The sequence below is a fragment of the Pituophis catenifer genome, unplaced genomic scaffold, assembly GCF_029215685.1.
Source record: "Pituophis catenifer annectens isolate HBS135680 unplaced genomic scaffold, rPitCat1.0.hap2 SCAF_3, whole genome shotgun sequence".
NCBI lineage: Eukaryota > Metazoa > Chordata > Lepidosauria > Squamata > Colubridae > Pituophis > Pituophis catenifer.
The window spans coordinates 95,776,775-95,920,953 of NW_027256883.1; the positions used below are offsets into that span (position 1 = coordinate 95,776,775).

The 144,179-nt window shown below is 42.3% G+C and overlaps 2 protein-coding genes across 3 annotated transcripts; both read right to left on the reverse strand.

Moving 5' to 3' along the window:
* Positions 1-3,699: 3,699 nt before the first annotated feature.
* KIAA0232 (KIAA0232 ortholog) lies at positions 3,700-110,609 on the reverse strand. Of its 2 annotated transcripts, XM_070940803.1 has the most exons (15): positions 110,535-110,609; positions 109,914-110,038; positions 59,623-59,664; positions 59,160-59,502; positions 53,573-53,710; positions 49,954-50,020; positions 47,796-47,880; positions 42,025-45,271; positions 40,775-40,883; positions 18,807-18,905; positions 18,494-18,568; positions 9,416-9,541; positions 7,171-7,268; positions 5,894-6,185; positions 3,700-5,262 (listed from the first exon to the last, which is right to left on the reverse strand). In XM_070940803.1, the coding sequence occupies exons 4-14, from the start codon at positions 59,388-59,390 to the stop codon at positions 6,006-6,008; spliced, it is 4,455 nt and encodes a 1,484-aa protein (XP_070796904.1). In that variant the 5' UTR covers positions 59,391-59,502; positions 59,623-59,664; positions 109,914-110,038; positions 110,535-110,609; the 3' UTR covers positions 3,700-5,262; positions 5,894-6,005. The 2 variants fall into 2 exon arrangements, with proteins under 2 accessions (XP_070796904.1, XP_070796905.1); XM_070940804.1 differs by lacking the exons at positions 59,160-59,502; positions 109,914-110,038 and having other exon boundaries at positions 110,535-110,608.
* Positions 110,610-117,646: 7,037 nt separating this feature from the next.
* On the reverse strand, positions 117,647-139,365 carry ECSCR (endothelial cell surface expressed chemotaxis and apoptosis regulator). Its single transcript, XM_070939148.1, has 7 exons — positions 139,308-139,365; positions 137,089-137,136; positions 132,417-132,539; positions 131,788-131,886; positions 126,949-126,985; positions 117,866-117,947; positions 117,647-117,681 (listed from the first exon to the last, which is right to left on the reverse strand). Exons 1-6 carry the CDS (start codon positions 139,363-139,365, stop codon positions 117,884-117,886), a joined length of 429 nt encoding a protein of 142 aa, XP_070795249.1. The 3' UTR covers positions 117,647-117,681; positions 117,866-117,883.
* Between the last annotated feature and the right edge of the window lie 4,814 nt (positions 139,366-144,179).

A 144,179-nucleotide genomic window follows, 5' to 3' on the forward strand; every position in this document is an offset into this window, starting at 1 on the left:
TACACAGAACCAAACTCCATATAACATAACCAAACAGCATCTAACTATGTAGCAACACTAGCCATTCACACTAGCTAGTGTACTTTCAAGTATCACCTGCCAAGTCAGCACTTGCAACAACTTCACTTTTCGGTCTGAAGATAAGCGTTAAAGGAATTTCTTTGAGGGATACAAACATAATTTTTTATATTATTAATAGATGGAAACTGATAATCACAAGATTTTTTAAGGTGCTCAATTTAGTGTGAGAAGAGATGGCATGAAATTAGCAAGTTTTATTTTTATGCTATTTTGGACTGCTTTGTAATTGATGCATATAAACTGTTATGATTCAATATGAGACAATAGAGGACTTTCACTGAACATACACTATAGCAAAAGTTTGATTTTACAAACCAGTTTGGGGTAAAGGTTGTCTGTTAAAAATGAATTTAACTGATGTTATTTATAATATTTACATCAATTTACATAACTTGCATAGTTAACTGATGTTATTTTGTCATGCAAATGACTTAAATGGACATACATTACACAGTTATGCAAATAACAAATTTTGGGAGGAGAGAATTACATATATTAGAAAAGGAAAAAAACAGGAAAAATCTGGAAGCGGCGCAGCGTTACTGGCTGGGAAAATGCCAGGCTCTGACAAGCTTGGCAAAATTCAGCCAGACGAACTGTCACTGGGGGGTCTTCGGACCGAAGCTGTCCTGTAGGGACAGTGAAGAAAGAGAGGCAGCTCTGTGTCTAAAGAGGGACAGGCAAGTCCCTTGGATAGCCTGAGAACGAGCCGGTGACGGGGGGTGGCAATCAGAGTAAATCACCATGAAGCTGGAGCCTCTGGAACAAGCAATGTGCAGGAGGGAAGATTTGGACAGAGTGCTGATGTTGGGTGAGTGATTGGCTATCCCACAGACAATAAAAAGAAAATTCTAAGTATTTTTAACTACTAAACAATTACTAAAATTACCCCGGCATGGAAATTGCGGCTAAATAGCGGCGGGGGGAGATGGCAGATGGAAAGAGAAAGTGAGAAGGACAAGCGCGCCATAGAAGAACCCGAATAAAGAATTAAAAGTGATTGACAAATAGAAGTGTAACTCTGGAACTTGGATTCAATTTGGATTGGATTATAAATTGATTGGTGGTATATAAAGGTGAAAGAAGATGTGAAAACTGGCTTTTTTCTCTTTTATGACTCGGTAAACACGGATGTGGATTACAAATAAAATGGCGATTTGTGAATTAGTCGAGTGGAACTGTGGATTATAGAGAGACATCTGTAGAAGGAAGAGCATGATATGGAATTGTTTACTTTGAGAAAACCTTTGAAGAAATGAGGGGGGGAAAAATAAAACCTTGAACTTTCAAAAAGATAAGTGGCAAGAATTAAGGAGGATACGTTTTGCCTACAAGAGGATAGACTTTGATGATTATAAAAGAGGGACCATAATGCGACTTAAAACTGGAATAATTCAACCCGGAAAGAATAAAATGGAACAGGAACTTAATGAACTGATAAAGACGATGTGTTTGGAAATAAAAGAAATCATTATAAATTTGCATGGAAAATCAAAATCTGAGGAAGCAAAGACAGAGCTAGAATGCACTAAAAATGAAAAAGAAATGACTAATGAGAAACAAGAGATGGATAATGAAGAAGACAAAGACAAAGAGACTGACTATGGAAAATTAAACAATTGTAATATTAAGTATGGACAAAAAGAAAAAAAACAAAGAAGGAAAAGGGGGTGGAACAGGAAAAATATAAAAAATTTAAAATACACTGAGATTTACAGTGGAAAGATAAGAAAGAGGAAAAAGAGATGGAAAATAATAAGAAACAAAGGACAAAATAAAAGATTTTATGATTTTAAAATACAAAACAAACATATTAGGATTAACAATGAAAAGGCACAAAAAAGGAAAGAGAAAGAAGAAACAATGGGAAATATAGGGCAGAATAGGAAAATGCAGAATTTTAAAATACAAAAGAAAAGAAGGGAAAACAAAAGGCAAAGAAGGAAAAGAGGGTGGAGGAGAAGAAAAAATATTAAAAACAAATGATTACCCTGGGATTTACAGTGGAAATATAAGAAAGAGGGAAAAGGGATGGAAAATAATGGGAAACAAAGGGCAAAGATTTTACGATTTTAAGATACAAAATATTAATAATGAAAAGATACGAAAAAGAAAAGTAGAAACAAAGGGAAAACTGTAATAAATGTCACATGCTCAATAATATTGGAGGTTTATAGAATGATAAGTTTTAACAATATGAATAAACCAGTTGGGGAAAATGTAATATTTGGAATATTTCAAATTATATATTTGAAACATAATTAAAAAGAGAAAAGAAGACAAATTAAGAATAATTGGATTGGGTAAAATGAGAAAGGATTAAGATGCGCTTTATAAATATATATTTGAATAAGTGGAAATATATCGTTAAGATGTTTTGAGAAATATATTTAATGATTGAAATTGAATGTAAAACTAAATGAAATTGAAATGATAAAAATGATTTAAATGTTATACTTGCAAGAAGTAAAGTAGAAAAAATATATTGGTAAAAGTAAAAAAGGGATTAGAAAAGTGCTTGAGTAAAGATTTGAAGGAAAAAAGAGAACAAGATGAAATATATTAATAATTAAAAAGATAAGGGATCAGGGCTGCCTGAACTCCACAATGAAAAACATTAAATTGAAAATGAATACAGCAATAGAGAGAGATGAAGGAAAGGGAAGGGACGAGGAAGGAGAGAGGGATGGAAGATTAAGGAGAAAGGAAGGGAAGGGAAAATAGAGTAGGAGAGAAGGTAAAACGGGGGGAAAGAGGAGGAGAAGGAGAAGGGAAGGGGAAGTAGAGAAGAGAAGAAGGTGGGGAAAGAAAGTTGGAAGGAGAAGAGGGAGAGGCTAGGTTTGAGGAGAAAGATTGCTGTACAATAAAAAAAGATGAAGCGGAAGAAAGACAACTCTGAACAAACAAATATAAATATATTAAGAAAAAGATTGAATTGTTTAAGAATAAAAGAGGACAATTATGTACAAATAGTAAAGTTAGAATTAGGGATAAATGAAGAAGATGTTTATGTATGCAAGTATAGAAATACTGAGGTATATTCAAAAAAAAAAGGAAAGGGGGGAAGACGATATTGACAAAAATTGTATTTGAGTAAAATGTATTTGAATTTGACTAATTGTATAAAATAAGAAACGACGAACACTTTGTTCAAAAAAAAAAAGAAAGAAAAGAAAAGAAAGATGTGGGTGAAGGTGGGAGAGGAGAAAAGAAAAAAACCATTAAAACTTGTTTAAAAAAAAGAAAAGAAAAAAACAGAAAACTTTTTAAAAGTTTTTAAAAAGTGGAAAAATGTGGCAAAAAAAAAAAAACAGTATATCATTTTTCCAAGCACTTTGTGTCATTTTTTTTGACAATATATGTATTTTTATTATAATTATCTTTGTGTTTTGCTCTATTTTCTTTTTTATTATGATCTTAAAAACAATTAAAATAAATTTAAAAATTAGGAAGGTGTTGAGAAACCAAAAATAACCATTTTATCTACTTAATCTGAAGGCAACTAAAAGTGGTCTATAAAATTGAGGTTTGCTGTACTGTACAAAGTTCTCTATTTGCATAGTGCTATTTAAGAAGGAATTTTGAATATTGAACAAAGACAACACAATTTAATTATTCTTTTATTTTTTTTATTTGGTGTTAAGTAACTTCACAAAAAAACAAATTCAGTTACTCTGATGTATGTGAAATCAGAACAATACACCACTTGAAGCGAAAAGGTAGAAACAAGTTCAGCCCAGGAATGAAAAACTGATACTTCAGTGCTATGGATATGCAATGTGCTTCATACCACAGTGCATTTTAGCATTTCCACTTCTAAATTATCCTTGCAGAAAACAGAAACACAAACTCACACATCCACTTTCTCACTGGAAAGCTTCAGAATTTTACCCATTCAGTTATGAAACAAATAAATATTATTTGTTATTGCCCACACATGTAACATACACGTTTTCCAAGGTGTTAAAATATTGAATCAAAATAAAATGAACCATCCTTTCACTGAAGTGAAAGTCCAAATAAGCTGAATTTTTGAAGTGTGGGTTTTTCCCTCCCCAAATATTCCCATTTGGCTTTTCATAATTCTAACAATACTTTACATTAATCACTAGGATTTATCAGTTTTGTTCTTTTTGCTTTCATACTGACAATAATATCCTTAGTGCATGTGCCTATATAACATTTTAAAGGAAGCTCCAGAAGAAAGTAAATATTTAAACACATATCCAAAATTTCAAATAAGGAAAAAAAAACTGTAAAGATTTGTAATATGGATGCTAAAATAAAGTAGCTTAAAAGCCATTATTAATGTTATTAATGACATTTCCCTGGAAGGTACAAACCAAGCCAATGGAGTTGAATTTTCAACTGAAAGGGTGATATACAACCAGTACAAGGAGTTGAAACTCTAGATCTTAAATCTTGTACTATCAATTAAGAAAAGGCAAAAAACTTCATTCAATTCAATTAAGCTCACTAGCACAGAATAAAAATTTAAAGCCAGTTTAGCTTACCATTTCAAAGAACTATAATTGTTAAGAGTTTCTTGCCTATTAAAATTAATGGCTTAGCATTTTCAAGTCAACAGTAAAATTTCTGTTCTTTCTGGTGTCTTAAACATGCTGCTATTATATAGTTTTAAAATTTTAAAACTATGAAATGGTATAAACCAATATTGCTCCTCCTGACCCTTATGATTTGCATAATACATAAGTAGCACAGGGAGTTGATAGTCTTGCACAGTTACATTTTGACAGATGCATTGACTATGTTAAAATAAATGTTAAGAGCAGGTCACATAAAGCAACAATCACTACTGCAATCACACATGTAAATCATGTTCCCACTCCCTCCCACAACACACAACTTACTCCTAACATTCTCTCAGGACACGAGGTTAGCTACAAATTTTACTAAATTACAGCTATAGTAGTAGCTAACTGCAGGAGCCATTGGATTTATTCTGAGTGATATACTAATCCTCTGCATAAAAAATATTAAACATTAACTCTTAAGATTTCTTTTGTTGTTCAGGCCAAGTATATGAAGCTCATTACAAAGTTCACTGTTCCGTAATTTCCTGACAATGCAATCCTAAGTACGCTTACAAGTATGAAGTAAGTGTGCTTGGTTCAGGCTGTAGTGTCACTTGTTGAATCATTTACTCTTCAACATCGAGTCCTGAAAAAGAAGAAATACTAAGCCCTGAAAACAAGAGGGGAAAAGGGGGAATGATCATTTTTTTTCCTCCTCCTCCCTGCAAAAATGAGCAGCTTTTTTAATTAGCAAGAAGGTAACAAACAATTGTTCCAACTCTATTTGTTTCTATACATGTTAGGAGAAGAGATCCTAGAATTGAAAGTACAGTTTCTGAAAGTCTCTAAAGCACAGCCCTAGTATTTCTATTCCCAAGTTATAAGATCTTAAAAGACAGGACAAGCCATACATGCTTTCCTCTCACATTCAGAAAGGCACTGATAGATTACAGTGTTAAGTATTTATCTCCCAAATCTTAAAAGCTTAAATGTGCTAAAAGATAAAATCTCTGAATAGTTGTAGACACTGCAATGCTAGTAGGATAGTAATACTGATACAGCTGCAGTTGAAAATAAAAATAACTGCAGCTAGGATGCAAAAGCAGTGATACTACTAAGACAATCACATGCACACCCATTCTTGATTTGACAACACAATCTACTCTAGGTCCAAATAGCCAAGGAGCTAATATTTTGGAGAAAAAGAGAAAAAAAGCTTCTAATGGGACCATACCCCACTATTAAAAATAAAATATCAAGAAGAGAAAGATAAATACATTTCTGAATCCATTATATGAAGGAAGAACTCAATTTGTTTCTGAGTACGAGCCTTCTGGAAGAGTTTGCCACCTCATCTTATTCTTCAAGCCATCCTTTTATCCTATAACTTTATAAGTGAGTTCGAGAAAAAAGCTCCTCTTCACAAGGATCTGTCCAACCATTTCCACCTTCTGATGCTGCACCTTCAGAACTGGAACTGTCACTGGAGTATAACTTCTTTCTAAAGCCATTTGATTTTATTTTAGAATCTCTAGGATCTGCACACCTTGCTTCATGCATGGAAGAAACCTATGGGATTACATTTAAAAACATTATACATTATAATTTTGTAAAAGGAGAATTAAAAACCTTAAAAATCAAAATTGTTCACATTTTCATGTTGTAATTTTTTTTAAAAAAATTGGATTCAAATTTATAGTAAGCAGATTTTTGTTGGCACTTGAGAAAAGGGAGCAAGATGGCATTCATAATTGCTCTTTTCCCTGCAGCCTTTAGCACCAATTTGAATTTCTAAGGAACCCTCTGGGACAATGTGCTGAATGATTCTGTCAGAAAGGGAGACAAATACCTCCTTTATCTATTAGAACTCAGCTCAACCACTCTTGGAAAAGGCCTTCGTATTCAGAGGAGCAAGGATGGGTCCAATCTATTGTTAAACCTTGGGAGTTCTGATTTATCACTATCAATCCTGAAAAATACACAGTGAGCCCTTCTAGCTTAGTTTTTTTTTCATTAAAGCATCTTTGTCTCCTCTAAAGGGCTATGATTTGAAAAGAACTATCAACAACATCTCTCCCTTTGGTCTGGGGTTCCTTTTGTTTGGTTTTGTCACACAGATGAATTGTGAACTCATGAGTTATTTGATTGTATGCCTTTAAAACAAAGTTAATCCTTGTTTAGGAGCGGCCTTGTTTAGCAACCATTTGTGTTATAATAGAGATAAAAAAGTACTTTGCAATCTATCTTTACATTTACGACCTTTGCAGGTCTGTAAAGCAAAGGAAAGCTGAAATAAGATGGTAAGCATAGTCACGGTTTCACTTAGTGACTTTTTGGTTAATGACTGAGTTGCTGGATCCAACTGTGGTTGCTAAACAAGGATTATTTATGTATCTCTATCAGAAGATTTAAAATTAAAAACCGTTCCCCAATTTACTCTTAATTTTTACTATAAACTTAACAACATGTCTTCTGTTTTTTAGCAGACATTTACATATTTTAGATGAATCTACCATACCTGGTATGTTTTTTCATACCATATTAAAAATCTTACCATATTAAAATCTTGAAGATGGTCTTCGCTGGGTAGTAATTCTTTCATATCAGTGAATTCTTCATCGCTATTCTCCCTCTTGATATTTGTACAGCATTCTTTGAAAGTTTGGTTTCAAAGTGTCAAGGCAATGATGAGAAAGAGAAAAAAGGACTTTAAAAATTAAATTCAACAAGATCTAAGTAAAAAAACCCTTCTAGTTATAATATTTGTTAACCAAAACAATTTCCGAAGTCAGGTTAATTTATTTCAGACAAACTTTTAGACATATTTTGAAAAAAAATTAAGTAGATCAAGAGGTACTTTGGTAAGTCAGCCCCAAGATTCTCCTATGACACCACTTTTAATTTCTTCCTGTTCACTTTACTCATCCACAGAATGCACATTTGATACTATAATGCTATGATTGAACAAATTTACATCTGAGTACAGCCCTATTGCCTCAAGAAGAGTTTCACACACATCTCTGTGGATAATAAGTTTTAGTACTTTGCACCCAAAGCTCCACAGACAAAGAGTCCAAATCCACTAGCAACTAAAATACTGCAGCAGCTTTCAAGTCACTGTTTGTAAGATAAATAGCCAACACCGAACAAGCAAGGAAAGACTATCACTCCAATTTTAAATGCCAAACATTTATTAGTTTGGCAAGCAAAATGAATCAATAGACAACCGCTCTCCAACTATCATTTTTTTGTGTTCTGAAACTAAGCTAACCTTCCCTGGTGCAACACCCTCAAATGTTTTATTATAAATTCACATTACCTTCATACTGCTAACAGACGGCCCTTTGTTGAGGAGATTATGCTACATTATTTAAGCAACTGGTGTGTGTAATATTTTTGATCTGATTCAGAAAAAGTTGTTTTGGAACACAAAGAAACAGGAATGCAATATGTGTGGTGACTCAATAAAGCAAGGGTGTTTACTTCAATCAGTGCAGCTTATTCCATAAGGTCATTCAAATTACATGTGGTCCAAAGAAACATTTGAACTGAATTTAAAATATACAGCCCAGTAGGCTGTGTGTACATTATATTGATATCTTTATGACCTTCCTCTTGAAAGAAACTTAGTTAACACACCCTGAAGTTGTCCCACAGCAAAGATCAATGCAGTGGTTAATAGGAAACACAGCTTTAATTTCATGTCTGAATAAGGAGTAAGTATGGAAACTACAATGCAAAGACAATTGTTTGAATGTAGACAATACTTTGGATGTATTTTATGTAGCCACAAGATTAGACAAAAAAGCAGTTTATTATGAAATAACTGATCTGTAGGGGTAGCACAACAGATATTCCCTTTCCACCTCTGTGAAGAAACTCAGAAATCCCAGCACCACAGTCCAACAGAGAAGACCTTCCTTAATAGCTATGTCCTAAGTCAGGGGTCCCAAAGTTGTCTGTTCATTACCCACTCATGAAATTTCATATTGTTCATCAAACTCTCCAAACATTAATTGTATGAAAATAATTTAATAAATACTACTTTCATAAATAATACTACAAATAATAACATCAACATCAACTCCTTGGATAGTCCCATCAACCCTTTGGTTTGATACTGACCATTCCAGGAAACCCTAGAAGAAAAGCATACTCAAGATATACAGGAGGACATAGTGCTATCTTGAGATGATAAGCTGATAAGAGCCTACTTCCCCTCTCCTGCCCTGTCATTCAACTTAATACAGCCACTTAAATAGTAACAGACATTTACTATATTCAAATAATTGCCTAACTCATTCATGCCTAGGTCACAAATTGTCATGTTTATCTTCCACATTCTATTCATAGCAGCTTATGGTTTTTTCATGTTATTACATTAATTCTACTCTGTTTATTGTCTTAGCAGTAACTGAAGAAAGGGGAATAAACACACGAGATTGTTGGAATCATCTCTTTGACTCCAACAACAAAGCTATAAGAAACTTTTAATTCACTTTACTCTGGTCCTCTACAACCAGTTAACAGTTGTAAAGCAGGTGAAAAAGTCACCACATTTATTGAGTGTTTCATTTGTGGAGCAATTTCTGACATCACCAAAGGGTAAAAATGGCTCCTACTTGTTCAAAAGGAGGATTGTCCTTCTGAAAGTTGCACAAAAAAGGAGCAAATTGATGCAGTTTTCCCCAATGCTACATTCATATGCCAAGAACAGGTGCCCCTACTGCCCTATGTACTGTATCTTATAGCTTTTAAAGAGACAAAAAAAAAAAGCCTTGAAACAAAATGGTAACTACCCCATATAGAAATAGTGGCATTCTCACTGGCAGCTGCTGAAGCTGTAAATCTTCCTTGTTGTCTACATGACAAACTGTGAGAAGAATATCCTTGCTTCTGTGTATGTTGAATATCTGCCTGGTTACCTGTGGAAAAACAAAAAAGGGCAGATATTGTACGAGGTTTGAGATTTATATATAGCTAAAATCCTACCAGTGACTTTAAAAGTTTTTCTTATAGCAACATTTCGACAGGCTCACAACCCTGTCATCTTCAGGCTCTGTTTCATTTAGAAGCTATGGGTTCTCTGTTGCGAGGTCGGAGCTGTCGCTTATCTACATTTGCTGCTGCTGACGTATGCTGGCTAGCCTGCAACTCTGTGTCCCGATTGGAGGACAGCAGTTTTTCTTCCTGCTTCCTCATCCTAGCTGCTTGGCTGCGTGTTACAGGCCCAGCTTTCTCAGATTCTCTATTATTATCTGTCTGCTGTAGAGGAGAAAGGATTCTGATAGGCATCACAGCACCCTTGATTGTTAGTTGAGATCTCAGCTTGTCTTCTGGCTCGATCCTCTCTCTCTTCTTATTGCTAGCCACCCTCTGCAGAGCGGGAAGAATTCTGGCAGGCCTTGCAACACCACTGGTTGCTTGTTGGAATCTCTGCCTCTCTTCTGATGTTAACACTCGAGTTTCTCTCAGTGCAGGTCCCCAAATACTTGATAACCTAGAGGCGTCGTCTCGTCTGTTCATATTCTGCGGCCTCTTTTCAATTTTGATGGCCTCCCTGATTATTCTTTTGTTGAGATGTTCCTCTTTCGCCACTGTTCTGGTTTTATTAAAATCAATATTGTGTCCCATGGCTTTCATGTGTTGTACCAAAGAAGAAGTTTGCTCTTCTTTCCTCACTGCATTTTTATGTTCTTCTAAATGCACACTTATTCGTCTATTTGTCTGTCCAATATAAGATGACTGACAGGAGGCACATGGCACTTCATATATCCCCTGGTTTTCCAACTCAATTTTATCCTTAGGGTTTCTCACCATCATCGATATTTTTCTATCTGTACGGAACACTGTTTTTATTTTTTGTTTCTGTAATATCTTACTAATTTTATCCGTGGTCCCTTTTATATAGGGCAGGATGGCAGTTCCCATATTCTGTTCTTTTTCTTGGGTTTTACTCTGTCCTACTGTCCCTTGCTGGATTATAGTTCTAATTCTATTTTCATGGAACCCATTTTCCATTAATACTTCTGTGAGGGTCTTAAGCTCTGTTTGTACATGTGCCTCATCTGCTAGACGTTTAGTTCTAGTGATTAAAGTTTTTGCCATTGAACTTATTTGTGAGGGATGATGGTGTGAGTGTGCGTTCAGTTAATGATTTGTATGTGTCTTCTTTTGGTAAACACTGTGTCCTAGGGTGCCATCAGTTCTCTTATATATTAGTACATCTAGGAACGGGAGTTGATTTTCCTTCTCCATTTCCATAGTGAACTTTATCTTCGGGTGCATGTTATTCAAGTGTGCTAGAAAATTGTCTAGCTTGTCTTTTCCATGAGGCCAGATGACAAATGTATCATCTACATATCTGAGCCATAATTTTGGTTTATAGATAGTTTGTTCCAACGCTTTAATTTCAAATCCTTCCATGAACAGATTGGCAATAACTGGGGAGAGCGGTGACCCGCTTAAGAAACATATATGTATGTATGTATGTATGTATGTATGTATGTATGTATGTATGGTTAATATTTCGGGTTTCTTCCCGTGTAATTGTGGATATATCCCTAAAAGGGTAGAAGCGACGTTTCGACAGAATCCCATCTGCCATCATCAGGCTTATGTCAGCAGTCTTTTGCAGTAACAAAAAAGTTACTGCAAAAGACTGCTGACATAAGCCTGATGATGGCAGATGGGATTCTGTCGAACGTCGCTTCTACTCTTTTAGGGATATATCCACAATTACACGGGAAGAAACCCGAAATATTAACTATACACACATACATACCTGTGAAAACTTACATAAACATATATATACATATATATACATATATATACATATATATACATATATATATACATATACATATACATATACATATATATATATATATATATATATATATATATATATATATATATATATATATATATATATAAAATACACACACACCCGCATCCCTCCGTCCCTGCACCTGGCTCTTCAGGAGCTTGCTTGCAAGAGACCAGCCGTCAGCACCTCTTGCCATGTGGTGCCCATGTGGTGCCCACAGGGCGGCCTGCCCACTGACAGCTGTCAGTCAGTCCGGCAGAGAGAGGCTCCCTCTGCATGCTATCAAGCCCCTCCCCTCCCGGGGGGTAGGTGGGGGTGGAACATGAGTGGCCCGAAGGCGCCAAGCCACGTGAGTCTCTCCCCCCCACTCATGCGCCTCCCAGGCCTCACCACGTCGATGTGGGCAAATCTGGTGAGCACCCGGCTGGAAGCGGAGAAGAGGCCAGTCGGGCCAGCCGTCTGCTGCCGAGTCTTCTGGGAGCCAGGGCAGCCACATGGAGCTGGAACCATAGAGCGGGAAGCACACTCCCAGAGCAGCCACCGCCGACGCAGTGTCTTCTGGCAGCAGCCACTCTGGGATATCGCTTGGTTGGTGAGTGGCGCTCTGCCTGGCCAGAGGGGAGGTTGTCTGCTGGGTGGGCACCACGTGGCAAGAGATGCCAGGCGGATGCTCTCTTGTGAGCGGGGTGGGAGTTTGCAGGCAAGGGGGATGGATGGATGGGAGGCAGGTGAGTGCAAAGAATGCTGGGGAGAGACAGAACGAGGCAGCTCCAGATCAGCTCACCTGATCCATGGGTCGTGATTAAGGGGCCCAGCTGCCATTAGCTGATCAGGGAAAGGAAGGGCTGCCTCCTGTGCTGGCCATACCCACTCCTTCACGCACACCCACCCACGGCGTTTCCCCAAAAATAAGACCCTGTCTTATATTTTTTTGAACCCTGAAATAAGCGCTAGGGCTTATTATCAGGGGATGTCTTATTTGGGGGGAAATGGACGTTGTCTTACCTGAACGTCCCATCTGCGTAGCAGAGGGTCCAGCAGTCATTACAGGGTTAACTTGGAGTTCCGGTGATGACTGAGTCTGCAATTTGTGAAGCTCCTCCCACATCCACTGGCTTCCTAGATTTCAGACGAGGGAGATTCTGCAAACCGAATAGCTGAGCTGGGAAACCACAACAAAGAACAGAAAGAACCCCCACCACCACCATGAAACACGAAGAAGAAGGACCAGATAGGGTGGGGATGACTGCTGGACCCTCTGCTACGCAGAAGGGACATTCAGGTAAGACAACGTCCATTCTACTATAGCGAGGGTCCAGCAGTCATTACAGGGACATGCCAAAGCAGAATCTCTATTGGGGGGGGGGAAATACCAGTCCAAAAGAGAATCCCTTTGAAGCATCTGCTGCAAAACTCGGCAGCCAAAGGCTGCCTCCGCAGAAGCGTATACATCCAACTTATAGTGACGAATAAACGGAGAAGGGGAAGACCATGTGGCTGCCCAGAAAATATCCTCCAGGGATGCCTGAGTGGCCCAGGCCGCAGACGTGGCAGCATTACTAGTGGAATGAGCAGTGATCCGGGAAGGCACTGGCAATGCCTGAGCCTCGTAAGCAGAGGTAATAGTGGCCCTAAGCCACCGACCCAGGATGGGAGAGGAAACCCTCAGACCCATAGAGGAAGGTAGTAAAGAAACGAAGAGACTCTCTGAACGCCTGAACAAAGAAGTCCTCCTAAGGTAAATCTTGAGGGCTCTACGAACGTCCAGAGTGTGCCAGATCCGTTCCCTATGATGAGAAGGGGAGGGACAGAAGTTGGGAAGATGAGTTCCAAAGCTCTATGAAATGGGGAATTAACCTTAGGGATGAAGGAAGGATCTAATCAGAGAACCACGCAGTCCGAATGGAAGATGCAAAGGTCTGAATGAGAAGAAAGAGCTGCCAATTCAAAGATCCTGCGAGCCGAGGTTATGGCAACCAGGAAAACCACCTTATAAGAAAGGAACCATAAACCCACCCGCCTCAAGGGCTCAAAGTGAGGACGGGTGAGGGCAGAAAGAACTTTGGGGAGATCCCAGGTAGGGTATCTGTGTAAAGTAGGAGGGCAAAGGTTAGAGGCCCCCCTGAGGAATTGCCTGATGAGGGGACGTCTGGAAAGGGGTAGGGAAGACCCACAAGACAAAATCGAGGCAAGGGCAGACACCTGTCTGCGCAGGGTTCTAGGAGCCAAATCTAAAGATAACCCAACTTGAAGGAACCCCAGGACCTGCTCTTCTGAGGCATCTAAAGCGACCAGGCCAGAGCAAGAGCACCAACGGCAGAAGGACAGCCAGGTGGAGTTGTAAATGTGGTTTGTGGAAGCCCAACAAGATGCCTGAAGGGTAGTTATGATGTCAGTCGAGAGATCTCGACTGCGGAAGATTTGCCGCTCAACCTCCATGCGGTTAGTTGAAGCCACTCGATGTCTGGATGCAGAAGATCTCCTTGACTGAGAGCTCTCTTGTCTTGAGGAAGATGCCAAGGAGGAGCCACCGACAGAGCCACCAGGTCCGCGAACCAAGGACGGCGAGGCCAATTGGGGGCGATGATGATCAGCTCGGCCTCCTCGATGAGAAGCTTCCGGATGACCTTGAGAAGAATCGCCAACGGTGGAAAGGTGTATAGAAGCCCCGGTGGCCAGGGACTCCGAAGGGCGTCTACTGCTTCTGCCCCTGGTCTGGAAACCGCGAGAAGAACCTGCTCGTCTGATGATTCTTGCTGGAGGCGAACAGGTCAACAGCTGGAGCCCCGAATCATCGGGAGATCTGGCAGAAGATGGCTGGTCGAAGACGCCACTCGCCCTGGTCCACTGTGGCCCTGCTGAGAAGATCTGCTCGAACATTCGCTGCTCCGGAGATGTGGGCGGCTCTGATGGATTCCAGGTGTTTCTCCGACCAAAGGCCCAGCAGGTCGGACTCCTCCATCAGACGTCGTGACTGTGTTCCCCCTAAGCGATTCACGTGGGCCTTCGCTGCTATGTTGTCTGTCCTGACTAGAACGTGAGTGCCCTCCAGCTGGTCCTGGAATGCCCTCAGAGCTAAGTGAATGGCTCTGAGCTCCAACCAATTGATACTGTTGGATAGATCGGCCCGGCTCCAGCGACCCTGAGCAAACAGGTTCCCCAAATGTGCACCCCAGCCAAAGAGACTGGCATCGGTGGTCAGGACCAACAGAGGAGGTTCCCTGAAAAAACGTCCCTTGGATAGGGCCGGAGACACCCACCAGGTTAGAGAAAGAAGAACTTTGGGTGATAGCCGAACTAGGGTGTCAGAAGAACTCATGAGGGACCGTTGAAAAGGTAGGAGGAACCACTGCAGAGCTCTGCAATGGAGACGGGCCCAAGGGACAATTCCTATACAGGACACCATCTTCCCGAGAAGCTGCGACAGCCGACGCACTGGAACTGGCTGTCCTTGAGAGACCTGCCCGACCAGGGACCGCAAACTGATCAGGCGCTCTTGTGACAGATAAACCTTGCCCTTGATGGAATCTATTATGGCCCCCAGATGTTGAATACCAGTCGTCGGTACCAGGTGGTTCTTGGCCTCGTTGATCGAGAAACCATGACTTTTCAGGACCTGAATGGTGGTGAGCAGGTCCTGATGCGCTAACTTCTCCGAGCCGGACTGGATCAATAGATCATCCAGGTAAAACTGGATCCGAATGGGAACAGCTCGGAGGGAGGCCGCTAGCGCTGCCATCAATTTGGTGAACACTTGGGGAGCCGAGGAGAGTCCAAATGGAAGAGCCCGGTACTAGTAATGACGAGACGCCAGACAAAAGCGAAGAAATTTGCGATGGACCAAACAGATGGGAACGTGAAGATACGCCTCCGTCAGATCGATAGACGTGAGGATGTCTCCCTCCCTGATGGATTCTAGGATGGATTGAAGAGATTGCATTTTGAACCGACGGTAGATTATGCGACGGTTCAAGGACTTCAGGTCGAGAATGGCCCTCCAACCCCCTGATGACTTCTGGACGAGGAACAGGCGGGAGTAGAACCCCTGTCCCCTTTGGTCTACTGGAACCAGTTCGATGGCCCAGATCTGAAGGAGGTGTGCCACCACCTCCTCCAGTAGAAGCCGTTGAGACCTGTCCCGCAAGAGAGGGACCCAGAGGAATCTTGTGGGGGGAGGGTGAATAGAAATTCTAAAGATAGTCCCTGGGAGACCGTCTCCCTGACCCAGGCATCCGAGGTCAATGCCTCCCACTGGCTGGCAAAGAGCGCCAGGTGGCCTCCTATGGGAGGGTCGGGCAAAGAGTCAGCGAAACCTGCGGAAAGAACGACCCCTCCCCTCTTTGAAAGATTTGCGACCTTGGCCGCGGAATCCAGGACCCGATTGTCTGTCCTGGAATCTATCTTGCCTGGGAGATGGAAATCTCTGGAACCTGGAGAAGGAAAACTCGAGGGGGGGTTCCGAAAGGGCCGAAAGGAAGAAAGGGAAGGTTGACCTTCTGACCTTCGGGACAAGCTAGGCAGGATTTTCCTCTTATCCTTGGATTCGATAAGCAAGATCTCAAGAGGAGGACCAAAGAGAAGGTTCCCTGAATATGGGGAAGATGCCAAACGCCACTTATTCTTAGTATCAGCCTGCCATTGGCAAAGCCAAAGGAGGCAGCGAGAGCTGATGCTGGAACCAATGGATTTAGCTGCAAATCTGGAGGCGTTAAGAGTGGCATCTGCAGAATACTCCAGAGCCTCTATAATTTTATTGATATTCTGGAGAGCCCTAGTATCAGACAAAGGTAAGCGACCCTGCAGTTGTCTAACCCACATAAGGGTAGCCCTGTTAAAGAAAGAGGCTGCCGAAGAAGCCCAAACGGCCCGTGCTGCGGCTTGGTGAGCCTTAGTCAGGGAGTGCTCTAGACGCTTGTCCTCAGGATGGAGACCTTCCTCCGGAGGGCCTGTGAGCACTGAAGAATTAGACAGAGTCACAATAGGAGGATCCACTGTTGGAACCTCCAAAATTGAAGAGATGTTAGAATCCAGATTATAAATGCGTCTGTCCACCGAACTAGGATTAAACCCAGAAACTGGGGCTGACCATTGTCTAATAATAACATCCTTAAACATCTTGGGACCTGGGATTTCCTCCGTTTCCGGAGTAGGTTCCTCAAATAGGGAAGAGGAGGCCCCTGTTTCCACACCCAAAGAGTCAGGCTTCTGTGAAGGGAGACCCAGGCCAGTGGTTAATTTGGCCTTGTGGAGAAGGGATCTGAAAACCTGAGGTTTAAATAACCCAACGAATGAAGGTTGATCAGGAGAAAGATCATCATCATCAGATAAACCAGGCTCATCTAGCTCCTCCCCCGTAGCAGACCCCTGACCGGCATAGGTTCCAGAATAATCCTGCTCTTGTGCCTGTTCAAGGTCAGCAGAACCCTGAGTGAGTAAAGCCCCATGAGTCCTAGCCTGTTCTGAAACCCAAGATCCAGTTCTACGTTGCATTTCTGCAGCAATGCCCCGCTGCACAGCTGCTTGAATAAGGGCTGCTAAATCAAGAGGTTGGCTAGGAACCATCCCAGAAGGAGGAAGAGAAGTCTCTCCCTTGGTGGCGATAGGTTCAGGAGGAGACTGAACTGACTCCTGTTGAGTTAAGACTGGAGCCTGAGGGGCCACCTGAGGGGAAGCTATAACCTGAACAACAGAAAAAATATGGGGAGGTGGAGGAGAATGCTGAACAGCCCCAAAAAGAGCACTAGCCTCAGCTTGAGAAGGAGGAATTGTGCTCACATCTGGAGACCAGGAAGCCATTCCAGGCTGATTAGGAGAAGCAATAGGCTCCACAGCAGAAGCCTCCATGGCCGGAGACTGGAGAAACTCCCCTCTTGTGGCCTGCTGTACCGCTTTCTCAATTGCCCTTTCCAGGGACTTATGTCTTTGAGCCTCCACCCTTTCACTAGATCAAGACCCTTTCTGAGCAGGCTGGGTTTTGGAAGCAGAAACCTTGCTCCTTTTAGAATGGCCCGAATCCGAACGGGTAGATGAGGAAATTGAGGGCTGAGATGGAGCCGGTCTCTTAGAAGAGCGAGAGGGAGGCTTGGAAGCCATAGAAAGGCTTGGCTTGAAGCGGCTGGAAAGAGGCTAAATTCCTGTGCCGGCACTCAGTGGAGTATAGACCAAAATGGCCGCCCCTGCAAGGGAAACCAAAATAGCCACCACCACAAAGGAAACCAAAATGGCCGCCACCACAAAGGCAACAAAATGGCCACCGCCACAAAGGAAACCCAAAATGGCTGCCGCCACAAAAAGCTACTAAAACCTCCGCAAAGACAAGGCTCCTTTAAAGGGGGGGGGGGGGGAAACGCCCAAAAAAAAACCCTCTGAAACGAGCTGGAACGGGCTTACCAAGCTCCAGTGCTGCCTGCAAAGACCTCTGGAGAAGCCTCACATGGACCGCTGATTCTCCAGGCCCGCTGAGTCCGGAGTAAGCCACAGCCAGCAAGTGTATGGAGCAACACCCCAGGGAAGCCAAATTGGGTCTGACAGCTGGCAGACCCACCACTGTAAAAAGCGATCTTCAGCGGTATTGGGCGTGAGCCCGTCTCGCTTGAGAAAGTAGAGCTCAACCAGGTCCCTGGGAGCTCTGCAATCCTGCAAGGAAGGAAAGAAACTAACTACCAAAAGGAATTATTATCTAATTTAAAGAATAATTCCCAGCTCAGCCAAAATAGGTCTAACCAGAACGACTGAGTCTGAAATCTGGGAAGCCAGTGGATGTGGGAGGAGCTTCACAAATTGCAAACTCAGTCATCACCGGAACTCCAAGTTAACCCTGTAATGACTGCTGGACCCTCGCTATAGTAAAACAGGATACACACACACACACACACACACACACACCACTTCTCTGTAACATAGTCAATGAACAGTAAGATGTAAGAAAAAGAGACTGCCATTCCACATTCTTCTGCCATTATTTCCATTATCCCAGCAAGTATGCATTTTTGTGGTTTGAGAGAATGCCAAGTATGAGAGGTATTGTTACTCTGGATGGAATAATTACTTGTCAAATGTAGGGAATCACACCGGAACTCTTTGTCCAACAGCTGTTCTGTTCCAACGTCAACCATTTCTGATTCTGAAAGAAAGAATATATAACAAAGTTTGGCAAATACAGTGTCACTGCTATGTTCTAATAAGTAACGGATTGTTATTTAGTTAATACAGAGTTTCTGAAGTTTTCAGAAGTTATGGGGCAAAATGTATAACTATGAACAGGAATACACTACTCATTTTGAGAGTGCTTAGGAAGGATAGAAAATGTCCAGGAGTTTCAGGTATACTCTTCCCTAGTGAATAGCTTCCCATTTGATTACCTATATGAGGCGCCTTGTCTTTTAATCCCCAGTTACAGCAATGGGGTTCCTGGTGCACATGCATGCCTGGAGTCCAGAAGCAGAGTACCTGTAAGGGGTCTAAGAATACAAAAATTATTCATCTTCTATTCTTGTATTTACTGTATAGCCTTGGCTATTTGTGATTTACACAAAGTCCTCCTCTGTTAAAATTTGCCAAATGCTCATTAGCTTAACGAACACATGATATAGTTGTATAGAGCATTACTGTTTCCAAACAGAAAATGTAATGATACATTTATGCCATATTTTAAGCTAATTTTCCATAGGTGGAGTACTACATTAGCATAAGGGGAAGGAGCAATGTTGAGAGAAAAATCTAATCAAGTCCTATTTCTCTCCTCTCCCTCTACCATTTCAATTCCAGATGGTGGTACTGTGATGCAGATGAAACATTATTCTGTCATCCTTTTCTATTGGTTAGAATGACAAATTCAGTCCCTCCAAATATTTATAGAAACTGCACTTTCAAATCTATCCTGAACAAAAAAAATTTCAAGTCCAGTGCTTTTTAGAATTGTGCAATGTAATCTTTATATCTCAAAAAAGGGATAAAATATCTATGAAATTCTCGATCAACTTTATTTTTCAAGTTCAAAACTGATACAAAAAGGTAAACAACTGAAAAAACGTAAATGAATAAAATTGTGATGGGTTTCTCTATCACTAGTAATCTTCTTTCATTAAAAAAAGGAATGCAAGCATTCAATTAATCCATATAGCTAATCTTATTTCTACTAGCACAGAAATATATTACATTAATTACTTTACAGACAGGACAGAAAATGCTTACTGTCCTACCATGATGCTAACATAGTTTCAACACATGTCTTAATTTCAAACATTAACTGTTCCTCAAAATTCTGATTATTCTGAGTGGATGCCAGAGAATGTGGTTAGACTCCAATAAGCATTCATGGATTACTGGAACTTGCCTACATTCTCACATTCCTTCCAAACACTCTGCCCCATGCTCACTGTTATCCTTTTCCTACTGTAGTGAGACTTTTTCATTATAACTCACAAAGAAGACATCAGCACAACCATATCTCAGAGGTGTATCTTAGATTCTCTTCATAATTAAATCACAGGTGAGAAGAGTGACTTGGCTGAACTGAAACATACTACACCATAAAAGTCTTTTCAAGCACCTTTTGAAGTTGCATTTTTCTTTGTTCCTACAGCCACATTCTCCATCAGGTTAAAAGTTCACAACACACAAGACAGAACGTTTATAATTTTATATTAATAAAACCTTAAGATCAAAACAAAATTGAAATATGTGTAATGTAATTTTTGTTCTGTTAAGAATGCATATAAAGGTTAACAAACTCTGTTCTTACAATGAAAGCAGGTGCAAAGCAGAAAACTTGGAGCAACAGGCTATGAGAAGGGGAAGGCAGCCATCAGATGATGGGAAAAAGAAAAGGCAATAAAGATCATAGTACAGACAAAAGGTATCTAGTAACTCCTTATGACACACTAAACCATCATTTCACAATTAAGTATAGAGTAGTAGTTTTGTTGGTATACCTGTTTGAAAAGAAATAACATATTTGGGCTGTGCAAAGCATTTTAAATAGGTGGTTCGGAAGGTGCGTTAGCAGAAAGCACCTCTTCCAGGCAAGGCTTGCTCAACTGCTTGGAAGGCTGTCTCCTCATCTGTGTGCATGCAGAGCCACCACACGCCACTGGTGGTCCCAGGGTCTATGCATGCTTTCAAATTCTAATTGCAGACAGTCGAGTTTAGCTAAAAAACCTCTGTATCTTCATCAGATAAGTTTTCAGTTTACTATATAAGTCCAAGTAATATTTTAAAAATGGAAAATGTATATCTTCAGGAGAACTATATATTTTATCATCCCCATCTTTTTCATCTCTTTTTTATTTTCACTTCAAGCGGTTTGCCAAGATCCTACCAGGTCTGGATGGATTTCCTGTGGAATGGCATAAAACATTTATTGATATACTTGCTCCTAAATTCTATAAACCATACAAAAATGGTGTTTTATCTTCAGTTAGTGAAGCATATATTACAATTATATCAAAACCTGGAAAAGATCATACATTATGTTAACTACAATCCTACTTCACTGATTAATTAGATATTTTGTTTTGGCTAATAAATTTCAACAAGTAATTTTTTCAGTTGTTAAATAGAATAAAATGGGCTTTATTAACTATACATAGATCACATAATATTTGGTGAATGGTAGATTTGATTGATTTTGAACAAGAACAAAAAAGACAAAGCTGCAATTCTGTCACATTAGGAAAAAAAGTTTTTGATAAAATGTGTAAAACATACTTTAGCCAAAAGTGGATTTCTCAAAGGATTTATAAAATAGGCAAATACTCTATGCAACCCCAATCTAAAATGATGATCTTTTAAAATCTATTTTCCAATATTGTGTTGAACAACACTTGGTGATTAACTATCAAAAATCCAAAGTAGTGGTTGCCAATAGATCCAAAGTCCATTTATAGGCTATTAAAAAGCACTATTTGAATAAAAAAAATTAAATAACTTGGCACTGTATTTAAAAACAATAAGTGGGTCATACTGAAATGCCACCAATTGTGTTCAAAAGCATTACAAATACAAGTACAGAAATCACTCCTAAGCATGTTCCCAATACTGTCTTCAATATCTGCCAAAGCCTGGATTGTAGCTGTTAATTATTGGCACAAATTTAACTATAATCCATCTTGGTGGACTGATTATACATTTCAATCCACTTCGAAGAAAGCCCTAATTAAGAAAAGTGTGTTTCTATTCAGAGTTATATATTTTATATTGGAACCAGGCTAAGAATTGATACAATTCTAGACACAGTATAGTTTAAGCTTACCCACTTGTCTGTTTTTTGTCACTTGGCTCCCCTTGGGGTGCACCCGGAGGCTCCAGTTGGTCCAGAATGCGGCCACGCAGGGGATTATGGGAGCGATGGGGTGCTCCCATGTGACACCTCTCCTGCGCGAGCTGCACTGGCTTCCTGTGGTCTTCCAGTGCGCTTCAAGGTGTTGGTGACCACCTTTAAAGCGCTCCATGGTTTAAGGCCGGGGTATTTATGAGACCGCCTTCTGCCGCCAATAGCCTCCCACCGGCCAGTTTGCTCACACAGAGAGGGCCTCCTCAGGGTGCCATCAGCCAGGCAATGTCGGCTGGCGACCCCCAGGGGGAGAGCCTTCTCTGTGGCGGCACCTGCCCTCTGGAACAACCTACCCCCAGAGATAAGCACAATACAAGACCTCCGGACTTTTCCTCGGGCCCTGAAAACACATCTATTCCAGCTAGCTGGGCTGGCTTGACCCCATCCTTTCGGTTTTAAATTTATAATTGGTTTTAATTGGGTTATTTTAAATTGACGGCCAAAAGTATTTAATGTTTTTTAAATTGTTTTTAAATTTTATATGTTGTGTTTTTACCGTGGCTGTTCACCGCCCTGAGTCCTGTTGGAGAAGGGCGGTATACAAATTAATTAAATAAATAAATAAATAAATTTTCTTTGTTAAAAGAAAAATATCATTTGCCCATCACCATCCACTGGCAGTATTTATAACATTTAATGACATCTCAGTGGACTAGAGACATTTTCAGCCTCAGAGTTTACCTAAATTGTTAAAAGTGATCCTACAATCCTGGGATTGATAAATCAGTAAGATATACAAATTTTAAGATGGAATGGAATAAGGAATTGAGATACTGATTTTATCTGAACAAACAGAAGTTGTTTTAACCTCAGTATCAAAAATTAACAGATTTTATATTGGACAGCCTGTGCAATGGGAAATGATGTTTTGGAATTAATAGATCCAACTTCATTTGCATAGAAAATATGAATATATGAATAAATCCTCATGCTATCGGAAATGCTTTGATATGAAATGTCTCTGTGATCATCTAATGTTAAATTTTAGGAAGAAGTAATTACATATATTAATTTGACATTCAGATAAAGTTTAATATTTTCCAACATCCATGATGTTTTGAACTATTACAATGATAGTTGGACAATTGTGACTCTGCTAAAAGGCTTAGTCCTTCAACACAGGAAAGGTACACTTTATGACCCAAAATACTCAATGGATTTAATTCCTTATGTTACTTGTGACTGAGTTGCTCATCAAAACTATTGGGTAAACTGTGTGTGTGAGAGAGGGGGGAAGAGTGAGACTACTTATATTTTTTTTATTTTGCAGTGTCCCTTTTAATTTTGCTTTGCACAATCCCATCATATTATATTACATAGAATATATGTACTTTTTATTCATACAGAAAGGAGGTGACTAGCAGGATAGAGACTGAGCTCTGTTTTAACTCACTATTTTTATTAGAAATGTCTTTTACTTATATCACCTCACTGTTTGAATGATATATTTACAATCTGTGCTATTGCTGGATGTGGAAAGAAAGTACTAACAGGAGGCACAGATTTCCCATCCCAACAGAGATGGGAAATAAAAATAAATTTAAAAACCAAGGCAGGATAACTTCTGAATAACTATTGAACAAAGTATAAAAAAAAGGTGAAAATTAACTTTTGCTGACATTTAAAGCATTTATAAATATCTGGAATAATTTAAATTTAGGAGTAATGGACAATTAATGTGAGGTATTAGCTTTATTAAAAAAGCAAGCTGAACATAGATACAGCTACAGCTATTATAAATAAATTAGTTTGTTACAACCCAGAGAAACTATGAGTGATTATTCATATCTTAAACAGTGCCTTTTACTTATGCAAACTGAGCTTTCTACTTTAGAACACATAGGTAAGATTTACAACAAACAGAACTAAATAAATTTTTTGATTTGTTTATATATATTGATACATAAACCACATAAGTACAGAAATTACCTAAAAAGTCAGAATTGGAATATGTCTGCTGATACAAAAAGTAAAATCCTGAGTGACATTAAAGAGGAAAGCTAGAACAGAAGAACAGAACAGTATCATGCTCAAAGAGGTAACAAAATCTCAGAGAACCTTATCCACCTAATAATAATAATAATAATAATAATAATAATAATAATAATAATAATAATAATAATAATAATAATAATAATTTTATTTCTATACCGCCCTTCTCCCGAAGGACTCAGGGCGGTGTACAGCCAATTTAAAAACACAAGACACAACAATAATTAAAAATTAAAATAATTAAATAGATTTGGCCGATTTAAAACCCCAAAAATTAAAATACCCCAATTTAAAATTATTATATTGACAGCCCTGCCTGGCGGAACAACAGGGTCTTCAGTGCGCAGCGGAACACCCGGAGGTCGGAGATCTTAAGTATTTCCGGGGGCAGTTCATTCCACAGGGTTGGGGCTCCCACAGAGAAGGCCCTCCCCCTGGGTGTCGCCAGCCGACATAACTTGGCTGATGGCACCCTGAGGAGACCCTCTCTGTGGGAACGGACTGGTCGGTGGGAGGCTATTGGTGGCAGAAGACGGTCTCGAAGGTACCCGGGTCCTGTGCCATGGAGCGCTTTAAAGGTGGTAACCAACACCTTGAATCGCACCCGGAAGACCACTGGGAGCCAGTGCAGCTCGCGCAGGAGAGGTGTCACGTGGGCACAACGAGGTGCGCCCATAACCACCCGCGCGGCCGCATTCTGGACCAGCTGGAGCCTCCGAGTGCTCTTCAAGGTGAGCCCCATGTAGAGAGCATTACAATAGTCCAGCCGGGAGGTGACAAGGGCATGAGTGACCGTGCGCAAGGCGCAACTGGCGGATCAGGCGAACCTGATAAAAGGCCCCCCTGGCCACGGCCGTCATATGCTCTTCTAAAGACAGCCGTGCGTCCAGGAGGACACCCAGATTGCGAGCCCTCTCTGTGGGGGGCAAAGATTCACCCCCAATAGTCAGCGATGGCACCTGCTGACTATATCGGGACGCCGGTAGCCACAGCCACTCGGTCTTGGAAGGGTTGAGTCTGAGCCTGTTCCTCCCCATCCAGACCCGCACGGCCTCCAGGCAGCGAGACATCACATCAAGGGCATCGTTGGGGTGGTCTGGGGTGGAAATGTACAGCTGAGTATCATCAGCGTACAGGTGACACTTCACCCCAAAACCATGGATGATCTCACCCAGCGGCTTCACATAAATGTTGAACAGAAGAGGCGAGAGGACCGACCCTTGTGGCACTCCCCATGTGAGATGCCTCGAGGTTGACCTCTGCCCCCCGGCAACACGAACTGCGAGCGGCCGGAGAGGAAGGAAGAGAACCACCGCAAAACGGTGCCCCCTACTCCTAACCCCTTCAACCGCTGCAGCATGATACCATGGTCGATGGTATCAAAAGCCGCTGAGAGATCTAATAGGACTAGGACAGAGGAGCAACCCCTGTCCCGGGCCCTCCAGAGATCATCCACCAACGCGACCAATGCCGTTTCTGTGCTGTACCCCTGCCTGAAGCCCGACTGGTACGGGTCTAGATAGATAGCTTCATCCAGGTGCCCGGGCAGTTGTCGTGCCACCACACTCTCAACAACCTTCGCCACAAAACTAAGGTTGGAGACCGGACGATAGTTAACTAATTCAGCCGGGTCCAGGGAAGGCTTCTTGAGGAGGGGCCTCACCACCGCTTCTTTCAAGGCGGCGGGAAAGGCACCCTCACTCAGAGAAGCAGTTATAATCCCCTGGAGCCAGCCTCGTGCACTAATCCTACCCAGAACCCTGTCCACATCCTCGGGAGTCACAGGATCAAACTCCTCCCAGATAACATTCTCAAGACCTGCCCCGGTCTCCTCCCGTGGACTCATTCAATCGGAGTCCAAGCCATCCCGAATCCAAGCGACTTTATCGTGCAGGAATTGCACAAAGTCCTCAGCACGACCCTGCAAGGGATCTTCCCGCACTCCCCCCCGAAGAAGGGAGTGGGTCACCCTAAACAGGGCGGCTGGGCGGTTCTCTGCAGATGCGATAAGAGCGGAAAAATGGTTAGATTTTGCCGCTTTTATCGCCACTAGGTAGGTCTTGATATAAGACCTCACCTGTGTCCGGTCGGAATCAGAATGACTAGTCCTCCAAATAATAAAGCTTCTTTCAGAACCAGCCTGGTAGCACTTTTTACTTAGTAATGAAATGAGTTGCAGCTTCCAAACCCTTGTGCTTTTAATAAAATTTGTTAGTCAGAGAAGATACTGTCAGACTCTTCTGATTTTTTTGCTACTATAGAGTTACAACCTCTTCTTCTACAAACTTAAGAACAATTCAGGTATTAAATGAATTTTCAAATAACTAAGCACTCCTGCAAATGAGAAGGATAAATATTAATAGAATGAAATGGAGTTCAGGTACAGCAATTCTAAATTGGGACAGCTGATGTAAACACAAATCTATCCTGTTGATATGGGGTTTATATAGAATGGTTATCATTTTCATATGATGGTATCAGAATTGTAATTGCACTTAAGAAGGCTATCTTTCCTTCCATGCTGTTTAGGAAATAAGGCAGGAGGAGAAAGAGGAAGGGGGGAAGGGAGAGGGGAGGACCAAAAAGGGAACAACTATTACATGAGCTGAGCTGGCTGCTCATCAGCTTCCAGGTCCAATCCAAGGTGTAGGCTATTACCTTTAAAGCCCTCTGGGGCATGAGTCCAGAATATCTGAGTAACTGTCTTTCCCCAATGAAATCAGCCCACCCCACTCATTCTGCAGAACCGTGGACCCCAGCAGTCAAGAGGTTTCAGCTGATGAGGTTCACCAGAGGAGTCTTTTCTGCCATGGCACCCAAACTTTGGAACATCTTGTTACCAGAGGTGAGATCTGCCCCTTTCTTTGTCCTTCAGGAAAAGCTTTAAAACTTGATTATGCCAGTTGGCTGGAGGTAGTATGTGCAGAAACAGAGAATGTACCACCACTGCTCCATTCCAAATCTGTGTGTTTTTTTAGTTTGTTTTAATACTTTGTAATTTTTATCTATTTTTATATTTATAATTGTTTTTATATCTGTAGGTTTTATTACACTCTAAACCTTTCAAAGTTGCTTTGACTGGCAAAATAGGGGGCATATAAATTTAATAAATAAAGTATGTCATTTTGAAATGCATGTTTGCAATTAGAAAGTTATCCCCTTGCAGACAATTCACTGGATATAGTCACTACTAAATCAAATGAAATAACAAAAGCTATTCCAGGAGGAGAGCTATTCCACAGAAGCTATTCTTCAAGAATTGAAGAAAGGCCATCTGATCCCAAGACAGAGAAGTCATTATCACAAAAAGAGATGGCTGATCTTCTGATTATAGGAAGCTGATAATTGCTTTCATCTCATAATACTGCAGGATGGAGAGGTATGTTAAGAGATTCATATTGTATCAGTTTTATAACTAATTTTGATATTATCTTTGTACCAGAAAAATGGATGAAAGAACACCTACATAATTTCACTGACTGTGGTAGAGCCTCTGTTGGGAAATCAGCCAAATAAGAGGTTGACTATACTAATTTTCCCCAAAGTTAAAATAAAACATATCGTAATAGTGCCATTCAAGGCAATGGCAGTGAGTTAATTTCAAATCACATTCGCTTCAGATGATGTGTACTTATTCCACTAAGTATAAAACCACAAAATAATAACAAAAAATATGGCAGAGCCTAGAAAATTATGCTTCCAAGCTGACAGCTAATCAACCTCAAATTCAAGCTATGCTAGGTAATGATTTTAAATGTAAGATTAGGGTTAAGTGATCTGACCTTTTGTACCACCCCCAACTAAAGAAAGTACAGGTAATCTTCAAGTTACAAATGTAATGGAGCCTGCCAATTACATTCGTAACCCAAAGATTGGTTGGAGTGAATCACGTTAAATGAACGTTAAATGAACGTGAAAACTTCCTGCCTTCACCCATGCATTCACTAATCGAATATGCACGTCGTTAAGTGCACGAGGTATCTCAGGGTGGGGAAGAGGATGGGGAGCCTAGTGCTTCCAACAACCCAAGACCTCCCTCAATCCACTGAGATATCTCAAATTTACACCCCCCTCCCCATCCTGCCTGACCAGGTCCACTTACCTTTTGAAGATCTAATGAGCTGTCTTCTCTCCAGCCTCTCTGCCACGGTTTCGCTTTGAACAAAGGCTTGATGAAGGCTAGAGGGAGATTGCTCTGATTGCTCTGTCCAGGCTCCGATTGTCTTTGCCGCTGAAAACGGAGCCCTGCCAAAAACGGAGTCGCTGCCATGTCCCTCCCAGGCTCTGTTTTCAGCACGGCTCTGTTTTCAGCGGCAAGGGCTTTTTGCAAAGACAATCGGTGCCTAGAGGGAGATTGCATCTGTTTAGCCTTCAATTCTCTTTGCAAAAGGCCTTTGCCAGCAAGAACGGAGCCCAGAAGGGATGCGCTGGCCTCTCCTGGGCTCCGTTCTTGCTGGCAAAGGCTTTTTGCAAAGACGACCAGAGCCTATAGGGACACAATCTCTTGTAGACTGCAGTCGTTTTTGCAAAAAGCCTTTGCTGGCAAGAATGGAGCCTGGGAGGGATGTGCCGGCCCCTCCTGGGCTCCATTCTTGCCAGCAAAGGCTTTTTGCAAAGAGGACCACAGCCTATAGAGAGGCAATCTCTTGCCCCGAAAGCAAGGAAACAGCAAACAGAGGGAAGGCCTGAAGAACCGAAGCCTTCCCTCTGTTTGCAAAGCTTTTTGCTGCAGATCTCATCCAGGCCTCAATTCTCAGAGAACAGAGGCCTAAAGTAGTGTGAGATCACACAACACCAGCTCGTGCTATTGATCTCGTGGTACTTTAGGCCTCTGTTGTCTGTGAATGCAGTAAAGGCCTGAAGCAATGAAGCAGGCAAAGAAACTGAAGGCTTGCTAGATCTTTGTAAGGTAAGTGAGTCTCCACAGCCCCAGTGCCTGCGGAGACCCGGGGTGGGGGGTTGGGGATGGAAAATAGGGAGGGCGAATGTTGCACTGCCTGGTGAACGACTGCCATGGTGCTGAAATATTCATAACTTCAGGACTGGGTCATAAGTAATAGGGAGGTTATGTCATAACTTCAAATGGTTGCTGAGTAAACTGTCATAACTTGAGGATTACCTGTAATTTGTTTTTACCATTAGAGTTGCCTCAACTTTGGGATGGAAAATGCAATTAGGCTGAACTTTGCCTTGCATAATGTATTGCTAAAATAGACAAAATATAATAAAATATCACATTTTAAATGGAGCAACCAAGGGAAACAGATCAAGGAAATTTACTTTCTAGACAGATTTCAAAGTTAATACAAATAACTATATAGCCTTTTCATGAAATTTCCTAAAGCATCTGAAAAAAATTATAATTATTACTTTCCCAAATTGTAATTATCTATCTTTGACTCTATACCTTCAACTTAGGTGAAAAATCTAAGCTACTAACATAAATTCTGTTTAACCATAGTAGATGTGGATCTTTGCTGTGGTAGGTTGGTCAGCAAAACCTTCCAGAAAAACTGGAAGGACTTTCAATTATCCCCAACTAAGAACAGGTTGAAATGGAGATTATCTCACACATACAAACACACTCATCCATGAAATAATACTCAAGATTTATGAATATACAATATGTTCTTATTTAAAAGGCATACTCTCCCAAATATAGCAATGAGTTATAGATTCAATTCCTGGGAAAATCTCTGACACAAACTTAAATCCTCCATAATAGATAGACAACTCATCATCCTCTTCTACAGGTACTCCTCAACTTATTACAGCTGAGCCCAAAATTTCTGTTGTTAAGTGAAACATTTGTTAAGTGAGTTTTGTCCCATTTTACCTTTCTTGCCACAGTTGTTAAATGAATCTTTGCAGTTGTTAAGTCAGTAACACAATAGTTAAGTGAACCTGACTTCCCCACTGACTTCATTTCTCAGAAGATCACAAACCTGATGACCTGTCCTTGGGACACTGCAGCCATCATAAATATAAACCATTTGCCAAATATCCGAATTTTGACCATGTGACCATGGGGATGCTCGTGTGAAAAACAATTATAAGCCACTTATTTCAATGCCATCATAATGTTTAATGGTCACTAAATGAATTGTTGTAAATCAAGGATTACCTGTATACACTTTATAGGAACAGCAAACTGTTCAAAGTACCAAAGAACAATTGGAACATAGTAACTTCCACTTCAAAATGACCCAGTTTATGAATAATGAATTTCATAGGGTCTTTACTCAGCTGCATGTTGCTGTTATTTCACAAACTAGACTGGGCAAAAGATGGAATAAAAATCAATGGTGCCTATTTAAATCACTTAAGATTTGCAGATGATGATGTTCTCTTCACAAAACCCAGAAAACTTTCAAAGATATATACAAGAGCTGCACAAAGCAGGAAAACCACTTGGCTTAAAAATAAACCTGAAAAAGAGCCAGGTTATGTTTAATAAATTCACCAAAGAAAGAAAAAAAATATATCTGGAGAAGATCTAGATGAAGTAGATCACTACAAATACCTTGGCCAACAGATCTCAATGGAAGATGATACAATAAAGGAAATTGAAAGGCCTTTTAAATGCGGTTGGCAAGCTAAACATAATTTTCAAGAACAACCTTCCCTATGCCTGAAGAGAAAAGTTTTCAATCCGTGAGTGCTACCTGTTCTAACATATGCCAACAAAACATGGACATTAACCCCACAATTGATACAAAAGTTACGAGTGGCACAAAGAGCCATGGAAAGATACATAGTCGGTATTAGAAGACAAGATAGAAAAACCTGCACATGGATTAGCGAATAAATGAAAGTATACGATATCATCAAGAGAGTAAAAGAACTGAAATAGAAATGGACTGATCACATAGCAAGAACTGATGGCAGGTGGGCTAAGGCAGTCATAGAATGGACTCTACTTGATAAAAAGCATCCACGAAAAAGACCTAAATAAGATGGATTGATGACATCAGCAAGTATTGCGGGCCCAATTGGCAAAAAGAAAGGTCAAGATTATATTGGTTGGAAACATGCAGGACTTCATTCTGCATTGGATAAGATAATAGCTAGGGTGATGATGATGATGATTCCCTTATTTTATTGCATTGTAAGCTGTCCAGAGTTGCTCTCAAACTGAGATGGGTGGCATATAAACTTAATTAGTAAATAGATGTATTTTCTTATTGAACTGTATTCTATTTTTATTGCTTTTGATATGCTTAGTGCATCTATGACTTATAATAAAGTATTGACTTATAATATATTTCAATTCTGATTTCTCTACGTTATAATTAAATTTGTCCTCTTAGTGAATGAAAGAAAAAAAATCATTCCATGCATATCTAAGGCAAGGAAAAAGAAAACACAATATAATATATGATCAAAATTCTGTATGTGAAGTTTAGCATCATTTTGGGGTAATAACTACAGTGATTGAAATGGGAATGGGAAATGATAGAAGCTGCATGGCTGCAGATTAATTACAAATTACTGTATGTGTTATTCAGCTTGTAATTAGGTCCTTTGTGGACAATTTGTTACAAAGGTGTAGCAAATGTTCAATCCTTCTTTTGCCAACCTGGTTTCTTCAAAACGCTTCTTCCTTAAAACTCAGGCTCCATTCCAACCAGAGTGTAGATCTCTTTTTTAATCTTACATATATGGAGTTAATCGCAATGGCGAATGGGAAAAGTATGATGGGTACTAAGAAATTAAAGAGACATCAGGACAATACTAATACTGGGATGCAATTCTTTTCCTAGCATTTCAGAATGACTTTTTACAAGTGAACAGTAAATATACATGTTCTGCTATGTGTGGCAAAAGGGATTAAGAGAGTGGCAGCTAATGAGTTCTATATACTCCTAAGTAAAGTTGACTATAGTTTCATTTTAATTGGCTTTCATCCTACTTAATGTACAAGAAGCAACTGAAGAAAAAGAATAATAAATTATGTTAGAATGTTGAAAAATATTAAGGTGAACTTCTGGGGAAGGTATGGCGAATTTAAGATGACTCTGCAAAAGTGGAACCAACAATGGCAAACACCAAGGAACCAGTTTGTAGACAAGTTTTATTGAAGTCTTTCCAAACAAGAAGAGGACAGAAGATCACCCCATATGTGCTCTGGCAGCTGCTTCTTGTGAGAAGACCACAGGACACTTTTTTCCCACGGGTTTGAGTATCAGGAGACAATGTGATAAGCCATCTTGCTTGCAACCTTGGTGGAGCCTTTTAAATGCTCTTTAAACTCTTAACCTTTTTAAAAGTTCACTTTTCCCTCCATTCTCTTTTCTTTCTGTAAGTATAATTTGTATTAGTTTTTACCAGTGTAATTAAAATTCTTAATAAAATTATATTCAAAACAAAAATATTAAGGCTGCAGATCATATAAGTGGAGTAATATTAAGTTATAAATGTGTCTTCTTTAGCTGTGTGGCTTGTTTAACACATCGGTAAAAAATAGGACCTGTGCTCAAAGAACAGAAGATACTGTTATTACTTCCCTATGGAATGGGAAAGAACATGAATGCAAATTTATAGGAGGATTAGATAAGCATGTCTAAAAGGTATTTAGCAGAATTCTGATGAAAAGGGATGCCAACGAGCAAAAAAAAAAAGTACAATTCAGCAAATGATTGGGAAATGTATCAATTATTTAGAATTATATGTGAGAAGAAAGTTTATTGGATGTCTTCTGATTTAGAGAAAGCACATAAGCAAATCAACTTACTTATGGAAGGTTTACGTAAATATAGAGTTCAGAGTGGTTGCTGATTGTGACATAAGAGAATGAAGTTTTTTTTAGATAAAATGGAATGGTTCTGATGAGAGAACTGTAAATCTTACTTAAAATAACATATTTACTTAAAATGGGAGAATTGTGTGCAGAGAGATAGCAAGTATTATCTGGCCAAAGATAAGGAATGAAAGAATTAAAAGGGGGCATGGTTCTGCCTCTATTACATGGAAATGAGAGTTGAGAACGGCAAGAGAAACATGAAGTGAAATAAGGTGGAAATGAGACACTGTATTTCAGCAATGTTAAAACAAGAGGAGTTTGAGTTCAGAATAAATACTGATGGATAACAGATTAAATACAAAAATGAATGATCAACAAGAAAAAAGTATATCAAGTTTATGTGGTCATACAGGATGAATGAAAAAGTACTAAGTTGCGGAATAAATATCAAGGAAGAATGAATGGGCAAAAAGAAAGAAAAGATCAAGAAAGTCATGAATGGATAGTTGATGAGACCCTGAAAAAGAGATAGAAATTTTTTAAAAGAAAAGGAAAGATACAAAGCTGCATACAGATGTGATAAAAAAGGAGAATGTCGATACCTGCCACACTCGACACACAGGGATAGGGTTACAGTACGGATCTCACCGAATGAAGCCGGTGTTGCAGTTGGAAAGCCGTGGACGGGCCGCGGGTGAAAAGGAGGGATGGGCACATATTGGTGGTGGGGGTGATAGCAGTTGGTTAGGCGGTTGGTCACGGTGCGGACGGTATAGGGTCTTCCTGCTACTCACTGCCGCCTGACGGCGCACCGAGTGACATCACGGCTCGCACGACGGGCGTGAAGCCAAAAACGCGGAAATGCAGCCAATTGGTGAACTGATTAGTGTGGCTATTTAAACAGCATTGGGATGCAGCAGCTCCCTACGCTGACTTTGTGTTATCGTTTATTGAACTAAGCATGGTCTGCGGCAAACCTGGAGACCAAATAAACCAGTTTCCTGCGAACAACTTTGATTGACTGTAGCGTGGTTCTTCACTGTACCCAGGTTTGTTGAGCGATCTGAGAGAAAGTCGGCGTTTTCCTTTTTGCTTTCTTGGATATTCAGGAGCTGAGGGGATGACGGAGAGCACAATGGCTGCTCCGCCAGTTCAGGGGGAGGCGGCTGAGGACACCACCATCCTGGAAACGCCAGAGAGCCAGAGTACCAGTGAGCCTCCGGTGGTTAGGCCAAAGGAAAAGAAGCCTCAGCAGGGGGAGAGCACTGTTGAAGACCAGGACGCTCCTGTGCCGAGTGGGACGAAGGTTTCATTGGGTGACTGGTGGCATAGTTCAGCTCTTACCGGTCCCGGTGCCCAAAAACCCCGGCCCATTACCAAGATGAAGCCATCTTCCAGGGCTGGAGGGAAAGCAAGTGGATAGAAGACGAAGGAGGAGTGGAGCTACTCCACCGGACTAGGGACTTCTACATTAGACGTGCTGAGAGAGAAGTTTGGAGAAGCTAGCTTTAGGGATGCGTCATCATGGCAGCCTTGGGCTACAGGAGGGGAAACAGCTGCTTGGCAGGGGGGAGCAAGTGGCCAGAGTAGAACTGAGACTCGCTTCCATTTGGCAAGCCCTAAGTTACGTATGGAGAAGGGGCTTAGTAGGGCTAGGTCACGGAACAGCAGTTCCCAGGACCTGGGGCCTCCTCCTCAGGTGAGGCTTTGCGTAGGATAGATCAGGTTATGCAACGGAAGCCAGGTCGTCACGAGACGGGCCAAGCAGGCTCACGGACTCAGGTCAACCATTGCAGGATGGAGGAGAGAGATGACCAGAACACCCGTACCGCAGGCAAATACCTATGTGGACACCGGGGGTGTGGCCACAATAACAATTTTGGGAACCCCCGCCCATACAAGCCTCCTTCGATGGTAGCACTGACAGAGTATCGATTTTTCTAAGCCAAATACTTAAGTCATATGGATTTATATGGACGTATGTACCCATCGCAGTGGGCTATGGTAATTGCCATCACTGCAGTCTTACAAGGGGAGGCAGCTAACTGGGTCGCTGACCTCCATAGCGAACATGCAAAAGAGTTAGCAAATGTTGGTTTGTTTTTGGAGGCTTTCCGGGGACATTTGAGGATAGCTCGAGAGTTCAGATGGCCGAAAGGGAACTAATGGCACTGAGACAGAGAGGATGCCCTGCCAAAGAGTATGTGAAGGAGTTTCGCACTCTAGCTGGGCGGCTTCGCACCTGGCCTGAACGGTTACTGGTACACCAATTCCGATCTGGACTGGATAGGGAAGTGAGACAGGCATATGTGTATCGAGGGTTGCCACTGAGATTATCAGAATGGTTTAAGGCAGCAGTAGAATTAGAAGTGGGGTTGCGGGAATTCTGACCAAGAGGAGTGGGCAGTGTGAGTCAACTACCACGTTATGCCGCGGCCAAACCAGTGGGGGCGAAGGATCTTGGGGCAAGCGGCCTGCACCACTTAGACCAGCAATGGCAGGGGAGAGAGGAACGTTTCGTTGTTTTCGCTGCAATCAACTGGGCCATCGGACTGTTGAGTGTCCTATACCTCCCTTGCAATCTACTCCAGCACAGACTCCACCAACAGGGGGCAAGATACATGAGCAGGTTCGTTCTACGTCAGACTGGTCAAAGATAACTACGCCAACACCAACCATTGGTTCCCGTTCAATGTTGCTGGATGCTAAGAGCCCCTGGGGGGGGGGAAGTATACCGGTACCATCGGAGAACAGTGAGCCAGAGGATCCCATGGTAAGCAACCCGATACACCCATTTGTTATACCGGTGGTGTTACAGAATGTGTGTACTTCTGCAACAGTTGAACAGGGAGCACTGATAGATTCCGGATGTACCCTTTTTCTCATTCGTAAGACAGTGGTTGATAGCATAGGCCTCCATCTTGTAAAACTTAAGTCCCCTATAAAGTTCGAACAAATGGACGGGTCTCTACTTGGGGGGACACCGGCTACGTACGTTACTGAACCTGTTCGCTTGGAGATAGGGGAGCATAGAGAACAGATTCACTTTATAGTGGTGGAATGGATGGTTGAACCTGTTATACTAGGTCTGTCGTGGTTGGACAAATGGAGACCTACCATATGGTGGGAAAGTGGGTTTCGGAAGTTGCTTCTTAGTGTGGGCCCAGATCCGGACCCTGAGATCCAACAACCAAAATAGCATAGTGACGGTAAAGCAAGAGGCATACAGGCACCTCAGCAGGTAGACTTCCCAGACATCTATAGAGATTTAGCAGCTGTATTCAACGAAGATGAACATGAGGTGCTACCACTTCACAGAGCAACCGACTGCGCCATAGAGTTAATCCCTGGGGCCAAATTACCGAAACTGTGCATGTATGCGATGACCAAAAAGGAATTAAACGAACTTCGTAAATACATAGATAAGAACTTAGCCTGGGGTTTTATCCAACCCAGTCGAGCACATATGGCTGCACCGGTTCTGTTCCGAGAGAAGGATGGAGGCCTAAGTCTCTGTATGGACTTTTGGGGTCTGAACGCTATTTGTGTTGAATACCTGTACCCTTTGCCATTGATGAAAGACCTCCTAGCTATGTTGTCCACAGGGAAGGTGTTCACCAAACTGGATTTGCGAGAGGCCTATTATAGAGTATGGATATGCCCGGGTGATGAGTGGAAAACCACATTCAACTGTCCTTTAGGTAGTTTCAAATTTCGAGTAATGCCGTTTGGATTGCAGGGAGCCCTAGCTGTCTTCATGCAGGTTATTAATTGAGTCCTGCATGAACACTTATATCGAGGCGTCCTCGTCTACCTGGACATTTTAATATATTCCAAGACCATGGAGGAGCATACACAATTGGTGTGACAGGTATTAACCAAACTACTACAAGCAAAATTGTTTGTAAAGCTGTCAAAGTGAGAATTTCACTGCACGAAAGTAGATTATTTAGGGGATCGCATTTCAGGAGATGGGATAGAAATGGATCCGAAAAAAGTGTCAGCAGTATTAGAATGGCAAGCGCCAAAGACAAGAAAACAATTGCAGAGTTTCCTTGGATTTGCGAATTTTTATCGACAGTTTATCCCAGCCTTTGCCCAGGTAGCTCTCCCTTTAACTGATCTATTACGGAACAAACATACTGGAGGCAAAGCGAGGCCGGGACAGCTGTTGTTGTGGACACCTGAATGCCAACGATCGTTTGAGCAGCTGAAGAGTCTATTTTCCCAGGAACCCGTACTCAGACACCCAGACCCCGCTTTACAATATATTGTACAAGCAGATGCTAATGACATAGCCGTCGGTGCTGTGTTGTTACAAAGAACCAAAGAGGGGAAATTATATCCCTGTGCTTATACGTCAAGCAAATTGATGCCTACGGAACGAGGTTCGGCTAATTGGGAGAAAGAGGCATTTGAGGTCAGGTGGGCATTGCTCACTTGGCGACATCTACTAGAATTTATTGGCGATAAATTCGAGGTCTGGACAGACCATAAAAATTTAGAGGCCCTCCAAACCCCTAGGAGATTGTCACCAAAACAGGTACGTTGGGCGCAGAAGTTCCAGCGGTTCAATTTTGATTTGAAGTATGTTCCAGGGGGGTGGAATTTTTTAGCTGATGCATTGTCGCTCATGCCTCAATTTAATAAAAGGGAGGATGTTGTACAGGCCATTATACCAAATAGACAACATGCAGGTCGGACATATAACAAAGAACCAATCCCTTCGTGGTATAAGGAATTACGACATGAGGTGAGTCGTGATCCATGGATTGCTGAACCTATAACTTTGGTGACCCATTGTGATGGGTTGGTGTGGATGGGAACAAAGTTGTATATACCTCAACCTTTGCGAGCAACAGTATTGAAATGATGTCATGATACAAAGTTTGCAGGGCATTTTGGTTTTCTCAAGACATTACATCTCACCAGAAGACAATTTTGATGGCCTCGTATGCGTAAAGATGTCGAACAATATGTGAAAAGCTATAAAGTGTGTGCGACAACAAAAGCACGGCCGGGTAAACCACTTGGGTTGCTACAGTCAGTTGCACACCCCAGTAGGCCATGGGACGAAATAGGTATGGATTTTGTGGTCGACCTCCCAGAAAGCAAAGGGAACACAGTAATCTGGACTATAGTCAACCTTTTTTCCAAACAAGCACATTTCATTCCCTGCCGTGGTTTACCATCCGCTAAAAAGTTAGCACAATTGTTCATACATCATATCTACCGACAGCATGGAGCACCTCGTCGAATCATATCGGACAGGGGCGTACAGGAGCCTTGGTAGTACAGTGGTCTAAAGCACCCTGTTATTAAGACCAGCTGCCTGCAATTACTGCAGGTTCGAATCTCGCCAGGCTCAAAGTTGACTCAGCCTTCCATCCTTTCTAAGGTAGGTAAATTGAGGACCCAGTTGTGGGGGCAATAAGCTGACTTTGTATAAATATACAAAAAGATGAAGGCTATTGCTTAGCACATTGTAAGCCGCCCTGAGTCTCCGGAGAAGGGCAACATATAAATCAAATTAAAAAAAAAAATTCACCGCACGATTCTGGCGTAATTTCGTCAACATGATAGGATCCTCCCAAGGGTTGAGTTCGGCATTCCACCCTAGCACCAATGGGGCCGCGAAAAGGACCAATGCTATGGTGGAAATATATTTATGTTGTTATATATCTTATCAACAATCCGACTGGTCGGATCTTCTACCATTTGCTGAGGTAACATATAACAACGCCGTACACCATAGCACGGGGGTTACACCGTTCTAGGTAGTGTCTGGCAGAGAATTCACTGCAATCCCTGAACTGAAGATGAGTGACCAAGAACAGGTGTCTCCACGTTTCCGATTCGGGGATCCGAATTGGAAACCTATGGCTGAAAGTCAAGGAAGCGTTACATAAAGCAGCAAAGGAATATAAGCTGCAGGCTGACAGGAAGAGAGCAGACCACAAGCCTTTCCGGGTGGGGGAATCAGGTATATGTGTCCACTAAATACATAAAGTTAAAAATACCCAGCAGAAAGTTAGGACCCAAATACCTTGGACCTTTCACTATCACGAAAGTGATAAACCCAGTAACCGTGGAGTTAAAGTTACCACTTTACTGGGTAAAATACATCCTGTGTTCCACAGCAGTCTACTAAAACCAATAGAGAGTGTACGGGAACCTCTCGAGCGTCCTGAGCCACTGGAGGAGGGGCAATATGAGATCGATGACATCCTGGACTCCAAAATAAATAGGGAAAAACTTAAATACCTAGTAAGATGGAGAGGCTACCCGTTTGAACAGGCATCCTGGGTGTCAGTTGAAAACATTAAAGCAAAACGATTGCATAGACTCTTTCACTGTAAATACCCAAACAAATTCGGGGGTGAGGGAGGGACATACTAAACCCTGTACTAAACCCTTTCCTTTATGTCTTATAGGTGGACACCTGGTAGGGGGAGCCGCCTGTCGAGACCTGCCACGCTCGACATACCGGGGATAGGGTTACAGTACGGATCTCACCGAATGAAGCCGGAGTCGCAGTTGGAAAGCCGTGGACGGGCCGTGGGTTGAAAAGGGAGGATGGGCACATATTGGTGGTGGGGGTGATAGCAGTTGGTTAGACGGCAGGTCACGGTGCAGACGGGATACGGTCTTCCTGCTACTCACTGCTGCCTGACGGCGCACCCGAGTGATGCCACAGCTCACACAACGGGCGTGAAGTCAAAAACCCGGAAATGCAACCGATTGGTGAACTGATTAGCGCAGCTATTTAAACGGCATTGGGATGCAGCAGCTCCCAACACCAACTTTGTGTTATCGTTTATTGAACTCAGCGTGGTCTGCAACAAACCTGGAGACCAAATAAACCAGTTTCCTGCAAATGACTTTGATTGACTGCAGCGTGGTTCTTCACTGTACCCAGGTTTGTTGAGTGGTCTGAGAGATAGTTTGCAAAGACATAAAATATGAAATTATAATGAATGGTGTTGGCATAAACTTGCTGTAGCTATAATTCCTTTTCTCTTCTCTTGCCTTTAAATTGGCTTTGTATTTCTTACTCCTCTCCTACTCTTTGCACATTCTGAAATAGATGAAAGCAAGCAGGACTAATTCATGTAAGACAGAAATATTACAATTTTTAGATCACTTCCTCATAGTTTCCATGATCCTATATAATCTCCAAGGTTTGGAGATGGTTCTTACAGCCTCTCCAAAACCTGTTGCCAAGTTGCAATGTTTAATATGACAGAAAAATGCAAATACTGTAGCATATTACGGTAGATATAATACAGAAAGTATACTTAACCCAAAATAAGACTACACAATCATTAATATGAATTTACTGTTTGATCAGATTGTGCCTATGCTTCATCAGCTGTGCTGGGAGCAGCCAGATTCAGTTCCTCATTCAGAATAATTTAATCTTAAAGGCTGTACAACTTGAATATATCAGAGATATTACTCCATATGCCTGCCTAGAAGTATATTTTTAGCAGTGGGGCTCATGTTAGTGCAGTGCATTTTGAAAAAGGAGCTTCATTCTTCAAAGATTTTTGGCAACCTGTGAAAGTAATGTCAAAAATATTTTCAAGTTACTAAAAGTCCATTAACAATGATATCTTAATCCATGCAGGGACCTCCTGGTTTGACCTTATACAAAACAGCTTAAATGCTCTTTTCACATTTGAGCTGGAAAAGGAGAGATGGGAAAGGAAAAGCAGCCTTCAACAGTTGAAAAAGAAGATGGCTGTTTAAATATGTAGAATGAATCACCTGTTAAATGTTTAAACTTATTAGAACCAAGAGTTCATTGAACAATATTTTTACTGACATATGCATGTAATATTGGAGTACCCAAGCAAGACTAGACTTCACAGCTGGCTAGCAGAAACTAATGCAGTTAACTACAGTTCATTCCCTTCCTGCAAAGCTCAGAATCCCCCACACAGTAACATTGCCACTCTTATTTCTCAATAGTCTTATTCCTTTGCACTCCAGTCCGATAGCAAGGAAAATAATGACTACTTATTTGATTATTAAGAACTAGTTTATCAAAGTGTACCCACTTGATAAATTAATTAGGATCATCCTTCCATATGGAGAAACCATGGCCACTAATGAGAAAACAATGGAAGCACATGAATGGGACAATTTTTCAGATAATTAAGTGGCTTCCATTTGAAACATGATCATCTGCATTCATCTTTTATCTAACTCAGCTGTAAAGTTTCAGTCAATTACAAAGAGGTCAAAGATACTACTACCTTCATATTGTGGTGTAGGAAAGAGTGGAGTATAAAGAGCTTTCTCCCACCAGCACTGTTTTGCTTGATTGTAGCTTATTTTCTGAAGGTCACTACTCAATACAGGAAACTGTTTTGAGAAGAATTATATTTTAGTTCAAAGACAAAAGAAAATAATCCTACAGTATACTTATTCTAGAGAATATGAATCCAATAAAGTGAGATATTGTTTCAAGAAATTATGAAATGCTTCCATACAAACAGCTGGTCTCAGTAAGTTCAGCAAAGCATAAATGTACATGTTTAACTCAACTAAGATACTGTAAGTCTGCATGGGGCTATTAGTGCAGTATAAAAGTTTAGTGTTCAAAATTTCTAATACTATTTCCACATAAACATTAAATGTTACTTAGGTATTATCTTCTTGTACATTTTTATATTCAATAACTTCTTTTTCATTTTTCCTCTTAAAGTTAAGGGTTAACACCTATTTTGACTAGCGAAATAAGTGCACACTGGAGACAACTATTACACATCCCATGGACTGCAAAAATCACAAACAGGTCCTAGACTGAGCCTCACCAAAATATCACTTGAAGCCAAGACTGCCAAATAAATGCTATCATACTTTGGCCATGTCATGGGAGCTGACTCACTCAAAAGTCAGTTGTGCTGGGAGTGATCAACGGAAAAAAGAGAAAGGGCCGCCCTAGCACCTACTGGCTGGATATTATAAAGGATGATACCAAGATGACCATGGAGAATCTGAAGGAGGCAGTGTGAGACAGAGAAGCATGAAGAGTGCCAATCCATAGAGTGGCCAAGAGTCGGACATGAATGAATGGCTGACAAATGCATAAATAAATGCACAAAAGCAATGATATATGTTTATTTGCAAGAAAAGGGGGAGGACTCAATGTAATATAATCCCTACCCCTACCAGATAAAGAAATGTGTCCTAGAAACTTTTCTGTTCTCTTTTCCCTTCTATGTTCATTTTCAGAACAGAATTATATCACTTCTTCCAGGCACCTGAGAAAGTAGGCAGATGCTCAGTTAGAATACTTTTTTGTTTCAAACATTAATCTTTGTGCAGGAAAAAAAATTAAGATTGCACAGTAGCATCTTGGATTGGAAAAGGTTACTAATTCTTGTGAAATCAGGAATATATCATACTGATATATTTTAAAGGCATTAAATCGATTGAATTATATATCATTTTACTGAAACCTGTAACTTATCTATACAATGCACAATTCTCAAGGACATACCTCTTTCAGTTGCACTGATGAGTTTTCTTTACAACTGCAAGACTTGTCTTCTTCTTCCTGTGGCTCCACAACATTGCAGCTAGCTTCAGAATTTTTCACAGCCATTGTATCTTGCACATCTTTCATACTGCATTCTAAGCAAGAACTTTCATTTTCTACCAGCAATATTCCAGATGATTCTTCCTGGGAATCCAGAGATGTCTGCGCACTCTTTTCCATCCCACACTTTTTTAATGTAGGAAAGAACTTTCCAGACTCAAGTTCTAATTTCCCATAATAATGCCCTTCTTTTTCTGCATCCTCTTCCAGTGGTTTGAGATCTGCTTGTGGATCATCAAATGGTTCAGCTTGAGAAGAGACAAGAATATTCCCCTCATCTTTCTCCGATTCAAAATCAGATTCACTTCCACCACATGGAGAAAGTTCAGATGCAGAAATAGGGCGAAAGTGAGTCCTAGGAGAAATCCGTATTGCTCTGTACTGCGTCCTCCCAGCACCACATATTCTAGGGCGAAAAGCGTCTCTGTCAGAATCAGAGCAAAGGATTGATTTGGGTTTAAAGCAAGGGCTGAAGGATGTAATTCCTTCTGGTTCAAATGTACATTCGACATGAAGAACTTGTGAAAATGGATTATTTAGGTCAAAGGAAGAGAAAGAATATTCAAGACCAGACTCTTCACCTTGAAAATTACTGCAAGCTTCTAACAAGTCTTCATGGAAGATAAAAGAAAAACCTCTATTTAATCCATGATCACCACATTTCAAATGCTCACTCTGCTCAAATGATACAAAAGGTCTCCATAATTGTCTGTGACCAGGAGTAAAGCTATTTCCTGGTGTCATAAAGACATCTGTACCAGCTATTGTGACTACATCAGAAGCTGCACACTGTAGTAAGTTTCCTTTTGGGTGATTTGGGGGCACTATTGCCCATTCTGCATCACTGTTGAAAGTTTTCAGTTCCCCATACACACCACCAAGAATAAATGAACTTTCTTTATCTTGGTTAACATCCCATGATTTAGAGGGTGTAGTATAATCTCCACAATCTACTTCTGATAAATTGGTTGAAGCAAAGCCTCTTTTCTCTAAATTTTCTTTCTGACCTTCCCAAAGGTGGTATTCTGATCTTTGCACTGCTTTGTTTGGACCTTGGAGAATTTCTACCTTTGCATCATTTAAGCAGCAACAATAATGATTTACATCAGTTGGAAACAGTTCCTCTTCTATTCCTTCTATTTCTATAATTGCTGCAGAATTTTCATCTGTCATATTTGTCCAGATATCTTTCATAACTCCTGAGCCATAGTCATCTTCATGCGGGCTACTGTCACTACATACTTGTGGAGTCTCATATTCTTTATCTTCTGTTTTTTGTTCTAACTGAATACCACAAACAGATTCTAATTTTGACTTTTTTGTGAAAATTAAAGTAGGTATTTCTCCTAAAGATCTTGTCTGTTCCTGGCAGGTTTCCTCCTGCAAAAAATCTACAATTTCTTCATCTATGTAACTTGAAGATACCCTGGGAACTATATAATTAATATCATCAGAGTTAAATTGAGGGGATTCTTCAAGTGGAATATTTAAAGTTTCATTGTCTGAACGTGTTTCTTCAGAATATGACCATGGACTACAAGTTCTTGTTGACAGATTAGAACAGTGTTCATTTTCATCAAAGGCACTATTTTTGGTCCATATTAACAATCTTGACTGTGTTTTCCCAAACATACCAACATTGCTACTAGAATCTGTATTTTCATTTCCCAAATTTAGTTTTTCAAAAGGAAATGGTAAAACAGAATTACTGCATTGCACTTCAAACACTGAAAAAGAATTTAAACCAGACCCTTCATTAGTATCTGAAAACAGCTCTTGATTGCCTGCAAGCATGTATGAATTAAGCATTGTGCTGTCTAAGGATGGGGAAAGTCTAACAGGAGAATCTCCCCCAAAACTTTCCCCATCTGCATCACCAGAGCTAGAAGTTGAACAGCACTCCCAAAATTGAGCTAAATTACTAAGATCTTGCAAGAACCACCCTTCCGCACCAGAGGTGGCTGAATCTGCCCATATTGCACTTTCCCCTTTCAATTCCATTCCATCAAACACTATGCAACATTCTGCCTCAAAATCAGTTCCTTCTCTGCTTTTCTGCCGAATCATATTCAAAATCCGACTTTCTCCTTGCATCTTGCCTGAGGCACCAGAATCCAACATGGATTGATCAATATCCACTTCATAGAAGTGTGTTAGTTCTGACAGATGAACACCATCTAAATGTATATCGTCCTCTGGTGGAGAACATATTGAGGTCCTAGTGAGGCTAATATCCTCATTTAAAACGGCAGGCATTTCCACAAAATGACCATCAATGAAAGTACCTGCTGCGAGGTATGTTTTATTAATATTATTGTTGTTACTAATGCAAAGACCTTGCACTGATTCAGCTAATTCTTCTACAGCCTCTGATGTTGCATCACATACATCTTCTTGCTTGTTGCGGTATGTCGTCTCAAGCTTACTTTTTCTAGTCAGGGGAACAAAATATTCTGTAATTGGCTCAGTATACCACAAAGGCTCTTCCTTATACTCAGTTTCATTCCTGCTATCAAAATATAGCTCTTTTCTCTCATGGTTTCCACCTTCTTTTCGTCTAATTTCTTTTAATGGCCGTTTACCTCTTTTACATAGTTGTTTGATGGAGCCATTGCTGCTGCCAGGAATTTTCCTTTCAGTTTTTTCACCAGCTTTTGGCAAATACTTACTTTGTCCATTCCATCCTTTTTTACCCCGAGCCTCCCTTGTTTTATGCCTTATTTTTACATATTTTGTAGCTGCTTTTAATTCACCATGATTGCCACTAGAATTTGAACCTTCTTCACTGGAGCCAGAAGACCAGGATCGAAGACGTATCTTCCCCTCAGATTTATGTCGGAATTGCTTTTTGTATGAAACAGATTTTCCTTCAATACGATTTCCAAATTTATTCTCTTTTTCATCTTTGTCATTCTTCTCTGTGGCTCTCTCTTGTATAGTTACAGATGCTTTGTTACTATTTCTCTCTTTGGATGCTTCATTTTCACTAATGCAGTCCTTTGGAGATGATGTATCTGTGCTAGTTGCTGGGACAGTGGAAGATGAGGAGGTACTGGAGTAAGAACACATTTTGGATTTATTCCACACAGTCATGATTTCTTGCAGGCAAACTGGTTTCTGGGAAAGAGGTGGAAAAGCCTCATAATACCTGAGAGAAAAAAAGGATAAACATGCAGTGTCATGTTTTGGAGAATCAGACCAAAAGGCAGTTTCAAGACCAACTAAACATTAATGGTTTTACTATCAACATTCACTTTTATTATTTTTTATGACCTATAATGTTTTAAAACACAAATCTTACTAATCAATATATTATTTAGCTCATCTCTAAGGAAAAAATAAACTATTACTATACTTCAAAAACTATTAAGTGGTTAATAAGTTAAATATTGTCACTGTAGTTAAAATAAAACAAAATATGATTACACACTTTTTCCAGTAAATATTAATACACAGTTGAAATATTCTATTTTTATTTGCTATCTGGGGATAGGTAATTCAACATTTCTGTTGAGCGCCACGTTGGGAAAGGTAATTTTCCTCCTTTTATATAAGAATAAGCTTGGTGGTTGTTCAACAGATAAACTACAGAATTCTAACAATTATTTTCAAATCGACTGAAATGGGCAGAACAGTATTGGTCTTTTACAGAGACTGAGAGAGACTACAAGATAAAATAGAGTTGCTCTGCAATTTTTGAACAGATTCATAATAACTATGAATAAATAGTTTGTTTCCTCTTGCTTTGGTGTTTTGTACTGGGATCCTGTGAATGACTGAGACGACTGAATTGTTGGTCTGGGACCAAAGCTGCATATGATAAACTGTTGCACCCCTTCACAAACTGCACTGATGGCCTCATCATTCAGAGCTGGCTAATTCTGGAGTGGTATTTCTTGATCTGATTAAATTAAATTACTTAATCTGTTTCTTAATAGTTTTTAATTTCTATATGTATTTGTATTTATTATGGCTGTTCACCGCCCTGAGTCCTTCGGGAGTAGGGCGGTATACAAATATGAAAAATAAATAAATAAATAAATAAATCTGGCTCCATTTCACTGCTTACCAGGTAAAAACTCTTCAGTTCTCAAGGTTTCCAAATGTTGTAGTAACATTATAAGCTTACATTGCTAAGGTTGTTGAGGACTGATTTGACGGTGTGCTTGAAACATCTACTAGCCTTTGGCATGGTCAAGACCATGGCAACAAGCTCATTATTTAAGCGATGTGTCTTCTAGTTCTTATTAATCTTAGCAGGGGATCAGTAAAATTAATACTACCATGTTTCCCCAAAAATATGCCCTACTCAGAAAGTAAGTCCTAGCTTGATTTTTACACGTGCACCCAATATAAGCCCTATCCCCCAAAATAAGCCCTAATTAAGACCCCCACCCACTCCAGGGTGCACAGGTAAAAATTAAGGTAGGGTGGGGATGGGGGGGGGCGTGGAGCTGCCCTACTACTTACCTTCAGATAGTTGCAGCCAGGTCTTGCACACTTTGGCCCATTTGTTTTGCTGTAGCCGGCAAGGCTTTCCTGAAGGCCTCTGTAGCCAATAACAGAGCTCCAGATCGATCCAGAGCTCTGTTATCGGCTACAGAGGCCTTCAGGAAAGCGTTGCTGGCCTTGCCCGAAGAAGAAGTTCCTGAAGGCCTCTGATAGTGAAAAAGAGGCCGGAGGCGACGCACATAAGTGAGGTGAGTCAGTGGATGACATCCCCCTGAAAATAAGACCTGGTGCCTTTTTTGGTGGCAAAAAAATAATAAGACAAGGTCTTATGTTTGGGGAAACACAGTAGTAAAATCATCTCTCACAGAAGGCCTTCCTTCCAGACCTAGTAACTTGAGGAGTCAGCTACATTTTGTGCTTTTTCTCACTCAACCATTCTCACTCAGCCACTCAGTTTTCAGCCATTGATTGTGTCAAAATGTTCTTCCCAAATCAGATTCATATTGAAATTATTCTACACTGGAAGTTGGATATGTCAAACATACTAGAGTTACTGTCATGATAAAACTGCTAGCAATGCTACTGACCATACCAACTTATGTATTGTATACTCTAAAGCAATTCCACCTGTTATCAGATTCATGCATATAACAGAGCCTTAAATTATGAACATTAACTAAAGTTTGTAATTAACAACAAATAATGCCACAATTCTGCCCTGAAAAAAGCATGTAAAATAAACCAAAAATTATTTTTCCAAGAGTATTTGTATTGCTTGCACTCTGTATATCCCTTTCCCTCTGTCTAGGTGCCTCCATAGAGTTGACAAGATGTCAGGACAGAATGCTGTGGTGTTTCTAGGTTGTGACACGCTTCTCTACTCCCCCAGGTTATGAATCTGCGTCTCATTATTTCACTAAAAAAACATAATTTCACAATAAAAACCTAAAGATATATGTGTTACTGTTGAGGATAAAAATCAATGTCATCACTCACTAAATGGAAAAGAAACTATATTGGAATGAAAACAGTTTATCCAAACTAATACTAATTTTTTTAAAAAAAAAAAAAGTTTAACGATCAGTTAAAAACATTTTAATAAAAAATGATAGCTTGAATTCATTACTTCATGGCTAATACCACTGCAGAAAATATGTGTGCTTTTCCAATTTAGAAGAATAAAATAATTAAGAGGGTGTTTTTTAAGAAATGCAACATACATTTCTACTTGATCTTTTGCTGCTGGAGATAAATCTATTTCAGGAGGCAAAGAGTCCTCAAGTCTTTTTGAAATCTTCTCCTCCGCTATTAAAAAAAAAGTCAGTACAAAAATCTGATCAGACTCATTTTGAAATAAATACAAATATACAATCATCAATTCCATATTCTGGCCCACAAGCTTATGTTAAGAATGTATACACTGAATTTACAAATGGATTAATTACATCATCCACATTTTTTAACAGTAAACTATTTCATCTATCTGGATATTAGTAGAGCAGTTATTAAATTAGTGACAAAGCTCTCACACAGTTCTAAACCATGAGTCGCATTATTTACAGTTCGTTGCAAAAGTACACAGTATATACTTAAAATAGTCACAACTAATTTTCTCAAAGCTTTCCAATAGGACCAAAACAAAATATTATTTCATTATGATCGCTCTAAGGAAATTTTGAGAATAATTAAGTTTCTTAATTAGTGGTGTGGTGGCGCAGTGGTTAGAATTCAGTATTTCAGGCTAATTCTGCCAACTGCCAGCAGTTCGATCCTGACTGGCTCAAGGTTGACTCAGACTTCCATCCTTCCAAGGTCGGTAAAATGAGGACTCAAGTTGTTGAAGGCAATATGCTGACTCTGTAAACTGCCTAGAGGGGGCTATAAAGCACTATGAAGCAGTATATAAGTCTAAGTGCTATTGCTATTGATAGATATTTCCCACATAAGAGTGCAATTAGCTTTACATTTCTCTTTTTATATTACAGCATGATAAATACAGAATTCTGAATTTAAATATTGTTTGAGGGATCAAAGTATAACTAACCAAAGTAACCTATTGTCACTGAAATTATTTCTTTATATATCAAAGTAACTGTAATATAAATAACATGAGGGTAATGCATATCAACCAATGAACGGTGGCTTAGTGGTTTAAAAGATGCCAGAGAATGTCTGTGCTCTGGTGGTTCAAGTCCTACCATTGCATTACAGAGTGAGCTCCCATCACTTGCCTCAGCCCCTGCCAATCTAGCAGTTTGAAAGCATCTAAACGCAAGTAGATAAATGGGTACCACTTTGATGGGAAAGGTAAGAATGCTACATGTTTTGCCGCATGCTCTGCGCTATGGTATGATGTTATGCTGGCCACATGACTATGAAAGACAGCACTGACTCAATGACCTAGAAATAGAGATGAGTACTGCCCCCTAAAGTCAGCTATGACTAGCAGTGTAAAATCTGCAGGGACTCCTTTACCTTTACTTTTTATCCAACTCATCTTAAAATATGACCATTCAACTATAATCTGTTGAATTATTTAGAATGAGTTGTGTTCTGATGGAACAACCCCCCTATTTTTCTCTCAAGATGGCAAGACTGATTCTTTTGCTTCTCTAAAGCTAGTCATATCAAGCATATCAAGATTGGAGAGTAAACCTAATGACTATAAATTATGACTTGAAGATTTTAAATGACTCATCTCTTGGGAATCTCACCTTCCGAGCCCCATGGGCACCATACTATTGATTACATACTAATATCAACATGTATTCTTCAACTCTGAAATAATCCCTTGCCCTGATAGTAACCACTTCCCTATAGTGAGATTGTTTAATTTTAATCATTTAATTTCAACATTTCACCTAGCATCTGGTTCAACCTAACTCAGAAATAAAAATAGTCTTTAGTTAAGTGGCTTACTGCAAGAGCTGCACTAGCCTCCCATTTCTTTAGCTTCTTCCAAAGCTTTATTAAACAATTAATCATGTCAGTGATTGATGCCCCAAAAGCATTAAATACTTTCCAAGCATTTCATCTCCGATTCCCTGACTGTGCCCCCCCTCCCATTACTACTGCAGAAATCCACAACTTGATCTCCCAAATCTAATAAAGGGACTAGAGGGGACTTGATACAAGAATGATAGTGCTGTGTATTGGTATCATTTTTTACACATATGATTTCTATGCAGATCTCAATGAAAGGAACCACTCTGTAAAATCCCTATTTTTAAAAAGGCATACAAGTTTAATCCAGCTAAATACTGTCCAGTCAGTATTAAGTATAACAAGCAAATTATATGCCAAGCATATCTATAAAAATCTAATAGATTCAGAGACAAATCCTAACCACAGAAATCTCATCCCAAAATGAAATCTCACCTTGTTCGCTCTGGAGATCTTTTAGCCTGGAACAAAGTTCCTCAACTAATGTCTCAATCCCAGAACTCTGCAATTAAAAAAAAAAACTAAACTGAATTATTTATAGCTGAACTTTCATAAAATGCATGTCATGCAGTTGCAGTAAAATTAAAATATATATTTCTTCAATTTTATATCACTGATTTCATCTAAATAGATATACAGATTATTGATCTCTAAATAACGGGAAGATTGGTCTTAAGGCCAAAATAAAATTGATGAAGCAGAAGAGTATATTGTTCCAAAGGTGCTTTTAAAAAAGCAACTGGACTTTTTTTATTTTTCTTGAAGACGTTTTACATCTTATCCAAGAAGCTTCTTCAGTTCTAACTAACTGGTGGGGAATAGAAAAGATTTATAGTCTTTGTAGTCAGCTAGCTGATTAACACTGAGGGTCCGTTGAAATCACCTGGGTCCTCAGAAATCATCTGTGTCCTCAGAGCCCACCAGAATAAGAATGCAACAAGTGTAGAACTGTGAATTGAGAAGACACATGGTATTGTATCCCTCCCCCTCTGTTGAGAGAGGGTTGTTCAATTTTAACATAAATAGCATCTTTGATTCCTCTTTCAAGCCAGTTGTTCTGTCCAGAATGTAAACCTAGCTGTCTTCAAAGGAGTGGCCCTTTTCTTTCAGGTGCAGATGGACTGCTGAATTCTGTCCTGCTGCATTGGTTCTTCTGTGTTTGTACCATGCTTTGTGTAATGGTTGTTGTTTTGTTTCCCCAGTGTACAGGTCTGCCTCACTGCACTGTACTGAATATACAAAATTACTGTTTGTGTCTGGCTGTTTTGTCATTGGCGTGCACTAGCTACTATTTTAGTGTTCCTGGTTTAAAGTGTGCATGCATGTTGGGTTTGTTGAAAATCCATGTGAGCTTTTCTGATATTCCTGCAACATATGGAATCATAACGATGCTCCATTTCTTTTCTTCTCTGTTAGGGAACAACATTCCATTTGTTGCAGGAATATCAGAAAAGGACCATTAAGGATCACGTTGTTCCTTAGAAGATTTTAATGTGACATTTGCTTCAATTCAATGCCAATTTCACAAAGGCAACCCTAAATAAATCCTCCTGTCTGTATTTTGAATACTAAAAAAATTAAGAACCGAAGTAATTAATTATAACATACATAGCAATGATACAGTTAAGAAACAATGGTCTATAATTATCTAGTAGCACATAATAGCTCCATTAGTAATTTACTATATTTTTAATCTATAATGTATAAGAAGACATAAAGCTTCCCAATAACAGGTAGTAATTGTTCTACCAATTTTTTATTAGTCTGATCCCACTTTGAGTACTGTACTGGGTGGTACGCTTAAGAAGGATTCAAGCAAACTGAAACAAAGTCTGAGAATGCCAGTGCAGATTATCAGAATATTAGCAACCGATTCTTATGAAAAGATCTGGAAATATTTAGTCTTCAGGAGAGAAGCATAAGGATAGAGATGACAGTTACTTAGATTTGCGTAACATAAGCAGCCTAAAATATTTGTAAAAAAATACTGAAAGGCTGCCATATTTAAGGGGGGATGAGAAACCTGCTCTTTTATCATTTCAGAGGAAAGAATAATGGGTTTATGTTACGGGAAGGGAGGTTTTGATTGAATATTACAAATAATTTCCTAATATTTACAACAAATGAGCTATATCAGTGATCCCCAACCTTTCTAGCTCCATGGACCGGCAGCAGCAGTTGGGGCAGTGGGGGGGGAGATGGTTTTGTGCACGCATCCTAGCTCCTGCGCATGCGGAAATGAAACTTCACAGACCTGTCTGCCACTTGCACAGCCCAGGGGTTGGGGACCCCTGAGCTATATAATCAATTATCCAGAGAAGCAGTAGCTCTCTTATACTGGATTTATTCAAGCAGAAGCTAGCAAACAGTTAATGTTTGGCTTAAATGGGACTGATGATTATGACCACAATTGAGCCCAAAATTTCCATTGCCAAGCAAGATAGTTATTAAGTGAGTTTTGCCCCATTTTATGTTTTTTCCTGCCTGAGTTGTTAAATGAATCACTGCACTGTATTGTGAATCTGGCTTCTCCATTGACTTTGCTTGTCAGAAAGTCACAAAAGGTGATGACCTCAGGACACTGCAATAATCATAAATTGCCAAACGTCTGAATTTTAATCAAGTGACCATGGGGGCACTGCAACAGTCGTAAGGGTGAAAAGTGTTCACACTAGAGCCGAGGTGGCACAGTAGTTAGGGTGCAGTACTGCAGGCTACTTTGGCTGACTGCTAGTTGAAGTTCGGCAGTTCAGATCTCACCAGCTCAAGGTTGACTCAGCCTTCCATCCTTCCGAGGTGGGTAAAATGAGGACCCAGATTGTTGGGGGCAATATACTGACTCTGTAAACTGCTTAGAGCTGTAAAAGCACTATGAAGTGGTATATAAATCCAAGTGCTATTGGTAAGTGCTATAAGTCATTGTTTTCAATGCCATTGTAACTTCAAAGTCACTAAATTAATGGTTGTAAGTCGAGGACTACCTATACACATTTTTTATGGTTTCTTTGAATCAGTGTTGCCTCCAAGCGACTGCTAGATAAGTTCCTACACTTTTCTTGACAAGATTTCAGAAGTGATTTTCCCAATGTCCACTTCCTAGGGTTGAGAGAGAATGATGGGCCAAAGGTTACCCAGCTGCCTTTGTGCCAAAGGTGGGACTAGAACTGATGGTTTCCCGAGTTCTAGCCTGATGCCTGAGCCACTACACTAAACTCTCTCTCTTACAAATAAATTTAAAACAACCCAGAAGTTACTCCTCTTTCTATAATATAATACACTTTCCATAATTTAATACAATATGCAAATAGAAAACATAACGTTATAATAAAAAGAAACAAAAAGAAACAAAAAGAAATATAGAATACGTTTTCATAGTTACATATACAGATATAAAAGTTCGACATAACTAGTTTACATCGGTAAGTGACTAATTTGTAAATTGCCTTTAACATGAACTCTGTACACCATTGACTATTTGTGGCTTTATTTTTTATCCTTCCCATCCTGAAGAATTAGTTGTAAGTGACTTTAAAGAATCTTTCTTTTCCAAATAGCAATTTCTTTGCAAAAGGAATACAATCCAAAAAATAAATTCTTAAAATTAGTGAAAGATTATTCTGAGCAGTACTTAAATTGTATCTTCCTTACTTTTACTTTCCATTTTTAAGTTTAAATTTTTTAAAAGTTTTTTTAAAATTTTAAATCTCATTATTTAAATTAATTTTATCAACAAAACATTAATGCGAAAACCTGAAGCTTTACCCATGTACAACAAAAGTAATGAGCCTCTTAAGAACTGCTTAGGGGTTACTTGTGGTCAGCCTATTTTAATCCTTTTATAAATGATTATGGATTTAAGTTTAATAAATGGCAAATGCAGAACTTAACATGTTCACATTAAATACAGATTCCATTCTATTCCATTTAAATATATTGAAAATTATTTCCAAAATAACAATTTTAACTAGATTTTTAAAAATGAACAAAATTATAATTTTATATCACAATTAAGGATCAGAATTTAAACATAACTAACTATATTGTTAGTCCTTACTTCATCAGAAGCAGAGCGAAGACATTGAACAGCAGCCTGTTTCTTCATTTCTTCTAGTGTAAGATCAGAGCACTTTTTCTTACTTTTCCCCCATTTTTTGTAAGCTCCTTTTTCCCAGCCCAGGAAGATGTCATTCTCCTAAAAAAAATTGAAAATCATAATAACTGTAATATTTTCTTGTATATTGTTTTTGCAACACTTAATAATTTTTAAGGAAGACACTTGAGGGAGTATGACTCTGGAAAGATTAACTACAGATATATATAGAGCCTATTTACTACAATTCTTGGTTTATATATTTGGGTATGGATAAATATATATATTCCATACCCCATCCTTCCAAGAGATTTCTCCAGTTTTACTATTTTTACTATTCAAAATGCAATGTAATATTAGTAATATTTATTGAAATTAGTAGTGGCAACATCTTAAAATAGCAGATAATAAAAGTGGGTAAAAACCAACTTACTGACGAGGAAAATTAAATTGACTTTATGCCAAAATGACACTAAAACAGGAACTATGCAAACTGTATTCCATTAACCAGAATATTAAACACCAAATAAAGAAGTTAATGAAACCAGCAACAACACAATGTTCAAGTTAAATGTACAAGAACTGGAGAAAAAAGGACATGAAACAACTAAAAGCAAAAGTGGGGAGGGGGGGGTTAAAACACTCAAGTTGTCCTTAAGAGTCTCTGGATAAGCAGATTTTGCCTGAAATGGAAAGGCTAAAGCTGATATAATCCCAATCCAATATCATACTTACCATGAGAAGAACTAAAAAAACTCCCTCTATCCGTGTAACTGAAAATATTAGCAATTTTTCATTATGTCACAGCTCATATGCTGCCATTTAGTGACTGACTCCTTCTGCATGACAATTCAAAGACTATGGGCTTTTTTTACTCCCCAATGATCTCAAGTTGATAATTTTCCTCAATGAATAAACACATATAATATTTTGACTTATTTGCTTCACTGGGTTCTCTTTATCTAGTTTTAGAACTTGCAAGGAGAACAGATTATATTTGAGGCATATTTACATTTATGCAGAAATATTGAAAATTCAAAAGATTTCACAAACTTTTAAGCACCAATGTAGATTGACCTTGCTAGTGAATGTGAGCAGACTCATATCAAAGATACACAATTCAACAGAAAAATCTCATGTATACTTCCTAGTCATCCAAACTACTGGCTCTCATTTGTTTGGATTATTTCTTCTATGGTTCAATCCTGCTTTTTTAAAAAATTACTTAATATACAATGGTATCTTAAATCCTTTCTTCTTTCTTTCCTTTTCCCCTGAATTATATTATAACAAGTCTCCCTTTTCTTCAATGCACTTGAGCAGAAAAGAAGCCACGGCTTATCAGATGCTTGCAACATAAATTGTACCAGAAATATTGCTTCTACGCAAGCTAGGTGCTAGAAATTAAATTATACTATTTAAGACAATTAAAATAAGAAATAATATACTAGAAAAAGGTTAAACAAAGCTATATTAATGTATCAGAAAGACATACAGAGACAAAATGATAAAGCAAAGAGTTCTTTGGCATTTGGCTTTCAAGTTTCAAGCTTTCAAATTATCTATTTCCTCTGATTTTTCTATTTTATTCTATGGTACACGTAGAACTGATGTAGGAAAAGAAAGTAACAACAGATTCTCTGCACCTAATTTCTCATATAAAGCAGCAATTTTATATACAGAATAAGCATGCCAAATTACATCTCTGTACAACAATAAGCATCTCTATATTTACTAGGAATTGTATTACTTTCTGCAAAGTATAATGCAGTTGAAGAGATGGTTCCTTTGAGGAACAAGAGTTAAGATTTCTAGAAAGAAGCAGCAGAACAAATATAACTACTTTTATTTCAACACCTGCAAAAGTAATCAATAAGCCATATCAACTGAAATCCTGGAACACAGGATATGTATATGCAAATACCCCAAATAAAGCAAAAGCACATTTTGCAATTTGCATTGGTTGGCAATGTAGCCTATTTATTCAGCATTAAGGTGTGACAAGAAAGACACTTTCCTAGAGTCAAAACAGGGCTATGAAAGTAAGTGCTCAATGCCTAAGAAAAAGCCCTACCAATTTTTTTCTGAGACCCCCCCCTTAGCACTGCATAAGTCTTCCCCAAGAAGACTGCAGCACAGAAAGCAGAGATGAACTTGGAAGGGGGCAGAAAAGATGTAGCAGACAAGTGACATGTCAAACAATGTGTAAGCAAATATTTCCAAGAATGTTTGATGCTCATATCTGGAATTAAAACATGAACTTTACAATAAATTAACATTTAATTCTTTCCTACAAATTATGAAGAATTATAGAAAGTAATGAATGTGCTGCCCTGTTAGTTCAGAATCTAAGCCTTAAGAATGGTGATTGCAACACTGTATAATATTGAATACATGAGTGCAGCTTTTAAATACATTTCCCAGCCATGATCTTCTTTTTACGCATGACAGCAAAGCAATAAGGGCTAGGACTTTAGGCCAATGGGAGGCTTCAAACTGGAACGTGCCCTGACTGACTAACCATGGGACAATTCACTGTGGGATAACTTGCTGTAACCAACTCGCCTCAGGATAACTCAAGAGAGGGACAAGTAGAATTGCAGCTCACTCTAGCCTCAAGGACTTCTAACCTGAGAAGGTTCAACCATAAAGCAAGACAAGGCCTGCTGCAATTCAATTGTCCCTCTCTTGAGTTATATCACGTTGAATTGTCCCATGGTGAATTGGCCGGGGCAAGTCGGCCACAGCAAGTTTTTCCTAACTCCTTCACAACTCAGGTACTCACAAAACATTATCTGAAGAGTATCATATAAAGGATGGTGTGGGAAACCTAATATAAGCCAACATAGTGATAATAGCATTCTTGCGACTTTTAAAAAAAAATATTTTAAGGAAGAGCGATTACTCGCATAATATTGTAACCATAGCTTTTCTAGACCATCATAAGTTAGTCACTTATATGAATGGTCTAATAAATGAGTAGTTACAAATGAGAAGTTTTTCAATGAGCAGTTAAAAAACAGAAAACTAACATGAAAAGAATACAAGATAATTATTATATAGCACAGTAAGATCTGTGTTATAAATACATTATATAACACTAGGGATGTGTTATAAATCCCTAGTGCTGCATAATAGGGTGAGCTCCCATTACTTGTCCCAGCTTCTGCCAATCTAGCAGTTTGAAAGCACATAAAAATTGCAAGTAGAAAAATAGGGACCACCTTTGGTGGGAAGGTAACAGCGTTCCGTGCGCCTTTGGCATTTAGTCATGACGGCCACATGACCACGGAGACGTCTTTGGACAGCGCTGGCTCTTCGGCTTTGAAACGGAGATGAGCATCGCTCCCTAGAGTCAGGAATGACTAGCACATATGTGCGAGGGGAACCTTTACCTTTACAGTAAGAGCAAAAAGCATAATTCTACATCCCAATACAGAACACACAATTTATACAATTTAAATACAAAGCATAACAATGCTTGGGAGAAAAAAATGTTTTAGGTTCCCAATTAAAAATACCTGGACATTTCGTTAGCCAAGTCCCTTCGCTAAAAAAGCCACCAATCTCATTTCACTTGAACAAAGTTTTCAGTTTTCTCTCAATAACTACTTTTCTATAAGGTGGGCAATATTTAGCTTTTGATCTAACTTTAGAAGGTCTCTGCAATTAACCATTCAAGATTTCTACCAATTGGAGAAGAAAAAGCCCACCCAGCTCTGAATTCTGCCCTCCTGACTGGAGCGTGTCCCCAACGGGAAAAAAGTCTTCCCAACTGTGTTTCACAACATAGAACAAAGCACTTAACCTAGCTTCAGGAATATACTATTCATTTAATATTTTTGAGCAGAAATACATATTGTAGAGCTTTTAAAATGAATAGCTTAAATGAAAAATACAAAACACAAAACCAAGCACAGTGGTTTTCAAAACATGTCTATTCAGTAGTCTACTTGTTAGCTAGCTAAGAACCACACATATTTTGAGATGCAGGGTACAAAGCACATTCCCAAAGTAATTTCAGTTGTTTAGTCCAGATTTCTCCTACTTCCAAATAAATTGGGACAGGAGAGAACTGCTGGATTATTTATTCAGATTTTTTAAAAAGCTGAATATGCATACACAAAAAGACACTAATATGTATGCCCACACACCTTGATATATGCATACATTAATGGACACATAATATTAGATGGGGTGGGGAGCAAAGAAAATCCAATTAAAGTGGTGTATGAAAGCTGTATGTGACTGAAATAGAATAAAAAAGCATTTGCATTTAATGAGTATAGGTAAATGACTAGAAAACAAATGGGAAGGAAAAGTACAGCAGGACGTGAAAGAACACCAGGAAAGTTGTGGGGAGCTAAATGAAAGCAATGGGATGAGGTAGAGATGAGGAAGGGAAAAACACAGAATGAAAAAAGAAGGGGATATCAGCATTCTGCAGAGTACAGCACATGCAAAAAGAGAAGCTAGGGACAGTAATGAAAATGCTGCAAAAATAGAAGACAAGGAGGATGGGAAGATGCACCAAGGAATAAAAGAATTCAAGGGAATGGGAGCAAGGAGGGCAATGAGGCATTGGAGCACAGCAAAGTCAGGATAGTAGGACTGAATTGTAGCGTAGCAGAATGGGGCAAAGGGAAAAAGAGGCACACCAGTGGGAATGTGGCAGGGCAATGGATAAAGCCAGTTTCTGCCCGCAGTTTCTAAACTCGTATAATTAAAGCATGATTTAAAACCGCAGCTTAGTACAGCGAAGGTAGACTTTTCTGTTCTTTAAAATTTTCTTTTTTAAAAGGATCTAAAAAGATTTAGCACAGTTCACGACAAATGTTTAAGACTTTTAAAATACAATGCCTTTCTAATAAAAGTAGCCCTCAACTTTTGACCACAATTGGACTCAAAGATAAATATGTTGCTAAGTGAGCCATTTGTTAAGTGAGTTTTGCCCCATTTTACCTTTCTTGATACAGTTATTAAGCAAATCACTGTAGTTGTTAATTACACAATTGTTAAGTGAATCTGGCTTCCCCAATGACTTTACTTGCCAGAAGGTCACAAAAAGTAATCACATGGGACACTGCAACTGTCATAAATATGAACCAGTTGCAAAGCATTTGAATTTTGATCATGTGACCATGGTGATGCTGAAACTCATAAGTGTGAAAAACAATCATAAATCACTTTTTCAGTGCTGTTGTAACTCTGAACGGTCACTAAATAAATAGTTGTAACTTGAGGACTATTTGTAGACATAGTACTACTAGACTTAAAAATCATGTTTCTTAAAAGGTATATCCTGTCTTCCAAATTGTAACACAAATTATTTTTGAAGTTCAGTTTTACAAAGGCCTTCTGTGATTTGTCATGATGGTTATTTTATCAAATAGCCCACTGAGTATATCTAAATTTTGGGATATGCTTCAAAAGTCCTGTTTCCTGCTCTAAAAATATGAAACCATGATGTATTATTTATTATAATAGCATACACAGATAATTTAAAACATACTTATTCTTTTAGTCAAGCACATCTAAAATATGTAAATACCTGTTCCTGCAGATCGTAGTCATAATTATCATGCAGCAGAAGACTGAGGACATAGCGAGTATAAATCATGGCATCAATGCCACATTTTTCTAGCTCTTGTCCCAGCCAAGTCTGCACAGGGCCCAAAGCCTGAAGCAGAGACATTTCTGAAACAGATACAGGACCCAGACAGGAGCTTGAGGAGCTTTCAGATGGCAAACCATCCACAACAACTGTATAGACTAGGTGCATGAATCTAGGTGGCTTTCATCCTTAGAACATGAAGCATTTTCTGTAGATGATATTCCGTGGGAACCTGGAGGTGGATATTTTCACTCCAGTACAGAGGAGACACGCTTGACATCTAGGACAATCATTTATATTTGCTGGCAGTTAACAGTCTAAAGACAAGACCCACTCTTCAGGCATAACCAGAGTATACTAAATCTTAACAGGAAACACATGTTTATGTGCATTTTTCTACCTTAATTTCACATTGAAGCCAGATGTAAATCCCCAGCAGGACCTATAAAAAGGGGAAAAAAGAAATTGTGACTTGTATTAAGAAAACAGATAGCAATTAAGAACACACACTCTCTCTCTCTCTCTCTGATGCACTGCAGTAATCAAACTTGGCTTCCTATAAATGGACGCATACAATAAAAGACAAGCCTCACAGAAAGAATTAGGCATGCACCTGCTTAGAATGCCGAGAAGTTAGAATTTTTAAAAACTTGAGCTTCTTCCAAAGCACTTTTTTGTCTTTTCAACATTTAGAAATACAACCTATGAATACATTCACCATTTTGGAACTCACTAATTTTCATGCACCCCATGTTACATTAGCAGTAAGCAGTGAACATGCTTATATCTTATAATAGATGCAATGTGAATAGAATTTTAGTACAATGGCAGTGCCTTGTTAGTTAAAGGAACTACAACTATAATGTGTGAAAGTACCACACAAAGAGAAAAAATGTCAATCTAGTCAAAACTCTGCTGCTACCGTATTTTCCGGCGTATAAGACGACTGGGCGTATAAGATGACCCCCGACTTTTCCTGTTAAAATATAGGGTTTGGGCTATACTCACCGTATAAGACTACCCCTCTTCCAACGCACACCAAATAAAAATTAAAAAACATCAACTGGCTCACCCACAATGTAAAAGCAGCTGTACTAGACCCAAAATGGCCCCTGCAACAAGCAGGAACCTCACACAGCCACAAAAAGCCCAAAAAAACAACTTTCATACTTTACACACACAAAATTCCACATACAGCTTTGTGAGATTTTGTGTGTTTGTGTAGAGTGAAACACTACAGAAACACACTAAATCTCAGAAAGCTGCACAAATATTATTTTATTTTTATATGAAAACTAAATTTAAAACTTCCTAAATTTTAAATAGCTAGATCTAAAAAAGAACAACTAAAAAAAACCCCAATTAACTATTTTTTTTAAAGCTCCCAAAGGGGAAAAAAAACTTACCCAATAGAACAGGGGTCTCCAACCTTGACAACTTTAAGACTTGTAGACTTCAACTCCCAGAATTCCTCAGCTAGCTTTGTTTTGCTGGCTGAGGAATTCTGGGAGTTGAAGTCCACAACTCCTGCCTGCTTGATTGCAGGCAGGGAGTGGCTTGCTGATGGAATGGATTCAGGCAAGCGAAGCAAGGCAAGGGTTGCGATTAACAGCTAAGGTAAGCAAGCTGGAGGGGGAAAACTTTTTTCCTTTTACATGGCTCTGGCATCCCAGCTGAGTTGCCTGATTAGCAGGCAAAGCTGGGATCGCCAGAGCCATTTAAGGCTCGTCAAGAGTCTTTCGGGCTGGTCTGCCTGGTTACAGGAGAACGACACCCGGCGTATAAGACGACCCCCGACTTTTGAGAAGATTTTCATGTGTTAAAAAGTCGTCTTATACGCCAGAAAATATGGTAAATTAATAGTTTTAGAAATATTCATTTATATAAAAAATGAAGTTAGTTAATGATTAAGAGCACAGAATTATGCAGCTATGGTTCCCTAACAGAATATTTGGAGCATTATGTTATAGTATTGCATGCGCCACTGTGCTAGACAATAATCTCACAATCCTAGCTCTAATTCTATAATGTTCTATTCCTCCTTTATACTATGTCCAGCACACAAAAAAACTCTTCCAGTTTGAAGGGTTAGTTTCTACAGGTATAAAACCACTTAGCCTGGCATGGTCTGGAGACTGGCATGGTCTGGAGAAGGAATTGAATGACTGCCCCTTTTTTTTTTAACTTCCTATGCTTAACATCTTAATAATTAATTTTCTAATGTCTGAAAACTATGAGAGAAACTATGAGAGAAAGCTCAGCTTTCCAGTTCTAAATGTATATTGAAATAAAAGATGGTGCAGATAATTAGTTATATCTTAGGATTTTAGAAATTGTCAAAACAGAGAAGATACATCAGATATGTATGAATTTACAAAAAGGCTGCCAACTACAGTATATGCCCATTTGTGAAAGCCAGTCATCTATCCAAAACAAGCTGCTACTGAAGGACAACCTTGGTGGGATCACTACTGATAACCTAGTGAGCAATGGCTTCAACACTAGGGAATGACAATCAGTTCATTATTCCATTTGCCCTGAGCAATCATCTCTGGAGTTTGATAGCAACACTAACTACGGCAACAGGCCTGACATCTACTAACAGGATTATACCAAAAGAGGTTTCTCTATTGTGAGAGAACAAGGGGAATGGCCACTCAAACTTTCTATCTCCAGCATAGGGAGGGGCTGAGGTATCTGACTTTTACAGGTAATCCTTGATTTAGAACCATTTGTTCAGCGACAATTTGAAGTTACAATGGCATTGAATGAATGGTGGTTATAACTGTCTTTGGAGTTTTGGATATCCATGAAATCATGTTGCTGGCAACTCATTTGCATTTACACGACAGCCATTTGCAACCTTCCATGCTGACTTCTCCAGAAAATTAAAAGGGAAGCTGGGCAGGGAAGACTGCAAGTCGCTGGGATAATCTCCCCCACTTGTGCATCCCTTCAGCCCCTCTGTGATTGCACTGTGCTGGCACTTGCACACCCCTGTACATCCTTCCTAACCCGTGCAGCGCCTCTTACACACTCCTGTGTACTCTCCCCAACCTGTGCAACACTTGTTAAGATACCCCTTGCAACCTCCCTAACCTGGACATCTTGTGCACACCTGTGCACTCTCCTTGACGGCCCTAAGTCCCTTTCACATGCTCATGCATCCTTCCTGGCTTCCCCCACATCTCTGCGCACCCTCTTGTTTCCTCTCCCACCCAGCAATATCCACTTACTTGCCTACGTGCCTGGAACTTGCAAAATCGTGTTAGCTTCCCCACTGACTTTGGTTGTGGAAAGCCAGCAGGAAATTGCCTTGCCTAAAGGTTGCACAATTCAGTTAATGATGGGAATTGGAACTGTAGGAATTGCCATTGCTAAGTGTACTGTATCACTTAGCAACTGAAAGTCTATTCCAATTGCTGTTGTAAATTGAGGATGGCCTATATATCACAGAGCACGTACAGATTATTTTCAAAAGATTTCCCAGTTCCAGAATTGTGTACATCTATTAATGCCAAAAAAATTATACTCTTTTCTGAAGCTTTAGTAACTTAGGGCCAGGGAAGTACTGTCAGAGAAAGGATAGTTAATCTTTTCCAACTCTTATGCTGCAATTCACAATTTTCTCATACTGACATTAAGTTTTTTAAAAAATCTATTAGTATCAATAAAAGCTATTTCTTTAAGTTTAACTATCATAAATTTGTAGAGAGGAGGAGATCCTCAGCACATGTCTATATAAGAGTGAAGTGCTAAATTTCTTTTCATGTTATATTCTCCTCCTTAGATACTGTCTTTATTGCCAAGGAAGGAGAGGTACAGCAACAAATCAACTTTCCCACAGGTAATCCTTGAGGTACAAAAGGGCATTTAATGAATGTTCTAAATTACAATCAACCCCTCAAAAGCTACTTATGACCCCATTTCAAAATTATGATGGCTGCAGCGGGGCTGCAATCATTCATCCTTATGACCTACCATAAGGTCACTGCAGCACCATCCCACTTCTCTTCCATCCCACCCGACCGGATGCCTGTAGTGTTTGGACCTCCTCCCCACTCGCCATTGCCCCACACTTACTTTCTGCAAGCTCTCAGGACCTCATGTTGTGGAAGAAGGGCAGGCCATGTGTCCTCAGGCCACACTGCAGCAAGCCAAATGTGGCTGCCATTTTGTCCCCACACAGATGGATGGGGACAAAATGGTGGCTACCAGACAGACTGCTTTATTTTGCTGTTGTAGAAAGCATCTGCAGCACAATGCAGAGCTTATTAAGGCAACAAATTAAAGCAGTTTGTCTCTGGGCCGAGCAACAGTCACCCAAATACAGCTGCCATTTTATCCCTGCCCACAAACAGGCGGGGACAAAATGGTAGCCACCAGACAAGCTGCTTCATTTGCTGCTTTAGAGAGGCTCCACAGTACTTCAGAAGCTTCTGAACACTGCTGAAAGCTGTTGCAATGCTGTGCAGAGCATGTTAAGGCAGCAAAATGAAGCAGTTTGTCCCAAGGCCCTGTGGTGGCGATCCAAATACAACCATTTTGTGGACAGGACTAAAACATGGCCGCTTTTGGAACTGTGCCACGTGGCCACACACACACACACACACAGTCATCCCAGCACTCTGGAAAGCCTCAGACCTCTTCAAAGTGTAAGTGGTGAGAAGAGTGCTTTGCTTGGTGGGGTGGGAATCAGGCCTAAGGCTTGGAAGACCTGGTAGGAGTGGGAAAAGGCCTATTGGGACCCAAGATGCAGGTGGAGCATGGGGCATCTTGGGGAGAGGGTTGGAGGGCCAGGCAGGTAAGCCTAGGCCTGTACTGGGCCTCCAACTGCCTTTTCCACCCTAAAGGCACCCCACACTTCACTTAAAGACGCACACATTCATTTTATTTTCATTGGGCAGATGAATTAACTTACTATTAAAGAGATCCTTTTTCAGGCTCATACAAAAACCTGAAAGTCTGACTGGTACAAAGAATAACAGAGATGATATATTTATGGGAAAACACTTCTTCCATATAATTTTCAGAGCATTTGCAGCCCTACTGTTAAATGTGTTTTCTGCAAGCAAACTGTTATGTAAAAAGCATGCACTGCACAAGTACTATCCAAAAAGAACAGAAGTCTAAAAAAAGGCAAAAACAAAACCTACTTGCCCCTCACAAAACCTCCCATGTGCCTCCATTACTATGGTCTCAGATAATCTAAGACAACCTTCAATTTTAATGATATATAGAACAACCCAACTCTTTTTGTTAAATAAATATAGCGTATGCAAAGATTTATGCTAATACACAAAGCACCACTCAGGATGGATTTGATTTAAATCAAGTTGATTTAAATCACAATTTAAATCATGATTTAAATCACTAGTAAAAAGGCTTCATTTAAATCAACTCGATTTAAATCATAATTTTTAAGGAGTAACTGTCATCTCTGTCCCGTAGCAGCTCCTCCTCTGACCCGCTGTTGACTCACTGACAGTCCCATTCACTTTAATGGGATGGCGGGTGATACGGCAGTGACACAACAAGGTGAGGGACATGACAGGCAGCAGATGAGTGGATGCCCACTAGCAGGTGCTGCCATGATGGATCTGAAATGAAAGGTGTTCTTTAAATGTAAGGATTCATTCTTGCTGGTAGTTAGAATCTTTAATATTATTATTTGCAAACAAAATGAAGGTTTCCTATTTAGATTGCAGAGCTTGAATTCATTGAATGAGTTTAAAACTAATGTAATTACAGAATATACAGCCTCATGCTACATAACTAAGCTCCATTTTATGCTGAATAAACTAAATTATTAACGTATCTTAAATAGAAAACTATCTTTAGATAGATTTTTACTCTAAAAGCATTTTATTAAAATAAATTTGATAAAAATAAAAAAAATCTGATTTTTAATTTTTTTTTTTTTTTAAAAAAACCATCTATTTTTATCCATCCTGGCATCACTTAATCTTTATGTAGCAATTTTCAAGCGAAGAAAAACCCATAAAATAGTCTGACCGGTGAAAAAGGTTGGGGAAATCAATGGCCAAATTGATATGGAATTTAAATTACTGCAGGATTTGCAATCCTGGGGATACTCCATGTCATTTATTAGTGAGGATATAAATATTACTAGCATAATGAACTTTTAAATATTGAGGCTGTAATGTCAATTATATTACCTTCTGGATAAATATCTAGTCTTATGGAAGTGAGATGTATATAGGCTGCTTTTGAAGTCTATTCAGCAAGATTGGTCTACCCATGAGATGGACCGATAAAATGTTCTGGTGAACCGTTCAGGTTCCTGCCACTTGCAGCAGCTAAATTAGCTTGCTTTGGTGTAGCATATCTACCACTTTTGAAGGAAAAAAAAGGACAGCTGTTCTTAATTGGCTATGGAGAAACTGGACACTCCTGGAATAAAGAGCAACAATTTTAATCCAATAGAAAAATGTATTTACAATCTAGTCATATTCCAGTATATCAAAAGATTTTGCTGCATCCAATGTTGCTATTACTGCACATTCATGTGCATCAGTTGACATGACTATTTATCAATCAGAAATCTTATTAATAGTCATCTGGAGCTTATCACCTGGGAAATGAGCTAAGTCAGCAAAGAAATTCAACATAATAGCAGAGAGGTAAACCACATGAAGGCACTGAAAGACAATCAATGCTTGTTTGGTGGTGGACATGGATAGGATAAATTAGTGAGTGCTGCTGGACATTACCAGGGGCTGTCTGGGTGTCCAACATATTGTTATAACCTGCTACTTTCAACTATGCCTCATGAACCTCATGAACCTCGCCTATAAAGCCCTACATGGCACGGGCCCAGGGTACTTGCGGGACCACCTCCTACCGGCCTCCCACCACCCAGTGCGGTCACATAGGGCTGCCCTCCTCCGGGTGCCATCGGCTAGACAATGTTGGCTGGTGGCCCCCAGATTGAGGGCGTTCTCGGTGGCCACGCCAACCCTCTGGAATGAATTACCCACCAAGCTCCAGACAGCCCCTGATCTCCGTTCCTTCCGCAAAGATCTTAAGACCTGGTTTTTACTCAAATTACCTGATCTGGTTGGGTTTTTTAGTTAACTGTGGGATTTTAAATTGGACTTTTAATGCTATTTAATGATACTGTTTTTATTGTCATTTTATACTTGTGAGCCGCCCCAAGTCCTTCGGGAGAAGGGTGGCATATAAATTTTAATAAAATAAAATAAATAAATAAATGAACGAATACTTTCTTGAACATACATAGTTGCAAACCCATGCCTAGAGGCGCTGGCGAAGAAGTTGGTCGCGCTGCTCCGACACCGCCGAAAGTGGTGCTATGGTGGTTTGTTCGGCGGCAGTCGTTGGCAGAGATAGCGGCAAAGGTGAAGGGGGAAGTATGGCTGTGGGGCAGCGAGTGGTGGCAGCCCGTTGAAATTTCATCTGCCCCACTCAGGAACTTCCTCAACGGCCCCCTGGAATCCGGGAATGGTGGCGTGGATATCAGCGGGGGTGGTGAGGCCGGCCCCAACATTAAACTGGGCCATGGCACACCCCATGGAAGTACTGGAGCTGTTCTCAGGCCTGAGAAGGGGGCTTGCTGGAGGGTGAAAACTGAGAGGAGCATAACGGGTCTAGGACTGGAGAAGAAAGACCCCCTCCCGGGATATCTTGGCGGCTGCAGAGGACCTGGAGGCCCCCTGTGACATCCAATGGAGGCTGGGGTTCAGATTTGTTATCCCGGAAGAACTGAACTATCTGAGGAAAGTAGGGCTGGGGGGCGACGGAGGAGTTTTCCGTCGCATAGATACCAGCCCTTTTTCTCCTCCCCCTCCCGGGTACTGTGTCCGCCTAAATTATTTGCCCTGATTGAGGGAATTTTCTCTCTCCCCCCCTTTTTTTCTTCCTCTCTTCCTTCTTCCCCTTCCCTTCTTTCCCTTTTTTATCGGGACTTACTCGAATGTGACCTTGAGTACAAGACTTTGCCAAGGATTTTCCATCTTCGCCCTTGGCGTGACTCATAGACTGACAGATAGACTGATACATCTTTCTTCCGACCATGGTCAGCCAAACTGATGCAACTGTTGAGGGGTCCTCTATTACATCATGACTCTTGTCTGTGGGAGAACTTTTTCAATCTACGGCCCCTTGGGGGTTCCGCCGTGAGAAGACGGGCCAGAGATCGCCCCCATTGGAGGAGATAATTAGGACCCTCCTGCTGTTGTGGAAGGACAGTTGAGATACCAACAGCACATCGATGAACAAATGGCTGTGTTACATCTTTTGCGAAGTCCCCCGTCTCAGCTTCGGGCCTCCATCGTTGCATTTTGGAGATGTATACGACTGTAGATCTTCTTGCGCTGCGAGATTCCCCCTTCTCGCAGATGTGGCCCTCCTCACTATCGAGGGCCCACCTCAAGGAAGGGTTTTGGGACCCAGAGGTGGCATGTGAAAACGAGGGGATTGAGGGGTTTTTTATCGAAATTTTTAGTCAAATTTTTAAGGGGTCCCAGGGAGGGGGAGGGTCAGATTGGAATTCAGGCTGTTGGTATGGGGGATAACCCACAAGGGGGAGGGGAGGGTCTGGCAGTGAAGCGCGGCGTGGGGGGTGGGGGACCCGGGATCGGGGGGGGTTAGAGCTTGTCCGGATGGTTTTTTGAACATCAGTACTGTAGGTGGGAGGGGTAGATATGGCGGGAGCAGGGGGCCATATCGTGTTAGGGGAGTGCGCACTCGCTGTCTACAAGCGGTGGCGTGCTCCGGCCCCCAAGGCTCTACTCGCTCCTCAGGTTGCATAGACCCTCAGGACCCAGGCCTTCGGCTGATGCTGTGCAATGCCAGGTCCGTAGTAAATAAAGCCCCCCTCATCTGTGATCTTGTTCAGGAGGGGGTTGCGGACCTGGCAGGTGTTACGGAGACCTGGTTGGGCCAGGAAGGGGGGGTTCCCCTCGTTGAAATGTGCCCGCCAGGTTTCCAAGCATTCCATCAGCCGAGGTCACAGGGGAGGGGCGGGGGGGGGTAGCGGTTATCATTAAAGAAGGTCTGAGACCGAGGGAGGCCACTGTTCCTCAGACGGCCGGCTGTGAATCCCTTTTTGTGAAATGGGGTCATGGGGTTCAGATGGGTTTGCTGATCACGTACCTGGCTCCCTGCCACGTGGCAACAGCCCTGCCCGAGCTACTCAACGTCATCGCTGCGGTGGTGGTTGATACCCCTAGGCTTATGGCCATGGGGGATTTCAACCTGCCGTCCGTGGGTGAGACGTCTGAGATGGCTCGGGAATTCATGGCTTCCATGACAGCTATGGACCTGACCCAGTTAATTCATGGCCCTACCCACACAGGAGGAAACACGCTGGATCTGGTTTTTGTCTCTGGACAGTGGTTGAGGGATCTTGAGATAGGGGATATAGTCACTGAACCCTTGTCATGGTCAGATCACTCTCTCCTTCATCTCAACTTTCGAACCGCTGCACCCCGCCGCAGGGAGGCGGAGCCGGTAAGATGGTTCCGCCCCAGGCGCTTGATGGAACCTGACAGATTCCAGATGGAGCTTGGGCCATTTCCTGAGGTTCTGGCACACGCCTCGACTGGAGACCTGGTGGCCGCCTGGGATAGGGCGGCTGCTGGAGCTCTTGATCGGGTCGTGCCTTTGCGGCCTCTGACCCGGCGCCGATCTCAATTGGCTCCTTGGTTTACCGAGGAGCTGAGGGAGCTGAAGCGCCGGAAAAGACGCCTAGAGAGTAGTTGGAGGGCCAGACTTTCTGAATCTGACCGGACACTAGTAAGATCCCACATTAGGAATTACCTAGTGGCGATAAAAGCAGCGAAATGTAGCTATTTTGCTGCTCTTATTGCGTCATCAGATAACTGCCCGGCCGCCCTCTTTAGGGTGACCCGCTCCCTGCTCCATCAGGAAGCGCGGGAGGACCCCTTGGAGGGAAGAGCCGAGGATTTTGTTCAGTATCTGTATGACAAAATCACTGATTCGGGAAGATGTGGACTCCGACTGGGTAGTCTCAGGGGGAGAGATAGGGGCAGGTCTTGAGAATGTTATCTGGGATGAGTTTGAGCCTGTGACCCCTGAGGACGTGGACAGGATTCTGGGCAGACTGAACGCGACCACTTGTTTATTGGACCCATGTCCCTCCTGGTTAGTGCTGGCTTCCCGGGAAGTGACATGAGGCCCGGCTCCAGGGGATTATAAACGCTTCGCTGGGTGAGGGTGACTTTCCCGCCGCCTTGAAAGAGGCGGTGGTGAGGCCTCTCCTCAAGAAGCCTTCCCTGGACCCGGCAATGTTGGTAAATTATCGTCCGGTCTCCAACCTTCGCTTCGTTGCGAAGGTTGTTGAGAGTGTGGTCGCGCAACAGCTCCCCCAGCACCTGGATGAAACGACGTATCTAGATCCGTTCCAGTCGGGCTTCAGGCCTGGGTACAGCACGGAAACGGCATTGGTCGCGTTGGTAGATGATCTCTGGAGGGCTCGGGACAGGGGATGCTCCTCTGTCCTGGTCCTGTTAGATCTCTCAGCGGCTTTTGATACCATCGACCATGGTATCATGCTGCACCGGCTGGAAGAGTTAGGGGTGGGAGGCACTGTGTTGCGGTGGTTCTCCTCCTTTCTCTCTGACCGGTCGCAGTCTGTGTTGACAGGGGGGCAGAGGTCAACCCCGAGGCCCCTCATATGTGGGGTGCCGCAAGGGTCGGTCCTCTCGCCCCTCCTGTTCAACATTTATGTGAAGCCGCTGGGCGAGATCATCCGTGGTTTTGGGGTGAAGTACCACCAGTACGCGGACGACACCCAGCTGTACATCTCCACCCCAGACCACCCCAACAATGCACTTGAAGTGATGTCCCGGTGCCTGGAGGCCGTGCGGATCTGGATGGGGAGGAATAGGCTCAGGCTCAACCCATCCAAGACCGAGTGGCTGTGGTTTCCGACGTCCCGATATAGTCAGTTGGTGCCATCACTGACTATTGGGGGCGAATCATTGGCCCCCACGGAGAGGGCGCGCAACTTGGGCGTCCTCCTGGATTCACGGCTGTCTTTAGAAGAGCACTTGACGGCCGTGACCGGGAGGATTTTTCATCAGGTTCGCCTGCTTCGCCAGTTGCGTCCCTTTCTGGATCGGGACTCGTTACACACGATCACTCATGCCCTTGTCACCTCCCGCCTGGACTATTGCAACACTCTGTACATGGGGCTCCCCTTGAGGAGCACCCGGAGGCTCCAACTGGCACAGAGTACGGCCGCGCGGGTGGTAATGGGAGTGACTTGGCGTTCCCATGTAACACCTTTCCTGCGTGAGCTGCACTGGCTCCCGGTGGTCTTCCGTGTGCGCTTCAAGGTTTTGGTTACCACCTTTAAAGCGCTCCATGGCTTAGGACCTGGGTACTTGCGGGACCGCCTACTACCACCAAAAGCCTCCCACTGGCCGGTACGCTCCCGTAGAGAGGGGCTCCTCCGGGTGCCGTCGGCCAAACAATGTCGACTGGCGGCCCCCAGGAGGAGAGCCTTCTCTGTCGGGGCACCTACTATCTGGAACGAGCTCCCCCCAGAGATATGAAGGATCCCGGATCTGCGCACCTTCCGCCGCGCCTTAAAGACCTTATTATTTCACCAGGCGGGCCTGGCCTAATTTTCTCTCTCTTTCATAAAAGATTGTCAATTTTTAAATATCTTTTAGTATCTTATATATTCAATTTTAAAATTGGTTTTAAACAGTTCGGGGTTTTAAATTTGTCGGAGCCAAAACTATTTAATTTGATTTTATTCTACTTTTAAATTTTGTATGGATGTGTTTTTATTGTCTGGCTGTGCACCGCCCTGAGTCCTTCGGGAGTAGGGCGGTATAGAAATCGAAATAATAATAATAAATAAATAATAAATTTAAAGGGCTGCCAACATGTGCAGTAATATCTATCTGTTTTCACTCTCAATACATTCCAAAAGCAGCAACTGGGATAGTTTTGAGCTGTTAGGAAGAAAGGATACCTTATACTAATATATATATAAAAAAAACCATTACACAATACTAGTCTCTATGTCTCCAGGGAAGGGAGTCTCCAATGGAATGCCAGTTTTTCTGGTGCTTATTATTTTCCTACCTGTTCTTAACCCAGTTCTTTGTCAGCTTTATTGTGCCAATGCTAGAAATCACAGTGGTTGCCTAGGAGCCTAAAAGTTTCTTCAGAAATCTGAAGCTATAGTTTCAAAAACATAACAGAACTGACTTTGAAACTCGTGGTTTTGGTATCATGCACAGCAGTTTAAGGAATTGACAGAGGACTCATGGTTGAAAGTCATAATTGCATAATATTGGAATTTTACACAATCTTGAAGATAGCTCAAATCTCATTTCACCTTCAGAGCCTGTGCGCACAGAGGAATGCAAATAATTATTTAAATCACTAGATGCACAATTCAGTAACCTACCCAGTGCAAAATAGACACTTAATTGACATGAGGTGATGGAGGTGGGGAGAATCTCCTAAAGCTAAATCATTTCCTAATAAAAAACCAATGGCCATAGATCTCGGAACTTGAAGATGAAATGGAAAATATTACTTTATTTTCAGAGGGATTCAATCAGTAAGTGACTGAAAAACCCAAGGAAGACAGGTTGACGTTCTTCTAAGCAGTTTCTTTTATTGTTCCTCACCTATAGACAGAAACCTTGTCAAACTAAAGCAGTTTACTTATTCCATGAAATATATATTCTGGGAATCATTAGGGAGGAGCCGTTCTGAGCCTTTTTCTCCCATATAAACTATCTAAACTGGGCTGTCTCCTGCTATTCTGGAATGTAGTTCCTCCATCCTAGGAAGCTGGGCAACATTCCTTCCCAGAAAGGAAGTTAGCTAGAAGTGGGCAAACCACAAAGAAGCACTCCTCATGAGTGAACAACAAGATTGAAAGCAAAAACTGAGAGGAGTTGATGGGAAGATGCATATTGGGAATTAATACAATGGGACTGCTAGCATATTTTTATTATTTTAATGTGTGGTTAGCTGCCAAAATCACATTTGTGAAACGGATGTTGACTTACCTGAACGTCCCTTTTCAGAGTGCTGCGACCACTGTCCATAGCTGGGATCTTCCCTCAGATCTTGACATTAACTGAGTGAGAGCTGATAAACTCTCCCTTTTAAGGCACGCCTCCAATCCCATAATCCTCCAGTCTATCACGAAGGCACAGCAAGGCACAACGGTGAAATCCAACAGGTAAGGCAACAAGAAACAGTTCTCCAGGCAGGAACATAGGCAGGCAGTCTGAAAGAAAACTTAAACACCTGAACACAAAATGGGGGGAATGGATGGTGGTCGCAGCACTCCGAAAAGGGACGTTCAGGTAAGTCAACGTCTGTTTTCCAGAGTGCTGCTCCCACTGTCCATAGCTGGGACATACCCAAGCTCAAAAGACTAGGGCGGGAGATTGGCTGCCTCCGAACCCCTGGCCAAAATGACGCTCTGAAGGACTCATCGACCAAAGCAGGCGTCTGACGAAGCGTAAGAGTCAATCCTATAGTGACATATGAACTGCGACACTGACGACCACGTAGCAGCACGGCAGATGTCTTCCACAGAGGCCTGTGTCGCCCAAGCTGCAGAGGTGGCCGCGCTATGGGTGGAGTGCGGGAGAATGCGCCCCGGAAGTGGCTTCGCCGACAACTCGTACGCCAAGGATATACACACTTTGAACCACCTGCCAACCGTGGTCAATGATATCTTCTGGCCCATAGAGGCCGGGTGGAATGAGACCAGAAGGGCCTCCGTCCGACGGAAGGTGGCAGTCCGGCGAATATACGTGCAGAGTGCTTGTTTAACATCTAGTTTATGCCAGTGTTGTTCTGTAAAGTTCCGAGGGGACGGGCAGAAGTCCGGCAAGGTGAGTTCCTGCACCCTGTGAAAAAGGGAATTCACCTTTGGGACAAACGTAGGATCAAGTCTCAGAATCACTACGTTATCTCGAAACAGGCAAAGATCCGCCCGAGTCAATAGAGCCGAGAGTTCTGACACCCTCCGGGCAGAGGTGATGCCTAAAAGAAACGTCACCTTAAGCAACAGATGCTTCAAAGAGGCCGTCGCTAGAGGCTCAAAGGGTGGTGACGTCAGGGCCTGTAATACAAGCGGCAGGTCCCAGGTCGGGTATCTGTGAACCTGAGGCGGGCACAAGTTTGTAGCGCCGTGAAGAAAACCTCTAATAAGCGGATGGTGGGAGAATCATAGGGAGGGCACTTCAATAAGGTGGATAGTGCCGCAGTCTGACGCCGTAATGTCGCGGGAGTTAGACCTTTTTTAAGGCCCGCCTGCAGAAATTCCAAAACCTCTTCCCCTTTCGCAGAAGTGGGGTCCACATGCCTCGAAGCCCCCCAAGCACAGAAGGCTCTCCAGGAAGCCTCATAAATACGACACGTGGAAGGACGTCTGGCCGCTTGTATGGTTCCAACACCGTCTGACAAATTTGCCTTCTTTAGGATGACGCGTTCAAATGCCAGACGGCCAAGTGGAGCCACTGGGGCTCCGGATGACAAACGGCCCCTTGGTGAAGCGATATCTGGTGAGCTGGGATCACCCAAGGCGGTACCACGGAGAGGGCGACGAGGTCGGTGTACCAGGCCCTGCGAGGCCAATTGGGAGCCATCAGAATCAAGGCCGCCTTCTCCAACAGCAATTTCCTCACGACTCGGGACAGCAGTGGGATGGGCGGGAACGTATAGAGAAGTCCTCTTGGCCACTGACACCTGAGAGCGTTGCGATCCTCCGCCGATGGGTCCGGATACTGGGACACGAAGTGAGGCAGTTGAGAATTCTTCCGAGAGGCGAACAAGTCTATCTCCGGTGTCCCGAACCGGCGGCAAATCTCGTGAAACAGACGAGGATGGAGCTGCCATTCCGCCAGGTCGATCTGCTCCCGGCTGAGCCAGTCGGCCTGTACGTTGTCCACCCCCGAAATGTGGTCAGTCTTGATCGAGCGTAGGTGACGCTCTGCCCAGTTGAAGAGATGTTCCACTTCGAACATTAGCGTCCTGGACTTTGTGCCCCCTTCCTTGTTTATATGCGCTCTGGCCGCTGTATTGTCCGTGAGGACCAGCAGGTGGCGGCCCTCCACCAAACTCCTGAAGTGTCGAAGCGCCAGCCTGACTGCCCGTAGCTCGAGCAGATTTATGCTGCTGAGGCGTTCTGCAGGGGACCACTGACTCTGCGCCACAAGATTGCCGAGGCGCGCCCCCCAACCTCGGAGACTGGCATCTGATGTTAAGGTAAGCCTCTCCGGCTCTAGAAAGTTGCAGCCCTCGCGGATTGATGGAGACATCCACCAGGTCAGACAGATGGACTTGAGGAGGTAAGTACACCCGGTGACTCGATGAGGAGTGGCCTGATCGCTGGAATGGGAGAAGGAACCACTGCAATGCTCGGGAGTGTCTGTGTGCCCACGGAACGATGTTGTAACAGGACACCATTTTCCCAAGCAGTTGCGCCAGAAGGATCAGAGGGACTTTCTCCAGGCCCTGAATCTGAAGAATCAGGTCGATGATGCTTTGAGCTCTGTCTGGAGACAGGAACACTTGCCCTCTGGTAGAGTCTATTAGTGCTCCCAGATGAATGAGTCTCGTGGTTGGAACCAGGTGACTTTTCTCGAGATTTATGGCATTGGAAAATGTCCAGAACGAGACTCCTGTCGCGTGATGCCCGATCGAGTGACGATGAGAGTATTAGAACATCGTCGAGATAGCACATCACTCGCACCGGATGTTGCCTTAATGTGGCTGCCACCACCGCCACGAGCTTCATGAAAGTGCGCGGCGCGGAGGACAGGCCAAATGGCATCGCCCAATACTGGAAATGCTGTCCGGCGTATTCGAATCTCAGAAATTGTCTGTGAGCAGGGTGCACCGGAACATGCAAGTAGGCCTTTCTTAAGTCCACTGATTGAAGTAAGTCCCTTTGCCGTACCTCCGCCAGTATCGATCGGAGAGAGTGCATTTTGAACCTGCGGTACAGGACTGACAGATTCAAGAGCCTCAAATTCAGGATACCTCTCCAGCCCCCCAAGCTTTTGGGCACCAGGAAAAAAGTCGAGTAAAAACCTGACCTGCATTGAGTGGAGGGGACTGATTCTATTGCCTCGATGTGAAGCAGGTGGGCAATTTCCTGCAACATCAGGTGGTGGCGATCCATAGAGGTTGGTACTGGACAGGACACAAAGCGACTCAGAGGGGGTCCCACAAATTCGATAGAGAGACCTGAAGAAATGGTGCGCCGCACCCAAGAGTCCATGGTTGAACAGGCCCATTGGCGATGAAAGAGTTGAAGTCGCCCGCCAATGGGACCCATCACGAGCGAGTCATTTGCCTCTGTGGGACTGCTTGTAGTTGGTGCCACAAAAGGTACGCTTAGCTTGTTGTTGGAACTTGCCGCGTTCACAAAAGGAATCCCTTCCTTGAGGACGGTCGGGCCCAGAAAACGAGGATCTGCGTGAAAATGAGCCGCCAGTGACAGTGAAGGGACGAAAAGTCTGACACTGGCTGTACGGAGTGTATCATTTCTCGGTACAGCGGTAGGAAGTCGGAAGGACCTTCCGTTTGTCACGGTCCTCTATCAGCAGCGGTTCCAAGGCGGGTCCAAACAAGTTAGGGGCCTTATAGGAGGCAGATGCCAGCCTCCACTTAGCCTTAAGGTCAGCCTTCCAATGGCGGAGCCAGAACAAACGCCTGGAGGAGACAGTGGATACTAAGGCACGGGATGCAAACTTCACCGAATTCAACGAAGCATCCACCGTGTACTCGGTGGCAGCAACAATCTTATTTATATCCTGATGAAGTCTAGTCTCCTCCAGAGGGAGACGCTGTTGAAGTTGTTTCAGCCATATAAGCGAGGCTCTGTTAAAGAAAGAAGTTGCAGTCACGGTTCTGACCGCCCAGGAGACGGCCTGATGCGATTTGCGAAAGGCCAGTTCCCCCGACGGTCCTCCGCCTTCAGCCCGTCCAACGAATCAGAGTCAACAACAGAGTTGGAAGACAAGGCTGTTACCGGAGCATCTACTGTTGGAAGGGCCAAAAGGTCCTCAAGTTCCGGTGCGGTGCAATACAGTTTCTTGTCAAGGGTACTGGGCGAGGTAAGCGAACCAGGTTGACCCCAGGGGGCCTGTAGTACGTCCAGGAACAGCCTGGGACACGGGATGACATCTTTGTCCGGATTGGAAGAGTGGAACAGAGCATCGTGAGGTCCCGTGGACGCCGAGGCACTCGACGAGTCCACCCCAGGGTTGCCCAAGTTGGTTGTAAGTCGAGCCTTGTGCAAAAGGGATTTGAACATTGACGGGCGAAACAGCCCTGTAAAAGTTGGATTGTCCGGAGGCAAATTGTCATCATCCGAGAAATCAATGTCTTCCGGGCATTCGTCAGCGTGATCTGATTCGGACTGAAGACAAGAGGTTGCCGCCCTTGCAACATGGGACGATGAAGGCTGCTGATGCTGAAGAGTAGGCTGCCCAACCAAGTTCTGTGGTGGAAACTGTGCCGCCTGCTGAAGACCAGCCGCAAGAAAGGATGAAAAGGCCGATGAGAGAAAGGTCTGGGAATCCAGCGGTGTTGCAGCAGAAGACCCATCCGGGCCACGAAGGCCAGCAGCCATTGGTGTAAAGGTGGCCTCAGGCAATCCGCGTGAAGGTCTCTGCAGAGAAGCCAAACCCGCTCCCGACACATCCGGCAATGACTGGGACACCCCTTTGGTAAGCCTTAGCGGCTGTACAGTCTGTGCTGGCTCCTGCAGGTCGCAGTCAGGTGAAGAGGCCGGAGACTCTGAAGGAGGAGTGACTCCGGCCACAGAGGTCGAGGCAGCATGTTGGGTAATGCTGGTGTCAAGGCCCACTTCTGCCACGGCCGTGCGCCGTGCCTTGTCCCATTGGCGCTCCAGGGCGTTATGATGGCGTTGTGCGTCCTTATCAAGGCCCTTGGATGTCTTGGCCTTATGGGATTTGCGGCTGGAGGTCTCAGACCGCTTCCCTGAGGATTTCTTTGATCACTTGGAAGGCCTGCGTTCTGGGCTCATTTCAGGCTCCATGTCTGACGATAATGAATAGTCCGCCATGGCGCCTTGCAGACTCAGAGTCTGATAGAGGTAGGGGCGTCAAACAATTTTCTTTTTTCTTTTTTTTTAAATTTAATTTAATTTTATTTATTTATTTTTTGTAAACTAACTATATACAGCAACTGTCTCTGATCACCACGGATGGCTTAGCCCTCAGAAGGAAATATGTCCAAATGAAAAGCGCCAGATGGCACAAAAACCACGAGTTGGTTCTCAAACAGGAGGGCGAGCCAAATGCAGGAGGCCTTTCAGACGCCGCAGGGGCTGTGGGGAGCAAAATGGCGGCCGCAAAGTAAAGGAGAACCAAAATGGCATCCATGATAAACGACAGCCCAGGAGCCAAAGAAAAGCGTCCCACGCCAACAAGAAGTTAAACAAAGGCACGTTTGAAGAGCACCAAGTACCTCAGCACAGTTTCGCTGCCAGCCACTAGAAGATATACGAAGCGGAGGGCACACCGCAGGCGTGACGCTCCTCCAAATTCGGCAAAGGCGACTCCTGTCAGATTGAAGCAATGGCGGCAAGCCTGCGCGCCAACAGTCCAATGCCGCCGATTCAAAGAAATATACTCGGGGAGCGCACCGCCAAGGTGATACAACCCCAGAGCCGCCGATAATTGAGAAAAGAGTCGTGGCGATAATGGCAATCCTGCACGCCCAGCCCACGTTCACGGCTGAAGTAAATTAGCCGGATCCGCCCCAAAGAGTCGGAATCCGGCGGCTGCAATTCCCTGGGGTGTGGGCGGCCCGGATCCCCGGACTCACCACACACAGTTAGCAGCCAGACACTCGCAATCAACCCGGACAAGAAGATAATAATAATCAAAAGTAAAAAAAAAAGCCTAAACGGAAACCAGGGAGAGTAATTTAAAACAAGAAATAAATAAATCCTATTTTCTACAGCTCAGAAATTCGCCTCAAAAAAAAAAGAAAGAAAGAAATTCACCTCAGCTCTTGTCAGTAACTGAGTGATAGACTGGAGGATTATGGGATTGGAGGCGTGCCTTAACAGGGAGAGTTTGATCAGTTCTCACTCAGTTAATGTCAAGATCTGAGGGAAGATCCCAGCTATGGACAGTGGGAGCAGCACTCTGGAAAATTGATTGATTTAATAAATAATAAATTGATTTAATGAATAAAAATAAACACAACAGTCTTCCCAGTACTGGTTTTACTCTTAGAAGGGGGTAAGAGATTTTTCAGAGTGTGCTTCACTTGAACCTTTACTGTAGCAAAGTATCCTTTCAAAAATTATCAAAATCCTTTTCACTATTGCTTAGCAGCATAAATATAAGCTATTGTGAATAGGATCACATGAGAAGACACAGTCTATTAAGAGGATCAGGATATTAAAATGTTATTCCAATATCAATTCAGATCCCTCAAAAAGGAAATATAGAATAGAGATTTCCATTGAAGCCATAGTGAGCTAGACATCGCTGTTGGTGGGTTGGAATTTATGGTTGAGATTGGCAGCTGCATCCTGGATAATGGCCAGCAAAACCTCTCTGGAGAAAGGAAAAATCATGAGATTGTCCTTGCACTTTCTGGACAGCCACTTCCTGTGCTTAGACTGCAGGAATCAAGGACTCTGTGGTCAACTTATATTGCGCAGCTAGGTCAAGGGATTCCATCTAAGCTCACAGCTAGGGAAGCCTCATTTAATTACCTTTGGAATTATTTTTTGCTGCTTTTGAAATATCAAGAACCTTTGGCAACACCAAGCTTTTATTGCATTCACTAGGCAAGTCTCCTCCTTAAAAAAAGTTTTAAATATGATTTTCAGGACTCAAAAAATATTACCTTTTGGAATTAACAGAAAAAGTATGTTTAGTGTGTTGATTTTGGAAAATTAAAAATGGATTGAAGGTCGAGATGGATTTGGAATAAAAATTTGAAATACCGTATTTTCCAGCGTATAAGATGACTTTTTTAACACAGGAAAATCATCTCAAAAGTCGGGGGTCGTCTTATACGCCGGGTACCCGAATCTGAGTTGCTGGCGCTGACCGATGACACTACGGGAGCGCCGACAACATTGAGGGGAAGCTGTACTCCGAATTAGTTCCAACCTACAAGAGGTGCCAGGCAGTGCGCGGCCCCCGAGAAAGGAACGCGTCCCCACTCTACCCCAGAATTCGGGTCACCTTCCTTCCTTTCCCAGCGGTCCACGGTGAAAGCAGCGCCGCGGTCGACCTGGGCCAGCGCCTTGCACACCTGGTTCTGCGTCTCCATGATGAGAAGCTCCATGCGACTTCGCATGTCTCCGCGCCGGTCGCGCAGCTCTTGCAATCCGCTCACCGGAGGAGCCATGAAGCTGTCGCACAGCCTTGCCAGATCTTCCTCGTCCTCCTTTCCCCACGGCTTTTCCGGTTGTAATTGCTGCTGCTGCCGCCGCCGAGGCTGCTCCTTCATCTCCGCCTGCCGCACAGACCCAGCCCGGCCAGCACCGCCGTGGCTCCCGCAGTCCAAGTGAACGCCGATCGCTGCCACCTACCATCGCCCCAATGGGAAGAACCACCCGGCGGCGATTCCAAGGAGCCCGAAGCGAACATCCTGGAGCAGCGCGGGCCGGCCCGGAGGCTTAAATCCCGGGCACCCAGGTGCCGAACCCCGCACAGCAGAAAAGACATGACAGCCGGTGCCCAGTTTCTTCTGCAGCCGTCCGGATCGGCGCCAAGCCAGGAAAGTGCGCTCCGCACTCCCACCCTTCGCCTGCGAGCCCAGAAGAAGTGGGGAAATGCAAAGCAATACCTCGTGGGGAAGGAGTACAGTTTCAATGGCAATCCTGCCCATCCCTAACATTGCATTTAGACTACAACTCCCAGCAGCGCCTGTGGGAGAAATGGGACGTAGAAGCAAGAAGGGGCACAGCTTCCCCTCAATGTTGTCGGCGGTCCCGTTGCGTCATCAGTCAGCGCCAGCAACTCAGATTCGGGAAGCTGTGCCGATCTAGTCAAGGCTGCATGCTGCTGATGAACCCCCACTGATGGCGAGCCCCACCAGCATTCAGCTTCCCCCAGGCATCCAGGGGGATATTACCGACGCTCCAACTTCCCCAGACCGGTGCGGCTCGCCATCAGTGGGGGTCAGCTGGGGAAGTCGGAGCGTCGGTAATATCCCCCTAGATGCCTGGGTGAAGCTCCGCTCAGCAACCAGCTGGTTCCAGCATTCAGCAGCATGCAGCCTTGACTAGATCGGCACAGCTTCCTGTCAATGTTGTCAGCGCTTCCGTAGCGTCATCAGTCAGCGCCAGCAACTCAGATTCATGAAGCTGTGCCGATCTCGACAAGGCTGCATGGGTGAAGGAAAAAAACCTGGTACAAAATAGCCCTCTTGCCACTACACGTAGCGTAGCCCATTACCTTGACAGGCAGATGTGCAGCCTGGCTCATAGGTATCTCTACAGTACAGCAACAATACATACAGTACAGCAACAGTACATACAGTACAGTATACAAACAACTAACAGTCAAGACCCCATCATGGCTCCACCAGCAAGAAGAAAGAAATATGAAGCCAGTTTTAAACTTAAAGTTGTAAACTTTGCCATGGAACATAATAACTGTGCTCCTGCAAGACAATATGGAGTAACAGAAAAGATGGTTCGGGACTGGAAAGCAAATGTAAAAGCCTTAAAGAGTATGCCAAGGGGTAAGTGTGCATTAAGAAGAGGCACCCCACATTGGCCAGAACTCGAAAAACATGTAGCAGACGTGGTGAATGAGCATCGCCAAAACGGTTATGTAGTGACACAAAATAAAATACGTTTGTTTGCACTTCAGTGGGCCAAATCCAACCCAGATCACAGCAACAGATTTAAGGCCACTGTATCCTGGTGTACTAGATTCTTGGAAAGGCATAATTTGGTACTGAGGCAAAAGACAAAAATTGCACAAAAATTACCTGCAGATCTTGATGCCAAAGTAAATAGTTTCCATCGATATGTAATAAAACAGCGCAATAAACATGGCTATGCATTAAGTAGTATCGGAAATATGGATGAAACTCCAATTAATTTTGATATGATTGGAAATAAAACTGTCCATCCAAAAGGTGAAAAAACAATTTTAATTAAAACAACAGGACATGAGAAGTCCAGTTTTACAGTGGTACTAGCGTGCACAGCTGATGGCTCCAAACTGAGACCAATGATTATTTTTAAAAGAAAAACAATGCCGAAACTAAAGTTCCCTGTTGGTTGTTTTGTACATGTGAATGAAAAAGGCTGGATGGATGAAGAAGGGGTAAAGCTATGGCTTGATAATATATGGAGCAGGCGACCAGGTGGACTTATTCAAAAACGTAGTCTACTGGTGTGGGATATGTTCAGGGCTCATTTAACTCCCAGCACCAAGCAAAGGCTTGCAAGAATAAACACAGATGCGGCAGTTATTCCTGCAGGATTGACATCGTTGGTACAGCCACTGGATGTGTGCCTAAACAAGCCATTTAAAGATCGCATTCGAGAACAGTGGAATGAGCGGATGGTTAGCGGTGAAAAGTCATTCACAAAAGGAGGAAACATGCGTGCTCCACAGTTGGATGTTTTGTGCAAGTTTGTCATAAAAGCCTGGAATGATATTGATGCAGAAACAGTAATCAAGTCTTTCAAGAAGTGTGGCATATCAAATTCATTAGATGGTATGGAGGACGACTACTTGTGGCAAGATGAAGAGGAAGCCGAAGCTGAGACCACACCATCTGATACGGAATTAGATCCATATGATGACTGCCTTACAAATGTATCACAAGATGTCCTTGATGTACTTATGATATCAGATGACGAACAGGAGGATTTTGAAGGCTTTTAAAGGGAAACTGTCAAGCCAGCAAAACCTGTAAAAATAGCTTGCAGTTATGATGGGCGTTGCTGACTCGCCAGGGACTTGCCCGGCACTGGCTCTCTATTGTTTGTTATCTTCCTCCTATCATCATCAGTTCCAGTTTGGTTGACAGCTTAGAAAACAAACAGCATGGCAGCTCCCACGGGTTTATTGTCTTATCCTTCCTTTCAGCTTTAGAGTGAATTAGGAAAAGTTTAATCCAATTACACTGTTTTATGTTTACATGTTTGATGACAAACAGCCTTATGTTTATAAGTGACAGTTTTCCTGCTAAGTACCTGCATGTCATAAGCATTTGAATTAAAATTACCATATTGAAATCAAATCTGATGTTTTTTAATTATTTGGTGTGCGTTGGAAAAGGGGTAGTCTTATACGGCGAGTATAGCCCAAACCCTATATTTTAACAGGAAAAGTCGTCTTATGCGCCCAGTCGTCTTATACACCGGAAAATACGGTATATTATAAAAATCCTTCTCAAGGAAAAGTGGTATTGTTTGAAAAAAAGGTAGGATGGGACTTTGAAAGTCTGAACACTAGAAGGAACTAGAAGAAACTAAAGATTTAAAGGAGAAGAATATTTACATTCAACTTATTAACAAAGAATGGAACAAAATACTTTAACAGTGGATGTTTTGAAGGATATTGTTGATCAATGGACTCAGAAATCAATTTTAAGAATGCTGATATCATATATGGGCAGTGGTGGGATTCTGCCGGTTCTAGGGGGTTCAGCCGAACACTTTGTTAAATTGCTGGCTTGCCCCGCCCCTCCGCACCACTATTTATTGCCAATAAATAGTGGTGGGCGAGGGACGGGCGAGCCAGCAATTTAACAAATGGTTCGGTGTTTTTTTGTAATTTTATTGGCCCGCGGAGCTTCAGCATAGGCTAATTAGCCCTTGATTAGATCGGCTCCCAACCCTCAGCTGATTTGCTCTCAGCTGTTTTGCTCAGGGCTCTGCTGCTTGCTTGCAAAGAGTGCTGATTTTTTTTCCCCCTAGCTATGCTGAAAAACGAAACAGAAAGTAAAGCAGGCTGTTGGCTTTGCTGTTGTTGCAACGTTGGAGAATTAGGTAGGCAGATTTCTTTTCTTTTTCCTCACCAAAAAAGGTAGGTGCAAACAATGGGAAATTTAGGGAAAAAGAGGAGAGTTCAAGATTTTAAAACACAAAAGAAAAAAAGCTCTATTTAACTAGGGAATTGTAATAATTGAGATACTATTAATTGTATATTGTGTTGAAAGCAGAAATGGTTAAGTTGTGGTTTGGAGGAATATATGGGGGAAATTATTTGGTTTATTATTATTGGTAAATATAATTAATTGATTTGTAAGAAATTGGATTGCATGGAAATAATTGGAATATTCATGTTCATATTGATTAATATACAAAAAAGGTAGTTATATAACTAATTGATTTATATTAAAATGTTGAATTTATATTAAACAACTGTAATATTACATAATTAACCAATGTGAGGATGGATATAAAAATAGATGACAATGGGAACGGGTATAATATAGAATAGAAGGGAAAAATTGAATTTGATTAAGATTATAGATGAAGATGAAGGGTAATATTGGTTTTTTACAAAAATAGATGAGGAATAAATATGGCAAAAAGGAAATATAGAAATTGTAAATTTAATTGAAATGACTAAACACTGTTTAAATTTGTGAACCAGCCAAATACTCTGTTCAAAGAAAATACATTGTATGTTTGTATGTGTGTTTCTAATTATTGTTATTTATTCATATTTGTTCTCTTTTATTCTTTAAAGTTTAACAATTCATTCTTTATCTTAATATCTTTATATTTGTTTGGGGTTGGCTTTCTTCCCTTTCATCTTTTTTACTGTACAGCAATCTTTCTCCTCAAACCTACCACCTCTCTCTTTTCTTTTCTTTCCTTCTTACTTTCTCTTCTCCTCCCTACTTCCTCTTCCTTTCTCCTTCTCCTCCTCTCTTCCTCCCTCTCTTACCCTCACTCCTACTCTAATTTCCCTTCCCTTCCTTCATCCCTCTCTATTGCTGTATCCTTTTATGCATATGGACTACTCAGAGGGCTGAAAAAATTATTTCTGACTGGTCCTCGCACTTTTGACCAGTCCTCGAACTTACGACTTGTCCTCACATTTTACGTTTTTGCCCTATCTTGTCACCATGGTGAAGAGAAGCAGTTGTGAAATGAGTGACACGGTTGTTAAGAATGCTACCATGAGCATAAATGATGACCAGTCATAAGTGCGAAGACCGGTCAAAAGTGCGAGGACCTGTCAGAAATCACTTTTTTCAGCCCTCTGGGTAGTCCTTTTGTGCATATGGACTACTCAGAGGACTGAAAAAGTTATTTTTGACTGGTCCTCGCACTTTTGACCAGTCCTCGAACTTACGACTGTCCTCACATTTTATGTTTTTGCCCTATCTTGTCACCATGGTGAAGAGAAGCAGTTGTGAAATGAGTGACACGGTTGTTAAGAATGCTACCATGGGCATAAATGATGACCAGTCATAAGTGCGAAGACCGGTCAAAAGTGCGAGGACCTGTCAGAAATCACTTTTTTCAGCCCTCTGGGTAGTCCTTTTGTGCATATGGACTACTCAGAGGGCTGAAAAAGTTATTTTTGACTGGTCCTCACACTTTTGACCAGTCCTCGAACTTACGACTGTCCTCACATTTTACGTTTTTGCCCTATCTTGTCACCATGGTGAAGAGAAGCAGTTGTGAAATGAGTGACATGGTTGTTAAGAATGCCGCAACGGGCATAAATGTGAGGATGGTCATAAGTGCGAGGACCGGTCAAAAGTGCGAGGACCAGTCAGAAATGATTTTTTTCAGCCCTCTGTAGTCCCTATGCAGATAGCCACGCCCACCGGTCACATGACCAGCTAGCCACGCCCACCCAGTCACATGACCAGCTAGCCACGCCCACCCAGTCACATGATCACCAAACCACACCCCCAACTAAGCCACGCCCACAGAACCGGTTGTTAAAAAAATTGAATCCCATCACTGTATATGGGTAGTTATTAATGATGTCATAGAAGAGGAATAAGCTATCCTGGATAACAATGAAATTGATTTGAATGTGGATTTTAAAATGCCAAATTACAAGAACGATTTGAAAAAAGATGATATGCTAGTTATACAAATGAAACTGGTGATGTCTTAATAACATATACAAATACCAAAGCAGAAAAGTGACTTTGATAACTTTTTTTTACTGCATGTTCAAAAGAGATGATTCTATGAGAAGGGACAAAAATCAAGTGTTTGTAAGCCACCCAGAGTCACTTCACTAATGAGCTGGGTACAATATAAAAATATTAAATAAATAAATAAATCTTGATGGTAGAGGATTACCAATAATTATTTAATTATAGGTATTGCTATCTCAACAAAAGAAAATAATATATTCTTTAATTAAATAATTGATATAGTAGGAATTGTGCTATTTTTTAAAAAAATACCATAAAACCCATAGCAAACTTTCAAAGAAATTTCCATGAGACCACAGCATCCACCTGCCCCTGCACAACATCTCCCGCCCAGAAGTAGCCATCTTGGGCCTTGTTGTGTTTGTGATGCAGCAGCCACAAGCATAACCTCCCTCACTCCGCTGCACCAGCCACTTACCTGCCCACCTGCTTCTGAGCTGCCTGGGACTTCTGACTTCTGCCAGCTTTCCTATTGGTTTTGTTTGTTGGAAACCAGCAGGAAGCTATCACAACACTAATTATAATAAATTTCAGGACTAAGGATAATCCATTCATGAAATGTTTCCTTACGTTTTATTTTTTCTATTTTGAAAATTATTTTTCATTATACACTTTAAAGAAAAGCTATAGATAAGCGAATAGGGAACATAGAAAAAAAAGAATGTAATATAGATTACAAAACCAGGGATTTGAAAGTATTATGTAGGCTACAGTTTTCTAATGTCATTAATTAATTAAATAGTTAAACATATTATCTTAACTTTTGTATTTGTATGTTTTTTTAATTTTGGCTGTTCACTGCCCTGAGTCCCTTCTGGGAGAAGGGCGGTATACAAATTAAATTAATAAATAAATATTAAATAAATATTGTATATATTATATCAGTTTATAAAAGGATTGGGCAATTAATGTTCCCAAGGGGCCACCTGAGAAACTGGGAAGCCAAAGAAATAGGTTGTGGAGGACCAAACCAATAGGGCTGTGCAGGTACAAAGGTACACACACATGCACATACATAAATTGAAAAAAGAATAGCAGTCACCTTCAAAATAAAAGCAATGCACTTATATTGCATGCATGGCATACACTTATTTACAATTGATTTCTGATTGACCTCATGTGGGCTGGACAGGGTCAGCCAAACAGCTGGATGTAGCTCAGGGTCTGTAAAATGCCCAGATCTGGCTGGTTTAAAGAATCACTACTGTATCAAACTTGGGCTAACACTAAATATCAAGCACTATAGTCAACACAATATAAATTATCAGTTGGAATTATATGTTGTAGTAGGTTGTAGTCAGTGGTGGGATTCAAATAATTTAACAAGCGGTTTTGTGGGCGTAGCTAGGTAGACGTGGCTAGGTGATCATATGACTGGGTGGGCGTGGCTAGGTGGTCATGTGACTGGGTGGGCGTGGCCAACTCGACGTCACTCACAGCAAGTTGGGGCAGCAGGGCAAGATGAATGGCCTGTAGCTCCAACTAGTTGATGTTGTGTAAAAGGTCCTGGGGAGTGCAGCGACCTTATGCCACCTGTTGGTTGAGGGGAGCCCCCCATCCAAAGACGCTGGAGTCTGAAGTGATGGTAATTCTCCGGGGCTCCCGGAATACCGTCCCCTTGTCGCGGGTGGAGGACGTTCACTAGTGGAAGGAGTGGCGAACAGTTAGAGGGACCCAAACGTGGGCTCGTGAGTTTGACAACTTGTCCCATTGAAAGGGAAGAAGGAACCACTGGAGCTTGCGAAGGTGGAGACGAGCCCAGGGTATTATCTGGAGGCACGACACCATCTTCCCTAGTAGCGATGACAAGGTTGCTAGAGGGACCTTGGGCTCCCGAAGTATCTGGGCTATGTGTTTCCTTATGGCTACCTTTCTGTTGTGAGACAGGGAGACCTCCCCCGTGGTGGTGTTTATGAGCACTCCTAGATATATCAGACTGGTGACTAGTTCTAGTTGACTTTTTGGGAAGTTGACCAAAAAGCTGTGGGTCTTTAATGTGTGAAGTCAGTTGTATGTCATCTCGAGCCCTCTGAAGAGAGGGTGCCTGTACTAAAATGTTGTCTAGATATGCCTGCAGCCTTTAACCGTAGGTGGGCAATCAGGGCAGCTAGCATGTTTGTGAAGCTGTGGGGAGCCGAAGCCAGGCCGAATGGCAAGGCACGGTATTGTAGATGCCTCCCCGCATAGCTGAACCTGAGATATTTCCGATGCGGCCGGGCAATCGGAATGTGAAGATAGGCCTCAGAGAGGCGGTTGAAGCCAGAAGGTCCCCCTGAAGAATTCCCTCGAGGATGGACTTGAGGGAACACATCTTGAACCTCTTGTAGACCAAGTGGGAGTTGAGGTTTTTTAGATCGAGGATCGCTCTCCAGCCCCCGAACGCTTCGGTACCACAAAGAGATGGAGTAGTAGCCCAGTCTCCTTTGATTCAAAGGAACTGCCTCTATAGCTCTGATGGTGAAGAGGTGCTGGATGGCTTCCTCCATGCGAGCTCGCTTGGCGAGGTCTCGGGAGACTGGGCATGGGATGAAGTGGTTCGGGGACAGGAACTCCAACCGGAGACCGAATTTGATGGTGCTGAGGACCCAGGAGTCCACTGTTGTTCCTGCCCACTGGTCTGCAAAGAGGCTCAAGCAACCTCCTATGGGGGGAGCCAATGTGTCATCGTTGCTTACGGAACTAGCATCCACCAGTTCTGCGGAAAGGTCGTCTCTGAGAGCCGCCCTGGTGGCCCTTGAAACGAAATGGCTACCTATCCTGCTGTCGGAATTGTCCCTGTAGGAACGAGCGCTGCTGAGACTGCCCCTCCTGAGGGGTAAAGCGAACTGATTGTCTGCGTGAATAAGGGGCAGCCTGCCTATCAGCCCTCCTGGTAATCGAAGGTAATACCTTGCGCCTGTCCTTGTCCTCTATTAGTAGGGATGAAGCCAAACGTCACTTGGCTCTGACAATTGCAGACCAAGACTTAAGCCACAAAAATCTCCTTGATGTGATGATGGAAACTAGGGCCCTGGAGCTATATTTCACAGCATTGAGTGTCGCATCTGCGGAGAATTGTGTGGCAGCAAGGATCTTATTAAGGTCCTGGTGAAGACGGACCTCAGAGGGGGGCAATTTAGATTGTAGTTGCTGCAGCCATAAAATGGTAGAACGATTTAAAAAGGAGGCCACTGTTTCTGTATTAATGGCGCAGGCGGCCGCCTGATGAGTCTTACAGAAAGAAGCTTCAAATTTTTTGTCCCCAGGTTTGAGAACTTTGGAGGAATCCCCTATTGTGTATGGCGCAGGGGAGAGTAAAGCTGCAATTGATGGATCCACTGAAGGAACCTGAAGCAGCTGATTGAATGTGGGGGCCATGTTATAAATTTTTTTATCTGAAGAGCTGGGAGTAAGGAGCGTAGCAGGGTTGGTCCATTGAGTTTGAACAACGTCCCCAAAAAGCTTGGGAGCCAGAATGAATAGCTGTTTTAAAACCGGCTCTGAAAAAATCCCATGATCTTTACCCTGGGACTCAATTTGTTCAGAGAATCCCTCGTCCTGCAACCCAGCTGTGACTATCGCCTTGCGAAGCAAGGATTTAAAAAGCCCCACAAGAAAAAGGCCTGTGAAGGCCGGGGTGTCTGGTAGATCAGAATCCTCATCTTCAGACAGGTCAGGATCCCTTAGAGCAGTGGTTCTCAACCTGTGGGTCGTGACCCCTTTGGGGGTCGAATGGACGTTGGTCTTACCTGATACGTCCGTTCTCGACATGAGGAAAAACGTCAGTCAGAGTGGGATACGTCCAGTCGAGCCAATGACCGAGTCCCTTTTTCAAGCTAAGGCTCCGCCCTTCGAGGCTGCCCCAGTTCTTCGTTGAGGCAAAGTGACAGACTCGTGCACCGTGTCCTCCTGAAACGATAGAGAATTAATATCACCCCCCCAAACCACCACCGGAACGAATCCAAGGGTGGGGCTGACTGATGTTTTTCCTCATGTCGAGAACGGACGTGTCCATTCTCCATTGAAGAGGAAAAACGTCAGTCAGAGTGGGGACATACCAAAGCTTGATGTCACCAGGGAGGGAGATACTGGTCCGGTAACCCTTAAGCGAGATGGACCGACTGGAGCACCCTTCTGCCGAACGCAGCGTCAGCGGAAGCGAAGGAGTCCACTTTGTAATGTCTGACGAAGGGACTGATAGTAGTCCATGTGGCCGCTCGACAAACTTCCTTGAGAGGAGCCTGAGTCGCTCAGGCGGCCGATGTAGAGGCGCTCCTAGTTGAATGAGCCGTGATGGGATGAGGCAGAGAGTCAGAATGGCAGTAAGCTAAGGCAATTGCGGCCCCAATCCAACGACCCAAGGTCACGCTCGATACGCGTACTCCCAGAGAGGAAGGGTGGAAGGCCACAAACAGAGCCTCCGTCTTTCGGTGAGTAGCCATTCGGGCTATATAAATCTTTAACACCCTGCGGACATCCAGCGTGTGCCAGGCTCTCTCCAGCCGATGAGAAGGGCGAGGACAAAAGTCCGGGAGAACCAGCTCCTGAGCTCTGTGAAAGGGTGAGTTTACTTTGCGAACAAATGATGGGTCCAGCCGGAGTACCACCCTGTCGTTATGGAAGATGCATAGGTCCGCCCGCATGGACAATGCTGCCAGTTCTGAAATCCTGCGAGAGGAAGTGATTGCCACTAGGAATGCAACTTTCAAAGAAAGGAAACGCAGGGAAACAGAGCGTAGCAGCTCAAAGGGAGGAGACATGAGAGCCTTAAGGACCTTATTCAGGTTCCATGTAGGAAATCAATGTACGGTAGGGGGCCGTAAATTTGTAGCTCCCCGCAGGAAAGTCGTGATGATTGGATGATGTGAGATGGAATCCTTCGAGCCGCAAGACAAAACAGAAGCAATGGCGGCCACTTGTCGTCATAACGAGTTGGGTCGAAGACCTTTGCGAAGACCAGCCTGAAGAAAGGTTAAAATGTGGATAATTGAAGCAGAAGTAGGCAAAACGGGAACTGAGGAACACCACGAGACAAAAGACCTCCACGTGGCCTCATAAATTCTGACCATAGATGTTCTGCGAGCAGCCTGAATGGTGGAAACGACCTCTGGCAGAATCCTGGCCTCCGTTAGGAGGAGCCGCTCAACTGCCAGACGGTCAAGCGAAGCCACCCCGGATCCGGATGAATGAGAGGACCTTGCGACAAGATGACCTTGGAGACAGGGATCTGCCAAGGAGAAGCCACTGAGAGATTCATCAAGTCCGCAAACCAGGGACGCATTTGCCAGAATGGAGCCACCAGGAGAAGCTGGGCCCGTTCTTCGAGTAACTTCCTTATGACCCTGGGGATCACTGGGAGGGGGGGGAAGGCATATAGAAGACCCGATGGCCACGGGCTCGAAGGGCGTCCGTGGCTTCTGCCTGAAGGTCCAGGAACCTGGAAAAATAACGGGGAAGACGATGATTCATACGAGAGGCGAATAAATCCAGAACCGGACATCCAAATCTCAAGACGATCTCTTGGAAGAGCTCTGGGGAAATAGACCACTCGCCCTGATCCATCTGCGAACGACTGAGGGAATCAGCCTGGATATTGTCAGATCCCGAAATGTAATCTGCCCTGATGGAAGCCAGGCGGTCCTCAGCCCATAAGTCCAGCAAACGGTTCTTGTTCATTAGTGAATGAGACCTTGTACCCCCCAACCTATTTACGTGGGCCTTAGCAGTAGTGTTATCGGTTAGGACTAGGATATGTCTACCATCCACTAAATCACGGAACTGCAACAACGCAAGCTGGATGGCTCGCAATTCCAACAAGTTGATACTGAGGAGAGCTTCCTGAGAGGTCCACCGACCTTGAGCCATGTGATGTTGCAGATGCGCCCCCCAGCCAGAGAGACTCGCATCCATACTAAGCTGGAGTCTCTGAGGTTCCCTGAAAGAAGATCCCCGAGATAAAGCAGGAGAAGTCCACCAGAGAAGAGAGCGGAGAACCGGTTCAGGTATCCGGATACGACGGGAAGAGACCTCTTGATCTGCATGTTGAAAGGGCAGCAGAAGCCATTGAAGCTCCCTACTATGCAGACGTGACCATGGTGTAATCCCGAAGGTAGACACCATCATGCTCAACAGACGGCAAAGAACAAGAACAGTTGCCGAGCTAGCTGCTAGACATTTAAGAGCCAAGGAATGCAGATTAGACTGGCGTTCCGGCGAAAGGCAAACCGTGGAAGAGGTGGTGTCAATAGAGGCTCCTAAGTGAAGGATACTGGTGGAAGGGGACAGATGGCTTTTGGACCAATTTATAGAAAAACCATGGGATTGAAGGGAGGACAGAACAAAGGACAAGTCCTCTTGAGCTGCCTGAAGGGAAGAGGACATAATTAATATGTCATCTAAATAAAACTGAAGGCGAACCGGATGTGATTGGATGTATCCAATCAAAGAGGCCATAATCTTTGTAAATACCCTAGGGGCTGAGGAGATCCCGAAGGGCAATGCCTTATACTGGTAATGAGCACCTTTGAAAGCAAAACGGAGGAACCGTCGATGAGAAGGTAATACAGGGACATGCAGGTAAGCTTCTGTTAGGTCAATTGAGGAAAGGAAATCGGAGGGACGAATAGACTCAAGGATTGACGAAAGGGAGTGCATTTTGAACCGGCGGTATTTAATGTGCCGGTTCAACGACTTCAAATCTAAAATGGGGCGCCAACCTCCAGAAGCTTTCTGGACAACAAAAAGGCGGGAGTAAAACCCATGGCCCTGTTGAGAAATAGGGACCTTTTCAATGGCAGAGATTCGTAAAAGATGGTCAATAGCCGCCGAAATAATCCCCATTCTGACTGGGTCCCGAGAAACGGGGCAAGGAATAAAACGGGAGGGGGGAGGGGAGGAAAACTCTAATGCCAACCCAAAGGATATGGTGTTAAGCACCCAGGTATCGCTGATGGAGGAAGCCCAATGATCCCAAAATAAAGAAAGGCGACCCCCAATAGGAGAATGGAAATTCTCCTCACCTAGTCCTGCGAGACCAACAACCCCCCCTACCACCTCGGTATGCCTTACGAGGGGGAAACCTGGACCCTTGTCTAACCTGGGGATCCTGTTGAGGTCTGGAAGGAAAGGATTGTTGCCCCCAAGGTTGAAAGGGGGAAGGACCAGAGGCCTGAAAGGACTGAAACCGTGAAGATGAGAAACGGGAGTCAGAACGACGAGTAGCCGGAGGAAGAATTTTCCGTCGATCCCTGGTCTCGACAAGCAGAGGTTCCAAGGTCGAACCAAAAAGAGAGCCACTGGCATAAGGAGCAGAAGCGAGCTGCCATTTACTGCGTATGTCGGCTTGCCAATTTCTAAGCCATAAGAGTCGGCGAGATGTCACATTAGAACCTAAGGCTCTGGCTGAAAAACGTGTGGAATTCAACGTGGCATCTGCTGAATATTCTAGAGCCGCAGCAATCTTATTTAGGTCTTGGTGAGACCATGCGTATGAGAGAGGGAGCCTAGCTTGTAGTTGTTTAAGACACAGCAAGGCCGCCCGGTTAAAAAAGGAGGCCGAAGTAGAGGCCCGTATGGACCAGGCTGTAGCTTGGTGTCCTTTCAGAAGGATCTTTTCAGCTCTCTTGTCCTCAGGTCTAAGAGAATCTTCGGGAGGTCCCGTGGGATGGGATGTATCAGTCAAGGCCACGATAGGAGGATCCACCGTCGGAACCTGTAAAATATCCGCTAATGGGGAGGCAGAATTGTAGAGTCGCTTGTCCAATCCGTTAGGGCTAGGACCAGCCCCTGGCAAGGCCCATTGGCGATGTAGGACATCGGTAAACAGCTTTGGAGCTGGAATGGTTTCAGGCTCGCTGGTGGGCTCTGCAAACATTGCCGCTGCAGGGTCCAAATCAGACGAAGATGGAGCAGCTGAGGGAGGAGACCCCAAGCGGGTGACGGCAATGGCCTTGAACAGCAAGGAGCGGAAGAGCTGTGGTTTAAAAAGGCCAATAAAAGCCGGCTGGTCGGGTCCCAAGCCTTCATCATCTGACCAGGCCTGATCCTGATAATCGTCACCCTCTGACACCGAGGCTTGATCGAAGTTAACCTGGGGAGCAGAGTGCTCCTGATCCAGCAAAGAACTTTCCCGGGCCTCAGAAAGGGGTTGAGGGGAGGCCCTTAAGGCGGTAGAGGCCGGAGCCTGGTTAAGGTATTCAGCAATAGTCTGTCGAATAGCCCTAGAAATAAAGGCCTCCAAGGAGTCAGTCATCGGAGTAGTCGGAATTGGAGGTGGAGGAGGAGGGACAGGAGGCAAGACTGAAGGCTGGCCAGAATCCGGAAGGGTCTGAAATAATCTCTGGGGCTCCGAAGGAGAAACCGCCTGAGGATCACCCATAACGTCAGGGGAGAGGTCCCTCAACGAACAAGGCAAGCGTGACACCGACGGTGGCTGGGAGGAAGGCCGCTCAGAATGTAAGGCATGTGACTGTGCCTTCAAAAATGCCTTTTCCATGGCCTTATGTCGACGCTGCTCCTCACGTGAAGTTCCAGCTTTTGAGGTTTGGGAACTATCCCGTTTAGAACGGGATTTTTTATTGGGCGGAGGAAGCGAGGTTGAAGATCCCTCGAGGGGGTCGCTAGGATGGCGCCTTCGGGTGGAGGAGGAAGAAGGCCCGTCGGAGCTCTGCATGGCAGCCGCCATTTTGAATTAATTAGAGCCTCCGAAATGGCGCCCACAGAGAAAAAACGGCTTGCGTTCAAACCGCGGCAATTCAAGCTCAGGAGATTAATCACACACGTCGCAAGCTCTCCAGCTATGAGCGACCTAGCAGTGTAAGGCGAGCGTCCGCTTCAGCCTTATCTCTCCGATCACCCCCGTTGCGCCGATCAGCTGGGGAAAAAAGGCGCTCTTCAGTCACTAGCCGTCCGGCTTGAAACGCGACTCGGGGGAACCGGCGTGCAGCCGCTAGCGCCAGTAATCGCTGCTAAGCAAAGGCCTTTTACACGCAGCAAAGGATTTTAACGAAACTTGCCCTGCTGCTAGGCACGAAGCCTGCAGAAACGAGAAAAAAACACTTGCCGGATGGGAAGGAAGATCGGAACAGCGATAGGAGGCTAATTGGAATGTGAGGAAAAAGTCTTTCAGAGGAGGACACGTCCTGTCAGGCGAAGACCGAGATGAAGAACTGGGGCAGCCTCGAAGGGCGGAGCCTTAGCTTGAAAAAGGGACTCGGTCATTGGCTGGACTGGACGTATCCTACTCTGACTGACGTTTTTCCTCTTTGATGGAGAACAGTTTTCCCTTGTGGAAAAGAGGCAAAATCAATTGGAGAATGCTCCCAAGCCCAGTAACCAGCCTATATCTTATTCCTCGCCACAGGGGTCTCACCAGCCCTCACCACAGGCTCCCATGCAGGCAGTTACTGGGGGTCTTTCTCCAAGTCCTGCGCCTTCAGAATTACAGGAGCCTGCTCACTCCATGGACCTGTCCAGGAGGAGCCATCCCTTTGCATGTTCTTCTAGCGACTGGAATCCAGGGCCTGACAGACCTGCAGAGCCTACTGAGGCCCAACTGTCTGATTGCCAGAGAACCTCCAGTTGCTAATTTCCAGGGCCATTTCAACAGGCATTGCTGCGGGCATTCGTAGTCACAGATCCACTTCCCTGGTATCTGACTACCTTAGCAAACAGGCCCATTCCTCATCTCAGACCAGTTAAACTGAGCCCTCTCACCATTCTCACTCCCCTTCAGAGGGCAGCATAGAATTAGTGTCTGGGGAGGAACCTCTAAGGCAGTGGTTCTCAATCTTTCTAATGTCGCAACCCTTTAATACAGTTCCTCATGTTGTGGTGACCCCCAACCATAAAATTATTCCTAAAACCATTGAAAATATGTGTTTTCCGATGGTCTTAGGCGACTCCTGTGAAAGGGTTGTTTTCCTAGAGCCTTTTGTCTACACTCCATATCTTTTAATTCAGCGCTGGACAATTGTGAGACCTTGCTGCCATGCATGGATTTGCATGAAGCTTTCTTATGAATGGAGGTCTCCCCGTGATCTCAGGACTTGTTTGCCATGGTTGCAGAATTTAAGGCTCCTGGATGAAATTAGAGGCGTAGGTTGACCAGAGGCCTTTTAAAGGGCGACTTACACAGGGCGAGCCTGCGTGCTGCCTGCACCTTGCCCCCTCTTTCTTAGGCTAGGGACCCCTCTGGTGGCAATACTTGCCAAACTGCAGCCAAGGTTGATGTTGCTCCCAACAGGAACTGTTTGTTGAAATGCTGGAAGGAGGAACTGCAGATGACTTGCAGAGACGTTTTAAGTTTGAACTACTCAATCTCAGTTCAAAAATTTGGCTGCCCAGCCTCAGACCTGCCTCAGGGAGCAGCTACAAAATGGTGGCTGCAAATATGAGAAACAAAATGGCCACCGCCCTCCGAGCATGCCTCGTGGCGTGCTACACTAATAAAATGGCCTCCAAAGCTTTGAGGAGAAATGCTCCTCAGGGCATCAGCTAGCCTCGAATTGCCTAAAAAACAATGTTGGTGGTGGTGGTGGCAGCAGGAAGGGTGGCGGCGGCGGAGCACCTCTCAGCTGAGAGAATCCGGCCAGCAATGATTCACTAGATAATGCTGCGGTAAGACGGCAGCCGCTAAAAGGCGAGCCGCTTCTCAGCTGATGGCTAGCGCAGCGGTGATTGGAATACCACCGCGCAGCTGAGCCTGTCGCCCCACTTTTTTTCCTTTGTTTAAAGGGGCAAAAACCAGAGGTAGTGGTAGCGTTACGGTGGTGGTAGCGGCTGCGGTGGTGGTAGCGGCTGCATTGGAGGAGGCTGGGGGGTGGGGGCATGGGGGGGGCTTCTATCTTGGATAAGATATGACAAGGCCTGAAGGCCTGAGCCCCAGGAGCTCCCCCATGGATAGGTGAACGCGGCTTTATCAGCCTAGACTGATGTGGCCAGCCTACAACCTAGAAAGAAATATGAATTTTAGAGAAAAAATAAACCTGTAAGTTGATTCAGGAATTGGTGAACGAAGAGCAACTGCCAAAGATGTCTCTCTCAGACGGACTGAGTCGAAAACTGGGACAGGAAGTAGACACAGGGAGGCGTGGCCTAAAAATCATGACTCAGTTTCCAGGCAGATTGGACTCTGTTAACCCATTCCTGAACCACCTCTGCAGCAGGTGAGGTGCAGAAAGAGCGATTTCCTACCTTCTCCCCCCCCCCCACGCCCTTGGGCTGACAAAATAAAAGCCCATCTAAAGAGTATTGCCTGCCTGCCGAATACTGGCAAAAGGAGGCTGGGGGGGGGAAAAGAGAAGGACCAATGGAAACGCCCCATTTTCCGCACCACGTTGGATCGGGATGGGGAGGTGGGGGGAACAAAAAGCCTACTTGGTCCATACGTACTCACCAGTACGACAGTGAATCTCTCTTCCAGCTCACCGGGTCAGGCATTGGGACCTTGCCCAATTTTCTTCCAGCGCTCGTGCAGGGAATCCCGGGAGCGGCAACATATTGCATGCTTTTCATTCCAAGCAGCCTGGACTGGAAAACACATGGCTGGGTGGAGGAGCAGTCCATCTTAACAAGCTCAAAACTGTTGCTGCAAGCCTGAGTTCCCCGCACAAGAGCTGCAAGCCCAGCTCTGGCTGCAGACATACGATTGTGAGGGCAGGCTTTTTCCAAAGCCAGTCATAGAGGGAAACAGAGATGAGTGCACCGGAGTACCGATTTCCAGGTCTCGTGCAGGGAACCCAGACTTGCAACTCAGTTTGGAGCTTGTTAAGAAGGACCGCTCCTCCACCCCAGCCATACGTTTTCAAGTCCGGGCTGCCTGGAGTGAAAAGCATGCTGTTGAGTCCCAATTCAGGGCTCGCCATACCTGGGGTGGGGACACGGAGCTGCAACCATCGGAGCTGGCAAGTCCAATGGCGAGCAAGGCTGCGGCGGTCGTGGCGGGACACGTCAGGACAGCATCGGCCTGAAGCTCATCAGCAGGCCATCCTCCTGGCTGGGTCTGGCCATGAGCAACACTGGCAGGCAATGGGGTGCGCAGCCGCCAGAAGTCCTGTCGCCGCCGTCGTGTTTTTGTGCCGGCCGCATACCCCATTGCCTACCGGTGCCAGTGCCGCTCACGGCCAGTACTGACCAGGAGGACAGTCTGCTGACATTTTCCACAATTGTTGAGATTTACAATACTGCCACCAAGTGGAAAAAGTTGTCTGACTTTCTCATTACATTTGCAGCAATGTTTTGAAAATGATTGTCTAATTTGTCATTCAAAATTGGTCATATAACACCAATAAAACATACCAATGATCTCTGACAGTGAGAGCAAATCTAATGTTCTCCCATTGAAATTCCTATGGTGGCATCTCTATAATTATTCAGATTCAGATCCACTGAATGAAACAATCTGTGACTTATTCAGATTCTGAGTCACATTTCACTAGTCAGGTATAAGTAAGGCCAGCAAATGTTTCAAGTTATATACCACAAGATTCAATCAAATATCTCATTGTTCCCTTTGTTTCTCCATTTTCTTTAATACCATGCTACATACCATGTTTCCCGGAAAATAAAATTGGGTCTTATATTAATTTTTGCTCCAAAAGATGCATTAGGGATTATTTTCCGTTAGGTCTTATTTTTTGGGGGGGAAACAGTACTAAATGTGTCCATCTGACTGGCTATCTTAACTGGGGCTTATTTTGGGGGTAGGGCTTATACTATGAGCATCCTGAAAAATCATGCTAGGGCTTATTTTCGCGAAAACACGGTATTTGAAGATTCTGTAATCAGTATGGTAAACTAAATCATTATCAAGTAGTTTCAAAGGATTTTATCTTCACTATATTAATACCGTATTTTCCGGCGTATAAGACGACTGGGCGTATAAGACGACCCCCTACTTTTCCTGTTAAAATATAGGGTTTGGGCTATACTCGCCGTATAAGACTACCCCTCTTCCAACGCACACCAAATAAAAATTAAAAAAACATCAACTGGCTCACCCACAATGTAAAAGCAGCTGTGCTAGACCCAAAATGGCCCCTGAAACAAGCAGGAACCTCACACAGCCCCAAAAAGCCCCAAAAAACAACTTTCACGCTTTACACACACACAACACAACACAACACAACACAACACAACTGGCTCATCCACAATGTAAAAGTAGCTGTGCTAGACCCAAAATGGCCCCTGCAACAAGCAGGAACTTCACACAGCCACAAAAAGCCCAAAAACCCAACTTTCACACTTCACACACACAAAATTCCACATACAGCTTTGTGAGATTTTGTGTGTTTGTGTAGTTAGAGTGAAACACTACAGAAACACACTAAATCTCAGAAAGCTACACAAATATTATTTTATTTTATTTTATTTTTATTTTTATATGAAAGCTAAATTTAAAACTTCCTAAACTTTAAATGGCTAGGTCTAAAAAAGAACTAAAAAAAAACCCAATTAACTATTTTTTTTTAAAGATCCCAAAGGGGAAAAAAACTTACGTACCCAATAGAACAGGGGTCTCCAACCTTGGCAACTTTAAGACTTGTAGACTTCAACTCCCACAATTCCTCAGCCAGCTTTGTTTTGCTGGCTGAGGAATTCTGGGAGTTGAAGTCCACAACTCCCTGCCTGCTTGGTTGCAGGCAGGGAGTTGCTTGCTGATGGAATGGATTCAGGCAAGCGAAGCAAGGCAAGCAGCTAAGGCAGTGGTTCTCAACCTTCCTAATGCCGCGACCCTTTAATACAGTTCCTCATGTTGTGGTGACCCCCAACGATAAAGTTATTCCTAAAACCATCAAAAATATGTGTTTTCCGATGGTCTTAGGCCAGGGGTCCCCAACCTTTTGGACCTCAGGGACCACCAACTTCATAATTTTAAATTTCGCAGACCACTAATACGAATCCAGTGCCCCGCTTGCTGAAGCACCTGGACTCCCAGTACGGGATGGGGTCCTTCAGGCACTCTCCATCCTCTCTGTCTCTCTCTCTCTCTGTCTCCCACTCTTTCTCTCTCATTCTCTCTTTCTCTCTCTCTCATTTTCGCTTTCTCTCTCTCTCCCTCTCTTTCTTTCTCTCCCACTCTTTCTCATTCTCTCTTTCTCTCTCCCCCCTCTCTCATTCTCTTTCTCTCTCCCCCTCTCTTTCTCATTCTTTCTTTCCCCCACTCTTTCCCTTTCTCTCCCCTCTTTCTCATTCTTTCTCTCTCTCCCACTCTTTCTCTCTCATTCTCTTTCTCCCCCCTTTCTCTCTTTCTCCCACTCTCTTTCTCTCCCCCCACTCTCTCTCATTCTCTTTCTCTCTGTCCCCCTTTCTCTCCCCCCCACTTTCTCTTTCTCCCTCCCGCTCTTTCTCTTTCTCTCTCTCCCCCTCTTTCTCTCTCTCCCCACTCTCTCCCTCTCATTCTGATTCTCTCATTCTGATTCTCTTTCATTTTCTCTCCCTCTCTTCTCATTCTCTCTCTGATTCTTTGGTTCTCTTTGATTCTGTCTCTTTCTCTGTCTCTCATTCTCTCTCTCTCACTCTCTCTCTCTGATTCTCTCTGTCTCTTTCTCTCATTCTCTTTCATTCTGTCTTTCTCTCTCTTTCATTCTTTGTCTCTTTCTCTCTCTGTCTCATTCTGATTCTCTCTTTCTCTCTCATTCTCTCTCTCTCTCATCTCATGGGCCAGCCAGTGTCTTGGGGCTGAGAGGAAGTCAAGCATCTCCCTGAGAGACTGAGGGCCGGAAGAAGTGTGGGAGCGAAGCACTACTTGAACTTGTGCGGCATGAGCATTCCGCCTTGGTATATTTGTGTCAGGAGTGGCGCAAGGCAGCCTTTGTTTCCTGCTGCCTGGCACTCAGAGTGGTAAATAGCATCTGATCCGGAGAGCTGCTGGATTTTGCTCTCTAATCCGGCTGCCAAATCGGCCCCCTGCAAACTCTCGTCTCTCAAGGAGCGCTCCCTGAAGCGGGGCTGGAAACTTTGGTTGGACTGCTTGAGAGAGGAGAGCTTGCAGGGGGGCGATCTGGTGTCTGCAACGGAGAGCGGCATCCGGCTTTTTCTCTCCGCTGTAAGAGCGCTGTAAGAGCGGCAGCCCTCATCTCCTAATGCTTGGGACTGCAAAATCCAGCTGCTCCCCGGACCAGTCACCATTTACCGCTCCGAGTCCCAAACATTAGGAGATGAGGGCTGCCGCTCTTACAGCGCTCTTATAGCGGAGAGAAAAAGCTGGATGCCGCTCTCCATTGCAGACACCAGATCGCCCCCCTGCAAGCTCTCCTCTCTCAAGCAGTCCAACCAAAGTTTCCAGCCCCGCTTCAGGGAGCGCTCCTTGAGAGACGAGAGTTTGCAGGGGGCCGATTTGGCAGCCGGATTAGAGAGCAAAATCCAGCAGCTCTCCGGATCAGACGCTATTTACCACTCTGAGTCCCAGGCAGCAGGAAACAAAGGCTGCCTTGCGCCACTCCTGACACAAATATACCAAGGCGGAATGCTCATGCCGCACAAGTTCAAGTAGTGCTTCACTCCCACAGCTTCCAGCCATCGCAAACACCACTTCTTCCCGCTTCTGCCGCCCCCTCCCCCACCGCCACAACAGCACCATTCATTCCGGATGGCGAGGGCTGCGCTCGTTTTTCTGTATTGCACCACCATCAAAACCCCTGTGAAAGGGTTGTTTGACCCCCCCAACCACTGAGCTAAGGTAAGCAAGCCAGGAGAATGCGCTGCGCACTCCCACCCTTTGCCTGCGAGCCCGGACGCTGATCCGGACGGCTGCAGAACGAACTGGGCACTGGCTGTCATGTCTTTTCTGCTGTGCGGGGTTCGGCACCTGGGCTCCCGGGGTTTAAGCCTCTGGGCCAGCCCGTGCTGCTCCATGATGTTCGTTTCGGGCTCCTTGGAATTGCTGCTGGGCGCTTCTTCCCGTTGGGGCGATGGTGGGTGGCTGCGAGCCTGGAAGAGGTGGTGAAATGCAGAGCAATACCTCGTGGGGAAGGAGTCCGCCGTGGCTCCCGCAGTCCACTCACCATCGCCCCAACGGGAAGAAGCGCCCAGCAGCAATTCCAAGGAGCCCGAAGCGAACATCCTGGAGCAGCACGGGCCGGCCCAAAGGCTTAAACCCCAGGAGCCCAGGTGCCGAACCCGGCACGGCAGAAAAGACATGACAGCCGGTGCCCAGTTCTTTCTGCAGCCGTCCGGATCGGCGCCAAGCCAGGAAAGTGCGCTGCGCACTCCCACCCTTCGCCTGCGAGCCCGGGCGCCGATCCGCTTGGACTGCGGGAGCCACGGCGGTGCTGGCCGGGCTGGGTCTGGTGCAGTGGGCGGAGATGAAGGAGCAGCCTCGGCGGTAGCAGCAGCAGCAATTACAACGGGAAAAGCTGTGGGGAAAGGAGGACGAGGAAGATCTGGCAAGGCGGTGCGAGCACTTCATGGCTCCTCCGGTGAGCGGATTGGGAGAGCTGCGCGACTGGGGCGGAGACATGCGAAGTCGCATGGGGCTTCTCATAATGGAGACGCAGAGCCAGGTGTGCAAGGCGCTGGCCCAGGTCGACCGCGGCGCCGCTTTCACCGTGGACTGCTGGGAAAGGAAGGAAGGTGATCCGAATTCCGGGGTAGAGTGGGGACGCGTTCCTTTCTCGTGGGCCCCGCACTGCCTGGCACCTCTTGTAGGTTGGAACTAATTCGGAGTACAGCTTCCCCTCAATGTTGCCGGCGCTCCCAAAGTGTCATCGGTCAGCGCCAGCAACTCAGATTCGGGTACCCGGCGTATAAGACGACCCCCGACTTTTGAGATGATTTTCCTGGGTTAAAAAGTCGTCTTATACGCCGGAAAATACGGTAAATAAACCTTGAAATATTGTCGAGAGATCCACTGAAATTTCTTGATTACTACATTATAAAATAAACATTTAATAACATATAAGGGGAAGAGATCTGATTTTTTTTTCTGTATTTGTCCCAGATATTCAATACATTATTATTGCATAATCTCTTATAGAAATATTATGCAGACTGAGAGACCTGGCCTTTCCACACAAATACAACCAAATCATAAAGAGATAGAATCCATTTTGAATTTCATTTTAAGTAGCTAGCATGATAACACAATTTAAAGTTTGGAAGTGCTAATCCGCCTTGCTCATTCAAGCCTTGTAGAATCTTGAATTTAATCACTAGTCTTTTATTGGACCATACATTTTTCATTATTTCTTTACATCATTTTCTTGCTTATATCATTTAATATTCTGCTATCAATGTATATTTAGCAACATTTGAAACATATAATTAATATTGATAAAATGCTTATTTTAGCAGCTACAATTCTTCCCAGCCAAAGAAATGGCTAGGTAGCACAATTTAGTTAAGCAAATGAAAGCTGGCTAGCTTGAAGGAAGGTAGCTAGAATGAATTTTATGACCAAAAAAAGGCAAACTGAACTCCACAGATTCTGCCAACACAAAAGGAACCAATAAGCTGGCTAGATAACATCAAGAGTTGAAGCAAACTGAATCAAAGTCTACAGGCTCCTTGGTGCTGATTTATTTAAAAGGTCCGCTACCCATAATATATTGCAGACTAATTTAAATCTGCCTTACTAGCCTTTCTTTAAAGTGAATAGGTACTCTGGGCAAAAGAGCACTCCAAAAAGCTTGATACCCACATACACTTTTGCTGCACTTGCAACATAAATTAGCTGTTTCAATATTCCCCAAACAGTACTGTATTGTGCTATTCTTTCAGTTTGTAATAGCTTTCCAAAAATGAAAGTCCTATCTTAGAAGCAAAGATTTGTAGACACCGAATCTAATAAAACTAAGTTAAACTGCACCAATTTTTCTCACAACAGAGCATACCAGTCCAAGACAGTTAACTTTCCAGCTGACCCTATTCATGTATCTTACAAAATTTAATGATTTTGTGTTCACTAAGCATTTACAGGACTTTAGCTTACCTACAGACAAGAGAAAGTTTAATGTATAGTGAAGTTTCTTCTTAATACATTAATTGGGGCAAAGGGATGTCTATTTTTAGACTTTTTATATTCCATTAAGTATAAAAAGATGTTATCATGATGATGTACAGAACTTTCATGGTGATATCATTATACATTACACAAATGTCATGGAAATTTAATCTCTTGCCTTGTATTGTGGTCTAGTGAGTCAATATTTCAGCGTTCTCTAATGTTTTAAGTCAGTGGGTCTCAAGCTTCCTAATGCCGCGACCCTTTAATACAGTTCCTCCTCTTGTGGTGACCCCCAACCATAAAATTATTCCTAAGACCATTGAAAATATGTGTTTTCCAATGGTCTTAGGTGACCCTTGTGAAAGGGTTGTTCGACCCCCAAAGGGGTCCCGACCCACAGGTTGAGAACCAGTGTTTTAAGTGATCACTGAACTATATTACTCTTTAGTAATACAGGGTAATATACAATGACATTTTTCATCATTGGAACTAAACAGAGGCACCTGGCAGGTAATTTTTTAAAATCATCCCAGTGCTGTCCTCCTACACCATACATCCTCAAAATCTCCAGATGAAAGGAAATGAAAATGTCAGAATAATTTAAAGGATGCCAAGAACAAGTGGGATATGAGGAAGAAAAAAAACATTTTGCATTAACAGTCCTCTATTCCTTCAAAATAGAATTTGGACATTTAAAAATGCTTTCAAGTAATATATTTCCATAATACATGTTATAATAAGGCAATCATTTTACATACAGTAAAAAAAGAAGATATAGTAACAAAAGAACAGAAAAATGTAAAGTTTTGTAAAATATATTAGGCATTATATACTTCATACTACACTATCTTAATTTTTTTCTTCTAATTTTGTATGATATTGCCAATTTGTGAATAACAAAACTCTTAACAGTTATTTAAAAGATAGTCTGTTGAAATAAGTTTCAATGTATTGAATAACGGTTAGACTTACGTTACAACAATATTTTAAAATTAAATAGAAGAGGTTGCTTTTTAAAAGAAAATTTCAAAAGGGGATAAGTCTAATGTCCAATTAACAAAACCTGAGATATAAAATCCATAAAGCAATAACCTATCTATTAACATTGCCATTGACATAAGCAACTGGATTAGATTTTCATAATTTAAAAGGCTGTGGAAACCCTCTAATTAATTAGTTTTCAAATTGCTATAGGACAGGGCAGTGCTTGAATCTCTAGAGGAAGACAATTTCAATTTCATAGTAATGGGACATCAGGGTCTTGCTTCCACTCATATGAAAAACGTACTGGCATCAGCATACAGAATGAACAAACTGAATGGGTAGCTCCTATCTGAAACATATGGGATGGGATCTGAGCCGTGTAGAATAAAGTAAAATTATTACTTTTTATTATTTTATAACCATACTTCTATTTGTACAGACTAAGGTTGCAACTGTACATTTTCACAGTTCCATCGCTCTGTTGACTCATGCAGTTTGCAACTATTACTGTAAGCTCTTTTTCTCACACGTTTATCAAAATTAGTCCCTGGCTTACAACCATTCATTTAGTGACTGTTATAGTGAAGTTACAGTGACACTGAAAAAAGTGACATGATCATTTTTCACTTATGACTATTGCAGCATCTCCACAGTCATGTGACCAAAGTTCAGATGTTTGGCAAATGGCATATATTCATGATGGTTCCTGTATTATTATTTTTTTTAATTTGATTTATATGCCGCCCTTCTCCGGAGACTCAGGGCGGCTTACAATGCGTTAAGCAATAGCCTTCATACTTTTGTATATTTATACAAAGTCAGCTTATTGCCCCCACAAACTGGGTCCTCATTTTACCTACCTTAGAAAGGATGGAAGGCTGAGTCAACCTTGAGCCTGGGGAGATTCGAACTAGCAGTAATTGCAGGCAGCTGAATAATAACAGGCTATTAGTCTGCTGCGCCACCAGGCTCTTTCTGGGGTCATGTGATCACCTTTTGTGATCTGACAAGCAAAGACAATGGGGACGCCAAATTCACTTAACAACCATGTTACTAACTTAACAGCTGCAGTAATTCACTTAACTGTAGCAAGAAAAGTCATGAAATGGAGCAAAACTCACTTGTCTTGCTTAGCAATGGAAACCTAGCATATTACATGTAATTTTGTGTCATACACAGACACCTCTTCATTCAAGTCATAAATAGAATGGAAGGACTAACATTGACTCTTGTGGCATCCATACATATTATTAGTGTGATTATGGGCTCTCTGAAAACAATCTGAAGTATTTATGAATTCACTTAACTCATGCTAATTAGACTAGTATGTTAATTAGAATATCCTATAATCCTTTATGAAATATTTTGCTGGAATCAAGATATATTATGCCTCCAACAGTCCTGAAATCTATTAAGTTACGATCCAATAATTAGATTGTCAATATGGTAAAACTTGTTTCTGTCAAATTCATGTTAAATATCCTCATTTTTATTCTGCTCACTTTATTGTCTGCTCTAGAATCTACTCTGGTCTGAAGGTCAGATTGTCTATCTCCCTGTGTTTCCCCATCATTACAATTTAATACCTCTCTGAAAAATCTGCAATTTTTGTTTCAGAACTATCACCCATATCTCCCTGGATACTTGCAAAAATATTATTTGTTCCTTCATTTATTTCAATCTACATGCCCCATTAGAGCAATGTTTTTATCTGAAGTCTTTTTTTCAGGGTTTTCATCTTCAGCCACCACAGGATTAAGTTTAAAGTTTTTGTAAACAACCTCAATATTCTTAAGACAAATATATTTTTCCTTTACAAAATACACCTTATTTCTTGCCAACAGGGCTTTCTCTAAATAGCTTTATCCAAAAACTAAATATCCATGACACACTTTGTGGAACTCTTAACATTCACTTACAATGTTCTTCTTTCCCTTTCCATTCTTCTTTCATGGGTCAGGAATACAATGAGAACACAGAGTGACTTTTCAGAATTTTTCAACTTCCTTCCTCTAAGACTATGATGACATAGCTATAGCTGTTTTATTTTTTCCCTTGGTTATAATTCTAAATGATTATTTTCTCCCTTTCTTGCTTTTCTTTTTTTTTTTTTTTTTTCAGACAGTAGCTTTGTCACATATCTACTAGCTGATATGAAAATTCTTCATTCTTGGTTAGGAGCTGGAGATTTGCTATTTTGATTACTTCTCCCATCACCAGAGTAAGTTTGCATTTGCTGAAAATATTTCACGAGTGGAAACATGTTTTACTTCAGCTTTCCTTTATTTTAAAGTGTTAGATAAATCCCAAACAGCCAGGAGGATTTCTGGAATTTGATTTAGGAGAAAGCCAGGTAAAAGGGGAAATCTTATATCTTCTTTTCTCCTTCTCCCCCATCCTTTAAAATATTCCCCTTGATGCTGGCATAATCAGCAAGAAGAGAATTGAGATCTGTATTTACATCCATTGGAGAGGAAAGGATTACAAGAGAGTAAGCAGGGACGCAATAGAGAATATATATCAAAAGGACCCTGCTGATGCTTTTAAAGCAGGTTTAGGAGAAAACAAAAACCTTTACAGGTAGTCCTTGACTTATAACTAATTATTTAAGAACCATTCAAAATTATGGACTTTTAAAAAAACTATTTACAATCTGTCCTCAAAGTTATGACTATTGCCTTCCCTCCCATCAAACTAATTCAGACACTTTGGCAATTGCCCACATTTATAACCAGTTGTAATGTCCCACAATTAAATGATTGTGATTTGCAAAATGTTTTGTTATTTTCTGCCAGAAAATGGCAAAAAAACACTTACTATAGATACTGGATTTGCTTAATCACACAATTTCCTTAATGAGTACGTTGTCTTGCTTTAGAGCCATTGTAAAAATAGTCGTAAAATTGAAGCTGGTCACATAATGCCTTGATTTTACAGCTGCAACAATTTACATCCAAAATTTCAGACTTCATTGTGGTCATAAGATGAAGACTACCTGTAGTGTGAAACTGATTAGAGCTTATCAATTGTAGATAGCAACTGTAAGAATGCTAATCAGCTAATTAAGGTCACAGAGCCCAACTTGTTAACTTGTTCTTAATACTTGAGAGAAAAGCAGCTCTGGAAGAGAGCTTGCTTAAACAATCTCTTCACTAGAGGGGGGGAGGCAGGGGAAGAAAAAAAAAACCCAAGGCACAAGACAACATGTACTATCTGATTGAAATGGTGAAAGTGTGACAGAGCGAGAGAAAGAGGCATATTGTGAAGGTCATAAATGCAGGCAGTGGCTGCAAAGTTACTTTTCATCATCATCATAACTGCAAATGATCATTGTCCAAGGAAGTCACTAAACAAAAACTATTTGTACTGACAGTGGAAAAAAATTGTTAGTCTCCTTTGAACTCAGTTGCCAAACTCCCATTAGCTCTCCTAGTTCACTCATACCATGGAAATATTCACAAATGTGATTTATCTCACTCTAGCCTTTCCCCACATAAAATACCAATCACTGCTAACAAGCAATCACTCAGCTCATATATTATGCTATAACATAAACCATATAAAGAGTGACCAGGTTTATACAATACGCAAACTAAAATATATTAAAATGTATTAATTTAGAAATAAACTATATTATACTTTTCACATTATTTTTGAGTTTTTGTAGTTTTAAAAATTACATTCTTCTAACTAATATGTAAACACATTTTCCAACATTGAATTATTTGAGATAGTAGAATATCCTTATTTATATTGCACCTTTATTTTGTACATCTGAAGTCAGCACCTGGCCTCCTATAACAACAAACCTGCAAGGTGTGTTGGCCTGAGAGAAAACGACAGGCCCAAAGTCACCCAGCCATCTTTATGCATAAGGGAGGACTACAACTCATAAAATGCCTAGTTTCTAATTCAGCACCTTAACCACTATACCAAATTGAGAGCAACCTAAATTGTTATACAATAAAACTGGGGTTATTATGAAAATCCTCTGCCTTCATCTATTGTAAATCACCATTTATAATATTGACTGACAAAAGCAATTCTACCAAACAGAAAGAACATGAACAGTAGTTACTATGGGAGCTACCCTCTGGCATAGCAAAAATAGGAACTGGATAAGTGAATAATGTTGAACCTATTAACTTTGACTCTAATAAAAAAATAGGCATTAAAATATTGGCAGCATTATTAAAGATGCAGAGAATCAATGGTTAGAACTCACTGAAAGACACTTGTGAGAAATACTTTTCCATAACAAAAAAGCAGAACGTGCAGTGCAACTGCAAATCCATTATTCTATGAGAATCACAGTGATTCATGGAATATTATATATTTTAAATATGAATTTTAAGGGGGGGTAGAGGGAGCTCAAACTGTACATTTCAATGCAAGTCCCAGATCAGATTTTCTGATGAGCATTCATCATGTATTCAGACTAATGTTTATATGTTGATAATGAAGGAATAGAAACACTGTAGTTCCAGGGACTAGGTCTGCATGAAACCAAGGAGTTTTACTTTGCTTAATAATCTTCAGGACTGAAAACTAACTACTGATATACAATTTGAGAATAAATTACACAAGCACCTGTTAATTAAGATTGCAACATATATATGTCCTGGTTCAATGGGGGTGGGTGGGTGAAGATGCCGTGTTTTACAACCCACGTACACAATCCACACAAGTATTTCTTAATTGGATGAGTAATTCATTTTAAATAGTTGAAACTCCTCCTTTGAATATTTAAAATATTTATCAAATGCTACCTTTCATTGTCTTATTTTTAATCCAGGATAACATCAAAACTATTTTAACCTCCCAAGATTCAGGAATTGGAAAGTTTGAAGAAAAAGCTTTTTTTCAGAGTAGTCTTTAAACTTGGTTTATTAGGAATTTATATTATACATTTCCATCATATTAAGATTTGTAATACCTTTCAGACAAATAATTGCTTTCAAGTACAGGTATAGTAATACTATGAGCATTTCAACTGCAATTTAGCAAGTAACTCATCAAAATATTGATATGCCACAGATGAATAGGCAGATGTGAGTAGGAAATCTAGTAATATGTTCTTTAGGCTTGGTTCAGATAGTCAGCAATATCTTTATGCGAAAAGCAATGTCATCAACACTAGCATAGGCCACAGTCTTTAATAGGTAACATTCAAGGCTTCCTCATATTCCTGTAGTGATCTACCCTAGCAACTATACAAGAGCAGTTTGTCATTACCATCCTTGGGGATTTATTTTTTTACTTCCCAGCTTAAACCCTACACTTTAGATTTCCTAATGGTCTCCCATCCAAATAGTAACCAGTCTAACACAGCTGAAGTTTTTCAAGATCAACCAAGGTCACCTATCTATTACTGGCAATACATACCTGGAACAAAAACAGTTAAGAATGTTTGGTTCCTACATTCATCTGGCACTATGTAATACCTAAATTATATGCCTATACCATCTTGAATACATTTAGCACAGAAATAGTTAATAAATGCAGTAAATATCAAAGCCAACAAAACTGAATCGCTACTTATTGAGCCTCACGGTGCAACCATACTATTCAGCAAACCCATAGAGTCCAAGCCAGCAAAACCTCCAGCAGTCAAACAAGGTGCGAACCTGCAGCAGCCAAGAAAGGTGCCCACTCAGAAGCAGCGCTTCTCACAGCAAAGTCTTTGGATCTTTTCCACCCTCTTGCAGTTCAGCACCGCAGTGCCGAACCATCCAAGGACGAAGAAACGGATCTGAACAAAACCACAGGGGTATTGTTAAGAAACACGCCGGTTATTTGGGAAACCAAGCTGTTTCGGTAACTGCCTGCCTTCAGGACCGATCTCGCAAAAGGCCGCTGGCCGAAAGATCTTTCACGAAGGCCGTAGTAGCCTCCCATCCCAAGCGGCGCGACCCGAGCGGCAAGCCGCGCCGCGGACTAGCCCGTTTTACTGTCCCTCCTGCGGGAGGCAGGCGGAGGCGGACAGGCCCAGGGAACGCTAGCATTCTTTCCCTGAGGGGGCGCCCCGCTGCCCCTGCGCCGAGCAAGCCGGGCCTCTCGATCACTCGGCGGACAAGGCCGCCAGGCCAAATCAGGATAGGCCTGCCTATCCAGTCCGTTCACGCCTTACAGCGCCACAGGCCTCAGCAGGCCGGACAGGCAGCGGGGCGGGGGGGGGGAAAGGGGAGGGATGCGATGCAGCGCTGTCCGAGAGAGACGGCAGCGGCCTCCCTCAAGGTCGCCCTTACCTGCCGGGGCCTCTGGCGACCCGTCCCAAGTCAGGCGGCGGGACCAAGCCGGAATTCGCCCGAAGAGGCGTTACGTAAACCGGCACCGGCCCCGCCGAGGGGAGGAACGAAAAGGCGGGTCTCCCTCGCTGGCCACTGCGCAAGCGGTTTGCTATCCCCTGGCTCCGCCCAGTTCCTTCCGCCCGGCCTCCGCGGGGCGGAGGGGGCTGTGTGTGCTGTGGCGCCTCTGTCGTCGGATCCTGACGCGGAAGGGCGGGGGGAGGGGGCCTTCTCGGCGTCAGGTTCAAGCTGGTGGACGGCAGTCGGGCTGTGAACCCTGTAACGGAGGGTCATGCTACAGCTCTTTTGTCGCTAGAGTTGAAATGCGATGAAAGTGGCAGTCTAGTTAGTAGAACTGAAATCGAACGTATTTATTTCTAGACAGCACTTTTCGTTTTGTCAATTTTTTGAATAAAGCTTTTTTGCTGATTAAATTCAGCTGACAAGAATATTTGTATGGATCAACTTACAGTTGAGGAAGTAATGCTTAAGATAAACCCATTGAAATAGACCAATCCTTAATAGGCTTATCTAAGAGCTTTGTCAGACTTAAGGATAAATTTCTAATGGCTGAACTCAGACATAATTTGAAACCATAAATTAACGATATTATGACTTTCTATAGCAGTGTTTCTCAACCTTGGTCGCTTGAAGATGGGTGGACTTCAACTCCTAGAATCTCCCAGCCAGCTGGGAGAGTTGAAGGTCCCCCAGCTGGGGGACTAGGAGTTGAAGTCCACCCATCTTCAAGCTTCCAAGGTTGAGAAACACTGTTCTCTGCCCTAATGATTTCTTCCAACAACCAGTTCACCAAACTTCTCAGAAAGTTAATAACCAATTCTCCCAAAGTGGTGCAAACTGGCTGAATCCCACCACTGGGCATGGCCAATCCCCTTTACCAGAATATAAAACTGATCACATTATTCTCTCTCTAGGCTGGTGATCAATTCAGCATTAGGATACCTGTTTTGTGGGTGCAATATATTGGTGAATAGATTTCCAAGAAGAATTCAAAGTGCTCCTGTTGGCTTACAAAAGCTACAATATTTGGGAGCATCTTCTCCAAGGAGAATCTGTCTGCCTTATTTAGGCAACTCAGATAGGTTCTAGGAAGTTCTTCCCCTTGTGAGATGAAATGGGTAGAGCACTTCACCTCACAACTTTCTTGGTAGCAGCTCCCTCATCAGTATCTGGATGGGTTATATTCTGGGAAAGTGAAGACTGTTCAACAAGGCTCTTGAAAGCTCTTTGCCATCAAAACTCCTGATTACTTTGTTTCATTCTGTGTTTTTATTATTATTTTTAATCATATTTCTGCCTTTTAATTATGAACTGTCTGGAGTGTTGTAAAGAAACATCATACAAAGACACAAGTACATAAATAAAAAACTTGTATTTCATTTCTAATCTTTGACATAGTGATTTTCATCCGGAAAGGTAATAATTACAGATAAATTATATTAATGTCAACTGAATGCTGCCCAATTGAATATGTTCCAAAAATTTCAAGATTTGAAATTAATTCATAGAGCAAATTGATAATCTCTTCAATCTCTATGGATTTTAAAATGAAGGCAGTTCAAAAACTTCATTGAAGAACTGTATTTTATCTTGTTTTTACTGCCTTTGAAGTTCTGCTAAAGGATAAACTACAAATCTTTATATCAAAATAAATTATTTAAAAAAAACCCATAATCTATTTTTCCTAATGAAAATACAAGGTTACACACATACAAACAATAGATTCAGTAATATCAGAAACAAATCAACTAAGTATAAAATCAGGACCTCAATTAAAAGCCCGACAAAGTCTCATTCGTCATCTGCAGGCTGGTGTTTTCGGCTTCGTGCTTCTAGGATTTCTAGTCCTTTCCAAAGGATTCAATTTTGCAGTCTCTCCCAAACACATCCCCACTGAAACCATTATATGTGGAGTTGAAACCAGCCTGACCAAAATCAACCCCAACGACGCTAACAGAATCAGACTCACCAACCAGCTAAATCACCAACATCCTCTGCACCAGCAAGCCACCCAAAAGCAACTTACCCAAAGAGGAACAGGCAGCACTACTTAACCTGAAAGAAGAACCAGCATAATAATCCTACCAGCAGACAAGGGCAACGCCACGGTGGTTATGAACACATCGGACTACCAAACCAAATTAACCAACCTACTCCAAGACTCCAATACAAATCCCTAAACACAGATCCCACCACCTACCTGGAAAAAACCACTAGATCCAAAATAAAAGCGTCCCCCATCAGCGAAGAGATCCAGCAAAGAATCATTCCCAGAGAGAAATCATCCAGATGCCCTAAGCTCTATGGTCTCCCCAAGATACACAAAGAAGGAACCCCACTTAGACCCATAGTCAGCTCCATAGGCTCACCTCTACAAAACCTAGCCAAATTTCTCACCAAACAACTACAGCTCTATGCAGAATCCATCACCTCACACGTAAAAAACTCATTCCAGTTCATAGAGATCATAAAGAAACAAAATTTACAGCCCAGTGACCTACTCGTGAGCTTCAATGTCTTATCCCTTTTCACCCAAGTGCCAATCAAAGAAGCCTTGACAGCTATCCAAAACAAATATAATCACCCAAGCACATCCTAGATCTGACCAACCACTGCCTATCCAACACATACTTCATCTATAACGGACAAAAATACAAACAAATAGAAGGAGCACCCATGGGATCACCCCTCTCACCTGTCATTGCTAACTTCTACATGGAACACTTTGAAACCCAAACTCTAGAAAAATCTGATCACAAACCCAAACTCTGGCTCAGATACGTAGACGACACCTTCATAATCTAGCCACATGGGAAAGAAAAACTGGACAACTTCCTCACACACCTCAACAGCCTACACCCCAAAATACAGTTCACCATGGAAACAGAAGCAAACAACCAACTTCCCTTCCTGGATGTCTTAGTCTACAAAAAATCCAATGGCTCCCTAGGACACACCATCTACCAGAAGAAAACACACACAAACTGCTATCTGCACGCACTCTCACACCACCACCCAGCACAGATCAACTCTGTAGCCAAGACACTCATCTCCAGAACAAAACCCTTAGCTGACGAACAACACCTAAAAACCGAACTACACACTCTCACTAACGTACTAACATCCAACGGATTCCAAAGAAATAAGATTACCAACCTAATCCAAAAAGAAACCCCCACTAAAATCCAAGACAGAGAACAAGAAAACAGCAAAGCCCTCCTCCCATACATAAAAGGCACCACAGACAGAATCAGCAAGATCCTACACAAACACAACATTGAGACAGCATTCTGCACAAACCGAAAAATATCCACCATCCTAAGAAACCCCAAAGACAAAATTGAGTTAGAAAATCAAGGAGTATATGAAATCCCATGCACCGCCTGCCCCACCACATACATCGGACAAACCAACGGAAGAATAAGTGCACGCATTGAAGAACACAAGAAAAGTCAGAAAAGAGGAACCAACTTCTTCCTGGTCCAACACCTTAAAGCCACAGGACATGATATTGACTTTAAAAAGACCAGAACTATCGCCAAAACTGAACACTTTAACAACAGAATAATCAGAGAAGCCATCGAGATAGAAAAACGCCCACACAGCATGAATAAACGAGATGATACCTCCCGCCTACCAGCCATTTGGAAACCTGCCCTCATTGACAAATGAGTCCCTAACACAAAGAAGGACACCAGACCCACACTCACGAAAACCACACAGGATGTCACCACCACACATCCACGCAAAAAGCAAATCCACACTGATGAGGCACGACCACAAACCAGAAGCCAGACCACAGCTGCATCATTAGCCACTTTAAACCCCTCCAATCCATACATGAAGCAAACTGACACCCACCATGAAGATGTGGCACGACCACAAATGTGAAGCCAAACAAAAGCAACGCAGCTCACCAGCTCAAATCCCCCTGCAACTCAGATTAACCTGAGCACAACCAAGCCCCCACCTAAACAGAACACACTCCCATCCAATCAGAGCACAGCCAACCCCCCATCCAATCAGAGCACAGCCAAACCCCCAACCAATCAGAACACACCTCCACCCAATCAGAACACTGCCAAGCTCCCACCCAATCAGTTCACACCCCCAGGCAGTTAAAAGGAAGAAACAGCTGCGATCACATATTGCTCCTAGAAGCACGAAGCCGAAAACACCAGCCTGAAGATGACGAATGAGACTTCGTCAAAACGTGGCCAAGCGCTTATTTCAGGGTATCAAAAAAATATAAGACAGGGTCTTATTTTTGGGGAAACACGGTGGGTGAAATGCTACCAGTTTGGACCAGTTCAGGAGGACTGGTAGCAGAGATTGGGGCTGGTTCGCTGTACCGATAGCAATTACTGGCTGGCCACACCCCCGAACCGGACCACAGCCTGCAGCCCTGCCACGCTTCCCTGCCTTCCATGCGGCCTTCCCATGGCCAGCTTGGAAAGGCAGGCAAGCGGAAGGCCACGTGGAAGGCAGGCAAGCATGGCAGGGCTGAAGGAAAGGGAGCTAGCAGCTTACTCCCTTCCCAGCGTGCCTGCCTTCCACACTGCCAAACTCATTGTTCGGAGAGTCAGCAATCTAAGGAAAACATCTTCCAACTCTTCAAGATCGACTTTAAGAGCGCCGAGAAGCCGACAGCAAAAGTAGCGGCAGCGGGGGCACCAGGGAGTGTGTGTGTCCCCCCCATCCTTCCGCGATCCTCCTCTCCCAGGTGACAGCCAGGGCTTTGCCACCGCCTCTTTTCCTGAGAGGGGCAGTGTCTGCCTCCAAGTCCTTGTGGAAGGAGGATCACACAAACACACGCATACACGCCCCTGTTGCCCTCCACCACCACTACTTTTGCTGCCGGCTTAAAGTCGATTTTGAAGAGCTGGAAGACATTTCCTTAGATCGCCGCCAAACTCATTGTGGGGAGCGTTGGCAATCTAAGGAAACGTCGTCTTACACCTTCTCCTCCCCATTCCCCCCCCCCATTTTTCCATTTCTCTACCTGGATTCTGCTAATTACACATTTTCCTCCCCATTCCTCCCCTTAGTTTTTTCATTTCTGTGTCTGGATTCTGCTTCTGCAAGAGAAGGCTCCGATGTTCGCTTGGGTGCTGGAGGGAAACTCAAAGCGTTGGGGGCTTCAGAAAGGCAGAATGTGCTTCAAAATGTGCAGCTCCTGGCTCTAACAGTGAGAGACGTCAAGTTGGCTACACCCATCTGATCACATGACCAAGCTATGCCCATCAAGCCACACCCACAGAACCGGTAGCAAACATTTTTACATTTCACCCCTGAAACATGGTATATATAAATATTGCCATTTCTTAAGGTAACTCTTAATAAGTCATGTATCAGTCCTTTAAATATCTTCTTCAACATAAATATTTTTTAAAACTTTAAAAGGCCAATAAGGCAAAATATATGTCCTTGGGCATCTAAATTTTTGATGCAGCAAAAAAAACAGACAAAAAACAAAAACAGGTTATATCATGAGCTGGACGGAGGCTTCTATTCTTTGCATTAGTGGGATTGCAGGGGCTTTGTTTGGGGCAGGGGGTCAATTTGGGTCTGATAGGATTAGGCAAAGAGGGGAGTTGGGTTGGACCCTAGTCATGAACAAAAGACAGGAAGAAAAAAGGGTGCAGCAATCTCCATTTTGTTTGCTAGATTTATTTTCTCCACCACAAACTAATGATATGTATAACAAAAAATTAATAGTAAAGATATCAAATGTGGTAAAAACCTTCTGTCATTTAGGACCAATCCACCAACAATAAATAAACAAGCAGTCAATAAATACTTTGCAGACTAGCATTTGGTAGAGCAACTGTAAAAGCCTTGGAAAAAATATCCAGAAATTCTGATGTGACTATATCTATAAAGATCAGAATAGTGTAAGCAATGATACTTCATGTGATTTTGACTTTGAAGAAGCAGATTAGGATGAATATTGATGCTTTTGAACTTTCAAGATTTCAAGGCCAAAGTTTCTGATATAAGCATGTAAGAGAAAAGACGCTCATACCAAAAGACCAGGCAAACTCCATCCCTATCTTCTGAAAATATTCTTTCAAAATCAAACAGAAAAATATCTATGGCAATAACTGGAATGTAAAATAAAACAATGGAACTCATTAAGATTTTCATCTCAGAGATAAATGGTAATACATCTACATGCTACATGTTTTCAGGAAACTAAATTGAAATAGTTCAGTCTAAAGAAATTGCTTATCATAGAGCAAAAGGAAATGTCCTCCTACTCTTTCATGCCCCCTTGAAATAGGTGGGAACTTTTGAGGGGGCTGGAAGAGTATTTGGGGAAGGGACAGAAGCCTCTGCTTCCACAATCCTTACTATACTGCTGTTTTCTATATCCAACCCTCAGTTTCTGTGTTCAAAAGATGGTATAGCAACAAATAATAATAGCCCAACAGTAAGACGCAACAGAATTCCCATGTACACCTCTATAGATTCAGATAGCAATTATTAGGAGTCTGCTTAAGGCCTGAAATGCTCTTGAGTATATGATACTAGGTTATTGGATCACTTATCTGATTATGAGGCCCTGTGCAATGCTCCTAAAGAAAGATGAAGAGGCCCTTTGGAGTGTGCAGGAGGGTGACTGCAGCAAGTTTAAAACCATATGCATCTTTTCCAGATTGCTAGCAGCTGCAGTGAACCAACATGTAATCCTATTGCAGGGGTGTCAAAACTCATGTCATCACAGTGGTGTCACATGACGTATCAGGACTTTTTTCCCCTTTACTAAACTGGGCATTGGCATGGCCAACGCATGACGCATCCGGCCCGCAGGCTGGGAGTTTGACAGCCCTGTTCTATAGGAAGGTCTGTCTATTTAAACAATTACAAATACAAGTTATATTTGTGGGGCCCCCCAGATCCAAACTACCTTTTTGCATTCAAATACTGTATGAAACCTGATTATAATGCAATTCAGATAGTTATATTCCAAATGGTAACTTCTTAATGCTTTGCTGAATTCTCTCTGCATGAACGTATACAATAAAAATGAAATGTTTAGTGTTTAGTTCCTCCTATTCTTCATGAGTAATTACCTTCACAAGATCTAGAAAAACAAAACAAAGGCAAAATTAGTAGACTTCTGGTCTAAGTAATTATTAACTGAGAACACTAAATATTCCTCAGATATTTATGCTGCATTAAATTTTGCCAGTCTAACATTTCTCTGAATACTTGAACAAAAGAGGAACACTTGAACAATATTTGGATCCATGTCCCCATCCTCTTACTTTTGCTGCTGGTCGCATTTAAGTCTTCATGGAGACCAACAAAACATTCTTATTGCCAACTGTAGTATCAGCATCCGAACAGCTACCAAAGAAACAAAAATGCAGATATTACTTCTCTGTTTTTCATGAGAAAATATGTAAAATATATATTCTAAGAAGGAACCATCCCAATAAACTAGGAATTATATACAATACATCCTTTTGTTTTAATATCATTCTGCCACAATATGATAGTATTTAAAAAGAACAAACTCATATAGCATAGATACTATATTAAGCATAGGTACTATATTAATATCACAAAGTAATGAAAATAGGTCTTCTGTCTTTCTGAAATGTTGACAGTGTTTGGCTCAAGAAGCTTGACCCAAAATTTAGAAAAATGATTTAGTTTTAAAACAAAAAATATGATGGGGCAGATTATGAATTACATGGTGGTTAAAGGGACCAGAGTAGAAACCATGAGATTGTGAGTTCTAATCCTGCCTTGGATATGTACCAAGCTGGGGGATTTTTGACCAGTTACTCTGCCAGACCTAGGAAGAAAGCTAGGACAAACTACTTCTGAAAAATGTTGCTAAGAAAACTGCATGAATTTATCCATGTAGTTGCCAGGAGACAAGACTGTTTTGCATATAATGTACATACATGCATATTTTACTTCCTGCAGGATTAACTACTTTCACTTATGTTTTTTTAAGTAGGCTTTTCAGCATAGTTTGGGAAAAAATGACTACACATGTAAATAAGAAATAATTAGAATGCCTGGAACAAAAATATTCTGGCTCCAGAAACAAACTGCTTTCAGACCAGGTCAAGGAGATTTGGGCCAAAATCTTATTTTTCTCTACTGATTTGAGAGAGATCTATCTCCTTGAATTGTGCAGCAATTGTGTAATTGTGCAGCAGCACTTTGGATTGATTGTGTACAGTTACAGCATCTGTCTGCTACTCTTTAACATTGTCACATCTTTTCATTAGGTCAAACAGCTCCCCTCAGTCCCTTTTTGAAATCGAATCCAAAGCATGGTACAATTCTAGTATCTCCCCTGCAACCCCAGAGGAATGTCCCTTACAATACTTCTGAACCCTAAATCTGCTTTTGGCCTTGGTTTAAGGATAGATTGGTGGGGGGGATGGACAATCCTCAACTGAAAAGCAGTTGTTTCTGTTGAACTGCCAACTATTTTCTAATTTTTTATTACAATAAATGAACAACCAAAAATAATACAGTTCAGCACAAAATAAAATCAAGATATAGATAACATTCTCTAACTGCCAAACAGATAAACAAAATAGCAAATTTTCACAAACTGAAGTGTTATTTTATGTTCTATATTGGACAGTAGAGAGAGAGAGAAAAAAGGAAATCTGCCTGGATAAAAATAGAAGAATCAGCATGACAAGTGAGAAATAGGCAAATTTTGGCAGTATATTAGGACGTGGCTAATTGACGCCCCTCTCAAGAGCCACAAGGATTCAGAATAAAGAATGCTTGTACATCAGCTCTGCAAATATGCTCAGGGCATCACATCAAGATGTGCTAGTGTGAATGCCCTCCTCAATTTGGTGTGAATAAATCCATATTGACAGTTTGCCAAATTATATGGACTCTCTAAATTGAAAACAATTAATGGAGATTTTTTTGTAAATCCTCTAGCAGTCTGGACAGCAATGTCCTATAGGACAGTCTAACAATTTTCTTTGATTAAAAAAGTCCTATGATAAGTAAGGTTGATGAATGTAGGACTACACTCCTTGAGTTATGAATGCAATGGAGCCTGCCAATTACATTCATAACCAGAGGATTCATAGGAGTGAATTGCATAACTTGACCACGAACACTCCCTGCTTTCGCCCACACATTCGCTAATTGAATGTGCGGGTCGCTAAGTGCACATGAGGCATTTCACGGTGGGGAAGGCCATGGGCAGCCTAGTGATGGAACAGGCCACCTGCTTAAGACCACCCAAGGCTTCCCCTGACCCACTGAGATATCTCATGCTCCCCACAGTTGCTTCCCCCACCCCATCCTGTCATGCTAGGTCTGCCTATGAAGACTCACTTATCTTGCAAAGATCTAGCGAGCTGTCTCCTCTCAAGCCTCTTTGCCTGCTCCCAAGCTCCAAAAGCGGAGCGATGAGAGCAGAGGGAGAACAAGACGAGCATTCCCTGTTCGGCTTCTCTGACTCACCGAGCTGCCCACCACTTCTGGAGTGGTGGGCAGCCTCTTCCAAAGACTTCCATTGTCGACACAGAAAAGCATTTGCAGCGTTGCTTCAAGCATCCCGTTAGCATGCAAACACTTTTCACTTGGAGACTGGAAGCCTCTGGGGGCCATGATCTCACACAACTTCAGGCACCCATCTGCTTTTGCAGAGACAATTCACCCCAGTTGACTCATTCTGGCTGACACGTCTGGCCATCTCAACTCAGCTGACTCAACCCGGCTCGCCGCAGTCAACTCGCCATGGAACAACTCAAGAAAGAGACAAGTTAATTGTTGCAGGCATTGCCTTGCTTTAGGTTTGAACCTTCTCAAGTTAGTAGTCCTTAAAGCTGGGCTGAGCTGAAGCGTAGATTCCCAGTGGCTTGTTGGCCAAGGCATACGCTACAGTATATTGGCCACGCTTTGGAGCAAGTTTGGCACTCCCAGGTAGTCCGTGCATAGATCCAGGCTGAGGGCATTGTGAGAGGAGGCCTGCTGCTGCCATTTTTTCCTGGCACACCCACTGCGAGGGCCAGTGACTCTGCTGAAATCAGTAGTACCAGTCCCGCCAGATGGCTGCAGTGAGTCAGCAGGGGTGAGTCAGCCATGATGAATTGTCCTAGACCCTTTTCAAATATCAAAACTGCAAGGCATGATAACCTTAAAGGTCAATGCTACCTATCAGGCCATTTGAGATGCTAATTAAAAATGATTATTTCTCTAATAATTTGAGGAAAACGAGATCCAGTAAAATGCTAGAAGTAATGAATATAAAAAGTTCCATAACAATCAATCGAAGATAGTAGAAAGCTTTTTATTCCAACAGTTTCTATTTTCAACAGAATGTTGGAAAGAAAATTGCCAATGGGTTCAGGATTCTGCCAATTGGTCAGCATGATAACTTTCCAGAACCAAAAAGGAATAGATCTAAATATGGTATGGTGGAAGAACACACACACACACACAAATACTGAGTCTGAAAATGGGTCACATCTCACTAGTGGTTACAATGAAAACAATTTCAGGAAAAAAAATATCAGCAATCCATTTTTGTAAGAGAATAATCCCAAAATCTGTATTTTAGGTAAAACAATTTTCTCAGTGAACAAATATCCCCAATATCAAATGTTTCATGATAGTTTTATTTATTTACTGCTAAGATAAATAGATTGGTTTAAAAGATAAAATTGTCCAATCTCAAGGGGAAAAATTAAATTTGTATTAGAAACGTCAGATATGGGAGATTCCATTCTATACCCTACAATGAGCATCTCTGCATTTGCGGAGCGGCAGAGGTAGAAGACCTAGCTCACATCCTATTTGACTGTTGCTTGTATAAGGGGGTAGAGACAGGTACCTTGGTCCATATACCAAACAAATGACCCATTGGGATCCCCATATCAAAACAACTTATTTTTTTGTGCGGCCAGAACCTGAAAATAACATTTAATACAGCACAGTACTTAAACAAAATGGTTCGGTTGAGATCTGCATACGTGGGACTGATTGGGGTAGATTGTAAGGGTGATACCGAAATATAATCTTATGTCATTTTATTCTATTTTATATATTTATGTATTAAATTATATTGTATTTTATCCTATAACTATTGTATTTTACCTTACTCTTATTTTAAATTGTTTGTATAAGATTTTATTGGCAATATGTGTTTGCACCTTGTGGTTTGATTGGTGAGGCTTGTCAAAGCTATCATTTTAAACTGTATTTTATTCCAACCTTCTGAGCATGCGCAAGATGGCGGTCGTGAGGTGAGGTGCTGCGGCTGGATGGAGGACTTTCTGGGGCTCGAGGGGGTGCTGCAGGGGAGCTCAACCATCAGTGACCCCTGATTCGGTCGGATGGCTTCGGGGCGAGGGTTTTGCGATCTTCCTCACCCCTGGATGCCCCTGGAGTCGGAGGCGGCGAGGGAGAGTGTGGCAGTGCTGCTCCGACTCCGCCGATGCCGCCGAGAGCCGAGTGGAGAGTGGAGAGCGGCAGCGCTGCTGGGAAGGAAAAGGGAGAGCGGAGAGCGGAGAGCGGAGCCAAGCTGAGCGGAGAGCAGAGAGCTGAGAGCGGAGAGCGGAGATATGGAGATGTGACTTGCTGGCGGCGGCGGGGTCAGTCAGCAGAGGTCGGGGCGAGGGTTTTTGAGATCTCCCTTACCCCTGGACATGCCTAGAGGCGCTGGCGAAGAAGTTGGCCGCGCTGTTCCAATGCCGCCGAAAGTGGTGCTATGGTGGTTTGTTCGGCGGCAGTCGTTGGCAGCGATAGTGGCAAGGTGAAGGGGGAAGTATGGCTGTGGGGCAGCGAGTGGTGGCAGCCTGCTGAAATTCACTCAGGAACTTCCTCAGCGGCCCCTGGAATCCGGGAATGGTGGCGTGGATATCAGCGGGGGTGGTGAGGCCAGCCCCAACATTAAACTGGGCCATGGCACACCCTATGGAAGTACTAGAGCTGTTCTCAGGCCCTATTGCCGGAGAAGGGGGGCTTGCTAGAGGGTGAAAACTGAGAGGAGCATAACGGGTCTAGGACCGGAGAAGAAAGACCCCCCTCCCGGGATATCTTGGTGGCTGTTGAGGACCTGGAGGCCCCCTGTGACATCCAATGGAGGCTGGGGTTTGGATTTGTTATCCCGGAAGAACTGAACTATCTGAGGAATGTAGGGCTGGGGGGCGACGGAGGAGTTTTCCGTCACATAGATACCAGCCCTTTTCTCCTCCCCCTCCCGGGTACTGTGTCCACCTAAATGGGCTTATTATTTGCCCTAATTGAGGGAATTTTCTCTCTCCCCCCCTTTTCTTCCCCTCTTCCTTCTTCCCCTTCCCTTCTTTCCCTTTTTCATCGGGACTTACTCGAATATGATCTTGAGTATAAGACTTTGCCAAGGATTTTCCATCTTCGCCCCTGGCATGACTCATAGACTGACTGATAGACTGATAAATCTTTCTTCCGACCATGGTCAGCCAAACTGATGCAACTGTTGAGGGGTCCTCTATTATATCATGACTCTTGTCTGTGGGAGAACTTTTTCAATCTACGGCCCCGTGGGGTTCCGCCGTGAGAGGGCGGGCCAGAGGTCGCCCCCATTGGAGGAGATAATTAGGACCCTCCTGCTGTTGTGGGAGGACAGTTGAGATACCAACAGCACATCGATGAATAAATGGCTGTGTTACATCTTTTGTGAAGCCCCCTGTCTGAGCTTTGGGCCTCCATCGCTGCATTTTGGAGATGTATACGACTGCAGATCTTCTTGCGCTGCGAGATTCCCCCTTCTCGCAGATGTGGCCTTCCTCACTATCGAGGGCCCACCTCAAGGAAGGGTTTTGGGACCCAGAGAGGTGGCATGTGAAAACGAGGGGATTGAGGGGTTTTCTAATGAAATTTTTAGTCAAATTTTTAAGGGGTCCCAGGGAGGGGGAGGGTCAGATTGGAATTCGGGCTGTGGGTATGGGGGATAACCCACAAGGGGGAGGGGAGGGTCTGGCAGTGAAGCGCGGCATGGGGGGTGGGGGACCCGGGATCGAGGGGGGGGGTTAGAGCTTGTCCGGATAGCTTTTTGAACATCAGTACTGTAGGTGGGAGGGGTAGATATGGCGGGAGCAGGGGGCCATATCCTGTTAGGGGAGTGCGCACTCGCTGTCTACGAGCGGTGGCATGCTCCGGCCCCCAAGGCTCCACTCGCTCCTCAGGTTGCATAGACCCTCAGGACCCAGGCCTTTGGCTGATGCTGTACAATGCCAGGTCCGTAGTAAATAAAGCCCCCCTCATCTGTGATCTTGTTCAGGAAGGGGGTGCGGACCTGGCAGGTATTACGGAGACCTGGTTGGGCCAGGAGGGGGGGTTCCCCTCATTGAAATGTGCCCGCCAGGTTTCCAAGCATTCCATCAGCCAAGGTCACAGGGGAGGGGCGGGGGGGGTAGCGGTTATTATTAAAGAAGGTCTGAGACCGAGGGAGGCCACTGTTCCTCAGACGGCCGGCTGTGAATCCCTTTTTGTGAAATGGGGTCATGGGGTTCAGATGGGTTTGCTGATCACGTACCTGGCTCCCTGCCACGTGGCAACAGCCCTGCCCGAGCTACTCAACGTCATCGCCGCGGTGGCGGTTGATACCCCTAGGCTTATGGTCATGGGGGATCTCAACCTGCCGTCCGTGGGTGAGACGTCGGAGATGGCTCGGGAGTTCATGGCTTCCAGCTATGCACCTGACCCAGTTAATTCATGGCCCTACCCACACAGGGGGAAACACGCTGGATCTAGTTTTTGTCTCTGGACAGTGGTTGAGGGATCTTGATATAGGGGATATAGTTATTGAACCCGTGTCATGGTCGGATCACTCTCTCCTTCGTCTCGACTTTCGAACCGCTGCACCCCGCCACAGGGAGGCGGAGCCGGTAAGATGGTTCCGCCCCAGGCGCCTGATGGAACCTGACAGATTCCAGACGGAGCTTGGGCCATTTCCTGAGGTTCTGGCACACGCCTCGACTGGAGACCTGGTAGCCGCCTGGGATAGGGCGGCTGCTGGTGCTCTGGATCGGGTCGTGCCTTTGCGGCCTCTGACCCGGCGCTGATCTCAATTGGCTCCTTGGTTTACCGAGGAGCTGAGGGAGCTAAAGTGCCGGAAAAGACGCCTAGAGAGTAGTTGGAGGGCCAGTCTTTCTGAATCTGACCGGACACTAGTAAGATCCCACATTAGGAATTACTTAGTGGCGATAAAAGCAGCGAAATGTAGTTATTTTGCTGCTCTTATTGCGTCATCAGATAATTGCCCGGCCGCCCTCTTTAGGGTGACCCGCTCCCTGCTCCACCAGGAAGCGTGGGAGGACCCCTTGGAGGGTAGAGCCGAGGATTTTGTTCAGTATCTGTATGACAAAATCACTCAGATTCAGGAAGATTTGGACTCCGACTGGGTAGTCTCAGGGGGAGAGACAGGGGCAGGTCTTGAGAATGAGGCGGTGGTGAGGCCTCTCCTCAAGAAGCCTTCCCTGGACCCAGCAATGTTGGTAAATTAATGGTCCGGTCTCCGCTTTGTTGCAAAGGTTGTTGAGAGTGTGGTCGCGCAACAGCTCACCCAGCACCTGGATGAAACCACGTATCTGGATCCGTTCCAGTCGGGCTTCAGGCCCGGGTACAGCACGGAAATGGCATTGGTCGCGTTGGTTGATGATCTCTGGAGGGCTTGGGACAGGGGATGCTCCTCTGTCCTGGTCCTGTTAGATCTCTCAGCGGCTTTTGATACCATCGACCATGGTATCATGCTGCACCGGTTGGAAGAGTTGGGGGTGGGAGGCACTGTGTTGCGGTGGTTCTCCTCCTTTCTCTCTGACCGGTCGCAGTCTGTGTTGACAGGGGGACAGAGGTCGACCCCGAGGCCCCTCATATGTGGGGTGCCGCAAGGGTTGGTCCTCTCGCCTCTCCTGTTCAACATTTATGTGAAGCCGCTGGGCGAGATCATCCGTGGTTTCGGGGTGGAGTACCATCAGTATGCTGACGACACCCAGCTGTACATCTCCACCCCGGATCACCCCAACGATGCCCTTGAAGTGATGTCCCGGTGCCTGGAGGCCGTACGGATCTGGATGGGGAGGAACAGGCTCAGGCTCAACCCATCCAAGACCGAGTGGCTGTGGTTTCCGACGTCCCGATATAGTCAGTTGACGCCATCACTGACTATTGGGGGCGAATCATTGGCCCCCACGGAGAGGGCTCACAACTTGGGCGTCCTCCTGGATTCACGGCTGTCTTTAGAAGAGCACTTGACGGCCGTGACCGGGAGGATTTTTCATCAGGTTCGCCTGATTCGCCAGTTGCGTCCCTTTCTGGATCGGGACTCATTACGCACGGTCACTCATGCCCTTGTCACCTCCCGCCTGGACTATTGCAACGCTCTCTACATGGGGCTCCCCTTGAGGAGCACCCGGAGGCTCCAACTGGCGCAGAGTGCGGCCGCGCGGGTGGTAATGGGAGCGACATGGCGTTCCCATGTAACACCCCTCCTGCGCGAGCTGCACTGGCTCCCGGTGGTCTTCCGGGTGCGCTTCAAGGTTCTGGTTACCACCTTTAAAGCGCTCCATGGCTTAGGACCTGGGTACTTGCGGGACCGCCTACTACCACCAATAGCCTCCCACCGGCCGGTACGCTCCCATAGAGAGGGGCTCCTCCAGGTGCCGTCAGCCAAACAATGCCGACTGGCGGCCCCCAGGGGGAGAGCCTTCTCTGTGGGGGCACCTACTATCTGGAACCAGCTCCCCCCAGAGATACGGAGGATCCCGGATCTGCGCACCTTCCGCCATGCCTTAAAGACCTTACTATTTCACCAGGCCGGCCTGGCCTAATTTTCCCCCTCTTTTATAAAAGATTTTTAAAATTTTAAATATCTTTTAGTATTTTATATATTCAATTTTAAATTGGTTTTAAAAGTTTGGGGTTTTAAATTTGCCGGGGCCAAAATTATTTAATTTGATTTTATTCTATTTTAAATTTTGTATGTATGTGTTTTTATTGTTTGGCTGTGCACTGCCCTGAGTCCTTCGGGAGTAGGGCGGTATAGAAATCTAATAAAATAAATAAATAAATAAATAAATAAATTTCATTTTAAATCACATTTTATTCCAATTTCATTTTAAATTATATTTTATCTAATTCCATTTTAAATTATTTTTATCAGATTTTAGTAATAATTTGTGTCTGGAACTCTGCACTTTGATATAGCCCAAGGGCTAATCAATAAAGTAAAGTAAGTATTAGAAACACTGCATTATTCAGGGTGGGACAGAACTGAATTTAGGGAAAAAAATGACAATACAATTTATCCGAGTTAACATCATAATAAAGAATTGTCTTTTAATCAGAAAGAAGACATTATTAAGAGATGTACCTGTATGATACTATAGATTGTTGAAGTTTTTGTTTATCTGACAAGAAAAGAAAAATATGTTACCATTTTATATTAGAAATTAAAGATATGTACAAATAAACACTTCTGTTTAACAACAGCTCCTCCATCTTTTCTGGATTGTATTGTCTCAATTTATTCTTTCTAATCCAGCTCTTCATCAAATTCAGGCAATGTTCACAAGTACCAATAGGTGTTTGGAACTGGATGATAAATAGATTCCCCATCTATTATGTTATGAGGGGCCAGGAAAGAGTATACTGCACAAACACATGCACAGTTTTGGATTATTCACTCACACACAGCTTGCCTGTCAAGCCGTGGAGATCTCACAGCAGTCTTGCTTCCTACCTGCATTTTCCTGATAAATATGGCTAAAGCATACATACAGGTGGGAAATAAGTAGGAACACATTAAATCACTTTCATATGAGCACTGAGCCACATAAGTTTCCTAATTTAAAGTTACAGTAAAATGTTATTGATTACAATGTACATTTGTTTTCTCACACACCCATCCCCACTTGCCCACATCCTTTTCAACCGACCTAGACTGTGCAGGCACTAGCTAAAAGGGAATGGAAGCTGCCAGGTCCAGATCCAGTGTAACTCAAAGATTGGATGGGCTTCAGATTTTCAAAGGAAAGCCCAACCCATTATATGCAAAATGCTCATGGAGTTATAGTGTAAAAAAAATCTCAGTGGAACAGATGGATACACAAATATCCACTAGGCAATTCCCTAGTGAGGAAAGTTTTGATAAGGATACCATTCATATATAAAAGGTCTGTTTAAAGAATGGTATGGTCAGGGCAACTTGAACCTTCCAGGGGGATACTATTCCTGAGGATAAATATTATGTTGAAGAGGCATGCTGTCTATGTCCCATCAAATGATAGAATTTTAAAGATGGGACCTGGATTGTAGGCAGTGTCAAATATTACTTGTTGGTCAGAAACAATGGGCAAAGAAACAATGATCACCCATGGGCAAAATGGATGATCCCTCAGTTAGTCAGGCCCTATGCTATAAAGCAGAGGCCCCCAACCTTTTTTGTACCATGGACTGGTTTCCGGGAAAATAATTTTTCCATGCACTAGTGGTGGTGGAGGAGGGGAAAATGGTTTTGTGCACTACCTCAATCCCACACATGCACAGATGAAGCTTCACTCACTTGCATGGCCCAGTTCCTAACAGGCCATGTACCAGTACCAGTCCATGGCCTGGGGGTTGAGGACCCCTGCTATAAATAATTTTATGGGTCACAACCAAAATCTTGAATTGCACCTTGAAGCTTACTAGTGATCAGCAGAAGTATTACATGGGCATACTAAAATGTGCCCATAATTGCCTGCATCTTTGGCTTTTGGATCAGCTGCAGCTTTCAAGTGATCTTCAAGAGCAGCTCAACCTACAGTATATTACAATAGTCTATATGCAAGGCATTAAACAGAATAGAATAGAATAGAATAGAATAGAATAGAATAGAATAGAATAGAATAGAATAGAATAGAATAGAATAGAATAGAATAGAATTCTTTATTGGCCAAGTGTGATTGGACACACAAGGAATTTGTCTTGGTGCATACGCTCTCAGTGTACATAAAAGAAAAGATATATTGGTCATATAGGGGTTACTCCTCTATCCTGGTCCTGTTAGACCTCTCAGCGGCTTTTGATACCATCGACCATGGTATCATGTTGCGCCGGCTGGAGGAACTGGGAGTGGGGGGCACCGTTTTGCAGTGGTTCTCCTCCTATCTCTCCGACCGGTCGCAATCCGTGTTGACGGGGGCAGCGGTCGACCCCGAGGCGCCTTGTTTGTGGGGTGCCACAAGGGTCGGTCCTCTCGCCCCTCCTGTTCAACATTTAATTTAATTTAATTTAATTTAATTTAATTTAATTTAATTTAATTTAATTTAATTTAATTTAATTTAATTTAATTTAATTTAATTTAATTAATTTAATTTAATTTAATTATTTAATTTAATTTAATTTAATTTAATTTAATTTAATTTAATTTAATTTAATTTAATTTAATTTAATTTCCAATTTATATACCGCCCTTCTCCCTGAGGACTCAGGGCAGTGTACAGCCAAGATAAAAAACATAGAATACAAATATTAAAACATTTAAAAATATATATAAATTTTGGCCTGAAAGTTAAGAATCACAAACTAATTAAAAGAATTTAAAAATTTCTTCTTAAGCCAACCCGGCTTGCTGAAAAAGATGGGTTTTCAGGGAACGACGGAAGGCATTGAGGTCATGGATTCTTCTTATCTCCGGGGGCAACTGATTCCAGAGGGTGGGAGCCCCCACAGAGAAGGCCCTCCCCCTGGGGGTCACCAGCCTACATTGATTGGCTGATGGCACCCTGAGGAGGCCCTCTCTGTGGGAGCGCACGGGACGATGGGAGGTCGTCGGTAGCAGCAGGCGGTCTCGAAGATAGCTAGGCCCTATGCCATGGAGCGCTTTAAAGGTGATAACCAACACCTTGAAGCGCACCCGGAAGACCACCGGGAGCCAGTGCAGCTCGCGCAGGAGCGGTGTTACATGGGAGCGCCATGTTTATGTTCATTTATGTGAAGCCACTGGGTGAGATCATCTGTGGTTTTGGGGTGGAGTTCCATCAGTACGCTGATGATACTCAGCTGTACATCTCCACCCCAGACCATCCCAACGATGCCTTGGAAGTGATGTCCCAGTGCCTGGAGGCCGTGCGGGTCTGGATGGGGAGAAACAGGCTTCGACTCAACCCTTCCAAGACCGAGTGGCTGTGGCTGTGGCTGCCGGCGTCCCGGTATAGCCAGCTGACACCATCGCTGGTTATTGGGGGTGAATCACTGGCCCCCACGGAAGGGGCCCGCAACTTGGGCGTCCTCCTGGATGCACGGCTGTCTTTAGAAGGGCATATGACGGCCGTGGCCAGGGGGGCTTTTTATCAGGTTCGCCTGATACGCCAGTTGCGCCCCTTTCTGAATCGGGACTCTCTACGCACAGTCACTCAAGCACTCGTCACCTCTCGTCTGGACTATTGTAACACTCTCTACATGGGGCTCCCCTTGGGATACACCCGGAGGCTCCAGCTGGTGCAGAATGCGGCTGCGTGGGGGATTATGGGAGCAATGGGGCGCTCCCATGTGACTCCTCTCCTGCGCGAGCTGCATTGGCTTCCGGTGGACTTCTGGGTGCGCTTCAAGGTGTTGGTGATCACCTTTAAAGCGCTCCATGGCTTAGGACCAGGGTACTTACGGGACCGCCTTCTGCCACCAATAGCCTCCCACCGGCCAGTTCGCTCCCACAGAGAGGGCCTCCTCAGGGTGCCGTCGGCTAGACAATGCCGGCTGGCGACCCCCAGGAGGAGAGCCTTCTCTGTGGTGGCACCTACCCTTTGAAACAATCTACCCCCAGAGGTACGAGTGATTTCCGACCTCCGGACTTTTCGTCGGGCCCTAAAAACTCATCTCTTTCAGTTAGCCGGTCTCTCTTGATTTTATGATTTTATGGTTGATTTTTTTTTTTTTTAATTTGATTTATATGCCGCCCTTCTCCGGAGACTCAGGGCAGCTTACAATGCGTTAAGCAATAGCCTTCATACTTTTGTATATTTATACAAAGTCAGCTTATTGCCCCCACAAACTGGGTCCTCATTTAACCTACCTTAGAAAGGATGGAAGGCTGAGTCAACCTTGAGCCTGGTAAGATTCGAACCTGCAGAAATTGCAGGCAGCTGTGTTAATTACAGGGTGCATTAAACCACTGTACTACCAAGGCTCTTTAAAATTTTAAATTTTGATATGGATTTTAAATTGATAAATTTTAAACTATGGGCCAAATTTAATTATTTTAAATCTATTTTTAATCGTACTTTATGTATAAATGTTTTATTTTGGCTGTTCACCGCCCTGAGTCTGAAAGGAGAAGGGCAGTATAGAAATTTGAATAATAATAATAATAATAATAATAATAATAATAATAATAATAATAAGAAGAAGAAGAAGAAGAAGAAGAAGAAGAAGAAGAAGAAGAAGAAGAAGAAGAAGAAGAAGAAGAAGAAGAAGAATCATAAGGTACAACACTTAATGATAGCCATAGGGAACAAATAAGCAATCAAATAATATTAGGAAACAGTTAATATAAATCGTAGGGATACCAGCAACAAGGTTACAGTCATACAGTCATAATGGCACTAGCACTGTACTAGTCTTGAAATTTTCCACAGAGGTTCACAGCTCTCTTTGATGACTCTGTCAAGAAATCAACTGTGATTGAATGCCTAAGAGACCGTGGACGTAGAGAAAGTTAATGAAATAAAATAGCTGAATGAAGTATTCTGTATCTTGCTTTTTATTTTGCCCCCAAGACACTCTGATTAAACAAAATATGGATATCAATGATCACTCTGATTTGAGGACACATTGTCAGTCACTGAAGCCAAGATTCCTCCTCCTTTCCCTTCAACCAAAAGGGAATATTTACAAAAGCAAGTATCAATTTTTCAAAATTCTGTTATAGTATATAACAGTGCTCTCAAATACATATTGGAGGCAGATTTTCATGAAGGATTTTGAATCAGAAACAGAGCATATTAGAATTTTCCATTCTACTTTTAACTGATTTGATACCAGAAATAATAGGAAGGAAGAAACATAAAACAAATACTAAGATGAGTATCTATAGAGTCAAGGAAGCAATTAGAAAAACAAGGGTGTTGTCAATAATTTTAATATGAATTTAACTAGTTAAAATGAAATTAGCAATCAAATATGACCTATTAACATGGATGATACTGCTACAGCATTGATCACTACTACATACCTGTTACCTTTTTGCAGTGATGGCAATTGAATTTTATGCTGACCATGCTGACAAGGATTATTACAGTCACCACCAAAATAACAATGAAGATGATGATACCTAAGTGGGAATGGAAAACATCCATAATAACTTTTCTATTGTATATCATTAGATACTAACAATGTCAATGGTTACCAATACTGCCTCCCCCAAGAGGAACATAACCAAAGGTGACCTGCTCAACAATTCTGCCCTAACAAACATTGTTATGATTGCTCAAAAGGGAGGGGAGAGAATTCAGTTTTAACATGCTCACCTTCTGAGTTCTCATGCTCAAAACTAAGCAATAATAGAGATGGGTACAGAACTTAACAGTGTGAGCTAAATGAAACTGGAGATCTACATTGAATTGTAATTTGTCCCAGGAATCAGTGTTAAGGTTTTATTGCCTTATACCTCATGAGATCTAATGGTTTAATAGAAACTTCCTCACGTAAGATTTATTTGTGTACCTGAAAATAGGACAAAAACTGATAGGTGAAAGCTTTACAGGGGAAGAATCAAATAAATCAAATCAATGTCAATAATATTAAACTATTTCCATTAATATTTCTAAACAAAACAAAACTTATGCCACCATGTTTACTTACTTAATGCTGCCACTGTTAATGCTGCTGATCTTTCTTCTGTAGGATAAGGGGTAGTAGGAAAATCTGGTTTTTCATTCTGGAAATCTTTTGTGAGAATCATCAGTTTAAATGTACCTGTGGATACTTGGAAAAAGAGGATGCAGTTGAATAAAACAAATATCTCTTTGTTTATATGTGAAACAAAGATAAAGTAAATCCTTCCTTTATTTAAACCATTGTCTATGGAGGTGCAACTTTGGGGAATAAGTGTGTTGGGCTGCTGTAATAACTCTTACTCTTCAGCTGGAACTGAATCTGCATGGGAATGATTCCCTTTTAGTTCCACGATTCAGTAGGAATACCTAACCAAGGCAGATAAACTTAACTGAAGATTTTGAACCTTGTTCAATTATGTTAAACTACATGTAATTACATTTTTTCTACAGTGTTGTCTGTCACACACAAATACATTCACAGAGACAACATATTGGAAAATAATTTAGAGACAAGCGAACATCAATTAATTAATTAAATAATTAAGTAAATTTTTGGACTCCTCACCAAGATGGCTGCTGAATGGCAAGGAAATATTTCTCTCCTCCCAATGATCTGCTGATTTTGCTGCCTAAGCTGGCTCACTGGCAGTGCTGCTCCCTAGATGTCAATGGGAACACTTAGGAATGACCCAAGACAACTTCGGGGAAGGGAAGTTTTGAAACTCCCTCTGGGAGCTGTCGAAAAGTCATGGGCATCCCACTTTCTGTAGGCATTTTGGGGGAGTTTTAAGTGTCCCTGGGTCTTAATTTCACTTTTGAAATTTGCCTTGCTTTTTGTCTTTAAAAGTACAGTAGACCTGCTGAATGCTGATTTGTTTCAACCCCCCTGTTGAAGTTTAGCTGTTCTCTTTCTTTTTCCTTTGATTTATGCTATTGTTCTAAATCTTTAACTTTAACAGGGAGTGTGTGTCGAAGGTGAAGTGCTTCCATTTGATTTATATTAATATTGGATTCTCACCACCAGGTTTTTGTCATCTTTTTAATTTACAAAATACTTGGTGTGTTTTTTATTTTATTTTTATTTTAATCTTGGATCGAAATATTCAGAAAATACCTTTCCTGCTTTCTTCTGCTTCATCTTCTTTATTCTCTGGTTAAGCTTCATAAAGCAACAATATACTACATTACAGACAAGCAATGGCTAAAATTTGAGAAAAGATCTTTTGGCAACATGCAACTTTTAATTGAAAACTTTTTTAAAAAGTTTGATGAGATAATAATGCTCATAGAAAATATGCGGAGTCTTTGGAGAAATCTGATTTGAAAGCTGCAAATCAAAGAGATATTGACTGTACAGACAGAGAACTAACTGAGTTGATTCTATACATATCTCTGAACTTTAAATCTGCATTTGTTCTCAATAGCAGAAACCTGACATGGAGAAGTGTCAATTGGTATTCCTTGGAGGACTGGGGAAGACTGGAGAATGGATTAATTACTCTTAATTGCCAACCACTTTTATCTGGACATTGCTGGGAAGATAGACCAATTGTGGAGATTGAATATATTATATTTATCTAGACAATAACCAATAAGAAATGGTATCAAGAAAGAAACGTGATATTTGATCCAGGATTAATTACTATTAACTTTTGGTATGATTTGGGATAGATAAGATGCCATGGTAAATTTTCTACGAATTGATCACAGTAACACTTTGTTAACAGAGAGTTTGGAAACCTCTAATCTTGTTCTTTTCATTGTTATTGTTCTTCCTGTTAACTATTTTGTCATTAATATAGCATATAGATGACAGTTGAATAGTTTGCAAATAGATTTACTAGTTTAAAAAAATGGAGAGGGGACTTCTTTCACAAGGTGTGGGAAGTAATATTGTAGCAATTTATTAATCAGTATTCAACCAGGGGGGATAATATGTGTATGTATGTTGGTTTTTTTTTTCTTTTTTAATGTCCCTTTTTAATGTCCTTAGATGCTTTGTATTTTTTGTATTTTGTATTTTTAAATTTTCTTTTAGTTTTTTATTTTAAGTTTTCTTTGAATAAATAAAAATAGTTTAAAAATTAATTAAATTTGTTTCCCCTCCTTCTCCCCTGAAAGTAGAGTACTTTTCCGGTTGGATGGCAACTGTTAAAACAGCTATTTTATGTAGTTTTCGAAAGGCTTTTGGAATAGTCTTTTCGATGATGCATGCTTAAACAACTTTTGCTTTGCAAAACAGAAAGGTGTTCAGTGATCAGTTCACCGATAATCACTGATGTAATATATAATAACAGTAATAACAACATAGAATAGAATAGAATTCTTTATTGGCCAAGTGTGATTGGACACACAAGGAATTTGTCTTGGTGCATATGCTCTCAGTGTACATAAAAGAAAAGATACATTCATCAAGAATCGTAAGATACAACATTTAATGATAGTCATAGGGAACAAATAAACAATCAAATCATATTAGGAAACAGTCAATATAAATCATAAGGATACCAGCAACAAGGTTACAGTCATAAGTGGGAGGAGATGGGTGATGAGAATGATGAGGAGATTAATAGTAATGCAGCCTTAATAACTAGTTTGACAGCGTTGAGAGAATTATTTGTTTAGCAGAGTGATGGCGTTCGGGGAAAAACTGTTATTGTGTCTAGTTGTTCTGGTGTGCAGTGCTCTATAGCATCGTTTTGAGGATAGAAATTGAAACAGTTTATGTCCAGGATGTGAGAGGTCTGTAAATATTTTCACAGCCCTCTTGTTGATTCGTGCAGTATACAGGTCCTCATTTGAAGGCAGGTTGGTAGTAGTTGTTTTTTCTGCAGTTCTAATTATCCTCTGAAGTCTGTGTCTGTTTTGTTGGGTTGCAGAACCAAACCAGACAGTTATAGAGGTGCAGATGACAGACTCAATAATTCCTCTGTAGAACTGTATCAGCAGCTCATTGGGCAGATTGAACTTTCTGAGTTGGCGCAGAAAGAACATTCTTTGTTGTGCTTTTTTGATGATGTTTTTGATGTTAGGTGTCCATTTTAGGTCTTGTATGCGGATTCACATTGTCTTGAATGAGACGGATCACTGTTGTGTCATCTGCGAACTTCAGTAGTTTAACAGATGGATTGTTTGAGATGCAGTCATTGGTATACAGAGAGAAGAGAAGTGGAGAGAGCACACAGCCTTGTGGGGCCCCTGTGGTAATTGTACAGGTATCTGATGTGATTCTGCTTAGCTTCACCTGCTGCTCCTGTCTGTTAAGAAACTTATGATCCACTTAGAAGTGTATTCAGGTACCACTAGCTGGTTTAGCTTAGTTAGAAGAATGTCTGGAATGATGGTGTTGAATGCTGAACTAAAGTCTACAAAGAGGACCCTTGCGTAGATCTTTGGAGATGTAAGATGTTGTAGGATGTAGTGCAGAGCCATATTAACAGCATCATCTGTTGATCTATTTGCTCGGTATGCAAATTGCAAGGAGTCTAACAGCTGATCCGTGATGGTTTTCAAGTGGGACACTACTAGCCTTTCAAGGTTTTCATGACTACAGATGTTAGAGCAACTGGTCTGTAGTCATTCAGTTCCTTGATAGTGGGCTTCTTCTGCACTGGGATGATAGTAGAGCGTTTGAAGCAAGAAGGAACATAGCACATCTCTAGCGATTTATTGAAAATACAGGCAAAGATGGGGCCAATTGGTCAGAACAGACTTTTAAGCAAGAAGGAGTTATCTTGTCTGGGCCTGGAGCTTTTCCTGGCTTTTGTCTGTGAAATAGGTCTTGCACTTCCTTTTCTGTGATTGCTAGAAGTTGTGAACCCAATGGGATGGTGTCAGTTGTAGGAGGCTTGGCTGTTATTGGTGTGTCTGATATGGGGGTTGTGAAGATAGGTGGCTGTAGTTTCCTTTCAAACCTGCAGTAAAACACATTCAGGTCATCTGCCAGCTGTTTATTTCCTTCAGCTTGGAAAGAAGGTTTGCCGTAACCAGTGATATTTTTAAGAGTTTTCCACATGTTTGCTGGTTCATTTGTTGAGAACTGATTGTTTTGCTTTTCAGAGTAGCTTCTTTTTGCTGCTCTGATCTCCCTTGTTACTGCTTGCATACAGATTATATAAAATTCTTTTAATATATGCATGTTAATTAATAAGTTGCAGGCTGCCTAAAGGTAGGGAAAAGCAGTTTTTAAATGTATAAATTAATGTTGATTTCCTGTTTTGTATTATTGTCATTGTTTATTGCTGCCTTCGTTTGTTCCACTTTTACATAGTTGGGTGTCACATGTATACATGGTGTATATTCCACAGAGAAAAACTGGGAAAAATAGTGTGGGAAACAGTCCTGGAACAGGACTGAAGATATCTTACCAACTATCTAACAGTTTTTTTAGTTACTTTGATAATAATCTAAATGCACTTTTCTCTCATAAACCAAGCTAGAATCTTTTAAATTCATAGGAAAACACTGATTACTGTGGAATAAATCAACACTGTCACAGAATTTGCTTGGAACTTAGTATAATAGGCTTTGAAAATAAAAAGGAAGATATGAAGATTAATGTTTTATTTCATGGAGAAAAAAATACATTTCAAGCTAATTCTTATCCATCCAGTTATGAGACTTTGTTTAGTTTTCACATAGATCTAAACTGAAAAGAAAATGATGTAGTATAATAAATAGGAGCAGCTGTCCTCTACCTGCCAAGGAGGGAAGAAAGAGAGTGCTATTCTCCTTGGGCTCAGGACCTACAAGCAAAATGAAAAACAAGAATGTTCTTAGATGACATTTGAAGGAAAGTTCTGGTTTTCATAACTGTATGTACTTTAAGAAAAACTCATTTTCTCTCTCATAAATCTTGAATAAGTAGGCATTAATGCCCACTTATTCCCATTCATTAGCTACTAGTACTTCTGTTTCAGACTATTGAGGCATGATCTGTACTTTATTTCTGGTCCTTTCAACAAATATTTCAATTATCTTGAAAAGAACTTCATCCAATGTGGCATACTCAAGCTTGTTACATATCTCTTCCCCTAAGATTTCCATAAACAGTGTGGATTGTCACTCCCATATTGACACCTCTTTCCCATATGGTTTGCTCAATTTCTGATTTTCCCCCACATGTTTTTAAAATGCTATTGTTGTCCCTTTTATCTGTCACTCTAGCTGATTTTCCATTTCTTTTTTTATCTAATTTGCCTTTTCTGTTGCAGCCCTGTCCTCTGGAATAGCATCCCTCTAGAAATATACATGGAGTTCATCCTACTTGTTTTTCCAAAGTCTCTTAAGACCTGGCTTTGGTACCAGAGTTGGAGCTAGGGCAATTGTTGAACCCCTCTGGAGTTTTTGGGGAATGTTGTTTTGATTTTTAATATGCTTTTAATATATGTCTATGACATATTGCACATTGCTCAGAGTGTTCTTGATATTGGAGGCCTTAACAAATCCAATAAATAAACATGCTACATGTGTATCTTGTTTAATATTATTTTTGGTATGATGCTTTTGAAAATAAAATTTATTGTTTTAATTTATTAAAACAACTTTCTTTTGCAGTGAAAGGAAATTTGTCACTGAACTTTGATTCAGTTAAGATAATTGTTATTTATGATTTCTTTGCTGGGAAGATACGTTTCCCTGATTTTGAGAATAATAAGATCATTAGTGTCCAAATGACAAAAGCTGATACTTCAGGAATGGATTAAAGGTTGAATAGAAGCTAGGTCAGGATACAAAAAAGGTTTGCTTATCAACTCCCTTAAGAATAGCCTTAAAAGAATATTTACTCTAGAGAATAGAGCATAATTTGAGAGATACTATACTTAATTTATGTTTTCTGAAATATATGTATCATTTGTTCTTTTTTACTTTTTTGTCCACTAAATCAATTTCTCAGGTGAAACCATCAATATTAAGGCTAGAAAGAAAGAAATCAGAAACAGCAATAGTGACAGTTCTAGGCTGAAGACAAGTGGTCTTCCAGTCCTTCTGTCTTTGTGATTTCTTGCTGAGCTTTGATACATAATAAGGAAGTGTTTCAAAGTTATTGTCTCAGCTATCTAGGGAAGACGTGGTACATATAAAGACATATCAGTATCTGCACCAGCCTAAGAAAAAGTATTTGCAGATACCTCACTATGAATTATAATTTGTCTGAAATTTAGGCATCAGATATGAACATAAAGTCCATTTTTGGTTCTATCTGTAAGCCATCATTTGTTAAACAATATATGTTATTTATTTATAAATGTTATACATTAATTTAATTAATTGATTAAACAATTAAGTTACATGAAATATTATTGGTGATAAATAAGCCATTCCGCCCCTCACTCCAGTCTTCTTATGTGTAATGAGCCAATTTGTAATATCAAGATTCAGAATCTATTTGTAGTACAATATGAATAGCAAGAGATTTCCAACAACTAACCACTCTTTTGACCATTCATGAATACAACGAAACTGCTTTAGCTTATTTCTTGAAAATTTATTAAGCTGATTTAAGCTGAAAAAGAACATAGTTGCATCTAGCTCAGCAGCATCAACAACTCTCCAGTGACTCACGCAAAAAGAAGCCTTACCTAAACACGTTAGATTAGATATTTTTTAATTGTATCGTCACAGAAAAAAAAATTATGCAAGCTAACCAACTACTCTATTTCTGTAAGTTGATTTTCTAATTGAATGCAATGAAGGCTGCAATTATAGTCTTGATTATTAAAGAACTTCTTGAGGCTTACTACCCTGTTTCCCCCAAAATAAGACATCCCCTCATAATAAGCCCAATCGTGCTTTTGAGCGCATGGCAATAAGGCCAAGCACTTATTTCAGGGTTCAAAAAAATATAAAACAGGGTCTTATTTTCGGGAAAACACGGTATTGAGTAGCTATATGATTGGTCAATATAGTATCTTACCTTGGAGAAGAACACAGTGACATATCCACAAAAATATTAACATTTTTAAAGCTATCATGTTTTCTTTCACTTGCCAGTCCTTAGTTCCTTACTGTTCTATTCATTCTGTGATCAGGGGAAAAATGGGATGAACTTTGACTGTGTGAGTTGATTGTCCCAGGGCTTCCTGTAAAATAATAGAAGGAAGCAGGCTCAATCAACAAGCGGACTGACGCTGTGGAATTCCTCTCTTGCCTGTTATAGTTTTGAAGGATATGAGACAGAATTAATCAGTACAAAATAAATTTAGTCACTATTGTTGTAACGCTATATACTTTCAGAGTACCTATTTTCTGAGGATGATATTATGTGCATGTAAAAAATTGGACTTAAATATGAGGATTGGATTTGAAAATGAAAATTTCCCCATTCTGGTCCTAGAAAAAGGCCGTGAAAAGGTAGGCTTGACTGACTTCATAAGAAAATGCTTGTGAAGAGTCTCATCCTGTTCATCTCATTTTTAGATGGTTAGCTAAGTACCTGATCTGTCCCCGTCCCCACACACACACAACACAGCCAGCCGAGGGTTAAGGAAACACTTTGGAACACACCCAGTTCTTATCTCCCTCTTGGCAGCGATAGACACACCGTCTGTCAAGGGACTTTATTTTCACAAACAGACAGATAAGATACGAACGTTCAAGGAAGTCCAAACAGAAATAATATTCCTCCCAGCAGTTCCGGACGAGGCTTTAGTGACTGTCCAAGGTTTACTTTGTTCGTCACAAGGATCCTTTGACCACTACCCTCTATTATATAGTCTCTGGGGTGTGGTCCAGTGACTCAGTTCTAATCCCTAGCACGCCTCCTAAGCTGCTGCAAACGTTTATCACGCCTTCGGAGGCGTGCGTCCAGGAATGATGTTTCATTATCACTTTGATTCGAATCAGCTGTCTCCTCTCCCTCGACCGGCACTTGAGACAATGCCAGAGGGGAGGGGCCTGGAGAGGGAGGCCTGGCTGACTCCTCTTCCTCATGCTCGGAGCTTTCTTCCTCCGATGGGACAGGCTCAGAGGGCGGGGCCACAACAGTACCATCAATTCAGGCCAGAGACTCGGATGGACAAATATCTGTAATCTGCCTCCAGCAATACTCCATAATGCTTCCAAAGATATTCCAATAATATCCAATTCATCCACATCTATTTCTTCCCTTGCTATTTTCCTTTTCTGGCCAAGAGAGTCTGCTAACCTACATCTGTTCTCATCCCATGCTCAAAATAATCCCCAAACTCAGTTCTTAGAGTACTTCTTGGTCCTTGTAAAGTTTCCTCAGAATAATCAGGTGTTCTGGCACACTTGTGGATTTTAATATATTTTCCTTTACTTCTTGACATTGTTAGCTAAAATATGTCCTTGTCCTTAGTAGTTTGACTCTGAATGTGATGTTGGCCTCTGATGCCTGGGGCCTTCATTCTCCCTGTGATAGTTTGCATTGAAAGTTACTAGTTTCTTTCTTTGAGAAATTTCTCAAATTTCTTTGAGAAATTTTCTTTTGCTTTGATTATCACTTTCCTTTCCTTTCACATTTTCCTTTGTCTCTCCCATAACTGCTCAAGTTATCTACTGTATATACATTAAGTGTACAAAATCTGTTCATTATAATGATCTTATATACTAACTATGTTATCCAGCACAACTTCTGGCATACCTCTTAACTTTAATTTTCCAAGTTTACTATATATTTAACATCAGTAATTAATAATTTGTCTTGCAACCTAACCTGAAAGTCTTGAATCCTCTGCTTCTTATTATAATAGTTGATTTTATTCTGATGTTATCCATCAAATGATATTACACGTAAAGTTTGCATTTATGTTGCTTGAGGGAGAGGTTGACAAAGAACAAATGCCTTTAAATTATGTATTAATCCATAACCTATATTTGCATTTACCTAATCCAAATATTCTTCTAATTCTAGGTTTGGCCATTTCTCCAAATGTTGCATTTTATTTTATTTTTATTTATACATCACATTTTTACCCTGCCCATCTCACCTAAATGAAACTGGGCAGTTTACAAATTATTTACATTTTATCATTTACATACATTTACATACATTTTATTATTTACAAAACATTTATATTTCATGGTTTACCATACATTTACATTTAGTGTAGCATTTTGTCATAAGATTATTTAATTTCTTCCAACATTGCATCTAAACTGGGAGCATATACTTATTGAAATGTTATGTGGGAATAACCAGTGATGATGGTGGGGAAAATGCCAAGGGAGTGATCAGATAAGAGAAGACACAGCCCAGAGGATACAGCCCATGGCTGCATAACAGGCAAAGAAACTCAGAAGAGAACCTTCCTAACATTTTACACTGTAAAAAAGACAATGGGAGATTTGTACTATCAAACTTGTAAGATTCTGTTAATGTAGCATTTCAATAAAGTAGAATTAGTTCATCTGGTCATGATTCCTGTCTGAGTTTAAATTTTTTAATACATGCCTTGGAAAAAATACTAGATAAAGAAAACATATATTTAATTCTATTTTAAGTGGTTGAAGATTTGTTGTTTTTAAACATTCTGGACAGTATCCAGATTTTGTGCTCTGGTAATTTGTTTTGCAAGTCTCTCCTTGGTGACTAACTGATAATAGCAGGAAGGCTCAGTGTTAATGGGTGTGAACTGTGGGGAAAATAGCCATGTGCATATCAAGCATCCTGTTTGGAGTCAAGAGTCTGCCATTAGTGAGGGCATGGTTTGAACTCTAATGCAGCATCTCTTTAAGTCTCTGAGCCCTACAGGGCAAAAAGGGATTAAATATTTCAAATACTTCAAAGGAAAAGGGATGCATTCTAGGATAAGCTACCAGTAATAGACAGAAAAGCCTCAGGCTTTAGGAAAGTTGCTGAAACCAAATTGTAGCAGCAAAAATCATCTAATGTAGTAAACGGTGAAAGCAAGGCCAATAAAAGAGATAAGAAAGTTACAGAGATTTTAGTGATCTGATGGGGGACAAACTTTTGCAAACAGGGACATCCAAAATATTGTTGACTTGTCTTGCTAAGACCTTTGTCTTTCTGAGGGTGGAGGAAGTCACAATGGGATCAGCTAGCCTTGATTTGATGTAAACCAGTAGTAAACATGTGTAGGCAGAGTGAAAGTAATGTGACATTTTGGGAAATTTAATCTTAAAGTAGTTAAACACCTACTGTGAATTAACTACTCGCTCCCCAATATATTTTAATTACTTCAGAGTAATAATAAACAGGAAGAGAAGGATGATCTACTTCTTTCCCAGAAGCACACTGAGCAATCTGACAATAGTTATATGCTCATCCTTTTCTCAGATTGTAACCCATTTATAACTCAGATGTAGCAAAATACTGTCTGGCAGCAATGAAAATTAGGTGTCAATTGATGAAAAATCTCCCACAGTTGTAGCATGCTCTTATTTCAACCATGAAGAATTTCCTGTATTAATTTTTTTTACCTGTTTTCATTAGACCTTTTATTTCTGCCCTTTAGCTATAATCGAGTTGTTGTTGGATGATCTGTGAAATTATACACGTCAATCTAATATCAACTGGAAAGATTCTGTAATAGATCAAAAAATGATTGATTTATAAACTGCTGGAAAAGTAATTAATTCAGGATAGATTTGTTTAAATTGTGAAGAAGAGAGCCATATTTGTTTAATGGTTAAGGCAGCAGGCTAGCAAACATGAGACTATGAGTTCTAGTCCCTCTTTGGCATAAAAGCTGGCTGGGTGACTTTGAAAAATTAGAGTATTATCCTTCATATGTTTCATGTTTCTGTCACATTTCTCTATGTGCAACCTTGAAAAAAGATGGAGAGGGATGAATGTAATAGGAAAACTGCATAAAGTTAAATTTGATAATGAAGTCAGTTCCCCAGAAAGATGAAAAAGTCCCCTGTACTGGATTCATTCAAGTGTAGTCAGATCTCAGCAATGCTTTAATTTAGTTTCCTTCACTGAACAGAGGATTGGGCTTGATAGCAAAATACACCTCATCCAAATTTTTGATCTTATGAAATAGAGTTAAATAAGATCTTAAAACTGAACTGTCTGGAAACTGAACTTCTGCTCTAAAATCTCTGGCACGTAAAATTATCATGCTTAGCATTATAATTATTATATTAATGTGGCAAACACAGATTACTTATGATTAGTCTTAAAAGCAAAGAAGGAGTATTCAAAGGCTAGAAAAGTTTAATTTATATGGAGAATACAAAGAATGCAATGATCGTAACAATTTACCTTTTCATACTTTTCCAGAGACAGAGAATTAAACAATGGTTGGTCTAGAAGCTAAATTTACTACTGTAGTTATATAGTGTTCAGATTGACTGATAGTGATTTTGGAAGAGCACATTACACATCTGGGATAATATTCAAGGGTAAATGAATGCCTGGACTAGAATTATTGAGATAATTGCAATTCAATAAAAGAAAGCTTTTTGGTCCTTAATGCAAATGTTCCAGGAAGGGGCAATTTCAGTTTCTTGATGATTAAAATATTAGACTTGGACCGATGAGTCTCATGTTTTAATATTCACTTGACCAAGGAATTTAATTGTGAGTTTGGGCCAGTCAAACCAACATACAGTATCTTATAGAGTTGTTATGAATAGGATTAGAGTGAAATCACTTCTCAGAATGATCAGAGTAGAGGCAAGTACAGGTGCAATACAATCATTGAATTAATTATGCGCTGTCAATTCAATATTGACACATAAATTGACTTTGTCCATAATCTGCCTCAACCTGGCCCTTCAGGTCTTCCAACCGTCATCCAATATTCCTGTAGTTGTGTCCATTCAAATCAGGGTTCCCATTACCCTCATAAAAAGA

Coding starts and splice junctions, on each gene's coding strand:
- ECSCR (XM_070939148.1), bottom strand. CDS start 139,365: ATGATAGCTTTAAAAATGTTAATATTTTTGTGGATATGTCACTGTGTT. Junction 137,137..139,307: donor TCACTGTGTTCTTCTCCAAG/GTAAGATACTAT, acceptor TTTTGCTTGTAG/GTCCTGAGCCCAAGGAGAAT. Junction 117,948..126,948: donor CAATCTATAGTATCATACAG/GTACATCTCTTA, acceptor TTTCTTTGGTAG/CTGTTCGGATGCTGATACTA.
- KIAA0232 (XM_070940803.1), bottom strand. CDS start 59,390: ATGCACCTAGTCTATACAGTTGTTGTGGATGGTTTGCCATCTGAAAGC. Junction 50,021..53,572: donor TTCGCTCTGCTTCTGATGAA/GTAAGGACTAAC, acceptor TTTTAATTGCAG/AGTTCTGGGATTGAGACATT. Junction 47,881..49,953: donor AGATCTCCAGAGCGAACAAG/GTGAGATTTCAT, acceptor TTTTTTTAATAG/CGGAGGAGAAGATTTCAAAA.